General features: G+C 40.7%; 1 protein-coding gene across 1 annotated transcript; it reads right to left on the bottom strand.

Annotated features, from left to right (window-relative positions):
* Positions 1-19,905: 19,905 nt before the first annotated feature.
* Positions 19,906-129,261, bottom strand: GXYLT2 (glucoside xylosyltransferase 2). Its single transcript, XM_004456218.5, has 7 exons — positions 128,929-129,261; positions 105,330-105,522; positions 93,887-94,018; positions 43,871-44,122; positions 42,669-42,792; positions 30,548-30,720; positions 19,906-24,236 (listed from the first exon to the last, which is right to left on the bottom strand). Exons 1-7 carry the CDS (start codon positions 129,195-129,197, stop codon positions 24,054-24,056), a joined length of 1,326 nt encoding a protein of 441 aa, XP_004456275.1. The 5' UTR covers positions 129,198-129,261; the 3' UTR covers positions 19,906-24,053.
* Between the last annotated feature and the right edge of the window lie 274 nt (positions 129,262-129,535).

Below are 129,535 nucleotides of genomic sequence, written 5' to 3'. Positions count from 1 at the left end.
AGGACACGAACCAGAGCCTCCCATATGGTAGATGGGAGCCCAACTGATTGAGCCACAGCTGCTTCCCAACAGTGGCTTTTGGATACAGATAATTCCATTATCGTGCAAAGTTCTGTCAGAGAGTACTGTGTAAGAGGAACACACCATGCTCATTTCTTTCTTGTTTTGTCCCTTTTCATCAGCTGTTCCCCTCACTTGGGGATGCCTCTGTCTTCCAAACACTGAATAAGGTCTATGATAGGAACTCCCAGCAGTGACACCCTAAGGGAATCTGGAAAAGTTTCCAAGTGGAAGTGGTGTTTAAGCTCAGACCTGGGAAGGGGACTTGGCCCAGTGGTTAGGGCATCCCTCTACCACATGGGAGGTCCCCAGTTCAAACCCCAGGCCTCCTTGACCCATGTGGAGCTGGCCCATGCCCAGTGCTGATGCATGCAAGGAGTGCCGTGCCATGCAGGGGTGTCCCCCGTGTAGGGGAGCCCCACGTGCAAGGAGTGTGCCCCATAAGGAGAGCCGCCCAGCGTGAAAGTGCAGCCTGCCTAAGAATGGTGCCACACACATGGAGAGCTGACACAACAAGATGACACAACAAAAAGATACACAGATTCCCATGCCGCTGACAACAGAAGTGGACAAAGAAGAAGATGCAGCAAATAGACACAGAGAACAGACAACTAGGGCAGGGAGGTGGGGGGCAAGGAGAGAGAAATAAGTAAATAAATAAATAAATAAATAAAAATTTTTTTTAATTTTAAGAAAAAAGCTCAGACCTGAATTATGAGAGGAAGGATGCCAAGTGGAGTGGAGAGGAGGATCTTTCAGACAGAAAACCACAGGTGTGCAGCCCTTGAAATGAAAAAGAAGAGCCAGGTGGGTTCTAAAGAGCCATAAGAAATTCCCATCTGACTTAAGCTGAGAGTAGAAAAGGAGAAGAGGAAAGAGATAAGGATGAAGAATTCTTTCCTTTGGTTCATTTCTTTCTTCTTCCTTGGAATTCCTCCCTAGCCAGCATGTATCCTACAGACAGTCGGTGATTGCTAAAGCCTCCCACTCGTGCTCATTCCCTTAGGAAAACAGAAAACAAATGCAGCAGCCAGCCTCCAGGACAGGCCCCAATGATCCTCGCCTCCTGAGCCTCATGCCCTAGTATTTATTCAGTACACCGTCTTACCATACTGAATCAGAGTGAGTCTGGGCAACCGAAAGAGCATGGTAGAGGTATTGGTGTGGGACTTTTGAGGCTGGGTCATAAAAGGCACTGCAGCTTCTGCCTTGAGTTCTTGGATAGCTCGCTCTGGGGGAAGTTGTGTCATGAGAACATTAGAGCAGCCCTATGGAAAGGCCCACATGAAGAATTGAGGTCTGGGAAATGGATCCTCCAGCCCCAGGAAAGCCTTTGGATGACTGCAGGTCCCTTGACTACAGTCTCACGAGAGCGTGAGCCAGAACAGCCCACCCAGGCCTACCCTAAATACCTGATCCTCACCAAATATGAAACCAACAAATTTTATTGTTGTTTTAAGCCAATAAATTTCAGAGTAATTTGTCACACAGATGTAGATAACTAATAAAATAGTAAAAATATGAATAGTAATGGCTAATATTTATTACAGGCTTTCTTGTTCCTGCCAGTCTTCTAAGCACTTTACAAAAATATCTAATTGAATCTCCACAACAATTTATGAGAGAGGCGATATTATTATCCCCACTTAAAAGTAGAGAAAACTGAGGTATATAGAGAGGTGAAAGTACTTTCCCCAAATCACACAAGTACAATGACAAATGACCAGGTAAGGATTCAAACCCATACTGGTTCAAGAGCCCCCAAACACTTTCTTTGTCCTCAAGATGTTTGCAGTATCAGGAGAGAGACTTGAGCAAGACCCTGATGCAGGGAGGAAGGTGAGTCTGCAAATCAGGTGTTCAGAATCCTGTGAAATCTCTTCTAGGTAGGGATGAAAGTAGGTCTTAAGATGGGCCTTGTCTAAAGACTGGCAAAGATTTGCACATACGGAGAAGGGCCTTCCAGGCAGAGGAACAGCATTAACAAGGCAGACAGCTCATGAGGACCTCACCAGAGCTGGGGAGGAGATAGTGCCTGGTCTCTCTTTTCCCCGCAGAGTTCATGCTCTAGTGGAGGAGAGGATCTCAGACACACATGAACATGTGGAAAGAGTGCTGGCCCATTGCTGTGTGTAATGGCTTAACTTGGAGAAGATACTGAGTAGGAGATAGAAAATGGAGACAGAAAGATAAGTGGGAGAGAGAAAACAGCCTGGACTAAGTGGGAAAAAAAAAAAAAAAAGTGGGAAGATCTTATAATCCTGGAGAGAATCACTAGAGTTTGGCTATCCCTCTGAGATGGGCCTGTGGAAAGAGACAAGAGGAGGGAATTGGGGGGGGGGGGAGGGGGGATCACATTGGATGTGAAAAACCAACACCCAATCTACATGGGCTAGAGAACAGGAAACAGGACTTGACTAAAATATCACTATGTAAAGCCTTGGCAGTTACTTGATTGTCAGGGCATTTTATTCATGCCTGTAAGTCCTTATTTGTATACCATAACAGGTACCTGGTGTGCTTGCTGCTGTCAGTGTCAGAGGAGGATGCTGGCAAAGAGTGGTACTGGTTAGGGGAATTTCTTAAGTTTGACTACAATAATGGAAGTTTACTTCATGTTGCATAAAAAGAAATGGGAATTTATTAGTGTATTCCATGGAATCTCACTGAATCAAAGAACCATTCTCTTCTTCAGCTCTATACCCCTCTCTCCCCCTTCACTCTCTCTCTCACTTTTTCATTCAGGGTTCACTGCTCACAAATAGTTGTCCTCATTTCAAATCACTTCCTTAGACAACTGCCCAACCTCTCTCAGTCACAACCAGAGTATCAGATTAGCCCGACTTAGCCAAGTGTCCATTCCACCATGGCCCGGAGCACAGGATCTCCTAGGGTGATCTTGGATGCTGTGGCCATGGAGATGGAGGCAGCTAGGCCAGGCAATAGAGATTTCCCAGAGAAGAAGAGGGAGGGAGGACCATTCTTCCCAAAAGATGACTACAACAAGAGGCCTGATTAACCCCAACCAAACTCACAGAGGAGGCAGTATGGTGCTGTGTGCGTGGAGCCCAAGCAAATGAGCAGTCTGAGGGAAAGTTCATCCAGACCATGGGTGCAGTTTAGAAACATAATCCCAGCCCCACATGACAGCACACTCCTCCAGTGTGTGTTAAGAAACAGCATATGCCTCTCTTCTTGAGAGAGAGCTGAATAGACACCAGTTGATTCTTGCGTTGACTTTCTCTCTTTGTCTGCATATATACATACATATATATATATATATATACATACATATATATATATATATATGCACTCACATAGGTTCATATATATATACATACACCCAATATTTGATAATTGAATATGATAAAATGGAATGGTACACTGGTTAAGAGAAAGATTCTAAAATCAGAAACATCTGAGTTTAACCCCTGGCTCAGTATTTCCTAGCTCTATGAACTCAGGTAAATGATTAAATATCAAAAGGCCTCAATTTCCTCATGAGTAAATTGGAGTGAAAAGTGGTATCTCACTGTCTTAGTTTGCCAGGCGGCTATAACAAATGACACAAAATTGGCTGATTCAACACAAGGAATTTATTGGCTCATGGTTTGGGAGACTAGAAGTCCAAACTCAAGACATCAGCAAGGCTATGCTCTCTCCCCAAAGTTTGTAACGTTGTGGTACTGGCTTGCCACAGTCCTTGGGGTTACTTGGCTGGCCTCTTTGCTTCCTGTCCATGGTGATCTCTCTCTCCTTATGTCTGCTCTTTCAGTTTCAGATGGCTTCTGGCTTCTGCCTGTGACTTTTTCTGATTCTGGCTTCCAGTTTCTTCTCTTCATAAGATCTCCAGTAAAATGGATTACGATATCCCCTGATATTGCTGTTTTAATTGGCTAAATTTGGGGGTAATGTGTTACATAGTCAGCTAATATTAAGTTAATAATTGCTTAAGCTGGATATTGAGTCCACTGTATTGTTCTCTCTACTTTTGTGTGTGATTGACATTTTCCATAATAAAATTAAAATTTGGAAAATGAAACAAAACAAAACAAGCCAAAAAAAAAAACCCCACCCTGTTTCAGTGATTCATCCACAGGAATGTGGATTAAGAACATATCTTTTTTTTTTTTTAATTGACTTTGTAATAATATTACATTAAAAATATATATGTGAGGTCCCATTCAGCCCCACCCCCCACCCTCCTCTCCCCGCCCCCAACAACACTCGTTCCCATCATCATGACACATCCATTGGATTTGGTAAGTACATCTTTGGGTACCTCTGCACCTCATAGTCAATGGTCCACATCATGGCCCATACTCTCGTCCATTCCATCCAGTGGGCCCTGTGAGGATTTACAATGTCCGGTGATTACCTCTGAAGCACCATCCAGGGCAGCTCCATGTCCCAAAGACGCCTCCACCTCTCATCTCTTCCTGCCTTTCCCCATACCCATCGTCCACCATGTCCACTTTTCCCAATCCAATGCCACCTCTTCTATGTGGACATTGGATTGGTTGTGTCCATTGCACCTCTATGTCAAGAGGAGGCTCAGATTCCACATGGATGCTGGATGCAATCCTCCCATTTTCAGTTGTAATCACTCTAGGCTCCATGGTGTGGTGGTTGTCCTTCTTCAACTCCATCTTAGCTGAGTGTGGTAAGTCCAGTAGATCAGATTGTAGGTGCTGGAGTCTGTTGAGGCTCAGGACCTGTCTATCACATTGTCAGTCCAGAGATTCAAATCCCCTAAATATATCTTAAACCCCAACATTAACTGCACCTCCAGCACATTAGCATGAAAGTCTTATGAAGGGAGATCCCATCTGAGTCCAGATTCATCACACATAAACACCATTTCCAAAGAGGGGCCATCTGCCCTGGTAGTTAACCCCATCGGCCATGACCATAACTCCCATGGGTCTCTTTACACAGGAACCAATATCTGGGGGTTGTATCTGCTTTATCTGTCTCTCTGACTCTGCTCAGTTGTGCATGAGGGCAATCCTTCTGCCAGCCTCCAGACTCTTTTTTAGAAACTCGTAGCCATATAAACTCATTTCTCCTTTCCATTTCCCCCTTACTTTAGGTCAAACAGCATTTTAAAGTCATGGTATTTTAAGAACATATCTTTTGAGATGGTACATCATTCAGTCTACCACACTCCCTCAAAGGTCTGCTGTGAGAATTAAGCCCAACTCAATCCATGTTAGATATTGTTGTTACTTATGTTAAGAATTACAGAACTAGTCTTTGTGGTTTTGTTTTCTTTGAAATAATTCAAACTCACAAAAAAGTTGCTAGCACAATACAAAGAACATTTTTTTACTAAACTGCCCAAGAGTAAGTTGCCGAACCAATACTCCCAAGCCTCCCAAAACTTTAATATGTAATTCCTACAACAAAGACTTTCTTCTACCTAATTATGATACTCTCATAAAATCAGGAAATTAGCACTGATATTTTATCTCCATCTGATCTGCAAACCCTATTTAACTTGCACCAAGTGACTCAATAACATCCTTTATAGGGAAAGGATCCAGTCCCAGATCACATATAGCATTCGGTTCTGTCTCTTTAATCTACTCAGACTTTCTTTGACTTTTATTTCCATGATCTTGTTGAAGAAAACCATTGTAGTCTGTCCCTCGATTTGAGTTTGTGTGGCTTTTCCTCATGATTAGATTCAGGAGCTGCATTTTGGCAGGGATGTCATAGAGGAGTGTTGTGTTCTCATTGCATGCTGTTGGGCAACCCGGAATTTCGATCTCTTCTGCTGTGGACGAGGAGATTTACTTTGATCCCTTGATTAAGGGAGTGTCTGACAGATTTCTCCACTGCAAGATTCCTCGTTTCCCCTTTGCAATTGTATAAGGCAATTCTATAAGTTTCCTGTGGCTCATGAAACAAATAACCACAAACTGGGTGACTTAAAACAACAGAAATGTACTCTTTCATTGTCCAGGAAGTCCGAAATCTAAGATCTAGGTACAGGCAGAGTCGTGCTCCCTCCGGAGGCACTAGGGGAAAGTCCATTCTAGCTTCTGGGGGCCAACAGCATTTCGAGATGGTGGCCTTTGGCTCCAATCTCTGCCTCTATGGCCACAATGCCTCTTCCCTTTATCAAATCTCCCCCAAACTTACTTTTAAAAGGACAATTGTCATTGGCTTTAGGGCCACCCTAAAAAAAAACCACAAAACATCAAGATGATCTCCTTATCTCAAAATCCTTAACTTAATTATATCCACAAAGACCCTTTTTCCAAATAAAATCACCTTCACAGGTTCCAGGGATTCAGATGTGGACAGAGCATTCTCGAGGACACGATTCAGCTCACTACAGCAATTAAGAAGTATTTGGGGGAAGCAGATTTGGCCCAACAGATAGGGTGTCCGCCTACCACATGGGAGGTCCAAGGTTCAAACCCAGGGCCTCCTGACTCATGTGATGAACTTGCCCACGCGCAGTGCTGATGCGCGCAAGGAGTGCCTTGCCACGCAGGGGTGTCCCCCGCACAGGGGAGCCCCACACGCAAGGAGTGTGCCCCGTAAGGAGAGCCGCCCGGTGCAAAAAAAAGTGCAGCCTGCCCAGGAGTGGCCCCCCACACACGGAGAGCTGAAGTAGCAAGATGACGCAACAAAAAGAGACACAGATTCCCGGTGCTGCTGACAAGAATGCAAGTGGACACAGACGAACACACAGCAAATGGACACAGAGAACAGACAACTGGGGAGGAAGGGGGTGGGGAAGAGAGAAAAATTAATAAAAAATTAATCTTAAAAAAAAAGAAGTATTTTGTGGGGAGATCCTTTGAGACTTTGTAACTATTCAGTCCTCATCAAACTTTCACTGCTTCAGCATATGTTGATATTTCTTGGCTGAATTAATTATTACTATGATGGTTGCCAAATGGTGATTTTCTAATTCCATCATTCCTTCTACATTTATTAGCTGGCATTCTAGCATAAGGAAAGTGTCCACTTCTCTACATTTATTCATATATTGATGTATATTAGTTTGGACTCATGGGTTCTTATTTTATTCAATGGGTTATGATCTGTTACTATTGTTGCATATTTTAGTGCCTAAATTGTCTTAGGTTGGCCAGGGGAGCTTCTTCAAGTTGCCTTTTGCACCCTTTTGACATTTCTCCATCATTCTCAGATCATTTCCCTTATTTTTGGGCACAAAAAGTTATTACAGGCTCATCGTGCATCTTCCTTGGCTTAATCCTGAAATCAACATTTCTCCAAGAACATCTGATTTCTTTTAGTGGAGAATGTCACTTAGGAACCTAGATATTGGTGCAAGGGTGCTCATTGCCATGGAGTGTTACTGCTTCCAGACACTCTCAGGGGACAGAGCTAGGGAATCCATATATGTATGTATACATATATGCAAGTACATCCACTTAGTTACTTCTATATCTATATAAATATTTATATACATAAATATATACATTTATTTCTATATTGAAAACCATGAATTCACAGCTTGAATTCAACACTGCAGGATTCATTCCAGTTTTTTCCCTTTCGGTGTGTGTTAAGTCTCTTCTTCAACAGTGAGGGACCTGGCTCCCCTTATCATCAATGTACATTCTTATTGGATCAGTTTCCCCAGGAGGTAACCAAGCTTCTGTTGCCATTACCAGTCCCTTTACAATTGCCCAGGCTCTGACACCCTATACCAGGCTACCCTTCCCCACCCCTCTCGCAGGTTCCTTCTTTTCTTAGTCACACCTGACTGGTTTTAGACTAAATTATTTGGGAAGGAAGGAGAAAATTATTTTTAATTACCCAACTAACTGATGAATAATGTTTCATAAAGCAACTCAAATAACACAGGGCAAAAAAAACCCACGTCCACCCCTACCCCCACCTTACCCCCCAATACCCACCACAGCTCTACTTAGTATTATGAATTTGGAGTGTTTGAGGAGGTCTTTCCAGATCAATATTAGGTATCAACATGTCTCACCTGCGTTATTGCAACACCTCCAGCAGATTCTTGCCTTCTATTCTTGGTTTCCTACAACTTACTACAATGTATTTTCAACATAGTAGTGAAGGTCCTTTTAATAAGAAGATCAGAGGTGGGGAAAGGGGAGTTAATGTTTAATGGGTACTGAGTTTCTGTTTAAGGTGATGGAAAAGTTTGGGTAATGGAGCCTGGTGAGGGTAGCACAACATTGTTAAGTCATTAACACCACAGAATTGTATACATGAAAGCAGATAAAACAGGAATTATGTTTTATACATGTTACCAAAATAAAACTTTTTTTAAAAACCCCATAGAACTGTATTACACAAAGAATGAACCTTAATTTAAACTATGGACTTCAGTTAATAATGTAAGTATGCTAATACTGGTTCATCAGTTCTAATAAAGGTATCACTAATGAAAGATGTTAATAATAGAGAAAACTGTGGAGGGGTGGGTGTTATGTAGGGACTGTACTTTCTGCGTGATTTCTCTATAAATCTATTACTGCTCTAAAAAAATTTTTTTTAATTAAAGATTGGATCATGTCACTCTTCTTGTTCATTTCACTCAGAGTAAAAGCCACAGACCATATAATAGCCCCATGGCAGCCTTGTAGGCATAATCTCCCACTCCTGTCCCCTCCAAACTCCTCTCCTCCTACTCCCTCCCTTTCTCAGGCTGCGCCAGCCTCACTGGCCTCTTGCAGGACCTTGAACCCACAGGGACACTTCCCCATTTAGGACATTGCCCCGGCTCTTCCTTCTGCCTGGAATATTCTTCTCTGGGACATCCCCATGACTCCCTTGCCTCCTTCAGTACCATCTTCTCAAAGAAGTCTATTCTGACCCCCTTAATTACATTGGCACCCTCCACCTTCCCTCTTGGATTCTTTTGTCTGTAACACCATTCATCTCCTAACAGACTATAATTTACTTTTTTTGGTGGGTGGGGTGGTACCGGGGCCTGACTTCTTATGTGGGGAGCCAACTCTCACCCACTGAGCCACATCCACTCCCCTGAGTTGGTTGTTTCATTTGTTTGTTTATTGTATGCTTTTCTTTTTAGGAGGATACCGGGGATCGAACTGGGATCTCCTGTGAAGGAAGCAGGCCACATCTGCTCCCTGTAATTTACCTTTAAAATTATGTTTCTCATCTGTCTCGGCTTCACTAGAACAGAAGCACCCTGAGAGCAGGGAACTGTTTCAGTCACTGACTTTCCTCAAGTGCCTTGAACAGTGTCTGTACACCATTGGTGTTCAACAAATAATTTTCACATATACATATTGAAATAGTTACTTAAAGCTTACATTTCTCTGTCTTTCTCTGCATGTAAATGGTAACATATTAATCGCCAATTAAATTTTTTTTTCTTAAGATGTCTTGGGAACTTGCCATTTTATTTTACAAATAATTATCACAAATCTTATTTTGCATGCTATTTCAAAGTAGGGATGGAAGATTATTTATTTAACCAGTCCTCTATGAAAGGAGATATAGGATTATCCAATTTTTCTCTATTATAAGTAATGATCTTCAATAATTCAAATTTCAGCAGCCTCTTTTATAAATTAGAGGCCAAATTTACCTCATAGAAGGAGAATTAAATGAGGTCCTAGGAAAGTGCCTGGAAAATCTTTTATCTTTTTGTGTTATTATTACTTCCGCTTCTACTGCTAGTATTACCACATGCCTTTTTATTCCTCTAGGAGGGGAATTGCTGAATATGTGCATTTTTAGTCAACACTGCCATTGAGTCTCCCCAAATAGCTCTCTCACTTTCCCCAAGTGTGTAAGTGTATACACACACTTGAACTCAGTGATTTTTTGACAGTCTGATGGGTGAAAAAAAAAAAACACAAAAAACCTCTGTGTTGTTTTGATTTTCATTTCCAAGATTTATCATTTACTTTGGACATTCTCCCCATATTTTTTGGCCAACATATAATTTCCTCTTTCTTTATGCTTCACTCCCTAAAGACTGTTGAGACAACCAGTCATGTTGACTAGATTTGGATGTCTTTTGGGCTTGTCATAAGGCAAGTCACGTCTGTGCATGCTAATTGCATGTGGCTATTATTAAGGTCACCATCCCAGAGGAGTGGACTAGGTAGAGTGGGGAGGGGATAAGCCTATTTCAGTAAAGCCACAGACATGAAACAAAAAGGAGATCCAGGTACTTCTCTGGGCCCAATATTTCCTGAGTATGTATATGTGCCAGGAACTGGTCTGTGGACAGGGTAGTGAACAGAGCAAAGTTCTTGCCTTCGTGGATCATACAGTCTAGCAGAACAGACAGAAACAAAGAACTAGCCAGTGAAGTAAAAGCCCAGGAATTGCCGAGTTTGGAAAATGCTATAAAGAAAGTAAACAGGGTAATGTGAAAGTATTGGGGGATGGCCATTTTGTGTGGGGTGATCAGGAAAAGTCTCTCTGAGGAGGTGGTGTTTGGGTTGAGACCTGAAAGTGAACTATGGGGAAACAAAAGATGCCAAGGCTTCGAGGCAGGAAAGGGCATGCATAGTGTGTTAAGGAACCCAGAAGAGGGTTGGAGCAGAGTGGGTGAAGGAGAGCAGGGCAGTGATAGGTAGACAGGGGCCAGGAACTGTGGGTCCTTGTAAGCTCTGCTGAGGAGTTTGGTTATCATCTTAAGGGCAATAGAAAGACAGTGGAGTGTCTTAAGCGAGGAAATGACATGATTCAATTTATGCTTGTTGAAATCATCATGGTTTCTTTTCCGTACTTCCTTTCTAGGAGCCTCTGATAGGACTTTACTCTTCTAGTGATAGACTGGTTCTCGTCCTTGCCCCCACATCCTAAAAGCTACAACTGATTCTACTTCACCTAGACCTGTCATTCTCAAAATTTAGAGTAGGTTAGTAATACTCGGAGATCTTGATGAAAATGGGTATATCTGTGTCCCTACCCCAAAGATTCTGATTTAGTAGACCAAGGGTGGGAGCCAGGAATCTCCATTTTAGCTAAATCCTAGATCTGGTTCTCAAATGCCAAGGTGCATGGGAACTGCCTGGGGGCTTATTAAAACAAAAATACTGGGCCCCACCCCCAAATTTTCTGATTCAGTATGTCTGTGGTGAGGCCCAAGAATTTTATTTCTAACAAGTCTCCAGTGATACTTATGTGCTGCTCCACTTGAAGAACAAGGGCCCGGGGTAAGTGCTGTAAAGATGGTCCACTGTGAGAAACAGAAGCCTAGGGTCTAAACTGAATCCACCAGTAAAGGCCCTCCCTTCACAATGTATCTCCAACCTATCTTTCCATCTCACCTTGTTTTACCCACTCTCTGCCCTGTGCCAACTCCTAGAATTCTTTGCTCTTGGTACAGAAAACTTCTCACATTCCTGGAGCTTGTCTTGGCTGTGCACATTTCCAGGACTTTGCACATGCTGTTCCTTCTCTTTGTGATGCCCTCCCCCAAACATTTCCTTAAAATTCAGACCAGGGGAGCGGATGTAGCTCAAGTGGTTGAGTGCCTGCTTCCCACGAAGGAAGCCCTGGGTTTGTTCCTCGGTATCTTCTAAAAACAAAACAATCAAACAAATGAAAAAGCAACTCTCACTGAGGATTAGATGTAGCTAAGTAATATAGTGCCTGCTTCCCATGTACAAGGTTCTGATTTCAATTCCTGGTACCTCCTAAAAATAAAAAATAAAAAAATGAAAAAATAAAAGTTCAACTCAAATGTTATCTTTTCTTTGTTGAGTATCTCCAACTCCCTGCTGGATATTTGTTGTTCCTTTCATTATACTGCCTAACACATTGTATATACCTCTAACATAGAGGCACAAAAACTATTTGACTGGGCTGTGAATGTGACTCAGGCTACTGGGCTCCCACCTACCACATGGAAGGTGGCTGGTTCAAATCCTGGTGCCTCTGAAAGAAGACAGCAAGCTGGTACAATGGGCAGGCACAGTGAGTTGACACAACAAGGAAGATACAAGAAGAAAAAACATAATGAGAGACACAACAAAGCAGGGAGCAGAGGTTCCCAATGCCTCCTAAAGAAAACAGCGAGCTGACGCAACCGACAGGCATGGCAATCTGACCCAACTAGATGATACAACAAGAGACATGGGGAGGAAAAACAATGAGAAACACAACAAAGCAGGGAGCAGAGGTGGCTCAAGTGATTAGGTACCTCCCTCCCACATTAGGGGTCCCAGGTTCAGTTCCCAGTGCCTCCTAAAGAAACAAGGAAGATAAACAGACACAGCAAGTGAAAAACAACAAGGGGGTGTGGAGAAATAAATAAAATAAATCTTTTAAAAAAACACAACTATTTGACCAAGACTTGTAGTAAAAATTCATATTATATTGTAACCCAATAAATATATGTTTATATCTTATATGTAATTATAATAGAATTTCATAAAATACCTTAATATATATGATAAACTCTGATCTATTCTGTCACATTTTTTAAATGCTGGCTGCAACTTTTAAAATTGGCTGTGGTATGTAAAATACAGCTCTAATATATAGTTCTCATATCGCATTGTAATTATTTTATATTTATCTCCTGCATTAAAGCATAAATCTCTTTGAAGGTCAGGTATGTGTCTTATTCATCATGTCTCTCCAAAGCCTACCAGGGATTTTAGCACTTAGTAGATATTCAATAAACGTTTAATGAATGAGTGAATGAATGAATATAAAGGTCTACTACCTTTTATTTTCTTTATCCAGTATTCATCCAAATAATAATGACTAGCCAAATACAAGTCATTTGGATCAGCTGTTGAATCAACTACATACCCTGTGTAAAGAAATGAACATTAACCCTTACCTCTCACCACACATAAAAATTAACTCAGAATGGATCATATACCTAAGTGTAAAACCTAAAACTATAAAATTTCTAGAAGAAAATATTTGAAATTTTGGGTTAGACAAACATTTCTTAGCACCCCAAGCATAAATTAAAAAAGAAAGAGTTGATAAATTGGACTTTTTTAACATAAAAACTTTTGCTCTTTGAAAGATACTATTAAGAATATGAAAAGTCAAACCACAGACTGAGAGAAAATATTTGCAACATATATATAAAGGACTTGTTTCCAGAATATGTAAAGATACCCCCACCCCAAATTCAATAAGAGATGGGAACCCATTAAAGACAATGGGCAAAAGATTTGAACAGGCATTCCATGAATGAATATATATAAACTGCCAATAAACATATGATGTGCAATATCATTAGTCATTATGGAAATGCAACTTAAAACCACAAAGATACCTCTTCACACACATTAGACTGGCTAAAATTAAAAAGATTGTCCATATAGTCTTGGCAAGGATGTGGATCAACTGGAGTTACTGCTGGGAATTTAAATGGCATAACCACCTTGGAAAACAATTTTGGCAGTTTCTCAAAAAGTTAAATGTACACCTACCATACAACTCACCCATTCTACTCCTAATCTTTTTTCTTTTTTCTTTTTTATTCTTTTTTTAAATTTTTTATTTTTATTTTTTAAAATTTGATTACAACTCCTAACATTTACCCAAGGAAAATGGAAACATCCATCCAGAGACTTGCACATGAATGTTCATAACAGCTTTATTTGTAATAGCCAAAAACTTGAAAAAAGTCTATCAATGGGTGAATAGGTTAAAAAAAATGATAAATTCATAGAATTAAATATTATTCAATAATAAAAATGTATGAAATATTGATACATGCAATGGCATGGATGAATCGCAACATAATTATTTTGAATGAAAGAAGTCAAGCCAAAAAAGTGTACATACTGGTGGTGGACTTGGCCCAGTGGTTAGGGCGTCCGTCTACCACATGGGAGGTCCATGGTTCAAACCCTGGGCCTCCTTGACCTTTGTGGCGCTGGCCCTTGCACAGTGCTGATGCGCACAAGGAGTGCCATGCCACACAGGGGTGCCTGCCCGCGTAGGGGAGCCCCACGCGCAAGGAGTGCACCCCATAAGGAGAGCCGCCCAGCGCGAAAGAAAGTGCAGCTGCCCAGGAATGGCGCCACACACACGGAGAGCTGATGCAGCAAGATGACGCAACGAAAATAAACACAGATTCCCATGCCGCTGACAACAGAAGGGGACAAAAACAAGAACAGGCAGCAAATGGACACAGAGAACAGACAACTAGGGGCAGGGAGGGGAGAGAAATCAATAAAATAAATCTTAAAAAAAAAATCAATATTAAGGCTTTTATTTGACCACGTCATTAGGGCAACTTGGTTTGAGTCCCTCCCCTGCCCTTTGTGGGCTATATAGATGGATGCTCAGTCAGAAACAGTGAAGTAAATACACAGAAAAGGAGAACATAGAGAGTTTAGTTTTGGATGTTGGAGCCCTGGGAAAAGAGCCAAGCTCTTTGCCTGATAGTTTGAAGCTGAAGAGAACAGAGCCCTGAACAGCTGAGAAAGCCCAGAAAGAAATGAGCCTCAGGGAAAGAGATGAGCCTTATGCTAGCCTACAACTGAGATTGGAAGAAGCCAGGACCATGAAACGTTAGGAGGAAGAGGAAGGCTGGATGCTTGCAGATACCAGCAGCCATCTTGCTCCAACATGTGGCAACAGACTTTGGTGAGGGAAGTTATCTACTCTTTATGGCTTCGTGACTGTAAGCGTCTACCCCAAATAAATACCCTTTTTAAAAGTCTACAGATGTCTGATATTTTGCATCAGGACTCCTTTGGCTGACTAATACGACTTCAACGTGTCTTTTTTGGGGGGAACAATTCTACCACTGTTGGGGAAACAATGGACTACCATAACACCATCTTAAGGGAGAGGGAGTTGGGGTACTTACCTACCTACTCCTGTCAGTAGTGGTTGAGTTCTACTCCCAGCAGGTGTTGATTTTCCACCACTTCAAGCCTGCCCATAGGCAAGCAAAGCAGGCTGCCATGGCCAAAGGGAGCCTTCAGGCAAAGAATCATAGGCCCTCGGAATGAGAATAGGGCTGGTATATATGGAAATAACGTGTGCCAAAGGCAGTGCAGGTTACACTGGTCTATTACCTGCCAGAAACTGTGGGTTTTAAACAGATAGATGGTAACCTCGAAAAAACCACACTGCCTCCCACCCCACCATAAACACATGTAAGCACTAGTAGACTATCAGGGGAACTGCTACAAACAACTCTAAAGATTTAAATTTTTATTATAGCAAAGCCGAGACTTAACCCTTTTATTTTTCCTTCAACCCTATGTGCATTATTATTTATACTAATAATGAAGTTGCAGAAGAACCCAATTTCCTAAGATTACATTTAGACTTGCTTTGTCCCTAGACCCAAAGCAGCAATCCTGAGGAAAGAAATGCTATTATTTTGATAAACCCTAAATGCTCCATAAAGGGATATTCCCTGGAATTTCTTTATAGTCATAGCCCAAGAAGATATATCTACACCCATGACTTTAACTATCACTTCTAGGGGCCTAGGGGATCTATATAAAGAGTAGTAGTAAAGCATTGATTGTAGCCTCAGAGATCAAGTTTTTGAGACTGGATACCCCTCCTCCCCCCAAAAAACATATTAGATTGCTGAATCACTTCTTGAACTGGTGTAGGGGGCTTTATGTGGTTAATGGTAGGTCTTAACAAGGGGAAAAGATATATTACAGCTGTTTTCAAATGAACAGGAGAACAATTTTCTTGATATTTTAACTTAGGTTGGCAAAACCGTTTTCCAGTTGGATCCAGACACGATGCATTTTTTTCGAAGATGGAATGATTCCATTGAAATCACATGAAAAATTTTAAGGCTGGAATCCTAGAATGATGAGTGGTTTTTAATAAAATAGTAATGAAACAAGCATTGTTAAAATTACTTATTTCCCTCGGCATCATTTGAGCCTTTGAATCCAGACCTATTTTTGGACTTTTCACTTACATAAACTAATACATTCCTCTTATTTTTTCTGTACTAGTTTGAATTATATTTGCTGTCACTTGCAATTTAAAGAGTTTTAACAACTACAGAAAGTGGTACCATAAGCAGGGTTGTTTCCATGCAGCCAAAATTCAGCAAATGTCTACCGTAGAGCCATAAAGAAAAGATTGTGGAAATACAGAATGTTTAAGTAGAAACTTGAAAATCATCTGACATTTTTTGCTATTTTATGGATAAGTAAATACATTTCCAAAAAACTAAGTGAATTAATATGCATTCAGTGAATGAGATTTCATAGTGTGGGTTATTATAATTCATATCCTAAACATTCACAGGAAAATATTTTTTTGAGAATAACATTCAAAAATCAATATAATGCATTATGAAGTTTTGCTGGTAGGAATTGGTCCCAGTTCATGCCGTAGTTAAATAACTCATTTATTTATTCATTAAGTATTTTTGAGAAATTTGTCAATCATTGAGTTAGATTATTGCATTGAGCATCAAACAAGAACAGCAAGGGCCCTATTCTCAAAGAATTTTGTGTTTATTGGGGAAGGCGGTCAATAAACAAATTGTTTTTCACAAGGAAATATTGTTACTGCTATAATACAGGTTGCAAAGAAAAAGTGCAGGAAGATATAAATGAATATTAGAGGAGGACCATGTATTTTATGCTTTTTTTAAAAAAAGATTTGTTTTTTTAATTTATTTCTCTTCCCTTCTCCCTGCTCCCCCTCCAGTTGTCTACTCTCTGTGTCCGTTCGCTGTGTATTCTTCTGTGATCGCTTCTATCCTTATCAGCAGCACCGGGAATCTGTGGGTTTTTTTGTTGCGTCATCTTGTTGTGTCAGCTCTCCGTGTAGGCGGCGCCATTCCTGGGCAGGCTGCACTTTCTTTTGCGCTGGGCAGCTCTCCTTACAGGGTGCACTCCTTGCCCGTGGGGCTCCCCTACGCGGGGGACACCCCTGTGTGGCAGGGCACTCCTTGCGCACATCAGCACTGCGCATGAGCCAGCTCCACACGGGTCAAGGAGGCCCGGGGTTTGAACCACAGACCTCCCATGTGGTAGACGGACGCCCTATCCATTGGGCCAAATCCACTTCCCTATTTTATGCTTTTTTATTCCCTTTTATGGGGATCAGAGAAGGCTTCCATGAGGAAATAATATTTAAATTAAGACCTGAAGAATAGTAGAAATTTTCCAGATGAAAGAAAAGTGGGAGGCAAGGCAGAGGATTCCAGGCATGTGGAAAACCCCCGAGGTGGGAAAGAGCTTGGCTTCTTAGAGGAGAAGAAACCAAACCAGCATAAATATAAATTAGCCAGTTGTGAGGTTGGTGCATGGGGGAAGTAACTCTAGATGAGGTTAGGGACATAGCAGAAGGTGTCTCACACAGGAACTTTATGGGATGTTTGGAAAGGAGCCTGAATATTATTCGAAGAACAGAGGGAAAGCATTAAAGAGATGTGGGTAGATTATGGATTGAAGGGGGGATGGAATGGATGCAGGGAGATAAGAGGCATTAGAGCGACAATCCAAGCGAGAGATGACAGGGGCCCAGGGTCACGGTTTGAGTGAAGGCAGCAGTGAAGATGAACAGAGGAAGCTGACTCAGACAGTATTTAGTAGGCAGGAGCCACACATTCTTTTTTTTTTTTTTCCAGTACGTATTTGAGTTGTATTATATGCTTTCACTTGAAATTCAGAGTTTTAACACTACAGAGATTGGAACAAGGAGTGGGGTGTTTGGTGGTGAAGTCATGATTTAGTGATGAAGATGATGTGGAATCGGGGAGAGGGGAGAAATAAGGGTAACGCCCAGGTTCCTGGGATAAGAACGGGGTGCCTGTTGGTGACATTTACTGACTTATGGAGCAACGGAGGAGGAGGAAGGGGAGTTCTATGAGAAGGTCAGCAAAAGGGGCTACTTTCGAACCGTGGGCTAGCTGAAGGCCTTGACAGGAAGCAAAGAGAAAAGAAAACTGCAGCAGGAGAGGCAAAACCACTGAAACCAGGGATTCTCAAACTCTTCCACATAAATTCCTCTAAAAAGGAAAGGAGGCAGAACTTCAGTATACAAGCCCCCGGCAGGTAAACATCTGACACCATGGCAGACTAATCATTTGTCATCTCTTCAGTCTGATATTCTTTACAAACTCTTTAGCCAGTTCTTTAGTGGAGGCAGGGGGCACCAACAAGGAATTTTTTTTAAAATTTCATGTTTTACTTAAATTTGCACAAATTTTATTCTTCCTACAGAACAAGTAGGATAGCAATGCAAGCTTTTAAAATTAGCTATTGTTTTGGGTCAGCACTGGACTAAGAGACATTCATATCCCTCTTATTTGTCCAATAACTCTCACAAGGGCATTCTTTTAAAATTGCCTGTCCCTACTTGATTAAAGATTGAGTGGAATTCTAGATGTGGCCATTTGTGTCATAATTTTTTTTGTTTCATTTTATTTTTCTTGCTCCCCTGTGTATATGCTTAGTTGTTAAGTGTATATATATATATATTTGGGATCATTAAAACTTTTTGGATGTAATATATATATTATATTATATATATTTTAAAGCCTGTTGTTTAAGGCTGAGAGAGGTTAAGATACTTCTACAAGGTCTCACAGCAAATCATTGAAAGAGCCGGCCTTTGAACTCAAATTTTCTATATCTAGCACCTTTCTTTTATAACTATGCTGTATTGCCTTCCATGATCTATCACTGCATATTTTAGTATAAAAAGAATCTTCAAAGTGATACTTGAGAAAGACACACGAGGCTCATCCTATAGATTCAAAGCTCCCTAGCCCCCTTAAAATACTGTAAAGCTTTAGGGGCCCCTAGTTTGACATGCACAAGATCAAGAAAATATTCAATCATTCATACATCATAAGAACGCGTGCATGCAATGTTCTCCTTCCTGCTTGGCACTAAACTCCTTTTTTCATCTTGAACACTTTAGTATCACTAGATGAAGAAACTGAGGAGTCGCAGGTTAACATGCCTGCCCTATGCCACACAGGCTCCCCCCTAGGGCAGGACGCGCACAGATTTTAATGCATCACAGCCGATGGGGCCCTGCTAACAGCATCCGCTAACACGCGCATACTGTGCGTCTACCGCATGCATAATCCCCTTTCATCCTCACAGCAGTCCTCACAACCCTCTACTAGAATAGGGCAATAGGAGCTAGCGGAGCCCATTGTAGCAGGGGGGAAGCATGAAGCGCAGAAAGGGGGAGTAAGGTGTCCTGGGTCACATGCAATCAGAAAATGGCAGGGCCAGGATTTAAATTCACTTTTGTCTAAATGTAATGCCTGAACCCTTACTTCAAATCACATAATAATTTGTGAGTTCCCAGTTATACCAGAAAACCATATCCATATACCTTAGTATTAAAATTTTTGTTTTAAAATATAAGGGAATAACTTGGTGGATGAATTGAGTACATTGTGCTGATTTTAAAAAGACATTAGGGATTGAGGGGGAAAATGCCTTAAAAGAGACTCAAAAATCTTGATAGCGCAGTTATTTTTTGACATGTGTACTATCTAATTTAAGTCAGGCTCTATTTTGCTGTAAAATGTAGCAAAGTGTAGAACTTATTTTTACACTCTTCAAACTCTCTTTATTCTCTCTTTCATATAAAGCACCATTAAAACCAAATAACATAATTCATAGTATGCATGTTATAAACAAATCAAATTTTAACGATGTCTTTAATAGACTAAGCTACTTGCTAAACCATACATTTCTTTGAACATCAGAAGAACAATTATATTCAACTACAAAACCATAAAACTACCTTTTAAACTTGAAATACTATAAAGGAAAAGAAACACTTCCAAAATAACACAAGAGACTTTTTTTTAAAGCTTTTAATTAAAAGCGAAACAAAACAAACAAATTAAAAAAACTTGCTAAAAATAGGAGATGGCACTTAAAGACAAGACAATAATTAAACCATCATAATTGTGTCCCTTTTAATTTGCTGTAATAATTCATGTCCCTTTGGAGTATTCTGTTTGACATTCATTTCTTTATGAAAATATTACCAAAAAATGTTTTGCAACACAAAAAATGCATTCAGGTCTCCTTGGGAGCTATAAACAATGGGTATGCTTTTTCAGTGATAACACAAACATGCACAACTGATGAAGCAGAAATTTGCACATAATTCTTACATGTTCGGTATATGAAGATACAAGCATAAATGCTTTGGATCTTGAAGACTCAAGAGAATATTTCCAGTTTTGACCTGTGAAGAACAAAAACTAGGAGAAAGCTCTCCCTTCATTGCCAAGGAAATCCCATTGGCTTTACACACCAGCCCCGCTTTTGTGAATTGATTTGACCTAAGGTTTCACTATCTACTGTTCTTCAGTTCACAGATAATAAACAAATGCTGGCTCCTCCTTTAAAAGGCATATGGTGTGTGTGTGTGTGTGTATTATGCTTTTCCCCCCAGAAAAACTCTTATAATAAAGATTTGGTCTAAGGAATAGAACTTAGTTCTGCCTGTACAGGGATCCCCAAGCTCTGTCACTCTGCCGCTAAAGCCAAGTTTCTAGGTACAACTCAGAAGCTTATATCTTAAATAGGAAGGGAAAGGTAAAAATTAAAAAGCAGAAGATGAAAAAATTGGAGGAAGAGAAAAATGTCGGAAAGTTTGCCAACCATTTTATTAAATGAGAATATAAAGATTTCTGCTTCCTTGGAATTCAACATATTTCTGAATTCAATCATGAAATCATATTCATTTTGGTTTATCAACATGTAACTTATCTTTTATGTGGAAATAAAATCAGGCAATATTTACACATGAATCTAAGTTTATATTAATATTGCTCTATTTTCAAGGTGGGTTGAAGTGATTTTTCCGTTATTGGATCAGTATTTTATGACTATGAGTAATAAGGTTTTGTATGCTTTGTTTTGTTTTTGTTTACCAACATCATAATTGCAAGGAGAAATACAGTCAAACCTCTTTAAGTCTCTATAAATGCCCATTTTCAAGATAAATTCAGTACAAGTCACAGCAATTTGCAATGGAAGCAATGAATGTGAAATAGACATTATTTCAAATAAATAGTAAAGCTTGTGGTGTTATATTAAAAAACGCTAAATTGTCATTTTGGAAGCTGAAGGAAAACTAGCTGGTTTTCGAGCCAGTTACTGTTTTAAGTATTGGAATTTTCAACATTAAGTCATGATTTCTGAAATTTATATTGGAAGAAAATCAGCAAGAAAATAGTGTCACCATTTCTAGTGACCCTGCTACTGAGAGCCTCAGTCTCAATGCGTATAAAAATACCGTCACATTTTGCTTTGAGAACGTGTTCTTTCACTCTTCATTGCAATAGTTGTATGCATTAAACAGAATTTTAAAAGAAATAAGAAGAAAAGAAAGGAGAGCAGACAGGACAGGGCAGGAGAAGAGGAGAGAACCAGTTCCCTGCTTTTCCCAGTGTGGATTCAATATGATAAGGGCAACACAACCTTTGGCAAACTTCAGACCACAGCCTGCATGTTTTAGAAATCCACTGAATTAAAATTTTTGGCTCCCAGATTGCAGAGATGCTGATTAGCAGGTTGCTGGGAATTATCAAGAGTGGTGAAAATACTGCCTCATGGTAACATCCTAGCGATAGAAAATAACTGGCACTTCCAGGCAGTAGGGATTAGAAGAAGAGTAATTTGTCCCTAAATTTTCTACAAACTCTCCTAAAACTTCAAGATAAAATAAAAGATTTCCAAGGTAGAAAATCACACCAGGTCCCACATCTCATAATTCATCTAGAATGAAGTCATTCTAGAATGTTCTAGAATGTTCTATCATTGCCCTCTACTGGAAAACCTGACCTGAGTATTCAAACCAGCACCAATAGTTGAGCATTGTGAGTAAACCTGGCCTTCATTGAAGAAAAGGCATTGCCATACCCAAAGTCTTTACAGCAGATTTTTTTGGTGGGTCTTGACAAAGGAGGGGAGGAAACTTCTTTAGGCCTGTCACTCAGAAACAAATTTGAATGACATTTGTGGGTTTTACTGGCCATGCTGAACAAATGGAAAGAAAACTGGAATGAAAGGCAAGGCAAAAAATCATATTTACATCCTGGTTCTTTCACTAAAAGCCTGTTTATGGATACAGAGGGTACATTTTCCTCCATCTAAAAGACAATTCAAAAATTTACCCCTATCATCTATGCCCATCTTTCAAGGATGGAAGACTGAACACCAAAGATAAAAAATAATGTTGTTACTTCTAGTCGTGCAATGAGGAAAATAAAAGACAATAGCAAAGATAAGAGTTTCACATCATAATGGTAGCTTTCTTAACAAAAATAACAAATCCCAGGCCACTCTACTGATTGAAAGGAAAGTGTGGGTTATTACCCTAACATTTTAGATTTAATTTGTTACTACCGTAATGGTGGGGCTTACCAATATCCATTCATATCTATACATTTCTTTGTAGGGTTGAGATTTTCATACATTTTTTCAGGGTAACATTTTTTTTTCCTGCTGGTATAGAACTTATGATATCCTACTGGACTCACAATATATAGAATACCATATTTACATTAATGAAGTAATATTTTTCATTTCACACTTTAAGATTGCTTTTTATAAATGGCAAAAAGCACTTAATATTTTTATTTCCAAAAATTTTTCTGTGAAATGGGATGGATTTATACATACCTGTATGTCCTATAGCAAAATTATTTTTGGTATATTGGGTTTGTTTCTTTGATACAAGTTCCTTATTTATGCCGTAGGGATGATACCTGCCCTACTAATTTTGTTAGACTATTGGAAACGTCAAGGAGATTATTTATGCACAAGTCATTTGAGATGTCCTTATGCTGATACCAACTACAGGAGCAACTAGGGATTAAATCAGATCCCTTTAGGGAATAGAATACAGAACTTCTTCTACCGTAGCTAGGAGATAAGCCCTGCCCAGTTCCTTGGCTAACACCTGGGTCACCCTAGAGAAAAGAAATTTAAGGAGAGCTTTCTAAAGCTTATAGGAAGTTTCATTTTCTTGCCAGTGGAATGAACTGAATTACTTATTTGATTTACATTACATAGGAAGTTGGTCTTTGATCCACCTATTGCCCAAGAGTTTAAAAAAGAAACATGGCCACACCTACTGATGATTTAAGAGATAAAATGTTTTTGTCTGTGGGCAAACACAAAATCACATCTCTTTGCTAAACAGACCCCTTGGGTTTAACATAATTACTGACTTTCCTTTCAGAAGCTATGTGCTGTTGCATAGAGATTTCTTATGGTTTAGTCTTCAATAAATCTTAACAATTTTTCTTGCGTAATACCCCCAGACATGCTTCATCCATAATACTGCCCAATTAATTGAAACCTGAGTGCTTCCCCCAGACGTATTGTAAATAAAGGATTGTATACATCATGTTCATCTTGTCTCTTTTGTCTCCTACATAAAAAACCTCAGCATAAGGGTCAGCTTTTGCCCAGACTACCTGATTTAGATACGTGTTTTAATGGAAAAGGCAACCAGCAAATAAATATAGGAATAGGAAAAAAAGACTGGAAGGAACCACATTAAAATAATGATATTATCCAGTGGTTGGTAGGACTATGGCTCATCTAATCTTGATTTTGGTCCACTGACCCATTTTTACAATAAGGATGTATTACTTTTATAACAAGGGTGGGGGTCAATTGCATAGACAGAATCTCAGGACTGTTAGAGAAATAAAACAAGTTAGATGTTATGTGGTCTTAGACTGAAATGGTCTGAGACACAAAGGACATGGAAGGCTCACAAATGAAATGTTCCTTTTCATAGCTAGCTTATAGTGCTTGAACAATGTTACATGAATAATAATTTTTTTTAAAAAACCAGAAAGATGAATAGCACTTCGACAAAATTAAAACCATATTCCCTTCTGGGGGCAGCTAATTTTGAAAAATGTAACAAGTCTTAACCTCAACAGTCATGGAGCACCATTAAATATTCACACAAAAAAAGACCCAGGCTGCTTAAAGAATAATATTTCCTTGATCATGCCTAATTGACTTTGCCTGCAATCCAAATATAAAAAGGAAGAAAATTAAAAACATTCAGTGCATCTGATTGGAACCAACACGGATGATGACGTGTTTCTCATAAACTCTTCTCATTGTTTTCTCAATCTGCTTCAGAAAAACTTGGGGGATTCGTCCACATAAAGTATGCACAGTCTCCAAAAACTTCAGCTGAAGAGGGTAATACATGGATTGAAAGAGATTGTCTTGAAAGGGAAACTGAAAGATGATAAAAGAAAAAAAAAAAGAAAGAAAACAACTACTTTAGTAACTGAAATGCCATTTAAAATGCAAATAACTTATACTAGAGAATGAAATGGTAATTACAATAACCATGCAGTCACAGATTTTCTATGTTCTTATAGTAAAAAGGACCTCAGGGACCTATGCTCAAATCATGTCTGGGCTGTGCAAACCTAGGCAATCATTTAACCTCTCTGGGCCTCTCAGTTTCTTTACTTAAAAAAAAAAAAGATTTATTTGGGCCCTTAAAGCTTAAAATCTAAAGACAAAGCTCATCTCTAAGGACAGCATATTCTATATATAGCACATCCTTGTTGAGTAAAACCAAGACTCAAGTAGATACTTGAAATCTACTACAACGAAACACTGTAGTCTTCCTATTTTTTAAAGACGAAAAGAAAAAGAAAACCTTTGCGGCAATCTTAAGGAAGCAAGTTAAGGATATGTCTACAGCAATTTCATGAAATCTAGAGTTTAGCAATTACTAGTGAAATTTATTTGCAATGAATATTTTAATAATTTAGGTATCAAATACTGGTTGCTGTTTTTTCCACTTAATATTGTTTTTTCTTTTAAAAAAATTCTCCTGTTTTCCCACAGAATATGTTCATGAGCAGTATTTTCCAAAATAAATCTTTCAGACCATTTAATTATGAGCATGTGTCAGTTTTACGACAATCTCGTTGCAAGCAAGAAGGCCTTTAGTCGGCCAAGTCAAAGATTCGTTCTTGGCACGGACATTTTATACAAAAAGACTAGGGAGGAGAAAAGGAAGAAAAGAATGGTTAAAGGTCAGTAGACTCTTGTTTGACAGTCAGCAGAGTAGGTGGGTATCTGGTTTCCTAGAACAGTCTTAATCCCTTCAAAGTTCATCAGAAATATTGCTTAAGCATGTTTATCAGAAAGGCTAATTTCTTCCCAGAAGGAGATTATGCATTACTTAATGCAAGAAGGTTCTGTCCCAGATCAGATTTGTCCCAGACCACTTTTTTTTTCATAGTAGACTGTATACAATCTATGAGGTCCTTGAGACCAGGCCTAGATCTCTCCTTTTTGCCCCTTTATCCTCAATGACTAGAATAGGGTGGGTTCAGAACTTGGAGTCATCCTTGATCCCTCTCCTTCCCTCATTCCCTTCAATCCATCAGTGAGTCAGGTAAATTCTTTATCCCAAACATGGCCTTTATACCCATCTTCCTGCTGCCAGGCAAGTCCGTGCCACCGTGTCTCCTCTGGATGGCATAAACAGCCTTTGTGTTTTCACTCATGGACTATCCCCATTGAATTGCCAGGCAGATATTTTAAAAGCAAAAATCAGAGCATGTTGCCCTCCCATATGGACTTTCCAGTGCAATTAGAATAAGGTTCAAACTCTTCCCTTGTTCTAAAGGCTCTTCAGTGGCCTGGAAACCTCAACTCTCGTCTCTTCCTCTGTCCCTTGACCTCACCATTCTGGCCACTGTGGTCTCCTCCCTGTCCCTTTGGCACACCAAATGCATTCCTGCCCACAGGACTTTCCCCTGGTTATTCCTTCTGTTTAGTAAATTCCCCATAGCTGCTCCCATCTGGTTAAGTCTCAGGCTTGCAGAGGCCTCCCCCTGGCTAATGCACCACTCCTCTCCACCCAACCTCTCTCTTGGAGTGCTCTGGTTCCTCTTTTTTTTTAAGGCAGTAACTGGGACTGAACGTGGTTCCTTTTTCATTTATTTATTTACTTATTTATTTATTATTTTTTATCTGCCCCCCCCCCCATGGCTTGCTTGCTGTCTGCTCTCTGTGTCCATTCGCTGTGCATTCTTCTGTGTCTGCTTGTCTCCCTTTGTTGAGTCATCTTGCTGTGCCAGCTCTCTGCGGGTATGGGCCATCAGCTCTCCACGTGCCAGCTTGCCTTCACAAGGAGGCCCTGGGACAGAACCCAGGGCCTCCCACATGGTAGACGGGAGCCCAATTGTATGAGCCACAGCTGCTTCCCCCTTTGGTTCCTTTTTAACAAGGTCTTACAACTATCAAATGGTCTCTGTTTTCTTTGTTTATGTGAGTATTTTCTGACTTCCCTCACCACAATATATGCTTCAAGAGAACTTGGGCTTTGTCCATCTTAACATCAGAATTCCTAGAACCTAAAATCATTCCTGGCATTAAAAATAGATGCATCATAAATGATTGTTGAAATAATTACTGTAAGAAGTCTATCTGATAAATGACTTACCTTGCATCATGATGGGGCATTGCCCCTCCACACACACACAGACAGGTTTAGGGTTAGGGTGCGTGAGTGCATAAGATTGATGGAAAGGTGGAGGGTGGAAGGAGGAAGAGAGAAAGATGGAAAGATGGAGGAAGTGAGGTGAGAGGGAAAGAGAATATTTTCGGAGAGAGATGAAGGGAGAAGAAAAATAAAGATAGAGAGAAAATATTTATCAGCAGAAAGAGAGGAAGAGAGAGGGCAAATGAGAAAAAGTGAACAAGGAGTGAAAATTATCTTCATCAAAACAACTTCTAATTATTGGGTATATATGTCAGGTACTGCACTAAAGAATTTAAAGGTCATCATCTTATTAATTCTCACAACACCTTTTTGCGGCAGATAATATTATTTCCCCATTTCACAGGTAAGAAAATTGAAGTCCAGAAGTGTAAGGTTGCAGAGTTAATGACGGATTACCAGAAAGTGATAAAATTAGGATTTGAACCCAGGTCTGTCCATCCCCAAAGCCAAGCCCTGACCCCACTACACTATGGTGCACAGCATTATTGGAGGGTGGGAAATTCATTCCATGTGATGGCGTCTGTCTGTATTTACTCACATTTGGGGATGGATTAGTCATATTCTTGATCCAAATGCCAGAATGAAAATTTTTAGACCCAACTGAGGAATATCACTGAGTGTGCTAGGCAGGACCATCCATTTCACCCTCTTTCTAGTCCCCCAGAAAACAAACAAGTTGTAACCCAAGAGACACAAGTAAAAGGAAAGGACAGGAATGCTGAAAACACATGGTAAGGCTGGTTATCTTCCCATTGGTCCTTTCTGCTGTCTCTTAAATGATCAGTCTTTGGTGTCACTGGACAAACATGTTCTCAGCATACAGAGTATATATATCACAGCCTCTTCTTGGAAGGAAAGGGAAGGTCCAGTGGGGGTCAAGTTGATGGCCATATACTCGGTTGTCAGAAAGGAAGGTAACAGGAATTGCCTGTCTTTGCCTTGAAAAGTAATGTAGAGTCCAGGCATATGAGAACCCATGTGCCAGATGTGCCAAAGATGGGCAACTGGATACACGCTCCTCAGTAGATACAGCCATTCATCATATCCTCCTGCCTTGAGCTGGTAGGTGACAAGTAGCTGGACTTTGGAGCTGAATCCTAGTGCCACCCTCACTTCATATTGGTACTTTCTGTGTGTGTATATGTGTGTGCGCATTAAAGAACCACAGTCACTCAATTCCCAACCAGAGTCAACAGATTAGAAAAGAAATCTGAGAATGGCTCTGTGGTGCACACAACTTCTGCTTGTACTCCTGAAGGGGCTTGCCCCTGGAGTTAGTGCTTGGATATCTGAATGTGATGATATCACTAAGTACAGAACAAACTTGCTACATAATTAAATTACCTGGCCTTTGAAAACCAAACAACAGGAAATAGAGGAGAGAAGAAAGAGGTGTTAGCTTATATGCATACTAAACTCTTTCCTTGCACAGAAAACAACTCTGAGAATGCCAGAGTCGGAATTTTCTGGGGCTCTCTGTAGCAGTTTGATATGGTTATGAATTCCAAAAATAGATACTGGATTATGCTTATAATCTGATCTGTACCTGGGCATGATTGAGTTATGATTAAGGTATTGAGTCCCCACTCCTTGGTGGATGGAGACTCACAGATAAAAGGCATGACAAGGAACAGAGTTGAGGGTTTTCTGATGTTGGAGTTCTGATGTTGGAGTTTGATGCTGAAGACTGAAGCTGGAGCCCTGGGAAATAAGCTTGCAGAGGAAAGAGAAGCCAGCCCCAGGAAGAAAGGAAACTTGAACCCAGAGAAAAGCAAGCCCCAAGAACGTAGGAACCCAGGAAGCCTGAACCCTCGCAGACATTGGCAGTCATCTTGCTCCAAATAGACTTTGGTGAGGGAAGTAACTTCTGCTTTATGGCCTGGTATCTGTAAGCTCCTACCTCAAATACATACCCTTTATAAAAACCAACCAATTTCTGGTATTTTGCATCAGCACCCCTTTGGCTGACTAATACCCTCTCCTTAGCAAAACGCACATGTTCATACATGCAAAAATGCATTACTATGTCATGGGATTTGCCTCTTACTGTACACACCAAAGCCCATTCAAGAAACCCTGAGAGACTTCTGGTCCTTAAGAAAAAAAAAATCTAATAAAGTCTACAAACTCTATGCCAGGGGTTGACAAACTGTTTCTGTAAAGGGTTGGAGAAAAACATTTTAGACTTTGTGGGCCAGTCTCTATTGCAAATACTCAGTTCTGCTGTTGTAGAGCTAAGGCAGCCACAGACAATAAGAAATTGCTTGAGCATGGTTGTGTCCTAATAAGAGTTTATTTGCAGATGCTGAAATTTGAATTTCATGTCATTTTCTCATGTCATGAACTATTATTTTAATTTTTTTCTACTATTTAAAAATGTAAAAATCATGTTTAGTCCACCCAGCATACAAAAATAGGCAGCAGGCCAGATTTGCCCCAATTTGATGACTTCTGCTCCATGTCTTGGAGCAGTTTCAAAAGGTAATCCCTGAAAGTAACTTTTATTGTTTTGCACCTAGCAAACTCAAGGTAGAAGGTCATGTGGAATGCTGTGTTTCCCAAAATGTGGGCTGCAAGGTGCTAGCAAATAAGACTTGACATGATTCGAGATGGTGAACCACAAAGTAAGTCCTTTCAACCTTCCCATTTGCTGCAAGATCATTCTAATGTTTCTTTTTTAAGATTTATTTTTTATTTATTTCTCTCCCCTTCCCCCCAGTTGTCCGCTCTCTGTGTCCATTCGCTGTGCGTTCCTCTGTGACTGCTTCCAACCTTATCAGCAGCACAGGGAATCTATGTCTCTTTTTGTCTGGTCATCTTGTTGTGTCAACTCTCTGTGTGTGCGGCACCACCCCGGGGCAGGCTGCACTTTCTTTCACGCTGGGCGGCTCTCCTTACGGGGCGCACTCCTTGCACATGGGGCTCCCCTATGCAGGGGACACCCTTGAGTGGCAGGGCACTCCTTGCGCGCATCAGCACTGCGCATGGGCCAGCTCCACACGGGTCAAGGAGGCCCGGGGTTTGAACTGCAGACCTCCCAAATGGTAGGCGTATGCCTATCCATTGGGCCAAGTCTACTTCCCTCTAATATCTTTTTTTAAAAATATGTTTAATATGTTTTTCACTGCTCTTTAACACTTGACAATCGATCTTGTCAAAGGACTCAGGGTGGCCCTTGGGTTGTGAGAAGTCTGTCTCCACGTCAACATCCTATGTGTGATCTAGGCTTCAGCTGGAAGGTTTCATGGAGCAAAGCTGCCCTCCCCACACCAGACTTGGCATCAGAGAGCACACTGCAGTTTTCTGCATATTTAATAATGCAGATATTCATTGTTCTTTATGCCCCAGACCTCCTTCTCTGGGGTCCTTCTAAAGGGGGTCCTTGGCTGAGGCACTTGTCCCCACTCTATCTCAGAAGCTTTCCATCCCTAACGCTTCTCCCCGCTCTCTGGGCCATGGGTCCATAGCGATGCAGGAGCCTTTATCCGGGCTTCTTGGCCATGGGATGAGCCCCGCCTCTGCACTGCAGCTGCCTGACCCTCACCCAGTGCTGTTCCATGGGGAAGAATAGGATGCTGGGAAACTGGCACCTCTTTTTTTGCTTCTTGCTTGTACCATTGCAGTAAGTGAATGAAGCCTGGATCGTTACTTCTCTTTCAGCTCATTGTCATAATTGAGCATCTCAGTGCCTGTTTGCTCAACAGGTAGTTTAGGTTGAACTGAATAATATTTTATTTTTATTCTATTATCTTTACCCTCTATTATGGCAAACGGCATAGGAGTTCCCTTTCTGATATGAAATTGCCTCCTTAAGTACATCTATTTAAGGAAGAAAAACCAAGGAACTTACTTGGACGTATTAAGTAAAGACAGGATATAATGAAAATAGAGTGACTTAAGTTGGGGAAAACTGGTAAAACTCAGGGCTTTGGAGGAATCATTTGACTTTCAAAAGGACAGGTGACCAAAGCCGCCACACTGCCTCATGCTGCCAAGCGCATGGCAGGAGCCCACTTACATCCCGGATTGCCTCGTAGAGCGCTTTGAAAGTCGGCTGCTTGTCGTCATGGTAGACACCTCGGTTCCCATGCAGAACAGACACGCCTTCAAGTTCGGCCTCTCTGCAGTTGCTTCCGTACATGCAGTGGTCAGGACGGTAGTTCCACTGGCACGGGAACACATAGAGACACTCTGGTGGTGACAAGAGAAAGATGTATGTCCACAATGAGTGCCAGCTCTCATCTGCACACCTGGAGATTCAATCAGTGGCCTCATAAACCGGACACTGCACACAATGTAAATACATAGGAGTGTGGCTGTGACTCAGAGCTCAAATTTTATTGCATTTGCCAACCTTCTGAGATAAGTAAGTGAAGGGGAACACATGAATGATGTTGTAAATTTCATCCAAATCTGGAAGGGACAAGAAGGACAAGAAGGGAAATTAGGTTATCAGCGTGAATCCACATTCCAGCTCTCTCACTCAAAACAGTGAAACCTAGGTCCAATGACTCAGCCTCCCTGTCTTTCAGTTTCTTTGTTTATAAAAGGGGAATGACAGGACCTTCCTCTTATTTTGATGATTAAATGAAAAAAAAAAATACACATAAAATGCTTAGCAGAGTACCAAAAATACAATGGTGCTCAATAGTGTTAGTAATTACAAACAACTTTTTGGAAAGTTTTCATGAAATGGTTAGACCTGAAAAATAGGAGTCAAGCTTGAAGCAAAGATGCCTCTTTGGATAAAACAAACAGCAAAGGAAAAAAACCACACACACAAAAACTACAACAGCAAAGGGGGAAAAAATCCCTATACCAAGGTGACTGTCAGTACGTAAGTGCCCATGTGTACTCGTATGTGTCTGTAGCTTGAATCCAGAGGATCTTAACCAGAGGTGATTTTGATACCCACAGGGGACATTTGGCAATGTCTGGAGAGACTTTTGGTTGCCACATGTGGTGGGTGCTACAGGCATCTCATGGTGGAGACCAGAGATGCTTTAAACATCCTACAATGCACAGGACAGCCCGCGCAGCAAAGGATTTTGTCAGTAATGCCAAGGTTGACATTGTTCTAAAAACCCTGCTCTAATCCTAATGGGCTCATAAGATTTCCCCATGGTGTTATAGATTGAATCATGTTCCCACAAAGACATGTTCGGTGCTAGCCCCGAGTCCTGCCAATGTGAACCCATTTGTAAACAGCATCTCTGAAGACAATATTCATTCAGGTGAAGCCAAACTGAGTCAGGGTGGGCCTTCACCCAGCATGGCTGGAGTTCTTTTTTTTTATTTATTTCTCTCCCCTTCCCTCCACCCCCCCCCCCCCCCACTGTCTGCTCTCTGTGTCCATTTGCTGTGTGTTCTTCTGTGTCTGCTTATATTCTTGTCAGCAGCACTGGGGATCTGTGTCTCTTTTTGTTGCATCATCCTGTTGCGTCAGCTCTCCCTGTGTGCAGTGCCACTCCTGGGCAGGCTGCACCTTTTTCACGCAGGGCAGCTCTCCTTGTGGAGCACACTCCTTGTGCACGGGGCACCCCTACATGGGGATAGTCCTGCATGTCACAGCACTCCTTGCGCGCATCAGCACTGCGCGTGGGCCAGCTCACCACACAGGTCAGGAAGCCCTGGGTTTGAACCCTGGACCTCCCATGTGGTAGGTGGGCGCTCTATCAGTTGAGCCAAATCCGCTTCCCTGGAGTCCTTTGAATTAGAGGAAATTTGGCCACAACAACAGGAGACAGAAGGAGACAGACTGCCAAGGGGTGGAGGCGGAGACTGAGGTATGGATTGCCAGCAAGTTGCCCTACGGACTTCAAAGAAAACATGGCTTTTTGAGCTTCTAGCCTCCAACACTGTGAGACAATAGTGTCCTGGTGTTGAGGTCAACCAGTCTGTGGTGGTTGTTACAGCGAACTAAGACACTTGGTGAGAATGATAAAATGAGCAACAAATTCATGATCCGCCCCCTGCACCCTAGCCTCCTGGCTCTTCAGTTTGAGTCTTTTAAGGCTGGGGTTCAAGGAATTATGGGAAATAGCTATCTGCAAATGTATGACACTAATCATGAAAAAGGTCTGGAGGGAGAGGACAGAAGGGTTAGAGCAAATCAACGACCACGACTGGAAGAAAAACTTCCAGAAGTGTGTTTTTGGTGGTTGACAGCATCTGCTGCCCATGCAAAGCAGCACTGCTTTGAGATTACTTCCAGAGAGCCTCCAGAGAGAAAGTAAAGGATGAAGAGACCCGCACAAACATCCCCTTGGGCAGACAGTGTACAGTGTCTCTATGGTTTGGTCTTTCAGAGGTCGCAGTGACATCCAGGTACCCTCTGCCAAATTCCGAAGTGTTCACAATGCACTTTTGGATTTTCCTTCTCACTGAAAAGCTCCATTCCGCCATGAGGTTTCGGTCACTCACATTTGCCTCCACACTTGCACAGACATCGTCCACAGGCAGGGTGGGGTAGTCGTCATCCTGAAGTCACACCACCTAGACTTGATTCCAACTCCTCTGTTTTTAAGCTGTGACCTCTGTGACCTCTCTGCACTTTAGGACCCTCAACTGAAAACGGGGGAGCACAATTATAGGTCCCTAGCAAGGTGGCAGTGAGGACTAAATGAATAAATTATCTGAATGTGCTTTTGAGTGGTGCTTGAATATGCTAATGAGCAGACCACGGCCCCCTTGCTTCCTTTTGTTACCCGATGGGTCACATGGCTCATTTATGATGGCCACTGACTGGGCATCTGCGCTTGTAGTCCCTGCCTAAGCTAAGCCCCTATTAATATTTCCTGCCGAATGAATTGTCCTAGAACCCATCTCTGTTGTTGTAGCTGCATTGATTTACTGAGTCAGCAAATACTTATTGAGAGCCTGCTATGCACACTACACAAAGCCAGTAGTGGGGAACGCCAATCTCTGGTTTTATGGAGTTTGAGGTTTGATGATAAATGTTTTTGTCTCTTCCTAAGCACCTGAGGATTCCACTACAGCAGGAAACTTCTTTTCTTTCCTACAGGCTCCTCAGGGCACCAAGTTCAGTACACTCTAAAGCAGAAGGCAAAGTGGAAAAAGGATGGGCTTTGGAATTAGACAGGCATAGTTTCAGATTTGGCCTCTACCACCTCCTAGCTCCATAACCTTGGTGAGTTACTAAAACACTTGAGTTCAGTTCAGAAGCAGGACAGAGAAGTCAACTTATACAAGTTTGAATCCCAGCTTTACTACATGTTAGCTGTGACCTAACAGAGCAGAAGCTTAGGAGTAACCTCACTGGGTTTGAATAAAGAACTCGACTACTGGTTGTGTGAACTGAGGCAAATTACGTGACTTCTTTGTGTCTCAGTTTCATCATCTGTGAAATGGGAAGAATGATAAATGTTACCTATTCAAGAGAGCTTGGGGGAGTATATATATATATATATATATTTATATATGTATGTATGTATATATAAATACTTAGAGCAGTGCCTGACACAAGGAAAGCATACAATAAATGTAAGTGATAACAATTATTATAGTTATAACAAGAACTATTGCATTAGGTTACCAGAAGGATTAAACAACATAGTATGCCTGTGATAAATGTTTTACTCTAATTGCTTCTAGACCTGAAGGTGGCAGGTCATTCTTAACCTTTTATAGGGCACAGATCTCTCTGAGAATCTAGTTTTAAGCCTTAGACACTGTCTTCGGAAAAATACCGCTAAGTATCTATAAAGAACATTTGCTTACAAGTTCAGGGGTTTTTAAAGATTCCCTGAAGACCATCTTAAGAACCCCAGCTATTGAACTTCAAATATGAAATTGGATCCAAGAGAATTCAGTTCACATCTTTAGCGTCCGTCTACCATATGGGAGGTCCGCGGTTCAAACCCCGGGCCTCCTTGACCCGTGTGGAGCTGGCCATGCGCAGTGCTGATGCGCGCAAGGAGTGCCGTGCCACGCAAGGGTGTCCCCCGCGTGGGGGAGCCCCACGCACAAGGAGTGCGCCCGTGAGGAAAGCCGCCCAGCATGAAAAGAAAGAGCAGCCTGCCCAGGAATGGCGCTGCCCACACTTCCCGTGCCGCTGACGACAACAGAAGCGGGCAAAGAAACAAGACGCAGCAAATAGACACCAAGAACAGACAACCAGGGGAGGGGGGGGAGTTAAATAAATAAATAAATCTTTAAAAAAAAAAAAAAAGAACAAATACCACATTTTATCAGGTTCACAGAAAGGAGAGTTCATTTCTGGGAGGTGAGATGACAGGAAGTCTCAGCAAAGTTTCTTTTGAACTTGGACTGATAGTAAGGGGAGGATTTTGACAGAAACAGAGAACTCAAAAGCATTCGAGGAAGAGAAAACAGACAGATCATGGTGAAAAGTTTGGAAATCAAAATGTGTTTCAGAAAAGATAAGTCATCTTAGTTTTGCTGGGGCAAAGGAAATCTCTTCAAAGTGAGAAGATAACAGTGGAAAAGTGCCACATAATTATACTACTTTGGTCTAAAATTTACAAGAGATATAAGCCTATATATCCATATTAAACCAAGTTTAATTCTAGCTTGTTAAGCAAGAAAAAAAAATTTCTTTTGAAAGGAAATGGAATATCTCATAAAATCAGATGCTATGGCAGTAAATGGGGCAGCTCCAGGGATCTAGGGGGTGGGGACCAATTAATGCCAGCCTTTCAGCATGCTGCCAGGAGGAACCAGCCTTGGCCACTTTCTCCTCTTGGGTAATTCCTCTCAGGACTCAAGTTCCCGGGAGAGAGTGAGACTGCCTTAGCAGGAGTCAGGGGCGGCAGGCTCTAAGACTTCATGCAATAGAGAAAGAGTAATTCCCCTAAGGAAACTAGGATGCTGTTACCACAAAGAAAGGACATAAACAGTAGCCAGTTAAAAATAACAGATGTGTCTCTTTCTGCACAGATAAATTTCACATGGGTTGCAAGCTGAAATCTCCATTTTGGAAATGGGGAGAGGGTGGGATTAAAGTTAGCAGTGTGGGGTGGGTGGACTGAAGATGGAAAACTCCTCTATCTGAGCTAATAAACATGTAGAGTTGACTAATGATGGCTATTTGGCATATGATCAATACCTGTCGTCCCAAAATGGATCTATTTCAAGCAAGATTATCAGGGCTGTCAAAACCTGATGTTTAAAAAAAAGGCAGTATGGAGAAATGATCAGGTTGGTTTTCCCATGGCTGAGAAAATATGCAGTAAATGGTTTAAAAACTCCAAATCCTCACTCCACTGTAATTTATTTTAAAATAGTTTTCAAGCCAACTTATCTTCAAACCCTGGGTCTTCGCTATTTTTCTCTCAATTTTACATAGATAAAGAAGCTCATTAATTGATTACCTTTGGGTCTGAAATCCCTTAGTGATCCCTTCAGAGTCTGCATTTATTTCCAGAGCCTCCTAAGTACTTGCCAAGTACTATGTGAATTGATTGCTCCTTACATATCTGATTATTTCATACTCTTGGGATTATGGGGTGGTTTATGCCATATCGCTTCACAGAGAAACAGGCCTGGTACTCACTTCAACAGAAAACAGGCTGTTTGATTGTGCTTTAATAGTTGTTGTGTTTTTTTTTTTAATGTCCCATTCTGGAACTTGAGTTCTCTCAGAATTCCTTTCTTCCCTTTCCAAGAGTGCACTTGGCTCCAGAAAAAGGCAACTAATTCTCCCCAGAAGACTTCCCTGACCACATAACCTAAGGAAACTCACCTCTCCCTCTAGTCCTGATAGTTGCTTGCTCAATCCCTCATTTGTTTCTTTCATAGCAGTTATCACAATTTGTGGTTATTTTGAACAACTAGTTATTATTCTTTAGGAGTGTACTTCTTCTAATAGAAGGTGGGTTTTGTGAAAATAGGGACTTTATCTCATCTGCTGCCATATCTTCAGCACCTAGCCATGTGGCTGGCACATAGTAGGTGCTCAATAACGATCTGTTGAATGAATGAAACCTGATACCTCCCTCTACCATATGCATCTTTTACCTTTACACTATTTTCTCCCTGTCCTTCTTCTCCCTCCTTCTCTTCTTTCATTTTCCTTGCTACAGTCCCTTTCTCTGCCTTTTATTTCACCCTATCACTCTCTTCTCCTAATTCCATTCATTCAATCAACCAGTACTTCTGAACACCAACTCCAGTTAAGGCACTAAGTTATACACTGTGAGAGAGATAGAGATAAAATATTCTCATTGTGATAGTTAATTTTATGTGCCAACTTTGCTAAGTTATGGTGTCCAGGTGTTTGGTCAAACACTGCCCTGGATGTTGCTGTGGAGGTACTTCATAGATGTGATTAGCATCTACAATCAGTTGGAGTTAAATAAAGGAGATTACCCTAGTAATACAGTTGGTCCTAGTCCAATCAATTGGAGGCCTTGAAAGCAAAGAATTGGGGGTTCTGAGAAGAAGAAATTCTGATTCAAGACTTAACCATCACTCATCAGAATTTCCAGCCTGCAACCTGCCATACAGATTTCAGACTGTCAGCCCCCACGATCACATGAACCAATTTCTTAAAACGAATTAAAACGAATTCCTTAAAAATCATATAGAGAGGGCTCTCTATATGACTACATATATGATTTTATATATATTGTTTGTGTGTATATAAAAATCCTACTGGTTCTGTTTTTCTGGTGAACCATAATACATCCTCTCACAAGGAGCCTGAAATCACCATCTTTTCTCTTGTACTTCATGTTAGAACTCATAAAGTCTCCATATTCCCCCGAACAATAATTTATTACTGGTTTCCTAGAACAGTCCTAATACCAAGTAATTGGACCTGTCCACCTCACAGCACATTTGTAATTGCCAGTTGCCAGGTGCTCTTTGGTGTAGAAAATGTGGCTGCATACTCAAGGCAGGATGCCACTAATTCCAGGCAGGATGAGAACAAGGCCTTGACAGTGCCATTGAAGAGGCTTGTAGATTTCTGAGGCAAGGGCAAGAAAGCCCCTTTGACTGTGTATCCTATTCCCTGTGGCCCCAGCTAAACTCCCTAGCATCACACTTAACTCACAGACCACCTACATGTGTATACCATTGCATTTCAGCTCTCATCTCTCCCCTCGGGCAGAACCTTACTGCTTCTACTCTGCCTTGATGCCCTGCCTTGACATCTTTACCTGGCTGGTTTCATTTCCTTCTCTGTCCACAGCCCACTTTCCTAGAAATTGCCCCTGAAGAAGGGGCAGACCTAGGTGGCCATGCTTGCACCACATGACCTTGACCCATTAGCCACTGATGACCGGATCAAGGATAGCTTCCCGATCCAAAGAGAACCCATTCAGAGTTGGGCTGGGAATCAATTCATAGGTTGGATTTGGCCAGTCTCTTTTTTTATTTCCTCAAGAATTTGAATTAGGAAACACAGGAAATCCATCATTACTGGCTGGGAACTTGTAAGGTTGTATTGACTTGGGGTTGACAGTCACGTTGGCCATGTGCAAACAGGATGCTGGCTGAGAGACAGAATGGAAGCAGATGGGTGTGGAGAGAAGCAAAGATGGCAGCGTCTAGGAGGCCTCTGAGGGATGAGGAAATCACCTGTGCTCTCTGGCAACTTCTCACAGAGCTTTCACAAGAGATGTGGCTCTACCTGATAGACGTGTTCATAAGACCACGCCGGGATCCTTACAATATCTGCCCTTAGCTGGCATGAGTGGCTAAGTGCAGAGAACAAACACATCATTCCACTTAGGGTTTTCTACTCTGTCCTTGACTCAAACTCACCTGTAAAGATGTGAGTGCAACTTTCCACCCCTTGAAGAAGCTGCCTTGGCTCACTTGTCAGGAAATGTCCCGTGGGATAAGCTACTGCAAACCCCCCATAGGTTTCAGCTGTCTCCTCCTGAGTCAGTCCCTTTCAAAGCACTGCAATTACCCACCCTTGGGCATTTACATTCTCTAATTATAGGAAGAGTTTTAAAACATTTTTTAGCTAATGACTTTTTAAAAACTTATTTATTTCCCCCTCCCCTCCCTCCTTCCTGCCTTCCTGTTTTTGCTGTCTGTGTCCATTCACTGCGTGATCTTCTGTATCAATTTCTCTTTTTGTCTTCTCTTCTCATCTTTCTCCTCTAGGACTCACTGGGATTTGATCCTGGGGACCTCTGATATGGAGAGGGGTTCTCTGTCAGCTGCGCCACCTCGGTTCCTGGTCTCTGCTGCGCTTCACCTTGACTCTCCCCTTTGTCTCTCTTTTGTTGTGTCGTCATCTTTCTGCGTGACTCACTTTCACAGGCATTGGCTCACCACACGGGCACTCGGTTTGCTGCGTGGGCTCGCCACAAGGGCACTGGCTCGCTGTGCAGGCACTGGCTCACCACGTGGCCACTCATGTGGGCACTCGGCTCACCATGCAGGCACTTGGCTTGCCACATGGGCACTCGCATGGGCACTCGGCTCACTGCACAGGTACTCGGCTTGCCCTGCGGGCACTCAGCTTGCCATGCAGGCAGTTGTGTGGGCACTCGGCTCACCACGTGGACATTCAGCTCATTGCACAGGCACCCACATGGGCACTTGGCCCGCTGCATGGACACTTGGCTCACCACATGGGTACTCAGCTCACTGCACAGGCACTCAGCTCACCACGTAGGCACTGGCTCGTGCCACACAGACGGCACAGTTTCTCTTCTTCTTTTTCACCAGGAAGCCCCAGGGATCGAACCCGGGTCCTCCCATATGGTAGGCAGAGGCCTTATCACTTGAGCCACATCTGCTTCCCTAGCTAATGACTTGTAAACACATTTGAAAAAGTGGTGTTACCAGCTATAGGGAGCTATAATCATAATAACATTCCAGACATATGCTACAGGGTTTTTTGTTTTTGTTTTTGTTTTTTAGGTACTGGGGGCCAGGGATTAAACCCGGAACCTTGTATGTGGGAAGCCAGCACTTAACCACTGAGCCACACTGGGTTCCGAGTTGGTTTTTTCATTTGTTTGCTTGTTGTTCATTTTTTGTTTTTTCAAGAGGCACTGGGAACTGAACCTGGGACCTCCCATGTGGGAGGCAGGCACTCAACCATTTGAGCCACATCCACAACCTGCTATGGGTTTTATGTGCATTGCTTCAACCATGGCAATCCAAAGAATCATAGCAATGAACATATCTATCTGTTACGTATTAGGGCCAATATTCCCTTGCTCCTGTCTTTCTTTGGATAAAGGTTATGAATATATTTTTCAAATATAGGTTTTTTTTTTTCTGGTATATAGAAATGGCTCACAATCAGTAGAAACAAAGATAAGTCTTTAATGTGACTGATATCACTAGATTTCAGTTCAAAGAGCTGATGTTAATTAAGTACCTAGTAAAAGTATGAAACAGGGAGATCAAATGCAGGTCACCTGGAACAATCAAAGTGTATCTGACACTCCCTGATCTAAAGTCAGAAAACTTGGTGATTTACTTGATACTTACTGGAACCAGGATTTTGAACAAGTTCAGAATTATTTTACTATATCCTGTACTTAATACATATTTGGATCTAAGACAGTGTGTGGCAGAACCCATACCTGGTTTTCAGTCCCAATTGAAGACAAGGGGACTCATGTCTAATTGCAAAGCTGCTTAATACTGCCTTTAAGTATTATTTACTCATTGATCACATCCTCAAATCATATGCAACAAGCTAAGATTTCTGGGGAGGCAACTGTGGGAATCCCCAGTTTAGGACTATGGACAGATTTTCCTATATCTGATGGTTCTAACTGCATATTTTTACACTGTTTAACCAATAGAGAGGAAAATGGAGTATTTATAAGAAAAAGATACTGCATCAGACCAATACCTTTTGGGGTATCTGCCTAACATCCTAGGGTACCCCCTTTCTGAGAGCTTCTCCTCTCCCCCAAATATACAGGGCCAGAGTTGGAATGGTCTGAGTTCATACCCCGGCTTGGGCAATCCCTAGCTGTGCCCACAAATTATTTAACTCTCCTTCCTTTGGTATCTTCATCTGTAAAATGGGGATTATGTTCTCAAATTGGTTGTGAGGATTAAATATGATAATGCTTAGAACAGCTCCTGGCACTTAGTAATAAATGTTAAAAATCATTCCTTAGCTCCACGTTCCCAGCCTAGCTGATGCATACTGGAAGCATATGATTTTCTCTCCTGGGAATTTGGAATTGGGATGAAGTTAGTTCTTCCATGTAGTGGGAACTGTAGCATGAAACCTAAGTACTTTGATTTGCTGCCTGAGAAGCAGAAAAAGAGAGAGAAATAAATGGCCTCAATGGGAGAGGGTTGGCCAACATTCATTGCTTTCCCTTTTCTGCTGAGCCAGGCTGCCTTCCTACCCAGGGCTTCCATGAGACTTCTGTTTACTTAGGAAAAAAGTATCCTTTTGCTTAGATTAACTCAAGGGATTTGTTATTAAGGAGTCCTAATCCACATACCTAAACCTAGAAAAAAGAACTATGTTTAGGAAGAAAAAGGAGGTGGTGCAGACTTCAAATCAGGGATTCTTACCTTTTTTGTTCCATGGACCCATTTGCCAGTCAGGTGAAAACCACAGACCCCTTACTAAGTCCACACTATACTGTGTGTTATCTGATAAATATATCACAGCCAAACCAACACGTCCTGACAAGAATAACATTTTTTTTTGAATTTCAATTCAAGCTCATGGGCCCCTGGTTAAGAACCCCGGCTTTAAATTCTCTTTTACTGTCAGAGTAAAATGTTTTAAAACATGCAAAAAGTGAATGGCTGAGCCATTCCCTTCTTCTAATGCATTAGTATTGGGAATCCTTCACAGAAACTCCATTTCAATGGGCTTTCTTTCTTTTCTGGGATGTGATCCTTTTTAATCCAAAGACTTATGAGACTGAGTTTTGTTTGTTTGCTTGTTTTTTAAATAAAGGAACATTGTACATGCTTCAAGGCTAACACACAATCACAGGCAGAAGTCTATAAATGTAAGTCTCAACTTCAGAACTTTTAAGTCTAAGAAAAGTGCTGGATAGGTTGGGGTGAGGATTTCTCCCTCCGTCCCCCAGATTTTTCTCAAGGAAAAGGCATGGTTTTTATTTTAACGACATTAAATTAGGTTTTAGCAAAGAAAAAGAAAAAAAAAATTTTTTTATCAGCTTTAGGTAACGATATAAAAATAGAGACCAGAACTTTTCATCTCACTCCCTTTACCTACCTGTAGCAGTCTGATATTATTGATGAATTCCAAAAATAGATATTAGATTTTGTTTGTAATCTAATATGTCCCTGGGCATGATTGAGTTATGATTAGGGTAAAAGGCATGGCAAAGAACAGAGTTGAGGGTTTTCTGATGTTGGGGTTTTGATGTTGGAGTTTGATGCTGAAGACTGAAGCTGGAGCCCCAGGAACTCAGCATGCAGAGGAAAGAGAAGCCAGCCCCAGGAAGAAAGGAACCTTGGACCCAGAGAAAAACAAGCCCCAGGAACGTAGGAACCCAGGAACCCTGAACCCTCACAGATGTCGGCAGCCATCTTGCTCCAAATAGACTTTGGTGAGGGAAGTAACTTATGCTTTATGGCCTGGTATCTGTAAACTCTTACCCCAAATACATACCCTTTATAAAAGCCAACCAATTTCTGGTATTTTGCATCAGCACCCCTTTGGCGGACTAATACACTACCCAACAAGCCTTTGACTTAACAATATAAGAAGAAATTCTTTTGCCTCCAATGAAAGGAAAAAGGGATTTGGGAGCCTGAGTCTTTATTCTCAGCTCTTTTAACTCTGAATGAGCTTAATCACTGAACTCTAAAGAGCCTGTGAATCCAGTAATTGTTTAGACCATGGAGGGTCTAATGCCTAGATTACAATATTTTCATTTAGTTCTGTGCTTCAAATTAATTTTGACTGTACTTCTTAGAAGAATGGGGCAGCCACATTTATAAGAGACTCTAAAAATGGAGCGCAGCGTTGGAGGTTTCAACATTTGGCCTTTTGTGTCCGCAGCTTGAGGACACGCCTCCGTTGGAGACCCAGAGGGGCGGGTGAAAGCAGAACGTAGGCTGCCCGTGCAGAGTACCAGGCTGGTCAACAGCAGAGCCTCGCCTGGAATGCGCCCTCTGAGGTCGAGGTGGGCGTGCTCCCACACAAACGGCATTCTCCAAAGAGAACCTACCTGGGTTGAAATAAAAAATAATATTTAATAAGTCCTGGTCTCCCCACGTGATGGCATTCTTGTACTTCTGGTACAGAGGGTACAACATGTCCTTCCAAGCCAAGCCTGTTGGAATCATGCTGTTCTGGAAAAGAGAAATCCATGAGAGCAGCAGTGGCAAAGCAAATACATCTCGCCCTTTATGAAATAATGCCCGGCGGCCCGCTCCTTCCCACTGGAGAATGAAAGCAGATAGGGGAGGGGTCCTGCTAGCTCCAGGGCTTAGGATGGAGCAAAATGAAGGCTGTGGATTTAGAGTATTGCTGGTAGCTGGGCCGATAGTTTCTACTTAGGAAACCATGGCAGAAGTTAGACCTCTGTCTTAGGCTTAGTTCTTGTGTCTAAAGTGAAGGAACAAAATACAGATAGCAGAATTAAGGTAACTTAAGTGAAAAGAGCCCTTCCTTGTCTTAAATATTTATTTATATAATGAAAGCAATATGCTCAAAGAGTGAAAATTAAAACGACATACAAAACTATAAAATGACAAAGAAAAAAATAATCTTTTACCATCCCCCTACAATTCTCATTCCCACTTTCTCCCCAAGTGTCCACAATTAACAGTCCCTTAAGTCTTCTAGAGATTTCTAATGCACAAAAGGGCTCACACTCTATAGTATTACGCTGTGTTGCAATTTAATTTTTTTACTTAATATTTTTTAGAGATCTTATTTACCATGCAGTGATTAACCTAATTACTTTTAATAGGGGAAGAATTTTGTTTATGACTAGTTCTCTACTGATGTTCATTTAGGTTCTTTCCAGTTCTTTGTTTGGATAAAAGATAAGGCAATGAACATCCTTGTACAAATATCTCTGTATTTTATATGAACGTATCCCTGGGATAACTCCTAGAAATTTTCCATGGTTTTTGAAGTCTCAGGTACGCACAGAGTTCAAACATTATGTAATTCAGAAATGCAACATGATGTTCCTGAATGGTAACTCTGCTGAAGCGTTAAATTTCATAGTCACCAGGGCTTTTCCTGGACAATTAAATATTCTATAACTTTCCAAATCCTTTTCTCTCCCCTGGCTCCTCCCATCCCCATCTACAGGCCACCCATTTCCACAAATCAGGACAATGACATTCTCTAGGCACACCACTGTTAGAAAGACAAAGTCCAGATTTTTAAACAGGGAATTTTAAAGTATTTTCTTACCTTGAACTGGGTACTTCTAATGCGTGTTAAATTCATCAACATGACTCCTGAATTAACTCCTGCAGTGCCATAGAAGGGGTGCCGAGCAAAGCGGCTGTACCAGCCGATCTTGGGGATCTCATGCTCAGGGGCCATGGCTGCAAGCTGGGTAGAATTAAACTGCCTTAGAAGCTTCCAGATATCATCGACAGGTCTCAAAAAGAGAACATCGGTGTCCACGTACAGAAGTGAGTCCACATCCTTTAAAATCACCTGTGTGCGTATTGGGAAGGGAAGAGAAAAGAAAAAAAAAAACCAAAAACAGGTCAGACACAAAGGAAGTGGCCTGATATATAAAGGATGCCACCAGTTTTCACTGATTAATGTTGACTTCTAGAAAGGGTACTTCTCTTAGCACCTTCCTCCCATCATCTTTGATTTCAGAGATGTGTCAATCAAGAGGTAGTCTTTTTGTGTGTGTGTGTGGTACTGGGGATTGAACCCAGGACCTTGTACATGGGAAGCAGGCACTCAACCATTGAGCTACATCCACTCACCTTTCTGCTTCTTTTATTTTTTGGCAGAGTCTTAAAAGAAGATATGTCCTGGTCTAGATTGGTCCAATTTAGGACCCTGGACTATATTTTATAAGGGTTGAGCTTTGAAAGGGATAAAAAAAAAATATCAGCAAATTACTATGGCTCACTCGTCTTCCATCCTCCAGTGAAGCCATCTGTCTTTCCTTCTCAGCTTTTCCTTGAAAGAGCCAGGTCTGGCTGAGAAAACTTGAAGTGGACAATCTCTAAACCAGCTCATGCAGGCTTTGAGCTAAACATTCTCTCTCTTTGGATCCCTGTCTGCTAGTGTTGGTGGGTATAGCTCTGCATCTTTTTTGAAAGGCTATTTTCAGCTAAGATTTAGACTTCAGGGAATAGGCAATGCAAGTCTTTGGCCAGCTTTGTTTGTAGATCAGGATTAGCAAACTCCTTCTCGAAAGGACCAGAGAGTAAATATTATAAGCTCTGTTGCAACTACTCAATTCTGCCGTTGTAGCATGAAAGCAGCCATTGACAATATGTACTCGAATGAGCTTGGCTGTGTTTCAGTGAAACTATTTAAGGACACTGAAATCTGAATTTCATATAGTTTCCAGTGTCACAGAATTTTCTTCTTTTAATTTTTTCCAACCACTTGAAACGTACAAAACACTCTCAACTCGTGCAATAGATTATTCAAGCCAGTCAATTTAGATAAATGAGGGCTGATTCTGAGACATGCTTTCTGGGGAGCTGGCCGCTGCTGTTGGAAAACATGCATGTCTTCACATAAGGGTGGTGAAGCCAGTTCAGCCTTAACAAAGGTTGTGAACTAATGGTTGATGAGTCAAATGCAGCCCATGGATGAGTTCTATTTGGCACACACAGCCTATTTTTAAGATTTTAAATTAGTTGCCAAACTTTTCTTTTCTTTTCTTTTCTTTTTATCCCCCCACGCCCCCTCGCTGTGGCTTTTTTGTGTGCTGTCTGCTCTCTGTGTCCATTCGCTGTGCGTTCTTCTGTGTCTGCATTTATTTATTTTTTATTTCCCCTCCCCCCTTGTGGCTTGCTTGCTTGCTCTCTGTGTCCATTCGCTGTGCACTCTTCTGTGTTTTTGCTTGTCTCCCTTTTTGGTTGCGTCACCTTGCTGAGTCAGTGCTCCATGGCGCTTGCGGACTGGGCGGCGCTCAGCAGCGTGCAGGCAAGCCTGTCGTTACAAGAAGGCCCTGAGACGCGAACCCAGGGCCTCCCGTATGTTGGACTGGAGCCCAACTGATTGAGCCACAGCCGCTTCCCTCCTTTTCTTTTTATGGTACCAGGGTTGAGGAATGAACCCCAAACCTCATATGTGGGAAGCCGGCACTCAACCACTGAGCCACATCCGCTCCCCCCATTTTTTAAACATGGTGATTTAATAAAAACATCTGAATTTCTGGCATCTTTTGAAAAAATCCACAGTTTGGGCAGTCTGCACCTGCAAGGGAACAAACTGCTGGCACTTAATCACAGGCATCCCTAGCATTCTCAGTTCATTCATGTAATAAACCGTTATGGATTGCTATGTGCCAGGCATGACCAGCAGTGGCCAAGACAGACCTAAATCTCTGCCTTCATGAAGTAGAAGGAGTCGGGTAATAAACAAGACAATGCCTTGATTATATAGCACATAAGCAGGTGAAAAATAGAGCAGGGAAAGGGATCAGGCACGCTGGGTGTGGGACAGTTTGCAATTTTAAATAGGGTGGTTCAAGAAAGACCTCACTGAAAAGGAGTTGGGCGCATGCAAAGTTCCTAAGGCAGGAGCACACCTGGTACCCTCTGGGAACGGCAAGGAGGTCAGGGTAGCTGGGCCATGGTGAACAACAGAAGAAGAGAAGATGAGGATAGAGCAGTAGAGTGAGCCACTAATCTAGGGCTTTGCAAGTCCTTGTTAGACCTTTAGCTTTTACTCCGAGGGAGATGAGAACCATTGGAAGGCTCCTGGCAGAGGAGTGGCATTCTGTTACTGGAATAAAAGGATCGCTCTGGATGCGTGTGGAGAACAGACTATCGGGGAGCACAAGGCAAACAGGGAGACCAGTTAGGATGCTATTATACTTTCAAAATTCAGGTGAGAGGCAACAGTGGCTTGGCCCAGGAGGTAACAATGGAGGGAGTAAGAAGTGATCACATTATAAATACAGTTGAAGACAGAGCTACCAGGATTTTCAGGTGAATTGGGAAAGAGAGAATGAGAAAAGTCAAGGCCAACTCCAAGGATTTGAAGTGGAGCAAAGGAAAGGAGGAATTGCCATGAATGGAGCTTGTACCTGATCTGTGCCCTTCCGTGGGTTACCTGTCTGGCCCTTGAAGGTACTGGAGTTTGCAGCACTGAAATAAAAAGGATCCCATGGTGGAAGGGATACACTGGCGGAAGTTTTCTGAGGTGATGGTCAGGGACTAGTTCTTAACCACGATGGTGGTATCACAGGTGCTAGCTTGCTAATCTCAGCATATACAGTTATGGTGTGCTCCTTTTGGTAGCAGATTGTATACATACACTTTAAAAAAGAAGTATTCCTAAAGGTAGAAGCACAGTGCTTAAGAATCTTGAGGTGGCAGACTTGGCCCAGTGGTTAGGGCATCTGTCTACCACATGGGAGGTCCGCGGTTCAAACGCCGGGCCTCCTTGACCTGTGTGGAGCTGGCCCATGTGCAGTGCTGATGCGTGCAAGGAGTGCCGTGCCACGAAGGGGTGTCCCCCACGTAGGGGAGCCCCACGCGCAAGGAGTGCGCCCCATAAGGGGAGCCACCCAGCGAGAAAGAAAGTGCAACCTGCCCAGGAATGGCTCCGCACACACGGAGAGCTGACACAACAAGATGACGCAACAAAAAGAAACACAGATTCCCGTGTCGCTGACAACAGAAGCGGACAAAGAAGATGCAGCAGATAGACAAAGAGAACAGACAACCAGGGTGGGGGGTTGGAAGGGGAGAGAACTAACTAACTAAATAAACCTTAAAAAAAAAAAAAAAAGAATCTTGAATCTGCCACTGCTGAGTTCAAATCTGAACAGCAAGACCCACCAGTACTGTGACTTTGGACAAGTTGCTCAGTCTTTCTGGGTCTCAGTTCCCCGATTTGTAAAAGGTGGAAAGCAACACCGCCACCGCTGCCCCACCCCCCACCTCTACTCTGGATTGCCATAATGTCTACGTGAAACAACAGCCCTCAAGACAGCAGCTGAGATGCGGTAATGCTTCCTAAACAGCAGTTACTGTCACTGTAAGACTCTCTGTGCTTCCCTTCTAAAATGTCAAATGCAATTAGTTACCATTTGCATCACTGCCCACAGAGCTTCAAAACATGTCGACCACAGAGAGACTTTTACATAGTCAGGGTCAAGCAGAGAAGAAATGAAGTTTTTGAACCTTTCTAATATCATAATCCATTTATTACCTTGACTGAAAACCAATACAATTAAGGCCTTCTTACCCCTCATCTGAAAAAAAAAAAAAAACACTCCTTCTGTAATACTGTGTCTCTGGAGTCTCTGGAGGTTAATTCTGCAGCAATCATTGCTGGTATTAATTTGAAGAGGATCATGGTTAGCCGCATTCTAATGGACAAGAAAAATCTGCTAAAAGGATATAAAATTAGCCATTCTAATTCCCTTATGGAAATTAGTCAACTCTGGAAATGAAGCCTTTGTGTTCTCGAAGTAAGGAGGAAACAGGCAGCACACAATAACTACCTGTACCCACTGCTGCTGGATGTAATGGTCATCTTGCTCTTGCCCCACACGGCCCCAACCTGGGCAGCCACCTCCCACCAGCCCTGCTCAGCAGGAAGGCTCTCGGGGGCTCACCAGCTCACCTGCAAGTCTGTTCTTCTCCCATCCTGTTCTGTACAGTACAACTTTGCAGTGAAAAGTTTTGAGTTTGTAATCTGACTACCTGTGTTTCCACCACTTACTGTGAGATCTTGGGCAAGCTGCTTCAATCTTCTAAACCTTGATTTCCTCATCTGAAAATGGGATTGATAGCCCACTTTGCAGTGCTGCTGGCATGATTAAATGTGATCATGCATGTGAAGCTTCTGGTACATCATAAGGACTAGATACATGCTATCTGATAGCATCATCCCAGTCTCACAAAGGTTCTTTGACTCACAGTCCAGATAACCAGTAATTGGCCTTAGCAGCCATAAAACTACTACTACTAGTTGTTGTGGTTGTAGTAGCAATACTATTGGTACTAGTGGTAGTAGTAGTTCTAGTGGTGGTACTACTAGTAGTTGTGATAGTAATATTGGTGGCTGTACTATTGGTAGAGGTAGTTGCAGAAGTAGTAGCAGTAGTTTTAGAATGATACTAGTAGTAGTCATGGTACTACTACTGGTAGTGGTTCTAGTGGTGATAGTGGAAGTAGAAGTGACCATAATAGTAATAGTAGCAGCAGCAGCAGCAAAATGAATGAAACATAAGCTCTGTTCTCAAGAAGCTTTAATTGGGGAGATAGATAAGAAGCAAAGCAAAGTGAGGTGCATATGATGCTAGGCATAGCACAGAAGCACAAAGCAGGGCAACTAAACCAGTCTGGTTTGAAATCAGGAAAGGCTTCCTAGAAGTTACAGTGAAGCTAAAAGATAAGCAAGTGAAGAGAAGAGGAATAAATGGAACAGCCTGTGAAAAGTCTCAGCGTTCAAGAGAGAGCAGGGCACATAGTAGGTTTGTAAGTTGCTTGGGGTGGGGCTGGAGCTCACAGTGGGAGAGCAAGGCATGGCGAGAGATTAGGCCAGGGGTTCTTAACCAGGGGTTCCATGAGCTTGATTTGAAAAAAAACCAACTTATTATATTTTCTCTGACCTTTAACTGAAATCTAGCATTTCCTTCACTTACAAATGTATGCCATAAATTACAGTAATATTCTTTTCACCTCATATTACAGTTGTTGCATATCTTGAAAAATCACTTACATGCATCCATACTTTGAAATTACAGCCGTTGTTAGACCTGACACTGGTTGAGTGTCATAAAACTATCTGCTGCTATATTCTGAGAAGGGGCCCATGGTTTTCACCTGCCTGCAAAGGTCTCCGTGGAGCAAGAAAGGTTAAGAACACCTGGATTAGGCTGACGAGGTGGGCGAGGACTAGATAAGGAGTTATGCTGACAAATTTGGACTTGATGTTAAGAGCAATGGGGAGATGTTAAGTGACTTGAGCCAGAAACCTACAGGTTGTTCTTACTTCCTCTCCTTTTCACACCCACCCCATCCAATCCTCAGCAAGTCACAGGGGTTCCTACTTCAAAATATATCTGACTCTATTTCTCCCCCTCTCCACTGCCTTGCTCTGAGTCTAAGGCACCATTACAGCTCTTCAAGAATGCTATTTCTGGGAAGTGGTTGTGGCTCAACTGACAGAGCATCTGTGTACCATATGGAGAGTCCAGGGTTTGATACCCAGGGCCTCCTGACCCATGTAGCGAGCTGGCCCACGTGCAGTGCTGCCACGCACAAGGAATGCCATGCCATGCAGGGGTGTCCCCCATATAGGGGCACCCCACATGCAAGGAGTGCGCCCCACAAGGAGAGCCACGCCACGCGATAAAAGCACAGTCCACCCAGGAGTGGCGCTGCACACACAGAAAGCTGACATGGCAAGATGATGCAACAAAAAAAGCAACATAGTTTCCCAGTGCCACATGACAAGAATGCAAGCGGACACAGAAGAACACACAGTGAATGGACACAGAGAGCAGACAATGGAGGGGGAGGGGAGAGAAATAAATAAATCTTTACAAAAATTAAGAATGCCATTTCTGTCCATTGGTCTCCCTGCAGCCACACTTGCCTTACTCCCATCCATTCCTCACAGAGTAGCCAAAGGGATTTTTAAATTTCTAATGTGATTTCTTCTTTGACCCATGGGTTATTTAGAAGTGGTTGTTTAATTACCAAATATCTGGGATTTTCCAGATATCTTTTTGTTTTTCATTTTTACTTAATTCCTTTGTAGTCATACAACATATTCTGTATGATTTCAATCCTTTTGAATTTATTGAGACTGGTTTTGTGGCCAGCACATGATCTAGCTTAGTGAATGTTTCCTCTATATTCAAAAACAATGTTTATCCTGTAGTTGTTGGATGGAGGATCTTACAAATTCAATTGCTGTCAATTGGGTCACTTGGTTGATAGTGTTGTCAAGGGCTTCTATAGCCTTACTGATTTTCTCTCTGCTGGTTTTATCAGTTAGTGAAAGAGGAGTTTCCAACTATGATTGTGGATTTGTCTGTTTCTCCCCTCAGCTCTGCCTGCTTTTGCTTCATGGATTTGAAAGCTCTGTTATTAGGTGCACACTCATTTAGAGCCATTACAGCTTCCTGATGGATTGACCCCTTCTGCCATTACGAAATGTCATAGAAGGCTTTAAAAAACCCCTACATTAGATCATTCCACTTTCTCCTTGAACCCCTTCAAGACCTTCCAGTGCACTTCACAGAGAGTCCAACAGTGTACTGTGGACTGTAACAGGCGCTCAAGGAGCTGTGTCCACCCCTACACTAGTCTCCCACCAAAGGTGTTCTTTCCTCACCTAACATATCCCAAGGTTTTTCTGGATTCAGGGCCTTAAACTTTTAATTATTGTTCTATTACTGTCAATGTCAGCTTAGGGTCAGGAGCAAAATTAACCCAATAGGGAGTCAATGAGCTCCTAATTCTCTTCCTGCCGACAGTCAGTTTTCCTCTGTCTAAACTGTGCTCCACCTAGATGGAAATGAGCATGTAAGTCCCCTCTTTCAGAAAGAATACATAAATGGAAACTGAATTTCTCATTTAACGAAGGAATCAGCTTTTGGAATGCTCTATTTCGCTTCACACCCTAAATCCTTGAAGTTCTAAGTGAAGAAGGTAAGGTCCTCTAATGTGCTTAAGAACTGCATCTTTATTGCTTATACAACACTGGCCAACCCCCAAAGCTGTAGCTAGTTTCAAGGTTTGTGAACTGTTGTTTTCAATAATTGCCAAAAGAATTAAAACTATGATTAGGGTAGAAGTTAATGATGGCTCCCAAAATCATCTTAGTTGTTGAAAATGCATTAGCAGTAAGTTAACATATCTCTCCCCTTTCTCTGGGTCCGGAGATAAAGTTCTATGGAGCAACTGTGGTTTATAATATACAGTGTCCTAGCCCTGTTTTTGAAACGCTACCGAAGGCTTCCTAAATGCGAGGCAGAGTGTGTCACCTTTTATTCTTGAACAAGGAATTCTGACTTCTGAGCTCAAATATCACCTCCCCAAGAAGGCTCTTTCAGAGAGCTCGCTCCTCTCTCCCTCCCCATTCGCTTCATTACATCACCCGACTTATTTCTTTCCACCACTTCTCCTAAGTGGCCTTTGTTAAATTCTTTTCTTGTTTATTGCTTGTCTCCCCCAATTAGAATAGAAGCTTTATAAGGGCAGGGATGTTCTTGGTCAAATTAATTTCTGAAGTTAGCATAATGCCTGACATATATTACACGTCTGATAAATATTTAAGCAAACTAAGGAATTCAACTGATGAATACTCTCAGAACCACTGTTAATTTTAAATATACTTCAGGGCTGATTGTAGAAGGGCAGATTCTGAGAAATGAGAAGGTTGTGAACAATTGATGGATAGAAGATCCAAGTCCCTCAAGGGAAAAGCTACCACATGGAATATCATTTTGTGTTTGTGTGCAGACCTCAGCTGACAGGAGAGATGGTCTCTAAGTATATCATGCCCCTTACCCTTCTAGCGCCTCTACAAACCCTGAAACCTGGAGGGGTAGAAAGGGAGCTGAAGAAAGGAGGGGACAGAAGAGAAGCAAAGCCAAGGAAGCCATTTAGGTTCAAGAAGAACTGAATTCCAAAGAGGGAACCTTTGGAAAAGGAGGTTAGTGACAATTAGGAGAAGGAGAAGATGTAAAGAAGGTTAAGGGAAACCACCAAGAGGACGAAACAGAGAGGAGAACGAGATTTCAGAAGAAAAAAAGACACACTCCCTTACAAAGTGAAGACATTTCTTACATAATAAAGAACAGAGAGACTTAAATATAACTAAAGTACAACAATTAATCTATACAGAATCAGAAAGTCACAGTCTTGATATATCTTAAGCCAGGTTATGATGCTCCCAATGGAGATACAGACATCGACTCCATTAGTAAATGTTTTAAATTAAAGTAGTTTCTTTACACAATATACTTTATGTGGTTTCCTCACCTCTTTCCTCCTTGGGGAATTTTTGCTTCCTTAAACCAGTTTTATTTTTTTAGGAGGTACCATGGATTGAACCCAGGACCTCGCACATGGGAAGCAGGTGCTCAACCACCAAGTTATATCCACTCTCCTAAACCAATTATTTCAAAGGAGCTATTCCAAGACAATTTTAACTTTCCATAATTATACCAGGTCTCTATGCATTCCCCTACCGCCCCCCCCCCCCCCCCCCCCGTTTTTAAACCTCAATCATTCTGGAGCAGCTACTTCTCCAGGTAAAATGTCTAGTGAAAGCAGAAAGACAGGCCATCTGACTGCCAAGAGCGGAGGAAGTCCGCTCGCCCACCTCCTCTTCTCTTTAAACGAGAACTTTCTCTTGGTTGGGAGCTGCTGGAAAATGTTTGATGTTCCTTGCCCCTTCTCCTTCTATAGAAAGATAAATGGGATGGGCTATTTGGACTTTCTTCTTCAGGACCCAAATTTCCAAAGTTATCAAATCCAAGAAGGAAAGGAAATTCTACATTTTGACACAGATTTTCAATTTTATAACATAATTTCTTCTTTCCTCCATCATTCTGCCATGCTTTAAAAAAAAATCACACTGACCCCTATCTTGAAGCAAGTTATTAAAAGAAAATAAGCACCCAGGATAACTAACAAAAGGACGATGACAGACAATTCCCATCCCAAACGTCAGACAGCCAAATAAGCCAGTTCCATATCTGCCCCATGGAATCTAAACCCTTGTCAATCAGAAACTGAGCATCACCACCCCCAAATCCTCAAGATTAAAGAATGAACAAACAATGGGGGAATACAACTATGGACTAAAGTAGACTAAAGATAATTAGTATCTTTCAATATTGGAAGAACTTGTATCATTGATATAAAGGCAGTGGCCACCATAAGTTCTGAGGTTAAAGAGAAGAAAGAATAGGTGTAACATGCATTTTTGGGGGGACATTGGAATTGTCCTGCATGGCATTGCAAGAAAGTATACAACCCTTATACATTTTGTCAAAACTAATAAAAATTGGGTGATGCAAAGTGTACACTATAATGTATACTATAAACCATAGTAGCAATGATTCAATATGTGTTCATTTATTCTAACAAATGTACCACACTAATGAAAGATGTTGTTAATGGAGGAATGTGTGGTAGCAGAAGGGGGTGGGTATATAATCAAGAACCCCTTATATTTTTGATGTAACAAAATATCTAAAGCTTCTTTAAAAGTAAAAAAAAAAAAACTACAAAAAATTAAGGGTTTTTGCTTCTGCCCGAACAGAATGATTCGATTTTCTCTAATTTCAGTATTTATTAAGCAGTTTTTGTGTTAATTTCAGCCAAAGTACGTAATTTTGTTGCTTGTTTTTTATTTTTGGTCTTTAATGTTCTACTTTCCATTGTATTAATTTATGACAAATATAATTATCTTAAAGCCAAAGTTTGAATGTGCTTGTTCTTCTGGAGGGGATATTTATATCTAATATAATATCATAGAACCATCTGAAATATATACTACTGAAATGCATCCTGAGATATGGCTCACATAAAAAAAATGATTTTGGAAAATATTTTGGAGTTAACCCACATACTAGATTCTCTGTTTTGGGTGTTTGAAATATACACTAATATATTAACTATCCTGCAGTTTTTAAAAAAATGCATTTATTTAAACTATTTCGAAAATGTATTTGGTATTCCATGGCATGATGTTGGTAGAAAGAGCCTGTGTGTTGGATCAAAATAAAGCAAGATTGGAAAGCAGCTTTGGCTCAATCACTTGGGCTCCCATCTACCATATGGGAGTTCCTGGGTTCACATCCCGGGGCCTCCTTGTGAAGGCAGGCTCACCCACACACTGCAGAGAGCTGCCAGCCCACAAGTGTCATGGAGAGCCACCTGGCCCGCATGTGCCACACAGTGCCACCTGGCCCGCAAGCGCAACAGAGTGCCAACTCAGCAAGGTGACACAACAACAACAAAAAAGAGCATGCAATGAATGGACACAGAGAAGACAGCAAGCAAGCAGCAAGTGGGGGGGAGGGAAATAAATATATACAGACAGAAGAACACACAGCGAATGGACACAGAGCAGACGACAAGCAAAAAGCCGCGGGGGTGGGGGCAGATTTTTTTTAAAAGCAAGATGTATTTCTAGAAAATAAAAAAGAATCTCTCATAAAAAAAAAAAAAAAAGAAAAGAAGTATTGAGGGGAGGGAGAAAGCCAGATACTAATGACTGTTTCCAGTGGTAAGCACTGAGAAATCTTCTGGTAAACAGAGCTGATAATTTGAGAGATGCAAAACCACAGTTAAAAAGGGTAACAGCCTGACTTCAATGCCAATAATAATCCCATAAAATAATTACATAGATAAGATACTATTCTGACTACATTATTATAGTGATTGTAACCATCTATTTGTAACATTTATTATGGGCTGGGTACTGTTCAAAGACCTTTCCCCAAATTCACTCATTTAATCCCCACAACAATGTAGTGGGGTAGTACTATTATTATCCCCATTTTATAGATAAACTGAGACACAGAGAGATTAAGTAATGCACCCAAGGTCACACAGCTCTACTAAATATTCAATCCACAGATACTTCTGTCAATAAGAGTGTACGTGAAGAATCCCTTTCATTTACTCAGCACCTGTTATGTATTAAGCACCATTTTGACTTCAAAGACATTATTTCCAGGGTCTCCACTACCCTGTTAGGGTGGCATCATTACCCCCATTTAACAGATGAGCCTAAATAGCTTGTCCAAGGTCACCTCTAGACAACCTGGATGAAACCAGAGCTTTTAGACATCAAAGCTCATGTTCCTTCTGCTCTTCTATGCTGACTTTCACCTAACATGAAGCAATAAATAGTACAAGTTTGCAAGGCGAATGATGGACAAAGTCAGTGTTAGAGCAGTGGTTCTCAAATTACAGTGTACATGAGAATCATCTAAGAAGCTTTTTCAAAAGATGCAGATCCCCAGGCCCTGCCTCTAAATTCTGATTTATTAGGTCTGGGGTAGGTCCCAGGAATCTGCGTGCATGTATGTATGCTTGTCTAATTTTAAACTTTTACTTTTGAGATCATTCTAGACTTAAAGAAGAGTTGCAAAAATAGTCTGGAGAGCATCCATTTACTCTTCATCCAGCTTTCCTTTGGTTGACATCTTACAAACCATTTTTAAGATATCAATACATTTATTGAAACTAAGAAATTAAGCTGGGTACAATAATAGTAATTAAACTGCTGAATTTATTCAGATCTCCACTAATGTCCTTCTCTGTTCCAGGATGCAACTGAGGATCCCACATTTCATTCAGTTATCACGTCTCCTCAGTCCCCTCCTTTCCGTGACTGTTCCTCAGTCTTCCCTTGTCTTTCATGGTCTCACACCTTTGAATAGTACTGGTCAGTTATTTTGTACAAAGTTTCTCACTTCGAGCTTGTCTGATGTTTGTTCCTGCTTAGACTGAGATTTGCATGTTGGGAAGAATACCACAGAAGTGATGTGTCCTTCTCAGCATACTACAGCAGGACATTCCTGAAGTTGAGACATTTAACTAGTGATGCTAAATTTCGTCACTTGGCAAACATGGGTTCTGCCAATATTCTCCACTGTAAACTTACTATTTCCTCCTTTGTAATTGCTAAATATTCTGCAGGAGATTCTGTGAAACCATGCAAATATCCTGTTTTTGGCTCAGCTTCCACCTCCTAATTTTAGCACTAGAAGCTTATCTGTGGTAATTATTACTGTGGTGTTCTAATGATGATTTTCTATTTCTCTCATTCTCTAATGTGTTGACTGGAATTTTTCTGTAAGGAAGAGCTATCATTTCTCATTTATATATTCAGTTATTTTTTAAATATTAGTATGGATAATTATTTTGTTTGGGGCATTATAATCCAATACTACCATTATTTATTCTGTGGTTCAAGTTGTCACAACTCTGATCATTTGGACCATTTTCAGACTGATGCCTGTGCCCTTTCAATATGCTACTCCTCTCACTCTTTCTTTTTTTTAAGTACATCCTCACTTTCTGGCACAAGACGTTCCAGGCTCATCTTGCATTTCCCTGCCTGTAGCCCAACAAATTCTCTGAAGAACCCAGTTCCTTTTATTGGAGAATGGGTTCCTTTTATTGGAGAATGGTATTTAGAAATCATGATCTGGGTGCTAAGTGTGTTCATGCTACTGGCATGCCACTGCTTGTAGCTTCACTCAGTGGAGAGATCTGGGAAATAATACATATCAACCCATGTTTCCGCACACATTTATAATTATTTCCATATCTATTTATATGTGTGTGTCTATATACACACACACACACATATACATCTATATTGATACCTGATCTCAGGAATCTGTATGTGTGTATATGTATGTTTATGCATGTGTATATATACATTTTATTTCTTTTTTTTTGAGAAGTTGTGAATTTACAAATCATGCATACCATACAGGATTCTTATACATCGTCTCACCAACAACATCTTATATTATTGTGACACATTTGTTACAAAGGATGAAAGAACATCATATTACTATTACTGCTATCTATAGTCCATAGCTTATACTTCGTGTGTTGTTCACACAGACCGTCCTATTAGTAATACCATGTATTAGTATACATAAACTATATAGTTCATGAGAGAAATTTTCATATTTGTACTGTTAACCTCAGTCCATAATTTACCTTGGGATTCCCTGTGTTATATGGTCCTCTGCCTTGTTCAATCCATCCAAAGGGTAGTACACTCAGTAACTCTCAGTTTCATTGCAGAGTTGTGCTGCCATCAGATCAGTCCACTTAAAAAATATTTCATTACTCCAAAGGAAATATCCTATATCCCCTTATACCACCCATTATTGACCCTTAGCATTCTTTGCCACTACTGTAAAATATTACAATATTCCTGTTAACTATAGTCTATATGTTACATTAGTTATATTTTCCCATGTATCTCCATATTCCTAACACCTTGTAATAGAGGAACGTTCTTGTGTTTGTACTATTAATCACAATTCATCTACTATCAAAATCACTATGTTGTATAGTCCCTAGATTATCCTCTGGTTTTCTTTCAAGTAGCATTAACCTCCCTAGACAATTCCTTTCAACAACAATCACATTATAAAAATAGTGAGTTGATTATACTCACTATAATGTATTACCATCAACTCTATTTCCCCACATTTACAAACCCCCTTATTAAACATTCTACATACCATTCAGCATCAGCTTCCCCTTCTCAATCCATACTCTAAATCTATAGTCTGTAGTTTAACTCCATGAGTTTACTCATGGTATTCAGCTCATATTAGTGAGACCATACAATATTTATCCTTTTATTTCTGGCTTATTTGACTCAACATAATGTCCTCACAGTTCATCCATGTAGCAGTTTGATATAATTGATGAATTCCAAAAAGAAATATTGGATTATGCTTGTAATCTGAGCTGTACCTGGGCATGATTGAGTTATGATTATGGCATTGATAAAAGGCATGACAAAAAACAGAGCTGAGGATTTCTGATGTTGGAGTTTTGATGTTGGAATTTGATGCTGAAGACTTAAACCGGAGTCCTGGGAAGTCAGCACACAGAGGAAAGAGAAGCCAGTCCCAGGAAGGAAGGAAACTTGAACCCAGAGAAAAGCAAGCCCCAGGAATGTAGGAACCCAGGAAGCCTGAACCCTCACAGACGTCGGCAGCCATCTTGCTCCAAATAGACTTTGGTGAGGGAAGTAACTTATGCTTTATGGCATGGTATCTACAAGCTCCTAGCCCAAATAAAAACCCTTCATAAAAAACAACAAATTTCTGGTATTTTGCATTAGCACTCTTTGGCTGACTAATACAATCCATGTTGTCATATGCACCCCAAGTTGATTTCTTCTTACAAATGAATATACACACACACACACCACATTTTATTTATCCATTAATCAGTTGATGGACACCTGGTTGTTTCCATCTTTTAGCAAATGTGAATAATGCTGCTATGAACATTGATGTTCAAATATCTGTTCGTTTCCTTGCTTTCAATTCTTCTGAATATACTCCTAGTAGTGGGATTGCTGGGCCATATGGCAGTTCTATGTTTAGTTTCCGAAGGAACCACCAAACTAACTTCCACAGAGGCTGCGCTGTTTTATATTCCCACCAGCAGTGAAGGAGTGTTCCTTTCCTTCACATTCTCTTCAGTACTCGTAGTTTTCTGTCTTTTTAATAATGGCCATTCTGTAAGGTGTGAAATGATATCTCTTACTTCCAATCTGCATTTCCCTAATAGTTAGTGATGTTGAGCATCTTTACCTGTGCTTTTGGGCAATTTGTATTTCTTCTTTGGAAAAATTTCTGTTCTTTTGCCCATTTTTTTAAATGGGGTCCTTTGATATTTTATTTTTGAGTTTTACCATATCTTTATATACCTGGATATTAAACCCTTATTGGATATATGATTTCCAAATATTTTCTCCCATTGAGTCGGCTGCCTTTTGACAAAGTCCTTTGAGACGCAAAAGTGTTTAATTTTTGAGGAGGTTCCATTTATCTATTTTTTCTTTTGTTGCTTGTGCTTTGGGTGTAAGATTGAAGAGACCCTTTCCTAACACCAGATCTTGAAGATGTTTTCCTACATTTTCTTCTAGCAGTTTTATGGTCCTGGCTTTTATATTTAGGTCTTGATTCACTTTGATTTGGTTATTGCATAGGGGGTAAGAGAGGATCCTCTTTCATTCTTTTGGTTATGGATAGCCAATCCTCCCAGTACCATTTGTTGAAGAGACTGTTTTGTCCCAGTAATGTGGACTTGGTAGGTTTGTCAAAAACCAGTTGGCTAAGGAAGCAGATGTGGCTCAAGCAGTTGGGTGCCTGCCTACCACATGGGAGGTCCCAGGTCCAGTTTCCAGTGCTTCCTAAAGAAGACGAGCAATACAGCAAGCTAATGCAATGGTCTGATGCAACTAGCTGATGCCACGAGATGACACAATGAGGAGACACAATGAGGAAACACAATGAGAGACACAATAAGCAGGAAGCAGAGGTGGCTAAAGCAATTGGGCACCTCCCTCCTACATGGGAGATCCTGGGTTTGGTTCCTAGTGCCTCAAAAAAAAAAAAAAAAGATGAGCAGACACAGAGAGCACACAGCATACAGACACAGTGCACACAAACAGTGGTGGGGGGAGGAATAAAATAAATCTTTAAAAAACCAGTTGCCTGTAGAGGTGAGGGTCTATTTCTGGACTCTCAGTTCTACTCCACTGATCAATGTATCTATCTTTATGCCAGTACCATGCTGTGTTTTTTTTAATGTCACTCTTCTTTTTTAGGACTTTTTAGCTATTTGGATGTCCTTTCCCTTCCAAATGAATTTGGTAATAGCTTTTTCTATTTCTGTTAAGCAGGCTATTAGAATGTTGATTGGTATTGCATTGAATCTATAAATCAGTTTAGGTAAGACTGACAGCTTTATGATTATTTAGTCTTCCAATCCATGAACATGGAATGTCTTTCCATTTGTTAAGGTCTTCTTTAATTTCTTTTAGCAGTGTTTTGTAATTTTCTGAATATAGGCCCTTTACCTTTTTGGTTAAATTGATGCCTAGGTATTTGAGTCTTTTTTTTTTTTTTTTTTTTTTGCTGTTGTAAATGGAATTTTCCTCCCGATTTCCTCCTCAGATTGTTCAATACTAGTGTACAGAAACATAACTTAATTTTGCATTTTCATCTTGTATACTGCTACTTTGCTGAATTTGTTTACTAGCTCAAGTAGCTTTGTCATAGACAGTTTGGAATTTTCTAAATATGGGACCATGACATCTGGTAATAGTGAGAGTTTTACTACCTCTTTTCTTATTTGGATGCCTTTTATTTTTCTTGTCTAATTGTTCTAACTAGAACTTCTAGAACAATGGTGAATAACAGTGGTGATAGTGGGCATCCTTGTCTTGTAGAGAGAAAGCTTTCAACCTTTCCCCATTAAGTATGATGTTGGCTATGGGGTTTTCATATATGCCCTTTTCCATATTTAGGAATTTCCCTTCTATTCCTATCTTTCGAAGGGTTTTTATCAAGAACGGATGCTGGATTTGTCGAATGCCTTTTCTGTGTCAATTGAGATGATCATGTTTTTTCCTTCAATTTGTTAACATAGTGTATTATGATAATTGATTTTCTTATGTTAAATGACCTTGCATATCAGGAATAAATCCCACTTCATCATGATGTATAATTATTTTGATATGCTGTTGGATTTAATTCATAAAGATTTTGTTGAGAATTTTTGCATCAATGTTCATTACAGAGATTGGTCTGTAATTTTCTTATTGTATCCTTATCTGGCTTTGGTATTAGGGTAATGTTGGTTTCATTAAATGTGTTGGGTAATTTTTCTTCCTTTTCAACTTTTTTGCAGAAGTTTAAACAGGATTGGTGTTGATTTTTCTCAAAATGCTTGGTAGAATTCACCTGTAAAGCCATTTGTCCTGGACGTTTTCTTGTTGTGAGATATTTGATAACTAATTCAGTCTCTTTAAATGTGATAAGTTTGTTGAGTTCTTTTACTTCTTGTAGCATCAACATAGGTTGTCTGTGCATTTCTAGGAATTTTTCCATTTTATCTAGGTTGTCTAGTTTGTTGGCATATCCTATTATGATCATTTTTCTTTCTGTGGGGTCAGTGGTGACATCCCCCATTTCATTTCAATTTTATTTATTTGCATCTTCTCTCTTTTTTTCTTTGTTAGTTGACAACTTTATTGATCTTCTCAAAGAAGCAGCTTTTGGTTTTGTTGATTTTCTCTCTCTCTTTTTTTTTTTTTTTGTTCTCAATTTCATTTATTTCTGCTCTAATTTTTGGTATTTCTTTCCTTCTGCTTGCTTTGGGATTGGTTTGCTGTTCTTTTTCTAGTTCCTACAGGTGTTCAGTTGGGTCTTTGATTTAAGCTCATTTTTCTTTTTCAATGTAGGCATTTAGGGCTGTAAATTTCTCTCTCAGCACTGCCTTTGCTGTATCTCATAGGTTTTGATAAGTTGTGTTCTATTTTCATTCATTTTGAGATATTTACTTTCTCTTACAATTCTCTGACCTGCTGGTTGTTTAGAAGTTTGTCATTTAGTCTCCACATATTTGTGAATTTTCCATCCATTATTATTTCCAGATTCATTCCATTATTATCTGAGATAGTGCTTTGTATAATTTCAATTTTTAAAAATTTATTGAGACATTTCTTGTGACCTAATATATGGCCTATCCTGGAGAAGGATCCATGAGCACTTGAGAAGAATGTATATCCTGCTGTTTTGGGGTATAATGCTCTATAAATGTCTGTTAGGCCTATTTCATTTACCACATTATTCAAGCTCTCCTTTTTGTTATTGATCTTCTTTTCAGATGTTCTATCCAACATTGAGAGTGGTGTATTTAAGTTTCCAACTATTATTGTAGAGACATCTGTTTCTCCCTTCAGTTTTGCCAGTGTGTCCCATGTATTTTGGGACACTCAGGTTAGGTGCATAAATATTCATGACTGTTACTTCTTCTTGGTGAATTACACCCTTTATTAATATATAATGACCTTCTTCATCTCTTATAATATTTTTGCATTTAAAATCTATTTTTGTCTGATATTAGTATTGCTACTCCAGACTTTTTTTGGTTACTATTTGCATGGAATATCTTTTTTCATCCTTTCACATTCATTCTGATTGTGTCCTTGCATCTAAGGTGAGTCTCTTGAAGACAGCATATAGATGACTCATTTTTTAACCATTCTGTTAGTCTATGTCTTTTGGTTGGGGAGTGCAATACATTAATGTTCAATGTTATTACTGTAGAGGCCTTACTTAACTTCATCCATTTTATCCTTTGACTTTCCATTGCCATATCTTACTATTGTCTGTCTTTTTTTACCCATTTAGTTCCTCTTACTAATATTCTTCATTTCAACACTCCTCTCCAAGTCTCTCACCCTTGTCTTTTTCTTTTGGGCTGCAGCATCCCCTTTAGTATCTCTTGGAAATCTAGTCTTTCAGTAACAAACTCTCTCCATTGTTTGTTTGTTGTCTGTGAAGATTTTAAACTCACCCTAATTTTTGAAGGACAGTTTTGCTGTATACAGAATTCTTGGCTGGAAGCTTTTCTCTTCCACAACCTTAAGTATATCATACCACTGGCTCCTCCCTTCCATGGTTTCTGATGAGAAATTGGCACCTAATCTTAGTTCCCTTTTAAGTGATGCATTGCTTTTCTTGTGCTGCTTTCAGAATCCTCTCTTTATCTCTGGAATTTGACATTCTGAATAGTAGGTATGTCTGAGTAGGTCTATTTGAATTTATTCTGTTTGGGGTGTGTTGTCCTTCTTGGATATTGATATATATGCCTTTCATAAGGGTTGGGACGTTTCTGGCCATTATTTCCTCAAATATTTTTTCTGCCCCTTTTAAATTCTCTTCTCCTTCTATGTATTTGTGCATTTTACCTTGTTGAATGCATACATTTGTGCATTTCACCTTGTTGTTCAATTCCCTCAGGTCTGTTCTATTTTTTCCATTCTTTTCTCTTTGTGTTCGCTAGTCTTTTCAAGTTCAGATGCTCTGTCCTCCAACTCACTTATTCTGTCCTTGGCCAATTCAAATCTGCTATTATGTTCCTCTAATGTATTTTTAATCTCATCCACTGTGCCTTTCATACCCATAAGCTCTGTTACTTTTCTTTGCAGTCTTCCAAATTGTTCTTTATGCTCACCCAGTGTCTTCTTAATATACATTATCTCTTTAGTCATATTTTCCTTCAACTCCTTGAACTGATTTAGGAGATTTGTGTGAACATCATTGGTTAGTTGTTTTAAAACCTGTGTCTTGTCAGATTTTTTATTTGATTCTCTTAGTATGACGTGTAAATTTTTGCTGATATCTAGGCATCTGATAATGTTGGTGAATTTACTCTAATGGTTGATTTCTCTTGTCTAGTGGTTTTGTTTCATGACTCTTCTGTGATTTTTTATTCAACTTATTCTAAATCTTTAAGATTGCCCCGCTGAAGTTATCAAGACATGGCCAGGCATTCAATAATGGGGAACATACCAGATTCAGTAGTACCTGGACATGAGAGACTTTACTTCTTGCATTTTCCAGACCTTCCAGTAGCTGGTGCTTGTTGGCCAACCTTTCCTGGGAGGTATCTCTCAACTTCTACTTGTTGGTGATTCTAGTCTGGCCAGAGCCAAGAATCAAAATGGGCTCCACTGGCCAAACTTACTGAAGAGAAACCAATCTCTGTCCTCTGCTACACCCTTCCTCTTCCCAGGGAGGAAGACATCTGTTCCCCTCTTGGCTGCAGAGGCTTAACCCAGGCTGTCTGCCTTGAGGGTGGGGAATAGGCACCATTCCTGCCGTGGAGGTAATTCACAGTTTTTGTTTTGGCCCCTTTTTCTCTGTCCGTCTCCCTTCTGGATGATGTGTAGTACTCTCCTGGTCTGCAGATGCCCAAAGCAGCTTACTCAGGAAACTTTTTGCCCTTCCTCCATTGTTTTTGTAAGAGAATTGAGACCTGCTGTCCTACTCTGAAGCCATCTTCCCAGAAGTCTATGTATGTGTGTATACATATATATACTTTTTGTGGTACCAGGGGACGGGGATTGAACCTGGGACCTCGTAATGCAGAAGCTGGAACTCGACCACTGAGCCACACACATCGGTTTCCCTGAGTTGGTTTTTTCGTTTGTTTTGCTAGTTTTTGTTTTTGTATTTTAGGAGGCACCAGGAACCATTTGGAGGCAGGTGTTCAACCGCTTGAGCTACATCCACTCCCTATTTATGGATTTTTAAATAAGAATCCACACACTTCTGACACCAGTGATCTCTGTCCCACACTTTGAGAAATAATTTGTTGGAGGATAAGAAGGCTCTGAACTCACATCATTAGGCTCTGTGCTGAATTTTGAAGAATTTGTACTAAGTGAGGCAGCTAGGAGTGAGGGAGTGGATGGCCAGTGTATTGTCCTAAGAAGCAGTCGAGTGGAGGGTGGGGTACAGAGCATCTTGTAGACAGATGCTTTGTCTACAGACCAGCCTGGCTGGAGGGGGAAAGCCATGATTTGGAATAATGTTAAAAGTTCAAAACGTGAACACAGAATATGAAGGGCCCTGGACACCAGGCTGAGGGGTTTTTCTTGATTCTCTATGAGGACAGACACTAGGAGATTCTGAACAGAGAATTCACCTGAGGAGAGCAGGACACACAAAACCAAAATCCAGACATGACACGCAGGCATGGCCAGGGAAGAGGCACAGGTAGTAGGGAGAGGGTCAGTATAAAAATCCATTTGCCCTATGACCATGACCACGTTCATCTTTTGTATTAATGTAAATACACCCAAATCCAGACCACCTGGTCAGAAAGAGAGCTGTACCTTTGTGGCTCTATAATTCTGCAGCATCTGGGCGTCCTTGCAAATGTGAATGGATGGCTCGCAGACCCTGGGTAAAGCTTTGTTGTTCTTTGTTTTCTCTTTCTTATTGGATTGTTATCTTTTAAAAAAAAATCTAAATTATACAATACATGAATTTATACTTGTGTGCTATAAAAACTAACAACTCAGAAGTCCACATAGAAAAATGGTAAAGTTGTCCTTTACCTGCCCCATCCCTGTCCCACCAGCACTCCATGTCATCACAGTCCTCTCCTTTCTCTTCAGAATTAATTGATGGTAACAGTTTGGTGGCTACAGTCCAAGACTGTTTCCACACATTTCATACACATGTTGTGATCTCAACGTGTGTTACCCCCTCAGAGATCCTGACAACCCTGCCTGATGCTGTTTCCACCTTCTCATCACTCTCTAATCATGACCCAGTTAGAATTTCACAGTTCTTACTAACTGAAATAACTTACAATTTACTTATTTGTACCATTCTTCCTTGACTTGAATGTAAGCTCAATGAGAACAAGGAATTTGCATCTTTTTCACAGACATATTTCAAGCACCAGTCACACAGTGGGTACTCCATAAGTGTCACTGAATGTCTGGCTGTGTGTATATATATGTGTATAAAGTATACACACACAGATATTTTTGGATTTTTAAATACAAATAGAACCATGCTGTACATATTTTCTAATTGTCTCCTTTGGGATATTTCCCTTTTGTTTTGGCTATGCAGAAAAGGAAGAACTTTCTATTTAATGCTGTATATTCTTAAACATGCTTTTATATTATTAAAATAGTTTAAGACAGTGGAAAGAATTACAAACACTTAAAAAGTATACTTCCTACAACTACTTCCCCCTCCCCATTATTAAAAAAACATACAGTGAGAATTTGTACAAAAATAAATATCCATTCCTGATTAAATAGTATTCTACATATTAACTATTTCGAGATGTTAAGATTGTTTGTTAAATCATTAGCTTAAACGAGAGGGGGCAGGACAAAATTAAAGTATATAGCAATTCTTACTATATTTTTGCTTCTCTTGCGCCCCCTTGTGGAATTAGATGTAACTTACACATTCACTTTTGCAACGTTTTAACAGCATTAGAACCAACGTCATAGCTATATCACATGAGTCACCATCGATTCAGACCTTTCTGATCAGTTTAATCTTTCCTTTTTTGGATCTAGACTCTTTAACCTGGCCCATCTTTTTTTTTTTTAACATTTAATTAACATGTGACTCCACAAGGTGCTACAGGAGCATCCTGTATTTTACCAACTCCAATCGTCAAACAATCATTTAATCTTTGATCTCCATGCAAACAGACTCAGATTGCCTCTGTGTTGGGTAAATAAATGATAAGTTCTCCTATCATTTGTTCAGGATGGTTCTAAAATTCTTGCTCATCCAACTTGTGTTTGGTCTTTGATTTCATCACCTCAGCTGTGTGGCCAACTGTTAGATCTGCATGCCCAATGCTTTCAGCAGATCTCACATAACTAAAGATATCTGGTTTCTCTGGTGCATTCTGAGATAAAGGCTCTCTCAGCTCTTCCATCTGCTTCTATCCTCCCTTTTGGCTTGCTTCCTTCTGTTATCAGGTGTTGCAATCCCAGCCAACAAGTACACACTATCTTTCCTTGTTGGTTGTAGATATCCTGTTCGCCATGGCAACTGCCATTTAAAGCAGTGTCTTAGCCAAATGGTACCTCCCCAGAGGATGTATTCCCTGCTACAGAGATGCCAAGGACAGGCTCATTAAGCCAGAGGGAATAGTGGCTCTTCACCCCAATTAGACTAGTTTTCAAAGAATTATTTTCCTTTTCCTATGTTTGAGAAACAAATTCAGTTGACTGTGTGCATACTGGGTTGAAGGCTGAGCACTTTTATAAGCGTTATACTTCAAGTCCTCTCTACTATCTTTTGAAGCAGCTTGTGAAAGCCTTTTCTTGTAAGCCCATTCATCCATCTATCCAACCATCTGTCCATCAACATCTTTCTACATAGTATCTTCTATTACTTTGTGCCACACACTCTTCTAGGAGCTGAGGATCAAAGATCTTTGCCCTCCTAGGGCAAGTGAAGGGAGCCAAGTAGTAAAATGAATAAGTAAATTACATGGTATTCTAACTTTGAAGATGGCAGGATAGGGGGGAAAATAAAGCAGGGGAGGGGGACAAGTTTAAATACAACAGCCTCACTAGGCAGGCCAGTCTGAGAGAAGATACATGATGATTATGCCCATTTAATAGCTGAAAAATGGAAGGCTCAAGGGGACATCTTCCAAAAGAGATATTTTTTGGACTACTTGGGGAATATTTTCTAGAAAAACTCTGGCACTTATTCACAGTTTATAAGCTACAAGAAGTAGGTCAGAGAGGCAGCAGAGTGGAGAGATTTGGCTCCAACCCAGGCTCTAAGATTCACCCAGGATAATGACTTACCTTCCCCATACTTCAGGTTCCTCAGTTGTAAATTTCGATGCAAATGAGTACACTCCTCAAAGAACTATAAAGAGTTAATGAAATCATAAACCTAAAGGTTTTGGCACGCAGTAAGCATTGTGGACACTGGGTGATCTTTGGCCATTCCTCCTCTTTCAGTGCTGTGTCCTGAAGACATAGTTTAAAGCAACATTTCTCAAAGTATTTTCAACTGCAACTTACAGTTAGAAATGCATTTACCTCACAGTCCTAGGAATACATACATAAGTACATAAAACAGAAACAAAAATTTCAAAAAATAATATTTGTCTTTACTATACGCAATATACTTCCATTATTTTCTATTCTTGCCTACTTTATTTCATTTTTAAAAAGCTGATCATAATCCACTAAATTGATTTCAAGAGTCACTATTGGGTTATTCCCTACTGCTTGAGAAACACAGTGGGTCAAACAGTTAACAAGGACTTGGTAAGTAATTAGAGCGTGAGCGAGAGCGGGGGTGGGGGGTGGAGAGGGAGAGAGAAAGAGAAACAGACATATGAACTAGTAAGCCCCTCAGTGCCTGCTGCCATATTTCTCACTCTCAGAGGAAACAACCAATTTCAATTCATTTTAAATTGATTCTTTGGTTATGTACCTCCGTATCTCTAAATAACCTGCCTTACTTATTGAATTCCTACCTGGGAAGAAGAGGGTTTAGCTCTCTTCCACACAAACTCCCAACCCTACCACACATATATGCACGCTTCCATCTCCCAATACAGTGATATAAAAACCTTGTTTCCATCAACATATAGTGTTATGATGACAAAAACACCATTTCTAATTAAGACATGAAGTGAGCCAATATGCTTTTGCACTCTGTACAACTCTGTTATCCCAGGAATTAATAATTGTGGGTTTTTTTGTTTTGTTTGTTTTGTTTTACTGCTATAATTGGTTTTCTACATGTTTATCAAAGTTCCTTCCACAGCTTCTTGATCTTCTCCAGTCAGGACCTATCATCTCCCTTCCCTGCAAGATAGCCTTTACATCTCTTTTGTGTGGGATTCCCTGCTGCCTGATCCCACATTTCCACCTATCTTGATTTACTCCATTATTTTGGTGGAGCACATTATCCAGCAGCTCCTTGAGAGAGGGCTCATTGAAGATAAATATTTTGCAACTGTGCATATCTAAAACTGCCTTGATTCTACATATACACTGGCTTTGGAGTTTGGCCAGTACAGAATTCTAGATTGGAAATAATGTTACCTCTAAATTTAAAGGTGCTACTCCAGTATTTAGTGCTTCTATTCCAGCTGCTGAGAAGTCTGAAGCCCTTCTGATTTCTTAGCCTTTGGGAGTGACCCGCCCCCGCTTTAGGCAGCTAATATGATCTTTTTCTGCCTGTCTTTCTGAATGTTCATTGGCTGGCCCCACCTACGCCACATTGGCTCTGCATGGAGGCAGCCTGACCTCTCAGTGCAGATCCTTGGTCCCAGTTCCAGAAGGGGCCGAGTTGCACCACGTACTGGGAGCATGGAAGTCTGGCCGAATCTGTCTGGCGTGGCCGGAGGGATTTGCTGTCTCTGAACTTGCCCTGCATGCAGAAGGCAGCTCATCAAAGAACACTGTGGGAGATGGTGAAGAAAATGTTCCCTAGGCAAGAGGGGACAACTGTATCTGTGCAAATGGGGAAACTTCCAAGGCTGCATGGCCTTCCCACCACAGGGGGCATGTGCAGGAAGGATCCAGGAGGCCCCTAGGTTTGGTATGGAGCTGTTCTCCAAACTCACTGTATGGATAAGCCCTGAAGGAGAACATCTTCCAAGAGGGGGGAGAGTGCTTTCTTTTTCCCCTTCTTGCTTTTTTTTGTTTTTTTGCTGGAGTAGGGGGTGGGGGTGGTGTTGGTGGTGGGGTGGGTGGTGTCAGCTTCTGGCACTCAAGGAAAGGGCTGTCATAATACTGACTTAAGGAATAGATGCGTCAGAGTCATAGGATATGTGGTCTTTTGTGACTGGCTTCTTTCACTTAAAAAAGTCTTGACAAAGTTCATCCGTGCTGTAGCGTGCGTCAGTACTTCACTTCTATTTATTGCCGAATAATATTCTATTATATGTGTGTACTATATTTTATTCATGCATTCATTGGTTGATGGACATTTGGGTTGTTTCCATTTTTTGGTACTTAGGATTTATGCTACTATGAACATTTGTGTACAAGTTTTTTCATGGACATTATGTTTTCAGTTCTCTTGGGAATATATCTAGGAGTGGAAATGCTGAGTCATACTGAAGCTCTAAGTTTAACCTTTTGAGGAACTACCAGACTGTTTTCCAAAGTGGCTGCGTCATTTACAGTCCCACCAGCAGTGTATGAGGGGTTCAATTTCTCCACCTCCTTGCCAACATTTGTTAAAATGTCTTCTTTTTTATAGCTATCATGTGCGTATAAAGTGGTATCTTTTTGTGATCTTGATTTGCATTTCCCTGTTGACTAGTGATGTCAAGCATCTTTTCACGTGCTTATTGGCCATTTGTATATCTTCTTTGGAAAATGTCTATTCAGATCCCTTGCCTATTTTTTAATTGGGTTTTTGTCTTTTTATTATTGAATTGCAAGAGTTCTTTATATATTCTACATACAAGTCACTTACCAATTACATAATTTGCAAATATTTTCTACCATTCAGTGGGCTGTCTTTTCACTTGGTGGTGTCCTTTGAAGCACACAGCTTTAAATTTTGATGAAGTTCAATTATCTAGTTTTTCCTTTGTTACTTGTGCTTCTGGTGTCATATATTAAGAATCCATTTTCTAAATTAAGGTCATGAAAATTTATGCCCAAGTTTTCTTTTAAGACTTTCATAGTTTTAGCTCTACATGTTGGTCTTTGATCCATTTTGAGGTAATTTTTTTTTTCTCTCCCCTTCCCCCCCGCCCCCATTTGCTGTGTGTTCTTCTGTGACTGCTTCTATCCTTATCAGTGGCACTGGGAATCTGTGTTTCTTTTTGTTGCATCATCTTGTTGTGTCAGCTCTCCGTGTGTGCGGCACCATTCTTGGGCAGGCTGCACTTTCTTTTGCTCTGGGCGGCTCTCCTTACAGGGCGCACTCCTTGTGCGTGGGGCTCCCCTACACAGAGGACACCCCTGCGTGGCAGGGCACTCCTTGCGCGCATCAGCACTGAGCATGGGCCAGCTCCACATGGGTGAAGGAGGCCCGGGGTTTGAACTGCGGACCTCACATATGGTAGGCAGACGCCCTAACCACTGGGCCAAGTCCACTTCCCTTGAAGTAATTTTTTACATGTGGTTTGAGATGGGGCTCCAACTTCATTCTTTGGCCTGTGGATATCCAGTTGTTCCAGCAGCACGGTTGAACAGACTATCTTTCCCCCACTGAATTGCCTTGGCTCCCTTAAATAAAAATCAATTGACTATAAATGTGAGGGTTTATTTCTGGATTCTCAATTCTATTCCACTAATCTAACTGTCTATCCTTATGCCAGTATCATACTGTCTTGCTTACTATGCTTTTAGTAAGCTTTAAAATCAGAAGTAAAAGTCCTCAAACTGTTCTCTTTTTCAAAAAATTTTGGCTATCCTGGGCCCCTGAATTTCCACAGGAATTTTAGGACAAGCTTGCCAATTCCTACAAAGAATCCAGCTGGGATTTTTTGGGAGGAATTGCATTGAATCTGCAGATTAATTTGGGAAATATTGCCATCTTAATGATATTAAGCCTACCATGCCATGAATGTGGGATATATTTAGGTCTTTAATTACTTTCAAAAATATTTTATAGTTTTTAGAGTATAGTTGTACTTCTTTGGTTAAATTTATTATGTATTTTATTCATTTAGATACTATTGTAAGTGAAGTTGTTTTCTTAATTTCAATTTTGGATTGTTCATTGGATATATTTGAAATACAATTGGTTTTTTGAATAGTGATCCTGTATCTTCCAACCTTACTGAATCTATTAGTTCTAATCATTTTAATGGATTCCTTAGGATTTTCTATATACAAGATCATGTCATATTCAAATAGGTATGGTTTTGCTTCTTTATTTCCAATCTCAATGCATTTTATTTCATTTTCCTATATTATTGCCCTGACTAGAACCTTCAAACCCATGTTGAATAGAAATGGTAAGAACAAACATCCTTGTCTTGCTCCTGATCTTAAGGAGAAGGCACTCAATCTTTCAGCATTAAGTATGGTGCTAGTTGTGGGATTTTTGTAGATTCCCTTTATCAGTTGAGGAAGTTCTTCTCTATTCCTAGTTTGCTGTTTGTATCATAAAATGGTCTTAGGTTTTGTCAGATGCCTTTTCTGCATCTATTGAAATGATCATGTGCTTTTGTCCTTTATTCTATCTGTACATTATATTACATCAATGGATTTTCTGATGTTAAATCAACCTCGCATTCCTGGGATCCACTTGGTTATGGTGTTTAATACCTGTTTTTAAAATATGTTTTTAATGTTGCTGAATTCTGTTTGCAAGTATTTGTTAAGGATTTTTCCATTTACATTCATGGAAATAGTGGTCTACAGCTTCTTTTCTGCAGTGTCATTTTTTGGTCTTGATATTAGAGTACTACTGGCCTCATAACAAAATGAGTTAGGAAGTATTCTCTCATCTTCAATTTTTGAAAAACTTGTGAAGAATAGGTATTAATTCTTTTGTTAAATGTTTGATAGAATTCACTAGTAAGATATTTGATTGTTTTTTATCAATAATTCAATATCTATATGTTAGAGTTCTTTTCATTTTCTATTTCTTCTTCTTTTTTCCTAAGATTTATTTTTTATTTATTTATTTCCTCTCCCCCCCCCCCCCCCCCCCCGCATTGTCTGCTCTCTGTGTCCATTCACTGTGTGTTCTTCTGTGTCCACTTGCTTTCTTGTCAGCGGCACTGGGAATCTGTATCTCTTTTTTGTTTTATCATCTTGCTGCATCAGCTCTCCGTGTGTGTGGTGCCACTACCGGGCAGGCTGCTCTTTTTTCGCGCAGGGCCGTTCTCCTTGCAGGGCACCCTCCTTGCGCATGGGGCTCCCCTATGCAGGGGACACCCCTGCATGGCAGGACACTCCTTGCACGCGGCAGCACTGCGTGTGCGCCAGCTAACCACATGGGTCAGGAGGCCCTGGGTATTGAACCCTGGACCTCCTATATGGTAGGTGGACGCTCTATCAGTTGAGCCACATCCACTTCCCTCTATTTCTTCTTCATCTATTTTTGGTGTTTGTATCTATATAGAAATTTTCCATATCATTTAACTTATCTAATATGCTGGCATATAGTTGATGATAATATTCTCTTTCAATACTTTTTATTTCTGAAATGTCCTTTCTGTCACTACCAATTTTATTAAATTGATTCTTCTCTCTTTTTCCTTGTGTGTGTAGCTAAAAGATTGTCAATTTTGTTGATCTTTCCAAAGAACCAACTTTTGGTTTTATTAATTTCTATATTGTTTTCCTATTCTCTACCTCATTAATTTCCACTCTAATCTTTATTATTTCCTTCCTTCTGTTTACTTTGTTTAGTTTGCACTTTTTCCCAGTGTCTTAAGGTAGAAACTTAGATTATTGATTTGAGAGCTTTTTGTTTTTTAATGTAGCCATGTATAACTATAAATTTCCCTCTAAGCTCTGCTTTAGCTGTCTTCCACCAGTTTGTCATGTTGTGTCTTCATTTTAATTAATTTCAAATTAATTTTACCTTGTTATTTATTCTTTAACCCATTGGTTATTTAAGAGTGTGTTGTTTCATTTCCATATATTTGTGAATTTCCCAAGTTCCTTTCTGTTATTGATGCCTAATTTCATTCCATTGAGGTTGGAAATCATACTTGGTATTATTTAAATCATTGTAAACTTACTGAGGCTTATCTTATGGCCTAGAATATGGTCTATCTGGAGAATGTTCTAAGTACACTTGAGAAGAATATGTGTTCTGAAGGTGCAGGGGTGAGTGTTCCATAGGTGTCTGCTATGTTTAATTGGCTTATGGCTAGTTCAAATCTATGTTTCCTTGCTGATGTGCTGCCTGGTCATTTTATCCATTTGTAAAGTATAGGGTGAAGTCTCCTATTGTTTTTGCTGAACTGCCTATTATTATTCTATTTTTTAAAAAATATCCAAAGAAACTTTAGATTACATAAATGTTACATCAAAAATATAGGTCGGGGGGAGACTTTGGGGAAGACGGTGGACTAGAAAGACATGGGACTATCTTCCAGAAAAATAGCTACAGGATAGGCTGAAACAGCCTGGAAAAAGATCTTCTAGGGCTTAGGACACCAGGCAAAGGCTGGACACTACCCAAAAGAGGAAGGACAAAGGAGGGGAATTGTGATAGCAAAACCGAATTAAAATCAGTGGCTGCTATTGCTGGCACCCTCCCCCACACTAAAGCCACTTTAGAATGCTCAGGCCTCTGGGCCAGCTACACACAAAGGGGGCTCCAGGGACCCACTGGCCCAGGCAAGGGCCAGTGGCTGACTTACCTTTAGACCCGTAAATTTGGTCTGCTTTATCTCACCAGCCCTTCCAGGCCAGGTGGGGGATGCAATTGTTTGCCTTGGAAGCGAGCAAGAGACTAAAAGATCCTGGACTAAAGAGATCCGAACCTCCTAATCTCCTCTACTAACCAGGACTGACTTTTGAGGACGCAGAGAGGAGTGGAATTATTTACTATCAGGAAAAGGGAGGGGGTTGCCAGAGTAGGCTGGAGAACTGTCTCTGAGGTTTGAATTACAAGGCTACTAGTCTTCAGGCAGGAACCTGTATCACACTGATCTGGTCTGTTTTGCAGTAAACACACTCTGACCTGCCTTGAACTGAGAGGGCTGCCAAAGACCGCCATCTGCTGACATACCAATGAAGTGCACCTGAGAAAATTATAAATAAGGAAGAGGCTTTTCCAGCCCTTTATAGGCTCCTTGCTCAGGGTCCTAGGAAGTGGGTCTGCATCCCATTACAGGGTCCAGAGTCCAGTTTTGAGCAACAGACAGGGGCAATCCTAAGGATCCAGGAGAAACCAAGAATCAAAGAGTAGCAGTAACACTCCCCCACTAATTCCCTATAAAAGAGAGAGAAACTGGGAGCATCTGGGGAAACTACCATCCTAATGAGATGCCTAGACATCAGCAAAAAAATTACTAAGAAAATGGAAGGCATGATCCAAGAAAAGGAATATATCAAAGCCACAGAAGAGATGCAGAATTTGAGAGAACTAATTAATGAGAAGGTATAAATTTCTTAAGTCAAAGAGTAAGTTGAAAGACAATATGGCTAGAGATAAATGACATCAAGAAGACATTAGGGGGAAGCGGATTTGGCCCAACAGATAGGGCATCCGCCTACCATACAGGAGGTCCTAGGTTCAAACCCAGGGCCTCCTGACCCGTGTGATGAGCTGGCCCACACACAGTGCTGATGCACACAAGGAGTGCCGTGCCACTTAGGGCTGTCCCCTGCATACGGGAGCTCCACACACAAGGAGTGTGTCCTGTAAGGAGAGCCGTCCAGTGCAAATAAAGTGCAGCCTGCCCAGGAGTGGAGCCGCACACACGGATAACTGGTGCAGCAAGATGACGCAAACAAAAATGAGACACAGATTCTGGGTGCCTCTGACAAGAATACAAGCAGACACAGAAGATTACACAGTGAATGGACACAGAAAGCAGACAACTGGGGTGGGGGGAGGGAAGGGAAATTAAAAAAAAAAAAGAAGACATTAGGGAGCACAAAGAAGAATTTGAATTCCTGAATTGAAAAGTAACAGAGCTCATGGGAATGAAAGATATAAGAGGTGAGATAAAAAACACATTAGAGGAAGTGGACTTGGCCCAGTGGATAGGGCGTCCGTCTACCACATGGAAGGTCTGCAGTTCAAATCCCAGGCTCCTTGACCCATGTGCAGCTGATGCGCGCAAGGAATGCTGTGCCACATAGGGGTGCCCCTGCGTGGGGGAGCCCCACGTGCAAGGAGTGCGCCCCGTAAGGAGAGCCGCTCAGCATGAAAGAAAGTGCAGCCTGCCCAAGAATGGCGCCGCACACACGGAGAGCTGACACAGCAAGATGATGCAACAAAAGAGACACATTCCCAGTGCCACTGATAAGGATAGAAGCAGTCACAGAAGAACACACAGCGAATGGACACAGAGAGCAGATAGCAGACATCTGGCGGGGGGCAGGGGGGGGTGCGCAGAGAGAGAGAAATAAATAAAATATAAATCTTTAAAACAAAACAAAACAAAAAAACATACATTAGAGATATACAACAGTAGACTAGAAATGATAGAAGAAAGAATAAATGGTAAAACCAAAGACAGAAAAGAATGGAAAAAAATGGAAGTGGACTTGGCCCAGTGGTTAGGGCATTCATCTACCACGTGGGAGGTCCGCAGTTCAAACCCCGGGCCTCCTTGACCCATGTGGAGCTGGCCCATGCACAGTCCTGATGCGCGCAAGGAGTGCCCTGCCATGCAGGGGTGTCCCCCGCATAAGGGAGCCCCACACACAGGGAGTGCGCCCCATAAGGAGAGCCGCCCAGCGCAAAAGAAAGTGCAGCCTGCCCAGGAGTGGCGCTGCACACATGGAGAGCTGATGCAGCAAGATGATGCAACAACAACAACAACAAAAGAAACACAAGATTCCCGTGCCGCTGACAACAACAGAAGCAGACAGAAGAACACACAGCAAATGGACACAGAGAACAGACAACTGGAGCAGGGGCCGGGGGGGGGGGGGGGGGGAGGGGGAAGGGGAGAGAAATTTAAAAAAAAAAGAAAAGAAAAGAATGGAAAAAACTGAGCAGGGGCTCAGGGAGTTGAATGACAATATGAAACACCACAACACATGTCATGGGGGCTCAAGGAGTAGAGAAGGGAAAAGAGGTAGAAAGAGTATTTGAGAAAATAATAGCTGAAAATTTCCCAACTCTCACTAAATTAACTTACATGTTGAAGAAGCACACCAAACCCCAATTAGAATAAATCCAAATAGGCTTACTCCAAGACACATACTATTCAGAATGTCAACTGTTAAAGATAAAGAGAAAATTCTGAGAGCAGCAATGAAGAAGCAAATCGTCACATACAAGGGATGCCAAGTAAAACTCATCAGAAACCATGGAGCAAAAAGATACTGGTGTGATAAAATTAGGATACTGAAAGAAAAAAAACTGACAGCTGAGAATTATCAAGCAAAATTGTCCTTCAAATATGAAGGTGATTTCAAAATATTCACAAACAAACAGAAACTGAGAGAGTTCATAAAAAAGAATCCACCTTTGCAGGAAATATTAAAGGAAGCCTTAGAGCCTGAAAGAAAAAGACAGGAGAGAGAGGCTTGGAGGAGAGTATAGAAGAAAGAATAGCAGAAAGATAACTGAAAGAGTAAAAAGATAGATGAAAATATGATATGGCATATGAAAACCAAAGAATAAAATGGTAGAAATAAAGGATTTACAAGTAATACCATTGAATGTGAATAAACTCCCCAATCAAAAGATAGAGGCTGACAGAATTGATTAAAAAATTATGAGACATCCATATGCTGCTTAGAAGAGATTCACCTAAGACCCAGGGATACATATTGGCTGAAAGTGAAATATTAGAAAAAGATACTCCTTGCAAATAATAAGCAAATAAGAGCAGGGGTAGCTATACTAATATCGTACAAAACAGACTTTAAATGCTAAAAAGTTATAAGAGACACAGAAGGCCATTATATATTAATAAAAGGGACAATTCACCAGGAAGATATAACAGTCATAAATATCTATATACCTAACCACGGTGCCCCAAAATACATGAGACAATAGAGAAAATCAACAAAACCTAAAGCTGCTTCTTTGAGAAGATCAATAAAATTGACAAACCTCTAGTTAGACTAACAAAGAAAAGAGAGAGATGATGCAAATAAATACAATCAGAAATGAAAAGGGGTAAGTTACAATAACCCCACAGAAATAAAAAGGATCATAATACGAAATTATGAGAAACTGTATACCAACAAACTAGACAACCGAGATGAAATGGACAAAGTCCTAGAAATTCACAAACAACCTACACTGATGCTACAAGAAATACAAGAACCTAACAGACCAATCACATTTAAAGAGATTGAATCCATCATCAAAAATCTCCCAACAAAGAAAAGCCCAGGACCAGATGACTTCATAGGTGAATTCTACCAAGCATTTTGAAAAGAATTAATACCAATCCTGTTTAAACTCTTCCAAAAAATTTAAAAGGAGGGAAAATTACTCAATATATTTTATGAAACCAACATCACCCTAATACCAAAGCCAGATAAAGACACTACAAGAAAAGAATATTACAGACCAATCTCTCTAATGAACATAGATGCAAAAATTCTCAACAAAATCCTTGTGAGTGAAATCCAACAGTAGTATATCAAAGGACTTATACAGCATGACCAAGTGGGATTGATTCTTGGTACACAAAGGTGATTCAATATAAGAAAATCAATCAACATAATATACCACATTAACAAATTGAAGGAAAAAAAACCACATGATCATCTCAATCAACACAGAAAATTTCTACAAAATCCAGCATCCTTTCTTTATAAAAACACTTCAAAAGATAGGAATAAAAGGAAAATTCCTCAATATGATACATCATACTCAATGGGGAAAGGTTGAAAGGTTCTCTAAGTTAGGGAACAAGACAAGGATGCCCCCTGTCACCACTGTTATTCAACATTTTACCAGAAGTTCTAGTTAAAGCAATTAGACAAGAAAAAATAATAATAAAGGCATCCAAATAGGAAAAGAGGAAGTAAAACTCTCACTGTTTGTGGATGACATGATCCTATATTTAGAAAATTCTGAAATGTCTATGACAAAGCTACTTGAGCTAATAAATGAGTTCAGCAAAGTGGCAGGATATAAAATCAACATGCAAAAATCAATAATGTTTTTGTACACTAGTATGAACAATCTGAGGAGGAATTCAGGGGGAAAATTCCATTTACAATAGCAACAAAAAGACTCAAATACCTAGGCATCAATTTAACCAAAGGGTTATAGGACCTATATGCAGAAAACTATAAACAATGCTAAAAGAAAGAAATGAAGACCTAAACAAATAAAAAGACATTATGTTTCATGGATTGGAAGACAAAATATCATGAAGATGTCAATCTGACCCAAACTGATTTATAGATCAATGCAATAACAATCAAAATTCCAACAGCCTATTTTATAGAAATAGAAAAGGCAATTACCAAATTCATTTGGAAAGTTCACTTGAAAAGTCAAAAGCATACTGAAAAAGAAGAGTGACAAAGGGAGGAATTTCACTGCCTGACCTTGAAACATTAAAAAGCTACAGTAATCAAAACAGCATGGTACTGGCATAAAGATTGACACATTGATCAGTGGAACAGAACTGAGAATACAGAAATAAAACCTCACCTCTACAGTCAGTGGATTTTGACAAACCTACAAAGTTCATGTTAACGTGGCAAAACAGCTCTTCAATGAACGGTCCTGGGAAAACTGGAAATCTATAACCAAAAGAATGAAAAAAGGATCCCTGTCTCACTCCCTATACAAGAATCAACTCAAAATGAATCAAAGACCTAAATATGAAAGCCAAGACTATACAACTACTAGAAGAAAATGCAGGGAAACCTATTAAAGAGCTTGTGGTAGGTGGTGGTTTCTTGGACCTTACACCCAAAGTATATGAAACAAAAGAAAAAATATATAAATGGGAGCTCCTCAAAATTTGACTTTGTCAAGGAATAAAAAGGCAGAGAAATGGGAGAAAATATTTGGAAATCACAAGTCCAATAATGGTTTAATATCCATGATGTATAAAGAAATGTTACAACACAACAATAAACAGACAAATGAAGCAATTAAAAAATGGGCAAAAGACTTGAATAGACATTTGTCCAAAGAAGAAATATAAATAGCAAACAAATACATAAAGAAATGTTCAACATCACTAGTGATTAGGGAAATACAAATCAAAGCTATAATAAGGTATCATTTCACACCTATGAGAATGGCCACGACTAAAAACACAAAGAAGTACAAGTGTTGCAGAGGTTGTAGAGAAGTAGGAACACTTATTCACTACTGGTGGGAATGCACAGTACAGCCACTGTGGAGGACTGTTTGGCAATTACTAAAGAAGTTGAATATAGATTTCCCACATGACTCTCCAATTCCACTATTTGGTATATACCCAGAAGAACTAAGAATAGTGACACGAATACACATCTGCACACTCATTTTCATAGTGGCATTATTCATGATTGCCAAAAGTTGGAAACAATCCAGATGTCCCCCAACTGATGAATGGATAAACAAACTGTGGTGTATTCACACAATGGAATATTATGCAGCAGTAAGAAGAAATGAAATTGTAAACTATACGACAACATGGATGAACCTGGAAGACATTATGTTGAGTGATGTAAGCCAGACACAAAAGGACAAAGACTGTATGATTGCATCACTATGAACTAAATACATTGTGTAACATATTGTATGACTCCATTTATATAAAATGTAAATATAAATCAATGTATAAAGATGAAATTTGGTTAGTGGTTATGTAAGGCTAGGAAAGGCATTCTAAGGGTTATGGAACTTTTCTTTTTACATAATGAAATAATTCTAAAAATTTTTTTGTGATGATGAATGCACAACATTGTGATTATGCTAAAAGCTATTGATTATACACTTTAGATAGATTGTATGGTATGTGAATATATCTCAATAAAATCACTTAAAAATAAATAACTGTGCAAGAATAGCCAGAAATAGCAGTTATATACAGCAGAGGAAACATAAAGAGATTGAGAGGTGAAGAATTTTCTTGTTTGCTAGTCTGTTTTTTAATTATTATTGAAATAATGAAAATGCTGTATTAATGATTGAAGTGATGAATGCACAACTATGTGATTATATGAAATACCATGGTTATACACTTTGGATGAATTGTATGCTTTATTTATATCAAAAAAATTGATTTATTAAAAAATATAGAGAGGAAATAACCAGCAAGATGGTGGCAGAGTAAGGAGCTCCTAGAGTCGGCTCCTGCTACAGGGTAGTTAATAAACACCCAGAGCTATCTGGAGCTACCTGAAGCAGCTATTTGGGAGCTCCAGAAGACGAAAAGAGCATCCTGCATTATACTTGAAGGAATGGAAGGAGGAGACTGCCCATCTGCAGAGAAGATTTGTAAGTAGAGCGCTCCTCTCCACGGAAGTTGGTGCCCATCCTCCATCCTCCACTGGAGGCACAAGCCACTTCGGGAGCTGTTCTGAGGCTGGAATTGAAAACTCCACCTCTCAAAAACAGGGGAGAAAGAGACGGTTGGGCACCAACTTCAGCTACTGATGAGTAAATTCAATGGGCTAAAGTATAATCCTAAGAACAGCTAAAGTTTGAGCCCATCCAGGTCAGAAAGAGGCTGGTAGCTGCCATCTGAACTCTGCGCCTGGCACAAGGGGAAACCGGGCAGACTGAAAATCACAGTGCTGGTGAGGAACGGCTTCTTTCCATCCAGATCAGATTGCAGCTGGAGCCTAGGCCCAGCCCCACCTCGGGCAGGGAGGAAGCTGGGGGGACCTGCTCCAGCCTCTCCGGGGGATTACTGGCCAAGTCGCGGAGGCTGGTGAATAGTCCACTCTGGTGGTGCAAGCCACCCCAGGAACTATTCTGTGACTGGAATTGGAAGCTCCATTTCCCAAAAAGGGGGAGGAGGAGATGGTTGACCACCGATTTCGACTACTGATTAGTAGACTTAGCTGCCTAAGGTATAACCTTAGGAACAGCTGGGATATGAATCTGCCCAAGTCAGAAAGAGGCTAGAGGCCGTTATTTTGACTCCGTGCCCAGCATGAGGGGAAGCTGGGCTGATGGAAAATCACAGTGATGGTAGGAACCGGTTTCATTCACCCAGATGGGCCTGCGGCCCTAGCCTAGGCTTTAGCCCCGCCTCTGGCAGGGAGGAGGCTGGCAGGCCCTGCACCAGCCTCTCCAGGTAACTGCAAGTACCTTTAGCTGGCACAGACTGAATAATCAGAAGTCTACCGGTGGAACTGCGGTCATCTTGGGCCTGTACTGCATAGACTGCTGCCCACACTTGCAGCTCCATCCCCACCTCAGGCAGGGGAGAAAGGGGTATGAAGCTTCATCAGTCTTTCTGGGCAACTACAGTCTAGGTCTGCATGACTTGGATTACTCCACACAGCTGTGACTCTGTGCCTACCCCTGGCAAAGGAGAAAGTTGAGTGAAGCTTCCCTGGTCCCTGGTGCAATGAGGGCAGCTTGAGCCTCCATAGCTTACAGCACCAACTACATCCTTGGCTCCTACTGCACAACCAGCAAGGGCGAAAGAGCAGGAAGCCCTAAACTAAAGAGAAAAACTGCACCTAGAATAAATACTCTAGTAAGCCAGATGCCAAGATACCAAAAAAAATTACAATCCACACCAAGAAACAGGAAGATATGATGCAGTTAAAGGAACAAATTAAGCCTCCAGATGACATAAAGGAGTTAAGACAACTAATCATATGTTCAAACAAATCTCCTTAATAAATTCAATGAGATGGCTGAAGAGATTAAGGATATTAAGAAGACATTGGATGAGCGAAAAGAATTTAAAAGCATACATAGAAAAATAGCAGATCTTACGGGAATGAAAGGTGCAATAGATGAAATTTTAAAAAAACATTGGAATCATATAATAGCAGATTTGAGGAGGCAGAAGAAAGGATTGATGAACTTGAAGAAATGGCCTCTGAAAGTGTACATACAAAAGAACAGATGAAGAAAAGAATGGAAAAAATTGAACAAGGTCTCAGGAAATTAAATGACACAAAAGGCATGCAAGCTTATGTGTCAAGGGTGTCCTAGAAGGAGAAGAGAAGGGAAAAGGGGCAGAAGGAATATTTGAAGAAATAGTAGTAGAAAACTTCCCATACCTATTGAAGGACATAGATAATAAGAAATAGTAGTAGAAAATTTCCCATACCTATTGAAGGACATAGATATCTACGTCCAAGAAGCACAACATACTCCCATCTGAATAAATTCCAATAGACCAACTCTATGTCAAATGCCAAAGACAAAGAGAGAATTGTGGGAGCAGCAAGAGAAATGCAATGTATAACATATTAGGGATACCAAATAAGATTAAGTGCTGATTTCACACCAGAACCATGAAGACAAGAAGACAGTGGTATGATATATTTAAGGTACTACAAGAGAAAAACTTCCAGCCAAGAAACTTATATCCAGCAAGACTGTCTTTCAAAAATGAGGGTGAGATTAGAATATTCACAGATAAACAGAAACTGAGAGAATATCTAAGCAGGAGACCAGATTTTCAGGAAATACTAAAAGGTGTGCTAGAGCCTGAAAAGAAAAGGTAGGAGAGAAGGCCTGGAAGAGAATCTAGAAAGATTATATCAATAAAAGTAACTAAAAGTGTCAAAAGAGTGGTAAAAATAAAATATGACAGATAAAACTCAAATAGCCAGGAATAAACTTAACCAACAATGAAAAGCATCAATGTATTCTGAAAACTGCAACTCAATGTTAAAAGAAATTTAAAAAGGGCCTAAATAACTGGAAGAACATTCCATGCTCATGGATTGGAAGACTAAATATTATTAAGATGTCAAGTCTACTCAAATTGGTACACAGATTCAATGCAATCCCGATAAAAATTCCACCAGCATTTAAAAAAAATTGAAAACATAATTAAGAAATTTATTTGGAAGGGTACCGCCAGAAACATCATAAAAAGGAAAAGCAAACCCTCATCTCCAGACTTTAAATCATATTACTTAGCTATAGTGGTAAAAACAACATGGTACTGGCATAAAGACAGACACATAGACCAATGCAACCAAATTGAAGGTTCAGAAACAGACCCTCACATGTATGGTCAAGTCATTTTTGACTAGCCTGTCAAACCCACACAGCTCGGCCAGAACAGTCCATTCAACAAATGGTGCTGAAAGAACTGGATATCCATAGCTGAAAGAAGGAAGAGGATCCCTATTGCACACCTTATCCAAAAATTAACTCAAAATGGATTAAAAACCTAAAAATAAAAGTCAAGAACCATAAAACTTCTAGAAGAAATTATAGGAAAATATTTTTAAGACCTGGTGGTAGGTGGTGGATTCTTAAAGGAGATAAGAGGAGGACTGAGTTGGACTGATGTTTAATGTATGTAGAAGTTTTAATTAGCTTTCCTGTAAAAGCGTGGAAAAGTATAGAGTGGATGGTAACAAATAGTGATTAACAGCTATTTTATAAATGGGGATGTGGCTGAAAATGGTATTCTAGGTATATAAATGCCAATTGACAGAACACTAGAGAATAATCTAGGAACTGAATAGCACAGTAAACCAAGAGGTGAATGAGAATTGTGGTTGATAGTACAGATGCAAGAGTGTACTTTGTGAGCAAGAGCAAATGTACATCACTAATGCAGGGTGATGGGAATGTGGAGAAGCATGGGAAAAATACCCTTATCAGATATGTGATTGCCAAATATTTTCTCCCATTCATTTGGTTGCCTTTTCAGTCTTTTGACAAAGTTCTTTGAGGTACAAAAGTGTTTAATTTTGAGGAGGTCCCATTTATCTATTTTTTTCTTATGTTGCTCATGTTTTGAGTGTAAGGTTTAGAAATGAATGTCTACCCCAAGATCTTGAGAACGTTTTCCTACATTTTCTTCTAGGAGTTTCATGGTTGTCACTTTTATATTTAGGTTCTTGATCCATTCTGAGTTAATTTTTGTATAAGGTGTGAGATAGGGGTCCTCTTTCTTTTTTTTGGATATGGATATTCAGTTCTCCCAGTACCATTTGTTGAATAGACTGTATTGGCCCAGGTGGGTGGGTGTCTTGTCTTTTTTGTCCCTTTTTCCTCTTTTACTGCTTTCTTTTGTTTAGTTTGCACTTTTTCCCAGTGTCTTAAGGTAGAAACTTAGATTATTGATTTGAGAGCTTTTTGTTTTTTAATGTAGCCATCTATAACTATAAATTTCCCTTGAAGCACTGATTTAGCTGTCTTCCACAAGTTTTGTCATGTTGTGTCTTCATTTTAATTAATTTCAAATTAATTTTACCTTGTTATTTATTCTTTAACCCATTGGTTATTTAAGAGTGTGTTATTTCATTTCCATATATTTGTGAATTTCCCAAGTTCCTTTCTGTTATTGATGCCTAATTTCGTTCCACTGAGGTTGGAAATCATATTTGGTATTATTTAAATCATTGTAAACTTACTGAGGCTTGTCTTATGGCCTAGAATATGATCTATCTGGAGAATGTTCTAAGTACACTTGAGAAGAATGTGGGTTCTGATGGTGCAGGGGTGAGAGTTCCATAGGTGTCTGCTATGTTTAATTGGCTTATGGCTAGTTCAAATCTATGTTTCCTTGCTGATGTGCTGCCTGGTCATTTTATCCATTTGTAAAGTATAGGGTGAAGTCTCCTATTGTTTTTGTTGAATTGCCTATTATTATTCTGATTTTTAAAAAAATATCCAAAGGAACTTTAGATTACATAAATGTTATGCATTAAGTGAATATTTTCTAATCTAGCATTTTAATTTCCTTGAGATTCTTCACTATTTTTTTTTTTTGTTATTTCCTTAGTGGTTGCCCTAGGGCTTACCATATACATCTTATCAGATTCTACTTCAGTTTTATGCTAATTTAATTCCAGGGTGATACAGAAACATTAATCCTATGTAGCTCTATTCTCTTTTTTTTTAATATCGTTATATATATTACATCTATAAATGTAAGAAACCCAACAATACATTGCTGTAATTATTACTTCATAAATAATTTTTTGTCTTATAAAGAAGATGAGAGAGGAAAGGAGATCAAGTACATATTTGTGGAATTTGTTATTTGAACCTTCTTATTAACCATTACAGTTTCTCTTAATTTGCTCCTATGGATTTGAGTTACCATCTGGTATCATTTTCCTGCTCTATACAATTTTGCTCTATGCAGCTTCCTTTGTGCTGTTATTGTCAAATATATTAAATACTTTGTTTTACGCAATTGCTTTTTAAATCAACTAACAGAAGGAAGGAAAAGAAAAATGCATTTATACTGTCTTTCACATAGTTACCCTTACTGGTGTTTTGTTTTGTTTTCATTGATGTAGATTCAAATTACTGTCTTAAGGCACTTGCTTTCAGCCTGAAAACTTTCTTTTAGTATTTGTTGTAAGACAATAAAAATAAAAAAGGAAATGAAAAATTAAATTCTTGGTTGACTATTTCTTTTAGCACTTTGAATATGTCATCCTATTGCCTTCTAGCCCCCATTGTTTCTGATGAGAAGTCAGCCTTTAATCTTACTGGAGTTCCTTGTACACTAATAGTTGTTTTTCCCTTGCCTTTTCTCCTGCTGCTTTCAAGATTTTCTTTGCCTTTCAGCACTTTTATTATGATGTGTCTGTATGTAGGTCTTTTTGTGCTTACCATATTTCGAGTTCATTGAACTCCTTTGATGTGTATTTTAATGTTTTTCATCAAATTTGATGTGTTTAATGGTATCTCATGTTTCTCTGAGGCTCCATTCTTATTCATTATTATTTCCTCAGATTGCATAATCTCTATTAATTTATTTTTTATTTTATTTTATTTTTTTCAATTTTTTTTCTCTTTATTTTTTAATGTTACATTAAAAAAAATATGAAGTCCCCATATACCCCCACCCCCCTCCCCCTACTCCTCCCCCCATAACAACAACCTCCTCAATCATCATGAGACAGTCATTGCATTTGGTGTATACATTTAAATCTGACTATTTCTTCTTCCAGTTCAATTCCACTGTGAACTCCTCTAGTGAATTTTTCATTTCAATTCCAGATTTACTATTTGGTTGTTTTTAAATAATTTCTATCTCTTTATTGATATTCTCTGGTTGTTTTTAAATAATTTCTATTTCTTTATTGATATTCTCTGAAACATTTCTATCATACCTTCCTTTATTCCCTTATACATGTTTTCCCTTTGTACATTGAACATATTCATAACATCTGCCTTAAAGTCTTTTTCTGCTAAATCCAACATTTGTGCCCTCTCATAGGCAGTTTCTGTTGCCTGCCTTTTTCCTGTGAATTTGTCACACTTCCTTATTTTACTGTATATCTCATAATATTATTGGTGGGAAATTGAACATTTTAGATAATATAATGTAGCTACTTTAGATACTGATCCCCCACCCACCCATATACACAATTTCTAGGGTCTGCTGATGTTGTTTTTTATTTGTTTATTGACTTGGCTGGACTATTTTAATAAAGTCTATTTAACCCACAGTGTGAAGCCTCTGATGTCATTCCTCCAAGGTTGTAGCCTTGGACACTTGTACAGTCACCTCTTTTTTTCTTCTTCTTTTCTTTTTTTTCAGGGCTGTCTTTCATTGTCTCTTTCCCTGATCACTTGGTTAAGCTGGCTGCCTCTGTTGGTATCATACCCAGCTATTAGCCTCCACTAATTGCCAGCTGATTGCTCTACTGTTTTCAACAATGCCCTGGGCACAAATTGCTCCACATCTGAACCAATTAAATTCAGGCCTCATTTTTGAGGCCTGTTTTTGAAGTTTGTTCTGACCCCAGATGGCACTTTTTAGCTGTCTCTTCCACTGGTTCTCTCTGGTAAACTAAATGATCTATGGTTTCGTTTATTGCTCTCATGAAGCTGCCAGTCTCCACTTAATTGTTTACTATTAAAATGTCCATTGTTTTCAAGAGTGCTCTTGAACTTCCTCACACTCTGGTTCAAATAAAGTCAGTTCCTTTAGGGGTACTTTGGAACATCCCATTCTTATGGCTTGCCTCTCCTTTTGGGTAAAATCTCTGAGCCACAGGTGTGATGCTGGCTCAAGTACAGTGACCTGCTTCTCTCAAAGTGATACCCCTGTTTAAGGAATAGTTTTCTGGGCTGGAGTAGTAGCCTTTGGTCATTTTAGTGTGAAACCTCTCCCCTAAGAGTGAGCTGGGGGAGGATATTGGGGCCCTTGTATTCTTTATGTGCCACATCTGAGGTACAGCCTCCTCTCTCTGAGTTGGGGCTGGGTGGAAAAGAAGCCCCTGATCTCTTGGCCACGGTTGCCTGGAATTTAGATTACGCAACATGTAGCTGGGGCAGATGAGAAATGTTGGCAGCCTGCCCCTCCTGGGAAGATACCATAGCCCCCAAATGGGAGCTGGGGATATAGGGAGTGCTGTGTTCTTGACTGCACCCACCTGGAATGGAATTTCTATCACAATAATTAGAAAAAGGGAGAGAAGGAGCAGGTCATGGTCCAAATGCCACAGACTCTGTTTTTACCAAGTTTTAGTAGATTTTCCTTTTTAAAAAATTCATTCACTTGCTTATTTTGCCTTTGGGACAATTTCCTGAGACTTTAAATGAATGTTTTTTTACAATTTTCACCAGTTATCCATGTTTTGCTGGGGAGCAGTTCTACAGAGCTCCTCACGCCATCATTGTGGAAGTCGCCACCCTGCCATTCTCTTTTTCTGCTGTAGTTGTTGAGTTTCTAGAATTTGGATCTCAAGCTGCATCAAGAAGTCATTTTGCTCATGGAGTCAGCCTTGCAAGGAATGGAGGAAAGCCAGACAGAACTCTGATGACACTGTTTAAGCCCCTAGATCTAGCCAGGCTTGCTATCAGCCTTATCATCTGGAATTTGCCGTTGGATAAGCCAATAAATTTCCTTCTTTGTTTAGCTAGTTGTAATTGTGTTTCTTTCTCACTAGCTGTAATTAGTTTCCTGAATTTAAAACCTGAATTTAATACCTTACAAGTAAACAATGAGCACTGTGGAAAGATAGTTTAGTAAAATTGGTATCCAGAACTGATCTTGTCCCAATAATTTATGGTCTCTTAATGCTTGACAAAATACATAGACATAATTTATGGTGTGTGTTGGTTAAGTTCATGTGTCAGTTTGACTTGGTTATGGTGTCCAGTTGTATGGTCAAGCAATAACTGGCCTGACTGCTATTGTGAGGATAGTTTGTGGACTGAAATCATTAGCCAGTTGATTGCATCTATGGCTGATTACATCTGTGGCTGATTACAACAAAGGAGAATACCTTCAGTAATGAGAAGAGTCTCATCCAATAAGTTTAAGGCCTTAAAAGGAAAACTGATGATTTCCTGAATCAGGAAGAATTTCTATTTACTTTAGCTAGTCAGCTTCTTCTGAGAGAATTCATTGAAACCTTCATTGGAGTTCCCAACTTTTTGGCCTGCCCTACAGAATTCAGACTTGCCAATCTCCAAAGAGTCATTTGAGTCAATTCCTATAATAAATTTTATATATATATATATATATCCTCTCAGTTCTGTTTCCCTGGAGAATTCTAACTAATAATACATGGCGCTTCCAACTGATGTTCCTCTTAATTATAATTTGTAATATATTCCTATATGCCTGTCAATATTTGTTAATACCCAAAGGCTAGGTTCCAAAGAAGTCTCAAGTTAATTGCTAATGCTAAGGTATAATATGAATAATAATGTAGAGGCCTGAGCTTAATTATAAAAAGATCTAAAAAGTAAAGGAAACCTCCTTTCTCCATCAGCTACAGCCAATTCACTAGAACACCTCTGATAAGCATACAGGTTTCCAGACACTGGAACCAGTTACAAGCCGCTCTAATAAACCACATGAGAGAAAAAGGGAGAATTATATGTTGTTGTCCCTATGTGATAGATAAAGTCTAGGTAATCTAACATTTCTGTTTATTTGGCATGCTAATCCTTTAAAATATTAATGGAGGGGGACAAGCTTATTAGATAACATGAGTCAGAAAACTCTCAGGACAAACTTACAGGATCAAGGCTGCAGCTATTATAGTCTGTCTCTCTTGATAATATTCTTTCTGAACCCCTTCTTTCTCACCGCTACCCCTCAAATGTGGATGCTTATTGGGAGTATTGGGAAGAAGAAAGACATGGGAACATTACTATAATCTTGGAGCTTATTAAATCTTTGTGAAAAGTACTTTTCTTCCTGGATGTGGCCTTGATAACACCTTAATCTTCCTCATATTAGCATTTTGGTCGCCACTTGCCAATAAAATCTCTGAATATTCTGCCATGTTTTCAATATCCCTAGAACCCCCAATGAACCACAATTACTGAGGAGATAGGTCTTTGTGATCAAACAGCTATAGTGTGTAGTAAGATGTACAGATCCATTATAAGATCTCAGTAATTCCAAATAACTAGAGAAATGGTGATATGAATTCATGAAACTCATTCTAAGAAAAAAGGGAAAACTCTGGGATCACTTTTTTTTTCAGATGGTAAGTAGTATAATTTATTCATCTTAGAGTTGCAAAATACTCCTGTTGGTGGGAAGTGGACTTGGCCCAATGGACAGGGCAACTGCCTACCACATGGGAGGTCCACGGTTCAAACCCAGGCCTCCTTGACTCATTTGGAGCTGGCCCATGCCTGGTGCTGATGCATGCAAGGAGTGCCGTGCCACACAGGGGTGTCCCCCCATAGGGGAGCCCCACGCTCAAGGAGTGTGCCCCGTAAGGAGAGGCGCCCAGCACAAAACAAAATGCAGCCTGCCCAAGAATGGCACCGCACACACGGAGAGCTGACACAACAAGATGATGCAACAAAAACAAACACAGAAATCTGGTGCTGCTGATAAGGTTAGAAGCGGTCAGAGAAGAACACACAGTGAATGGACACAGAGAGCAGACAACTGGGGGGCGGGGCGGGGGGGGGAAGAGGGGAGATAAATAAATAAATAAATCTTAAAAAAAAGAAATACTCCTGTTGATGACTACAGACTTCAATTTAACTCAGAACATTTATACAGGTCTTCTGGTTAAGATCCTTATGATACGCTATATATTTTAATGTTAGACCAATTGTGAGCCTCCAGAATCAATTTTAAGGAACAGGTTTGATTTATTTGTAGTCAGCATATGTTTTAAATACTTTAAGCTTCTGAATGCTCTGAAATGTCTTGGAGAACTTAAACCATTTGCAGCTGAGTTTGTACTACTAACTAGCTACAATCAAGGAAGTAGAAAAGTAAATTTTCACTCATTTCTGAGGCTTCAAAAATCCTGAATTAAAATTAACAAAACAATTTTAAAAACAAATAGCATTTTTTTAAGAAGAAAAATTAAAATCTTGAATTAGTGGAATCTGAATTCCACTAAAGCTACTTGAGAATTTAACAGGTTTGAGTTACAAACAAGTATGCTCTGATCTTATTCTGATCACAAAATCGTAGCTGGGAAAGGGTCTCTTCTGCAAGCTTGGAGTTCAGGACAGACCCTCAGAAAGTGGGTAAGACTGTGGTTTGCAGCCACTTGGCTACCTGCTAACATGTTTGCATTTTAGGATCTCCATCCTCTCTGTGTTGCCTCATCAGCATGCCTGATTTAGTTTTATAGAGATGAATTGCAAGGAAAAACATCACCTAGACTTTATTTCAAATTGCCACGAGGACCAGTTCATCTTACCAATGCCTAAAAATTTCATGTTCATAATCTGCTGTTATGATATACAACTGGGAAAGGTTTAATGTTCTGTCAACAGCAATTGCCCTTTAGTATTTTTTAAGAAGGGCTAGTTTCCATTATCAGAAGCAAATAAGGAATGCCAGCATCCATATATAAGTCACAGTGGAATACTTAGCTGAGACAAATGAAAACCAACAGGTGGTTGTGTTTTTGCTTTTAATAGTTGGAAATAAAGTCATAATTCAAGGTCAAGGGAAATTCAAATGTGGTTTCACTGTATTGCTAATATTTTTGGACAGACCAGGAGACAATTTTCCAGTGTTAACCTTAGCTCTGTAGTACTTTTTTTTAAAACCAGAAACATCACCTAGTTGGTTTCCTTTCTTTCTTTCTTTTTTTTTTTTTAAAGATTTATTTTTATTTATTTAATTCCCCTCCCCTGGTTGTTTGTTTTCTGTGTCTATTTGCTGCGTCTTGTTTCTTTGTCCGCTTCTGTTGTCGTCAGCGGCACGGGAAGTGTGGGCGGCGCCATTCCTCGGCAGGCTGCTCCCTCCTTCGCGCTGGGCGGCTCTCCTTATGGGTGCACTCCTTGCGCGTGGGGCTCCCGTGCGCGGGGGACACCCCTGTGTGGCACGGCACTCCTTGCGCGCATCAGCACTGCGCATGGGCCAACTCCACCTGGGTCAAGGAGGCCTGGGGCTTGAACCGCGGGCCTCCCATGCGGTAGACGGACGCCCTAACCACTGGGCCAAAGTCCGTTTCCCTGTAGTACTTTTTTGCTGTTGTTTTGTTTTGCTAAAACAGAGACCAGAACCAGAAACCTGACATTTCATCTCACCTTCTCAAATGGTAATTAATCTTTAAATCAATAATTTAGGGGTTTTATCTTCAACCTGGAGTAGATTTTTTGTTCATTTTTTAAAAAAAATTTCATTAAAAATTTTCAAACAATTATTAACACTTTATATCCACCCAAGCAACAAGTCCCCCTTCCCTACTCTGCCATTCCTGGTAACCTCTAATCTACTTTGTCTCCACAAATGTGCTATTTCTAGATATTTCATATACGTGAAAACATACCTTAATTGTCCTTGGTAGTCTTTTCTTACTCTCATTTTTATACAATTAATCTCATCTCTCAACATGTATAAAAGTCTGCGGCAAGTGTACAATAGATCATTTAATGAATGAGTAAGCTTGGGCAGCAGATCAGCACACAGAATGCATCCAGGTTTTACTCTTCTCACAGATTTCTACATAGAATTACTTAAATAATGCTACTGACCATTTAGGGTTCCCAGATCAATAGATTGTAAGGCTTCCCCCCACTTGGATGTCTTCCAGGCCCCTATATCTAAAAAAAAAGAAAGTCTCTAATTAAACTCATCCCTCCCCCTTACCAAAACTGCTCTTACTCTACTCTTTTCTATCTTAGGAAATGGTAACAGCATCCATTTACTAGGCTGAACTATTAGAAAGCATCTTTTTGTAGGTTGTAAGTTGCTAAATAGTTGTTCAGGTCAGAAACCTAGGAGAAATCCTTATCACCTCACTCCCTTCAACTCTTACAACCAGCCAATAACAAGGGCCAATAAATTATACTTCTCAGGTGGGTCCTAAATCTATCTCTAAGGCAACCACCACAGCCCAAAGCATCATTAAATGGCCTCACTTGTTGCACTATCCATGCTGCAACCAACAGAGTCTGTCCTCTTCAAAACCCCAATGAGACCATCCCATTTCCCTGCTGAATCTTCCAAGGCCTACCCACTGCCCTTCAGACAAAGGTCAAACACCCCAACATGATCGGAAGAGTCTGCAATCTCTAGTCCCTGGCGGCCCCTTCAGTTTCACCTCACTCTCTATTTTCTAGTCACTGTGACCTTTTATTTCTTAAACATACTCCTTCCACCTCAGGGCCTTTGTACATGTTGCCGCATCTGCCTGGAAGCCTCTTCTCTCTCACAACCACCCAATTCTTTGTCCCCCAGTTACCCCTATTCCTCCTTCACTTGTGTCTCAGCTGAAATGCCACTGCCTCAATGAGAACCTTCTCTAACCTGTCCCAGATCATGTTGGGACCCCATGTTGTACCAGTGCACTAGACTGTGCCGATCACACTTGAACTACTCATTCAATGACTAGACGCATTGCTAGATTCAAGGTCCAAGAGGGCAAGACTCCAGCTGTCTTGTTCATTGCCATGTAGCCATCAAAAAGCCAGATCCTAGCATCTAATGGGCACTCAATAAATGTTTACGGAAGGCATGACTCTGTTTTCAAAGGTGCAATCCCTGCTCAATGATATTTCTCAGTTTTGATATAACTTAAGTGATTTTTCTATTTAGGATTCTTAAAAAGGAAACAAAAAACATTCCATTTAAAAACTCTGAAAGACTCAATCAGAACTCTGGGCCCTTTCAGAATTATCTTCTGGCATGGTTCCATCTGGTAGTAGTTATTGTTATAAGAGGAATAATAATAATTGCCACCAATATTTCTTGAGGGCCAATGTTGTGCCAAGCTGGTGGAGGAAAGTGAGTCTGAGAAAAGCTGGGGAATTTACTGAGCGTCACACAGTTGGCAAGTGGTGGAGCCATTGTCACAAAGATCCAAAACCTGCTTTGAATGCTCTTGGCTCCTCAGTCTTTTGGAAAGACAGCCTTTAGGACAGAGGGACTTCTCCCTACACACTGAAGACAAAGAGCATCACCTACAGAATTTAAGAGTGTCTCTAAACACATCCCAGCTAATTCACCATGTTTCTAAGAGCAATTCTCTTCCAAGCTGCATCCTATTAAAAACAGGTGTTCTTACCGGAAGAAAAAGTCTCTGGGCAGCACAAGGCTTGAATAATTTCTTCCATTCTTGAGGGTTTCCAACAGAAAATGTGATGGAGTAGATCCTATGCTCAAATTTCTTTGTGTATAAATCAGGCCACTGTCGTAACTGAAAAACATGGAAAGCAAGGAGAGGGCTGTTAGACCCCAAGAAATATGGAAAACATCTGCAGAGCTTTTGGATGGTCAAATGGAAATTATTCAGGCAACTTACATAGAAAATCTAACTTTATCACCATAATTAATGTTCACTGAATGAAAGAACATTTTCCCCTATCCAAATTGCTATAATTTTGAAAAATAATATTCCAAGTTGGCAGGGTGTTGGGAAACTGGCACATAAACACTGCAGAGTGCTGTATAAATTTGAACAAACTTCTAAGACAGCAATTTAGAAATCGGTAACCAAAAAAAAAACCCATAAGTAGAGGTACAAGGACACTCACCACAATGTAGTTTGTAATAACAAAAATGTGGGAACAAACTAAGTATGTAGTAATGAGGAATTGGGTAAATTAACTATGACAGAACTACAGTTAATGTGCAGGTCAGTAGCTCTCTATGTACTGAAATGGAAAAATGTTTATGATACATAGTTAGGTTTTTAAAAAATCAAAATGCAAAAGACATTTATAATATGGTTCTGTTTTATAAAGAAAAATGTATGCATACTTATATGAGGGGGAAATTTGGATGGATACAGCACCAAATTGTTAAAAATAAGTGTCTCTGGAGGGGATGGTGGTAGTTTCATTTTCTAAATTTATATTTCTGTATTCTTTAAAACATTTACAGTGGTTATCTTTTACTTTGCTTACATATATTACATTTATAACAAAGAACTTTAAATACCTACTCATTGCGACAATACAATTTATCATAAGGAAAAATTCTAAAAGTGCACAGAGAGTTGCTATAAGGTTGTTTATTGTGGTGTTGTTTGTAAAAACAAAAATTGGAAACAATCTAATTATGAGATGAATTAAATACACTCTAGGGTATACCTATAAATTAATAACAGATGCAGCCCGTAATGATGATGTTGATCCAGGGTGGGCAAACTATGATATGCAGGCCTAATCCAGTCTGCCACCTGTTTTTGTATAGCCCTCAGGCTAAGAATGGTTTTGGCATTTTTAAATGGTTGGAAATAATCAAAACAAGAATAATATTCCATGACACCTGACAATGATATGGAATTCAAATTTCAGTGTCTTTAAATAAAAGTTTTATAGGACACTGTCATGCCCATTTGTTTACATAGTGTCCATGGCTACGTTCAACCCAACAGCAGGGTTTCATAGTTGTAACATCCACCTTATGGCCCCCAAGTCCTAATGTAGCTACTATCTGGTAGCTACTATCTGGTCTTTTACAGAAAAAATCAGCAGATCCTTGCTTTGGCAGTAATTCAGAAATGTAAGTGCCAATGATATAAAAAGAGAATATAAAATATGATCCCATTTCTGATGTTGATATAAAAAAAAAGAAAAGAAAAGAAATACACAAAAATTGTCTGCCCTGGGCAATAGCATGATGGTTGATTCTTTTTATCATTTAAGATTTTCTGAAATTACTGTTTTTATTTACAATATGCATATATTGCTTATTTAATAATCACATTTAAAATTTGTAAAAATATGCCCATTGGGAACTTGAAGTTTGCAAGTCTGAGATGGATGCCTGGGAGAGAAATCTGAGTGAGAGAGCAGGAGGGACACAGTATTTGACAACTGATTCATGAAGTGAGCTGACCAAATCAGCTGTGGAAGGAGAACAGGGATTTCCTGTGGTCTCCCAGTTTCCTTGACTCCCTGACTTTTATCATCCTGTCTTCCAGAGGGGTTTAGCTACCTTTGCCAATCTGTGCCCTTTAAAGACTACTTACAGACTAGTCCATTTACATTTGTTACTATCTGTATATATGAATATATATCTACCACTTAATTTATTTCATAGGTCCCACTTTTTCTCTCCCCCTGCCCCTTCCTTTCTTGACTTATTTTAAATTGACTGAGATTTCTTTTTTTCCCACCCCACATTCTCTTTTCTTCTCTCAACCAATCGTTTTGGAAGATAAACAATCCAGTTTCTTTCATAACGCTAATCTTGGAAATTTTAGCATGCGTATAAAGTCAAAAGTTAATCAATAACTTGATCATATTCTTGAATTATATAAGATCCATAGACTGTTTACACCATACAATGCAATTGTGAGTATTTTAGCTTAGCCTGCTTTTTAAAAATTAGTCCTAAAACCCAATCTTTATTTAGCTTTACCATATGCTTATCATTTTCTTTACTCCCCATTTCATCGTGCCGTTTACATCTTCTTTCTGGGATCACTTTCTTTCACCTTGACATATAGCCTTTAAATTTTCCAGTGGCAGACTTGGCCCAGTGGTTAGGGCGTCCAGTTACCACATGGGAGGTCTGCGGTTCAAACCCCAGGCCTCCTTGACCCGTGTGGAGCTGGCCCATGTGCAGAGCTGATGTGCGCAAGGGGTGCCGTGCCACTCAGGGGGTGTCCTGGCATAGAAGAGCCCCACGCGCAAGGAGTGCGCCCCATAAGGAGAGCTGCCCAGCGTGAAAGAAAGTACAGCCTGCCCAGGAATGGTGCCGCCCACACAGAGAGCTGACACAACAAGATGACACAACAAGAAGAAACACAGATTCCCATGCCGCTGACAACAACAGAAGTGGACAAAGAAGACGACGCAGCAAATAGACACAGAGAACAGACAACTGGGGTGGGGGGTGGGGGGAGGGGGGAGGGGGGAGGAGAGAAATAAATAAATAAATCTTTTTTAAAAATTTATTAAAAATAAAATAAAATTTCCTTTAGCAATGGACTTCTGATGGTTACTCTCTCAGCTTTTGTTTTTTCAAAATTGACTTTATTACGCCTCCACCCTCAAAAGAGAGTTTCACTAGGTAAGCACTATTTGGGATGACAACAATTTTCTCTTGCATTTTGAAGTTACTTCGTTGTCTCCTGGCTTTTAGTGTTTCAGCTTAAAAGTTAACTGTCTTTCTAATTATTGCTTCCTTGAAAGTCATGTTCTTTTCTCTGATTGCTTTTAAGATTCTCTTTTTGTCTTTAATGTTCTTTTCTTCGCTGTGACTGGTCTAGCTACAGATTCCTTTCCATTTATCCTGTTTAGGATTCCCTAGGCTTCCTGTATCTGAAGACTGTGTCTTCCTTTATCTCTGGATCATTTTTGGTCATTATAACTTTTAATAGCTACTCCCTTCTAGATACTCTACTCCGTTCTTCTAGAAGTCTTCTTGATAAGACATTGCCTTTCTCGCTCTATCCTTTATGCCCCTATTTGGAATTGTCCATCTCTTTATTTCTCTGAGCCACATCCTATATATCTTTCAGTCCACCACTGGTTTTTTTTCAGTTCTGTCTTTCCCGATGATTAACACTTTTCACATAAGCTTATGGCTGGTCTCATGGTCTGTTATCATGACTTCCAGAGATGGCTGGGAAGTCTGACCCTCATTGTGACTTAGTCCTGCAGCTCTAAATTTCATGCAGAACTTGGATCTCAGCCTGGGGAAGCTGAAGTGATAAATGAGGCCTGAGTCTCTGAGTATTCTGTATTGCACACTGTTCTCTGTATGCTGTACAGCATGGCAAACTGCAGTCATATATATTTTTAAAGACAATGAAGATACCCTTTGTCTCAGATGAGGTGCTCCTCAGCACAATCCAGACCTGCCAACAAGCAGAAGTGCTCCAAATCCTGTATATAATACTGGGCTTGGAGGGGAACAGTTGAACTTCCAGAAAGCCTGATGTGACTCTCTCTTTCATGTTTATCACATGAAACCCTGTGTCTACCTGGGAGACCTTTTGGGGGAAAACAAAACTTCCACCTCTCTGTCAGGGTAGGGACTAGTGTGAAGCAAGCAAGATGCCTAGGCTGCAAAACTTAAGAAGGCACTTGCTCTCAGGTTTGTGCAATGCTGACCCCACACCTTGACTGCTTCTCTTATTTCCAGTCCAGCTCTCTTGTAATGGATAACATTGCTTATTTTTTCAGCTGTGTATCCTGATTGTGCCGACTTCCTTTTGTACCCTTTCAAATGTAAACTTTGATTTACTCAGGTGGTATCTGTGTCCAGTCCCTCACTTAATCAGAACTTAATACTGACTGGGGCCAATTTGTTGGGTGAACACTGTCTCATTAAATTTTTTTATCTTGTTGATTACATATTTTTAAGGATTGCCCTTGTTTTGGTTTGGTGTTTTCAAACCTGCCTAGTTCCTTTTGACTGTCTCTTGTTCTTTGGTCACACGTATATTTTCTCTCTTATTTTTATAAACACATTCTATCCGTATCTGATAAGCCCAATTATGTGAGGTTATGGTTCTTTCCACTGACTCTTCCTGGTGCTTGTTTCCTTAGGTGTCTGGTGATTTCTGATCATAAGCTTCTATTTACAAGAACTTTATCTGCGGGAATTCTTTGGTGTCTGGGTTGAGAGTTAGTGCCTTCAAATAGGATCTGAGTTTGCGTGGGGAAAGGGGAGGGAAGAGTGCTCAGGGGTACAATACGTATGTATGGGGGGGTGGGCAGAGTCTACTTTAAATTACAATTCTTGGCTTGCCTTTTTAAAAAAGGATCTCACACACACTTTAGCTTCAGGTCCCAAACCTGCTAGGTTCCCAAGGAAGAACAGACGTTTTTATTCCACTCAGAGGCAAGACATTGTTTCCTTTTCCCTGCCTCTGGGAGAAGTTCGGCTTTTTCGTTTGTTGTTCTGTTTTTAGTTCATCTTGTCCCTGAAGGTGTGGCCCTTCTTGGTCCCGGCTTTCTGAGGAGGGTTCTCCTTCCACCCTGTGGCTGCTGACGGCTTTGAGACCACTGCCCAGTGCCCACCAAAGCAATGACATTAGCCCCACTACCTTCCCAATGCCATCAAGTCTCACTTATCACCTGTTTTTCTATTTTGCCTCCTTCTTTCCCTCAGCATAATCCACCCTCCCCTTCTTGCAGGTTCATTAACTCTTTTACACCATTTTTAAAAATATTTTGAACATCTATAGATGTTACAGAACAGGGGAGTTTTGGTTTCTCTAATACATTACATTGACCTCATAAGGGTTTACTTGGCTCACAGTAACAGACTAGATACAATAAAATCATTAAAACAAGTTGCCTCAGTCAGGATAAACTAGTTTTGCTTTCTTTTGTTTTGTTTTTGAGGTACCGGGGGCTGGGGATTGAACCTGGACCCTCCTGTGTGGGAAGCAGGTGCTCAACTGCTTAAGCCATATCTGCTCCCCTAAACTAGATTTTGGCGAGATGACAAATAACCTGAAATCTCAAGAGCTGCACAGAAAATAAGTTTATTTCTTGCTCATGCTGCATATTCCAGTTGGTAAGGGGCTCTCTGCTCAGTCTTCTCAAGGGCCATACTGTTGGAGGTGCCATCTCAACTCATACATCAGTGGACACCAGATCAGGAGAAAGGAACACGGGAAATCACATACTAGATCTTAAAGCTTCCACCCACATATGATCAGTGATGCACATCCCCATTGCCTATATTTAAGCTGAAGCAAGTCACAGGACCACACCCAACTCCAGGAGTCAGGGACATGCCACTCAACCAGGGTGAAACCTCTAAAGACAAGAGGAGGAAAACGCTAAGGTAAGTCATGCAGGCAAAACAACAAGGGCCACAGAATGAAGGGGCAGGACCAACCCTTACCTTTACCAGAATCTTCCATATATGTCCCTAAAATTTCCTTGTTTTGCAGTAATGAGACTCCTAATACCCGATACCTCCAAAGTCTTCTTTACAGGGAATTAAAACCAGCCCTCCTGAGTCTTTCCTACCATCAGCCCTTGTTTTGTCCTGCAGAACAACACAGAAAAAAAATCTAATTCCAATTTTATATGTCTTTTCATACAGAAAACATGCCTTGTTATCAATCTTCTTTGGGCTAATTTTTCCTAAATCTAAAAGTTAAGAAAACCAACAAAAAACAGACATGGTCCCTATCTTCTAAAAGCATGCAATACTATTTAAAAGCAGTCCTGGGAAGTGAACTTGGCCCAGTGGTTAGGGCGTCCATCTACCACATGGGAGGTCCGCAGTTCAAACCCTGGGCCTCCTTGACCCGTGTGGAGCTGGCCCATGTGCAGTGCTGATGCGTGCAAGGAGTGCCCTGCCACGCAGGGGTGTCCCCGTGTAGGGGAGCCCCATGCGCAAGGAGTGTGCCCCATAAGGAGAGCCACCCTGTGCGAAAGAAAGTACAGCCTGCCCAGGAATGGCGCTGCACACATAGAGAGCTGACACAACAAGATGATGCAACAAAAAGAAACACAGATTCCTGTGCCGCTGACAACAACAGAAGCGGGCAAAGAAGAACACACAGCAAATAGACACAGAAAACAGACAACTGGGGCAGGAGGAGGGAAGGAGAGAGAAAGAAATAAAAATAAATAAATCTTTAAAAATATATATTTTTTAAAAGCAGTCCTGGGGAGCTGATGTGGCTCAGTGGTTGAGGGCCAGCTTCCCACATATGAGTCCCAGGTTCAATCCCCTGACCCCAGTACCTCAAAAAATAAAAAATAAAATAAATTTAAAAATGAAAATAAAAAAATAAAAGCAGTCCTTTTGTACTTTTTTTTTCTTGAAAAGAAACAATACTTCTTACCCTTTTTAAATAATAATCAGGATTCTAGGTTATAAGCAATAAAACCAATTCAGGCTTTTAAGGCAAAAAGACATTTAATAAGAGCATTGGGTGGCTGAGACCTTTGGGAGGGCTAGAGAACCAGACCCAAAGGCTACATTTGCAAGTTGGTACCATGACCCAGCTTGAGCCATACCCAAGCAGCATTTATCTCTGATCCTTAGGTTAACCAAAACCTACAACAGGGAAGTGGCTGTGGCTCAACCAGATGAGCTCCTGTCTACCATATGGGAGGCCCTCGGTTTGCATCCCAGGGCCTCCTTGTGAAGGCAGGCTTGCCCACATGCCATGGAGAGCCGCCCAGCCTGCAGGTGCTATGGAGAGCTGACTCAGCAAGGTAATGCAACAAAAAGAAGGGAAACAAGAGAGAACACAGAAGACCCTGCAGCAAAATGGACACAGAGAGCAGACAACAAGCAAGCTGCAAGGGGGTGGGGAAATAAAATAAATAATAATGATTCCAGGCTGTCAGGAGATGCTAAGAAATTGACCAGCTGGCATTTCAGCTTCTATGTTTGGAGATAGTAAAAATAAATAAAATTTTGAAATATCAAATTCCACAACGTAGATGGGAAATACCACCAGACATATTGTACTTAAGTAACTTTAAAAAAAATTTATTTAAATATAGAAGAACTCATCCATATGATAGCTTCCAGAGGAATCATGGTGGCAATTGGCATGTTTTTGTTTTTATCCTGAGGTAAAAATTTGTGGTCTTGAGCCTCCCAGAAAGTTAGTACAAAAAACCTGCATACACCCATGATGCATCAGCACTGGAATGAACTGCCTTGAGAAGGGTGTCATAACTTGCCCCTCACACCAGCATCTCCCTGTGGTTTGGCAGAAACCACCTGCTGCCTCTCTATTACTTTAAACCTAACCAAGTGCCCTATATACAGCAGATGTTCCAAAGAATCTTTGTGGAGTGAAAGAATAAATACATTATCTGATTTAACCTTACAATCACACTTTTCAATGAGCAAGGGAAGTACCTATATCCCCTAATGCAGATGACAAAACTGAGGCTAAGAGTTCTGTGACCCACATAAGGACCAATATTTTAAGCCAAAATTGGCACTATTATCCCTGCAAGAAAAAGAAAGGTGATACCATATGTCCTGCCTTGCTGATAACATTCAGTTATAACTTACTTGGGTAGTTGAGCTTCATGGGTCTCACAAAGACTTGAGGAAATAAGCACCAAATGGGTAAAGTCATTAGAGCAATTCCAAGCATGGCACCACTTCAATTTTCCCACATGATTTACCTTCTAATTTATCTTGTTCTAGTTATTATGATTCAGAACAAATTATTCCCAAACTTAGCAGTATAAAACAACCATCTATTATCATCACAGATTCCATGGATTAGGAACTTGCACATGACAGCTTGACTCTGCTTCGTGATGTCTGCATCCTCAGTTGGAAGACTTTAAGGCTAAGGGCTTAAAGGTCTGGCGATTGAGGCCAGCTATTGGCTGGGGACCTCAACTCCTTCTGTATGGGCTTCTCCATGTGATCTCTCTGTTAGGCTACTTTAGGCTCCCTCACAACATGGTGGCTGGGTTCCAGGGGCAAGCATCTCAAGAAAGAGCCAGGAAGAATCTGTATCCTTTTCATCATCTAGCCTAGGATTGCATTATTTCTGCCACATTCTATTTTACATACACACATACACACATATATACATATATGTATACATGTATTATTATCTACTGTTTTATATCAAATTTCCCTAAAACTTAGTAACTTAAAACAACATTCATTATTTCATAAAGGTTTTACAAATCAGGAATCTGGGAGCAGTTTATCTGGGTTGCTCAAGCTCAGGGTCTCTCACAAGGTTACAGTCATCAGGCTTGGTGGGGTAGGAGGATCTTCTTCCAAACTCACTCAGAGGGGTGTTGGCAAGAGGCCTCAGTTCCTTGCCACATGGGCCTCTCCAAAGAGCTGCTCTGATGTGGTAGTTGGTTTTATCCAGAACAGGTGATCCAAGAGAGCAAGAGAGTATGACCAAGATGGAAAGTACAGTATCTTTAATGCCAGATCTCAGAAGTGACATACCACCACTTCTGCCATATGCCAGTGGTCACAGAGACCAGCCCTGGTGCAGTGTGGGAGAAGAATACACAAGGATGCGAATATCAGGAGGTGGGGACCACTAAGGCCTCTTTGGAAAATACAATCTGCCACACGTATATAGAGACATACACATCTTCCTTTCCTTGCTTTTTTTTCAAGTCCAAGTCTGTATCTTGTTCTGCTTCACCCCCACATCCCAGCTTCTAGGACACAGAGGGTGCTCCATAAATAATTGTTAGATGAATATTATGCAAATAATTACTAGTATATACCCATAGCTAGTTTTTTAGATTCCTTTAGTTTGCTAAAACAAATATCACCCAGTGGGTTGTTAATGGCTTAACTATAGGACTTTTTGGCTCATGGTTTCAGAGGCTAGAAGGCATGCTTCTTCCTGGGGTTGTCGTCTTCTCATTGGCTGGTAATCTTTGGGGTTCCTTGGTTCTTCTATCATGGTGATATCTTCTCCTTTCTCCTCTGGTTCCACTGACTTCCTGTTTCTTGCTCTTCTTGAGGCTTTCTCTCTCTATGGCCTTCTCTATAATGCCTCTTACTAGAGGATTAAGGACCCATCCTGATTCAGTTGGGCCACACCTTAACTGAAGTCACCTCATCAGAATGTCCTATTTACAATGGGTTCCCATACACAGGAATGGATTAAGAATGGGTTTCTCTGGGATACACAACTCCAAGCCACCACACGGGTTTTCCCTTCACACACATGGAGCCCAGCACTTCTCAGCCTCCTTGCAGTTAGGTGGGTCTTGTGACTGCTCTGGCCATTGAAATGTGAGCAGAAAAGACCTGTGTCACTGTCAAGCTGAGGGAGCAAAAAGCAGAGTCATGATTCTTTAGTCCTTCTCCTTCCTGTTGAGGCATCTGAGGAACTATAGCTGACAAATGTTCCAGCAGGTGCAGCTATAGGCATGAATAGTCTCTGTGAACTGAGGTCCCACAGTGACTGTGTGGAAGAAAGTCCTGCCAACTGTGTGAGACACACAGCAGGAGGGCGGACTGTCTCCGAGTTTTGTGAAAGCAACTGGCTTCACCCATCCAGATTACCGATAAATCATGTTCTTTATCAATCCTACCAGCCCCAAGCTGCAGATGAGGAAACTCATGCTCAGAAAGGCCGCAGATCTTGCTCAAGATCATGAAGAAAGTAAATAGTGGAGGTGAGTTTTGAATTTGAGTTTTCTGCCTAGTAGTTCAGGACGTAGGATGGTACAGTTGTAAAGTCTATGGAGGTGCGAGTCAGTACACCAAATTGACACCCTGATGAGGAAATTACTAAAATTCTCTAAGCCTCAATTATCTCAGTATGTAAAATGGCGACAAACTGTTAACTTTCTTCAAATGGTTGTTGTAAGGATTAAATGAGATCAAATAATAAATCAGAAGCCCTCAATAAATGCTATATTTTATATGTTGTTGTTATTTCTCTTATACCACAACCTCAGAGAGTTATTTCTCTTAAACTCACAGCTCAGCTATGACTGTTTCTGCTTTTTTCCCTTTCCCCCTCCCCTGACTCAGATCCTTGTAAACAAGGCCTTTTTCAAATCACTTTCAAAATTATGTATTTCCCTGGCTTCTCTAGGTGATGTCAAGGTGATTTTTTTCCTTAGAAAACATCACATGTTTTCTAGCTTTCTATTATGAACTTTTTTCTGCCAACGTGCTTTCTCAGAATTTCTTATTAGTACAGCTAGCCTGGTAGCAGGAGGTAGTACCATCAACTCAAGTGGGTAAATACAAAAAAAAAAAAAAAAGGTTCTTCACTCTTCCAGCACTCCAGAACTTACCAAAAGGAAAAGAAAGCCTGGTCTCCAAAGGACATGCACATACCTAAGACGAGGAGAAGATGCTTTTCTGAAGCTCTTCTTATGTACTGGTAAAAAGTCCATACTTGTTTCTCTGTATAGTAACAATTAAATAAATAAGAACCCAACCACATAATAAAATACTACACAGTCACCAAAGAGAATGAGGGAAGAATGCAGGAGTCCTGACCTGGAAAGATGCTTAGGATATGGTTTTAAATGAGGAAAAGCAAGTTCTAGAATAACACAAGAGTATAATCCTGATTTTAATCTGGGCACAGGTATATGTGTGTGTTATACATATGTGTATCTATACACACATACAAATACATATATCTGTATATGAAAAGGAAAACACATGGAAGAATCACTCAAAATTAACTCTAATTATTTCTTGTATTAGACCAAAGGGTAGTAAGGACTTCCATTTTTTAATTTATAACTTCTGTACTGTTTGAATTGATTTCAATGAACACATTTTACTTGTCATTTCAAAAAACATAAACAGATTTTTAAAAACCAAGCTTCCTGCCTCCCAAGTGAGAATGATACCAACAAGGATTGAGCCTGGAGCCAAGGATTTAAGTACATCATCTTATTTAATCCTTACAATACCGCTGTAACAGTTGGGGTGATTATCCCTGTATTAAGATAAGTAAAGCTCAGAGTCAAGTGTCCAAGGTCACACATTTGAGTATGCAGCAAAATACATTGTTGAACATGATATGCATTTTCCAAAATGCAGTCCATCTGCACTCAGTAAATATTGGGCCACGATTTTCATAAATTCACCTGTTTATCAAACTCAGGCTTCAGAGATTCTTCAGTGAAGATGTGAAATTGAATCTTCCTGTGGCTGAAGAGCACAGCTGATTTGAGCATGACCAGTGTCTCCTCCAGCCGATCGCCACAGGCCACCACGGCCAGGTGGATCCAGAGTTCGCGTGGCAGCACAGCTTGGACATTTATGGGTTCTACGGGTCTCCTAGAAAGAAGAAAAGCAAATTAAAGCTATTACTAAACTCATTTAAAAAAAAAACCAGCTAATGAATGGTTGGAATATTTCAAAACATGAGCAGGCACAATCTGTTATATTTTATAAAGTGATAAGCATTTTGACAATTCTTCCTGCTTAGAAAAAAATACCATTTATTCCCATATTTATCCTGGCAATAGCAGGATGAGTCACTGTTTGGAGTGCAATAGGTGTCTGAGACTTTTTCTGCCAGCACTCAGCTGTCTAGTGCCTGCTGGCCGCCTACTGGCCCATGTTTGGAAATAGTATTGCTAAACTTCGACAGCTGACACGAGGGCTGTGAAGCTCCCATCCTCAGGGGCCATGGAAATTAGATTTGAATGCAACTTGAACAAGATGAGAGTGGGTCGTGGCTTTCCCATGTGAAACGAGCAACATGATATTCCCATCATCTGGATGTTTTTAGGTTAGAGTGGAATGCATGACTGCTAGACCAAAGGGAAATCATGCAAGTCTGGGAGGTGAGCAAAGCAAACAACATACGTGGCTCCATTACATCTTGGGAGAGGCTCGAAGAAACTGGTGTTAATCCTAACCGCCTTGCTAAAGATTGGTGAGGCGGTGGGTATGAAATTCAGCTTCCAGTATGAAATGCATGTTAGATGAGAATCAGGCAGGAGAGGTGTCAGGCTAAGTGGGAAATTATCAAGGTACAGATTCCCGCGTCAACAGCTGAGAGGGCAATAGGGTCCAAGAGTCCAGAATCATCATCCAGCTATTTCCTCGTAATAAAAGATTTGTTCCAGACAAGGAGATGCAGCCAAGCCTCAAACACACCGCTGAGAAACATTTTCAGGCAAGTTGGAAGAAGTTGGCCTGGAAAAGGTGCCCTGAGACAGGAAACCAATTTACTTGCACAAAAGATTTGGAGACCAGGGGAACTTGGACGTTGAATGCTACATTCCTTCCAAAAAAACTTCGAGTTCAATCAGCACACTGCTACATTACTCACTGCTCTGTTGAAGAAGGGCAGCCTTGCTCCAGATTTTTTTTTTCACCAGGAGGAAAACTGAAGATGTGGGTGGGGTGCTTTGGAAAGTTTTCCAATCTGATGACTTAAGAGCATGCTTTGTAGAAGCATGGCCTCCCGGTTCAGCTAACTCCAGATGTGGAGCTACTTAGATTCCACTTATTTGGGGGATCACAGGAAAAGACAGTAGAGATGTCCTAAGTATCTCTAAAATTGTCCACTTCTCTTCATCCTCCTGCTGCCACCTGAGGGGGCCACTATCTTCTCTCCCTTGACCACTGGGACAGTCATGGAGGTGGTTCTCCTGCCTCCACACTGAACCATCCTCACCCTAGGAGTTCTCCTTCTTGGGGCCAAGTTTTTCTCAAAAGCAAATAAATAGGCTCATGTCCACACTACTGATCATATCTCCTACTTACAACTCTTGCAACTGCCCCCACCCCTAGCTGGGGTGGATGGCCATTCACAATCAGTCATAGTTAGATGTACATTCATACTCTGTCTCTTTTCCAGCCATGAGACCGTGCTCAGGCTTAATGCCTGCATTCTCTCTCTTGGAAAGGCTTTCCACTGCACTCTTTTCCTTGCTGGTGCCAACCCATTTACTAATCAAAGAATCTACTGAGTTCCTACTATGCTCCGGTGCTGTCCTAGGTGCCGGCAAGAGAGCAGATGACGGCCCTCACAGAAGTGACATTCTTGGGGGGCGGGGGAGTAAGAGTGTGTGAAATCGAAGAAATAGTGTGACTGGTATAAGTAACTTATATGGAAAGTTAGAAGGTGATAAGTGATAGGAACGAAGTATATGGAGAGTTGAGCAAGGCAGGGTTACAGGGAGTGCCGGTGGATGGTGTAGTTCTAGAGAGTGTGAGGTCAGCAAAGGTGACTGGAAGGAGGTGAGCGAGTGAGCCGAGGGTGTGGATGGGAAAGGAGGATTCCCGGCCAAGGGGACAGCCAGAGCAAGGGCTCTATCTAATTTGGGGGCGTGCCTGGCGAATGCAAGGACCCCTGCCTATAGGGCTCAGACGCCTGTTCTCTTCCCTGGCTTCCTGGGTGAGTGTTCCTGCCATTATGAAAGCCAGCTCCTGATTAACTGAGGTAAAGAACTGGGAAGGGTGGGTCATAGATAATGTTAAAATCACAGTCAATTTTAAAAACCACAGTCAAAACACTAGTCAAAATATGCTACAAAAGAGATTTAATGCAAACTCATTTGCTTAAAATGATGCTCAATATTTAGGAACATGGGTACCAGCCAGAGATACTAAAGAAAAAATGCCATAGCTTGGACATCTTAAGTGCGAAAGTGTCCTTGCCCTAAAACAGAATGACTCCTCATAGTTTAGCTTTACATATTGGGATTCTGCATGAATAAAAAGTTTTAAGTTTAGTACTTGGATGAAATAAAATTTCTAATCATAATGGGAGTCTATTTTATTCCCAGATAGGCAAAAGTTAAAAAATAAAATACAACTTTGACCACACCAAGTGTCAATGTGGGTATGGATGCAGGAGTGCTCAAGCACTGCTGGGGGAGAGGCAGGTGGCATAAGTTGGTCCAGACATTTTGGAGAGCCATTTGGCAATGCCTCGCAGGGCTGAAGAGGCACCTAAACTCTCCACCCTTCCAGTTCTACCCCTACATATATAACCAGAAAAATACTCTTGCACATTAGCACAAGACCCATGCAAGAAGGTTCACAGCAGCCCTGCTTATAATAGTGGAAAACTGGAAAAAATCATAAATGTAATGGACATGTTTAAACAACAGAATCACCTATAGCAGTGAAAATCAATAAACTAGAGAGACACTTATCAACATAAAGCTAAAGAGGTAAAAAGGCAATGTGCAGAAGGGTAACGATAGAATGCTACAATTTAGATAAAACTTAGAAACAAACAAAACAGTACTGTATGATATTTATGGATATCTGTAGTAAAAGGTCAAACGCATGCCTAAGGATGACATAAACATCAAATGTAGGACAGTTTAATTTTTAAGCTGAGTAGCAGGCACATAAGAATTCATTATGTCATCATCTGTATTTTTTTGCATGTCCAAACTATTCGACAAATACATCTTTTTTTAAGTATGAAAAGCTTGCACTCCTCTGCAGCCCCACAGGCCATTTCCTCCTTCCTTGCAGTCTTTGGTGATTTGGTACCGCATCTTACAAAGTGGGGCCTAGGGACTGCAATCTTTCACGGTGTCTGCTGGCGGGTACTAAATAGGAAAAATAAAAGCCTCTCCCGGTGCCAGTTCAAGTATCAGTGGTTGGGATTCAACGAGACCTTTGCTGCCCTCACTCTATTTCCTCTCATGTTACATTAAAACATCTCAGGCTTCAGGTAATGAGCGTTTGTGTTGTGTGGTCACGGTGAATAGTGAAGTGCACGGCGCTGAAACGGTGTGCCTTTCACCACCTCCTGCAATGCCTAATCAGCACACTCAAATACTGCCCGAGGCCCCGGGGTCCAGAGGAGGCCAGTCCTTAAGCTTAGGACTGCTTCAGGCCTTGAATCATGGGCTTTGGCAGAGAATGGGTGCTGAATTCCAGCACTGCTTTGACTGGCATTGACCATGTTCTTTTTCATATTGAAAAGGGGCTACAGGGGACATTTGTAGTCTAGGAATTTTTATGACCTATTGCTAAGCTAAAGCCCATGTTGGCAGAGCCCGAATGGGAATCAACACAGCAGAAAGGAGAGCCACAGGACGGCAGCTCCCATCTCCAATGATATTACTTGGGCACCTAGATCCAACTGTGCCTGACTGTCATAGCAACTAAGCCACAAATTCCCTTTTGCTTAAGCCAGTCTGAAACAAATTTACAATTTTGTAACCAGAAAGCTGTAACTTGTAACCAATCTAGATTCCAAAAATGTGTTTCTAATCATCTTTGCCTCTGCCTCTTGCCTCCCAGTCCCCTTGATTCAGCCTTTGAAACGCTCTCTGAATCCATTCTTGCCTTGTCACTCACTGCTGAGATCCGGACAGTCTTCCAGCTTCATAGCTGGAAGAGTTGCCAAATATCATCTAACACAGAGGATTCCCTACCTGGATGTGCATCCTAATCCTCTGGGGTATTTGTGAATATGCAGATTCCCATCCCAGAGGGATTCCCAGTCAGTGGGTCTCAGCTGAAGCCCTGGGATCTGCCTATTATCACACACTTGCACTACACACCACTCATAGTTCACCAAGAGCCAGAAGTAATTATCTGAGCTGACATCTCATCTCTCCTCTCTCTCCTGAAGACATCTTCCATGTCCTCAGGCACACTCCCACCTCAGCCTTTTCTGAATATTCTCTTTGTTTGGTTACCTTGTAAGGACACCCCTACCCCAGAAGACTTCCAAAGGCTGTAGGTGGGGTTGGTGCCCTCCCTGCTCCCCACTGCCATATCTGGACCTGCAAAAACTTCTAAGAGTGGAGTCCATGGCATGAAGTTATTCCACCTGCTCCCTGACTTGGTTGCTGGCCTCACTCAACTTCCAGGTTCCTTCTCTTCCTTCACTGCAGAGCTTCACTCTTGGCTCGCAGTATTCCTCCCACTCCAATTACCATCACCATTCTCTGGGTCTTTAACTGCTACTTTAAAAAGTGCTTGTAACTTCCTGAACTTTCAGTCCCTTGCCATCCATACGCACCACCTCTTCCTTATTTCTATCCAAGCTACCCAATCTCATGGTCATATCTTGGAACTTTACACAAGCTGTGCCTTCTTCCTGGGACTTTCTTCCCTGGCTCTCTGCATAGTCCCTTCCTTCCCCTTTGGACTGCAAAGAGGCCTTTCCTGACCAGCCTTTCAAAGGAGCACCCTCCCTTTTATTCCGTCATAGCCCTTGTCCATTTCCTTCCAAAAACTTACCTCAGCTGATGATTACATGTTCTTTCATTGTACTGTGTACCAACAATACGTTATACACAATCAATATACGACAAATAGAAATAGACAAAAATACCCCATCTTTAGAAAAAAATCACAATAAAATACATGGTGTACATTTTCAAGTGAAAACTGTAAACCATTGCATGTTAAAATATTAAAGTTGGTAAATGAAAAAAAAAACCTTGCCCAATAAAACTGCTTTTGTATTCTGGAAGTTATAATCTGGTTATCAGTCAATTGAATACATATTTTTACAGCTGCACTAATACTGTATACATAATTTTATATCCTAGTTTTTTAAAATTCTTTTACTTGTTACTAAATAAGTCTTCATAACTATTATTTTTAATGCCTCTCTATTATTCCATCTAACTAAAACACCATAACTTATCATCATTTCCCTTTAGGTGGTTGTTTCCAATTTTTCTCAGTTATTAAAAAAAAATCTTTCTGTGAACATTTTTGGGCCAATCTCTTTTTTTTAGTGAGGTAATATTCTTCAATTTTTTCTTATTTGAGCAATTCTAGGTTTACAGGAAAATCATGCAGAAATTACAGAGTTCCCATACACCACCCCCCACATACAATTTTCCCTATTATTAACATTCTGCATTATGTGGTACCTTTGTTACAACTGATGAAATAATATTAGTATAACTATACTATTAGCTGTAGTTTATAGTTTATATTAGGGCTCATGTTTTGTGTTGTACAGTTCCATGGGTGTTTTTTTTTTCTGAGTTCTGGTAAGTTATATACAAACTAAATTTTCCCATTTCAGCCCCTTTCAAATATGCAATTCGGTGGTATCAACTACATTCACAATGTTGTGTTTTCACCACCATCCAACTTTTCCAACACCCCAAACACTCCATACCAATTAAGCATTGACTCCCCATTTCAGACCCCCACCCTTTCCCCTGGTACCCTGTATTTTATTAGTAGTTTCTGATTCTATGAATTTGCATATTCTAGTTATTTCATATAAGTAAGATTATATATTACTTATATATAAGTAAGATCATATAAGTAAGATTATATAATATATAAATTGTCCTTTTGTGTATGGCTTATTTCACTCAACATGATGTCTTCATGGTTCATCCCTGTCATAGATGTATCTGCACTTCATTCCTTTGTACAGCTAAATAATATTCCATTGTAGGTATATATCACATTTTGTTTATCCATTCCTCCATTGATGGACAGTTGGGATACTTCCACTTTTTGGCACCTGTAAATAGCACCATTATGAACATTAGTATAAAAATGTCTGTTCAAGCCCTGCTTTCAGTTCTTTGGGGTATATACCTAGAAGTGGGTATGGTGGTTTGGAGTTATGTACCACAGAAAAACCATAGTCTTATACCTAATCCATTTCTGTGGATGTGAACCCTTGTAAACAGGACCTTTTGATAGGTTCCTGAGAGCCTCCCAGGGAAGATCACAAGGGGACAAAAAAGCCACAGAGGCTGAAAGTCAACGGAACCCAAAAGAGGCCATCATGTACCCTGCCATGTGATAGAAAAGTATCACTGGCAGCCAGTCCCAGATCATTGAGTTAGGGAAGAAAGCATCACCGTGATGATGCATTGATTTGGACTTCTCCTAGCCTCAAAACTGTGAGCCAATAAATTCCCACTGTTTAAGCCAACCGATTTCATGGTATTTGCTTTAACAATAAGGAAACTAAAACAGTGGAATTGCCGGGTCATATGGTAATTCTATATTTAAATGTCTGCCAAACTGTTTTCCCCACTGGCTACCCCATTTTACATTCCCCACAACAATGTATGAGGATTCATATTTCTCCACATCTTCACTAATACCTGTTTTCCTTTTTTGTTTTTTTGTGTTTTTTTTAGTAGTGGCCATTCTATACAGTGTGAAATGATATCTTATTGTGGTTTTGACTCGCATTTCTCTAATGGCTAATGATATTGAGCATTTTTTAATATGCTTATTGACCAGCTGTTTTCTTCTTTGTAGAACTGTATATTCAAGTTCTTTGCCCAATTTATAATTTGGTTGTTTGTCTTTTTGTTGTTGAATTATAGGAGCTTTTTATATATTCTAGATATTTAACCCTTGTCAGATATATGACAAATATTTTCTCCCATTGTTTAGGTTGTCTTTTTACTTTCTTTTTTTTTTTTATTTTTTTTTATTTTTTTATTTTTTATTGACTTTGTAATAATATTACATTAAAAATATATATGTGAGGTCCCATTCAACCCCACCCCCCCACCCCCCCTCTCCCCCCCCCCAACAACACTCGTTCCCATCATCATGACACATCCATTGGATTTGGTAAGTACATCTTTGGGCACCTTTGCACCTCATATACATTGGTTCACATCATGGCCCATACTCTCCTCTATTCCATCATGTAGGCCCTGTGAGGATTTACAATGTCCGGTGATTACCTCTGAAGCACCATCCAGGGCAGCTCCATGTCCCGAAGACGCCTCCACCTCTCATCTCTTCCTGCCTTTCCCCATACCTTTTTACTTTCTTAATAATGTCCTTTGATGCATAAAAGGACAAATTCGGACAAAGTCCCAGTTATCTATTTTATATGTTGTTGTTCATGCTTTTAGTATAGAGTCCAAGTATCCATTTCCCAACATAAGAACCCAAAGATATTTTGCTATGTTTTTTTTCCCTAGGAGTTCCAAAAGTTCTTATTTTGCAATATTTCCTTAGAGTACATTTCCAAATGTGGAATTATTGGATTAATATCCATTATCCTTTTGCTATGGATTGACTGAAGTCCCCCACAAAGGCATGTCAAGTCCGAACCCCTGGACGTGTGGATGTGAACCCATTTGTATACAGGATCTTTGAAGAAGTCATTAGTTAAAGTGAAACCAAACTGAATCAGAGTGGCCTGCAGTCATTATAGGCAAAGGAAATCTGGACACATTTGTAGGAGACATAAGGAGAGAGATTACACATGATGGAGGCAGAGATTGAGTTATATTTGCTGGCAAGTGACCATGAGAATGCTCCAGACTTCAGAGAAGGTCTACCACTTGGATTTTGGACTTCTAGCCTCCAAAACTGTACAAAAATAAATTCATGTTGATGAATTCAACTAGTCTGTGGTACTTTGTTGAGGAAGCAAACTAAATACCTATCAAGAAAGCCGCAATTTTATGGTACTTTGTTACGGAAGCAAACTAAACACCCAGAATTTTGACAATTTCTCAAATTTACTCAAGAGTTTTCTAGGAAAATACTAGACCATGAGAAGAAAAACAAAAGTGATAACTAACAATATCTCAGCCACCTCTGAGTTACCTGTACAACCTAACCATGGAACTGTTGAAGTAAGATAAAACAGACTTGCACACAAGATCTTTTAATTCCATGTAATCAAAGGAAATGATGCACAGAAGCAGTTAATATTTAGATAACACATTAAATAAGATTGAGAGTCATAGTAAGAAGGTTATCCCAGGTTCAGTTCTTTTTTTCAGCAATGTCAATGACACAGTCTTAGTTTGGTGCTACCATGTCTTAAACACCTTTTTAATATCGCCTAACCCCCCCCTTTCATCTGAAAAGACAGCATACCTCAACTGCAGAACCTTCCACAGGCAAGAGTACCATGCTAGAGATGAACAAAGTTGTTTAGTTTTCTCAGTGTTTGCTTTGACAAGTACTTTCTATTTATGCTATTGTTGAAAATTTATGATAGCAATATAAAGTTTCCTTCAAAAATAAGTACACTTAGAGACCAACCAGAGGCCAAGGAGCAAACCCCTTCCCAGTCCTTAGGAAGAGGCCCTATACAGGATCCTGGACCATAACCGGAAGGACAAAGCTTCCTCGGGTTCTCCTCCTCCCACCTCCTAAGTACCAGCTCCAGGCCATTCCTGTCCTCCTTTCCACTGAGGAGTTTTTGAGGACCCCCCCCCCCTGCCTCCAACATGGGATCTACATGGACGAGCCTCAGGTACCAGAATGGGAGTCTTGGACCCTGAGTCCTCCATGGTCACCTCCACGGCTGTTTCTTGCTTTTCTCCTGGCAGCTCTCCCACCCACACCCCTGCTTTCCATCAGCAGTGATCAGCCTCCTCCAACTCTGATACAGATCTTTAAAGTAATGATTACTTGAAACTGGATCCTAATTCTGTATAAGGACAATGGAATTATTGCAGCTCCATACACTTGAGATTTTTCCTTTCACCAAATTCAATGTAATGAAAACAAAATTTGAATTTGAACAAGATGTAAATAAATAAACTTACAACGTGGAGAAACTGGAACCTTCAAACATTGCTGCTGGGATTGCAAAATGATACATAGGTACTTTGGAAAATAGTTTGGCAATGCCTCAAAATGTAAATCTAGAGTTACCATGTGATCCAGCAGTTCCACACCTAAGTATACATTCAAGAGAATAGAAAATATATGTCCACACAAAAACTTTTTTTAAAGATTTATTTATTTATTTATCTCCCCTTCCTCCCCCCGCATAGTTGTCTGTTCTCTGTGTCTATTCGCTGCATCTTCTTCTTTGTCCACTTCTGTTGTTGTCAGTGGCACAGGAATCTGTTTCTTTTTGTTGCGTCATCTTGTTGTGTCAGCTCTCCATGTGTGCGGCGCCACTCCTGGGCAGGCTGCACTTTCTTTTGTGCTGGGCAGCTCTCCTTACCGGGCGCACTCCTTGTGCGTGGGGCTTCCCTGTGCGGGGACACCCCTGCGTGGCAGGGCACTCCTTGCGCGCATCAGCACTGCGCATGGGCCAGCTCCACACGGGTCAAGGAGGCCCGGGGTTTGAACCGCGGACCTCCCATGTGGTAGACGGACACCCTAACCACTGGGCCAAGTCCGCTTCCCCACACAAAAACTTATACACAAATATTCATAGCAGCATTATTCAAACTAGCCAAAAGTAGAAACAACCCAAGTGTCCATTAATTGAAGAATGGGTAAACAAAATGTGGTATATCCCTACAGTGGAATGTTGTCTGGCAACAAAAAGGAATGAAGTACTGATACATGCTATAATATGTATGAGCCTTGAAAACAGGCACAAGAGGCCACATATTTTACAATAGCATATATGAAAAGTCCAAAACTGTCAAATTCACAGACGCTGAAAAGTAGATTGTGATTGCCAGAATCTGAGAGAATTGGAGGCAGGGGAGGGGAGGGGGGAGTGGCTGCCTAATGGGTATGGGTTGTTTTTTTTTTCGAGTGATAAAAATGCTCTGAAATTAGATAGTGATGATCGTTGCAAAATGCAGTGGATATACTAAAAACCACTGAACTGTACACTTAAAAAGGGTATTTGATTTCTATCTCAATATAAATAAACAAATAGCGTAAAGTTTATAACCTGGGTGGATTTAAAGAAAAAATTGAAAGTAAGCAAATGGTAGTGTAGGGATAGTATAAGAATTGTGATGCTGATGCGGAAATGCCTAGAGTTTGGAAAGTGCTGCGCCAATTATCTAGCTCAAGCCCTCCTCACAGTTGAATGAAAAATGATACTCAGAATAACAGAGGAGGCTCAGGGGGAGAAACAGCTTCCCTCCCTCCGTGCTGCCTGAGACGAAGTGTCTCCTTAAACGCTTAAAAGTCTCAAGCGTATGACTTAATTAAACTTCAATTTCTAGAGTGTATAAATAATGAAATACAGCATTTATGTGTAGTGCTATTTACTTTGTAGCCTATTACTGCAAAACACACTGAATTATTAAAGCGAGTAATTGGTTCTATTCAGACCCTCTCTTCTGCTGTCTCCTGGTACCTCTCTTATCAGTGCTTCTCCTGTAACTGACAAGCTAAATTAACTCCGGTAAACCTGGCAGTGTGATGCCACCAGCGACAGAAGCTTGACCAAAATCACAGTTCCTTAAAATACAGCCCAAGAGAGTGCTGTTGGTACTGGCTTTACTTGAAGAGGAAACGGTTTCTTTTGGGGGTAAAGAGGTAGGAAATGAAGTGGAAGAAGTTTAATGTGCTCTCCTCAAGGGAAGAAGCCCTTCTCCTTGCGAAGTCTTTTGTAGGATGGACCCGTAACTATTTTAACATGGGAAAGGTCTGCAGATCAGGCTAACGGGCAGTTTAGAAAGTAAAACTCCACCTTGATATAAGCTCTAGAAGGAGAGTCTGGTGACGGGTAATTACATCCAAATTAAGTGCAGACAGCAAGAGACACTAATGAAGTTCCCCACAGACCCCAGGTTTGGAAAGAAGGCATAAATCCCTTGACAACATTTTTCCCCACTGAAGCTGTGATTAGGGTCTTCACTCAAAAAACCCAGACATAACATTAAGGATTTTGCTAACAGTTAAATCACTTTTAATGGTCCCTGATTCTGGAGTTAAATCAAATATCATTAATCTGGCAAGACAGAAAGAAAAGCTGACATTTGCCTTAAAGTCATGGTACTCAATGAATAATGTCAACAGAGGGCCAAAAAACTGCCAAGGGTGGTGGGGGCTTAATAAAAGTATTTGATAAATGTATTCAATGATTATGGTTCATATTTAGTTTGGTTCGTGATACTTGAAACACATTTCAACACGTGCATTTCTACACGAAGTCTATGCCTAATGCATAAGAGGTGTTCAAAGTCTCAAATTGGTAATTACATCCATGTGTGTGTATCTTTACTTTTAGACATCATGGTACCCACACCCAGGCTTTACGATCAGGAAGTGGTAGAGCATGCAGCTCAAAAGGCCAGCCTTTCAATCATCATGCTATTTTTGGGGCCCTGCTAGCCTAAGCAAGTGAATTGGAAGGGGTCACCCTCCCCAGGCAGATGTAGGCTCTACCTAGGGCTCCCTGCCCAGAGGCCTGATCTTGGGCTGGATTTCAGCCTTTCTTGGGAGTTCTTGGGCAGGGCAGGGCACGCACAACAGCTGGTGACACCGTCACCAGCTCTACCTTAGTAATGCACCATTCACCATTGGCTGAGGGCATACACACTTGTGTTTATTTTTATCCTCTCCAAAATTCTATGATGGTGCCTGGACTAAGTCTTATTTCATTTTTTCCCCTTATGATTGCTCCAGACACACAGGAAATTCTATTTCTCTGTCTCCCTCTTCTTCTCAAATTAAAATGTTATTGAGACTTTAAAATATGAACCAGCAGTGCTAGTTTGAAATAAATGGCTGATGACACATGAGGGAAAGGAATTAGGTGAGGATTACATATTCTGCAAATGGGCATGTCTATTTCAATTCACGAAAAAGAGCATGAAGGACTTAATAACACAAAGGAGGAAAAGAGGAAAAATGGTCTCCCCAAGTAACTTCCATTTTCCTAAGCTTCAGGCCAATAAGGAATTTTAAATTTTTATGATAATTTATTATTTTATAAATTATACAAATAGTGCATATATTTACTATAGAAAAGTAAAAAAAATACAACAAGCAAAAAAGGAGGGGGACACCTGTAATTCCAATTTCATTACTGTTCATGTTTTGGTTACCGTCTTTCAGAGTTTTACCCAATATGTATGTGTGTTTGTATATAAATATATAAATATAAAAGAACATTTTTAAAAACAAAAATGGGGTCATTTTTATAACCCGCTTTTCTCCCCTTACAAATATGGACAATTTTCAATTTCAAAAAAATAGATTTTATCAGAGGAATATTTTTCAAAGGGATTCTGGAAAGCAATCATATGGTTCAGATTTCAAGATCTCTTCCCAAGTACAGCATAGTGGTTAGGAATTTGGCTCTAGAAACACATGGATCTGGCTTCAAATCCCAGGTCTGCCACTTGGCTATCCCATCTATGGCAAATGCTTTCATGACCTCTAAACCTTAGTTTCCCCAAGAGTAAAATGGCCAACCCGATTAGAGTGAACATGTGCTTTTGTTTTGGGTTTGGTTTTTTTCTGGCTATCATCCATTTCCAGGAGGTACTGGTAAGAGAACCTCAATTTTCTTTTGGGGAAACCACTCCTCTTCTGTTCTCAAACCATGAGTTTTGAAGGGGCTGGGTCATCTGCCCCTCTTTCCTCAGCTGTGGGAACATAGCCCAGGTGTGGCCATCAGTAACTGCATGTGCTTGTGATCCAAGTCAGGCTAATGGAGGCAATCCTAGGACTTTTGTTGGATAAGGTCTTTCCCTTAGGGTTACTAAAGGAGAGGATACAAGCTCAGATCTGTTGGGAACCATCACATGGAGAAAGCTCACCTGAGAGAGTCACCCACACAGCAGGAAGCTGAGCTAAAAGACGGAGGCAAGTTGGTTGGAAATCCTGGATACAGCTGTGACTGAAGCTTTATTTCTTCTGTACTTTACAGTTTTCATGAACAAGTAAATTTCCTTTTATAATTAAGTGATATGAGCTAGATTTCTATCACTTGCAATTCACCCAAAACCCTATCTCATGGGGTTGTTACACAGATTAAATTAAATACTGCATGTGAAATGCTTAATATATTATCTGGTATATTTTAAGTGAAAATTAAATATTTGTTATCTTCATCATTAAATATTAACTTGAAATGCCATCAGAAGCCTTCATTTTGCTCTTAATCTTTTATATCCTTGCCCAAAATGGCAAGACAGAGCAGCCAAAAGCACATGTTGCTTTCAGTATCCATGCTCGACCTTATTCCAAGCCAGATGTGAAGTGTTTGCACACTTTTTAAACTTCTGGGACATTAATGCAAATTTCAATTACCCCATTGTACCTGAAAATAAAACCTCATCCTTGGACATTAAGGCTTGTTACTGTGAGGCCAGTGGTCAGGCAACTGGGGTCCTTGTAACTCTCACAGAACTGGAAAGAGAAAACTGGAGAGCAATGGTTCAGGCCTAACCAGAGACACCAGCCCCTATGTAGCTGCACCCGTGGACAGAGTTCTGTTTTGGTTTCCTGGCGGAAACCTCCGAATTCTAGAGAATTGGCACCTCCCTGCTTTTCTAAGCTTGCAAACAATTGTCCTCTGCCCTTCAGTAGCTATCAAAGCTTAGATAGCCAGGACTCCAGCTCTGAAGCTATCTACAGCAATAGCACTACTCTCCAAGAAACAGTGATGAGAGACTGGCCTCTACTCCAACTTCAAGTACCAGAAGACCAGAGCTGGGTATCATTTATTATATGTGGAACCTGAATCTCAGTTTCTTCAAGTCATAACCCTCCCCCCACCCCACCCCCCAAAAAGCCTGCCCGAACCTGCATCTTAACCTGTGCTAACATTTACTGAGAGTTTCTCATGTGGCATGTACCATTCCAAACATTCTACCTGCTTTATCTCCGTTAATCATCGAACTTACCAGAAAGCCAAGATTCTCTGAGGTAGACTGATATATTTGAAGCCATACAGCTAGTTAGCTGGCTCTAGTTACAGTGCATTTCCTAACTAACAAGGCAATGGAAAACAATCATAGGGTACTCAGAAAGAGAATCATTTGTTGGGTAACTTCCTTAAGCCAGCCCTGTGTTTCACATACATTATTATTTTGCTTCTTTGGACCTCAGTTTTCTCACCTATAAAAGGGGGTCAGATTTTTGGATGACATGTTCTCTGTCATTTCTTACTGATATAAAGCTTTGACTCTTAACCATATCGTGATAAATTTCTATTAGAAGATAACAGTCCTTTCATGTTGCTTAAAGAGGTGGGGGGCAGGGACACCAAAAAAATCACCTTTAAATATACCAAAAAATCACTCTTTGCTGGCACATAATCAGGGACTCTCAATAAAGTCTTCAAGTTAAGGAACTCCTTTTTCCAGGGACAGTTTTCAGAATTTCAAAATCTGAAATAAAGCAAGTGTTGGTGAAGATTTGGGGAGGCATGTAAAATGAATTTCATCTTCAACAGAAGCCTTGTCTTTTCTTACAGTGAATTATAACATGAAGAGAAATATTTCCAAGGGGGAAAAATCACATATTATCAAATTTTCTATCAAAGAATTTCACCTGTGAGTATGCATGAGGATGGGTCATTATGGCCACTATTACTGAACTTAGTAATGGTGCAAAAAGCAGGGGTTGTATCTCCAGATTAGTCACTGGAACTCTTTGGTGGCATGTGACAGAAATTCAGCTCAAACTAGGTTGACAAAATAGGGTAATTCATTACATCGTGGAGTCTAGGAAAGGCCTGGAACACTACAGCCAAGGAAGGGCAGAAACAGTTCTCGGATCAGTGATAGAACCCCGTCCCCTTTGCTCAGCAGCACTCCTCATCCACATTAGCTTGCTTTCACATACTCTCAACACTGACCAGATTTCTCCCCATGGCAGAAAACATCATTATGTATCCTGAGCTTGCTATCTTAGAGCTTCAGCCACTAGAAATGGATTGCTCTAATGCTGTTTCTGATGCCAATTTTTATCCCTGGACAGATCACCTGCAGTCTGGGACAAAGTCAAGTGCACAAAAGTGCTCCTAGGGTGGGGTGGATGTTCATTTCTCATGTGCCCCTGCAATCATTCCCCTTCCTCTTCAATACCACTGAGATTGGGTTTAAAGAACCATCTGGTTCAGTTAAATCAAATTGCAGAAACCTCAACACTAATAATGTAACAGGAAGGCCAAAAATAAGAGGGGCCCCAAGATTTGCTGAGTCCAGGACTCAGGGTCCTCAAGAACCTATAGTCTTTCAACTTTTATTACTTTACAAACCAAAGTAAGAACCTCAACTGAAACTGGTGCTCTCAAATTATGGCAGCAATGGAGGCTATTTATTTCCTTGTCCATATCTATAAGATGTTGTTTTTTGGTCCAATCATGTAAAAGAAGTCCTTTCCTTCTGACTGATAGGACCAGGTTTGGTCATGTGGCAGCTGTGGACCAGTAACTATTGCCAGAGAAATGAATGTATTGATTGGCTTGGTGCTGGACTCACAAACCTTTTGAAAGGGGTAGATTATCATGGCAGGCTTAGATCACCCCCTGTAGCTGCAGTCCACACACCAACTGACGCTGCTGGTACACACTGGGGGGTATGGGAAGAAAGGTGGGGAGCCAACCACCTTGCCTATCATACCATCCTCCTCCACATGGTTTTGGGGTCTTGGACTCATTAGTAGTTCAAGGGGCAGACCTTGCTTAGTTTAAGGCAATTAGCTGATCCCATACTCCTAGGCACTATTTCCTACTCCCTCCTCCATACTACAGGCATTTAAACCAGCCAAAGTGAATGAGATGAGAGAAAACTGTTGCTGGGGTTTCTGGGAAATAAAAACATTCCCTCTTCCTGATAAGCAAGGGAAGGGAAGTAGAATTATCCATGTAGTAATGGACTGCAGTGCTCACATTGGTATGAACCCATATTTAGTTTAATATAGATACAGATGGTTACATAAAGAAATATTTATATATTTGTACATATACATGGGTTAGTATAAACATATAAATATTTTCTCTGTCAGTTGAGAGGGATTAAAAGAAATGACATCCCAGTAGCAACCAAGCATGCCTAGTACCTACATTTTGGTTTCTAATGTCATTCTCCAATAAAAGCAGCCAGGTTCCTTAAAGAACTGACAGATTCTCAACCAGGGCAGGAAATACACAAGATGAACCTGGAGCATCCTGTAGTACCAGAAAGTAAAAAGTGCTCAAAAACAGCAGCAAGAGGGAAATGGACTTGGTCCAAAGGATAGGGCGTCCGCCTACCACATGGGAGGTCTGCAGTTCGAACCCCCGGCCTCCTTGACCTGTGTGGAGCTGGCCCATGCGCAGTGCTGATGCGTGCAAGGAGTGCCCTGCCACACAGGAGTGTCCCCCGCGTAGGGGAGCCCTACGCAGAAGGAGTACACCCTGAAAGGAGAGCTGCCCAGGGTGAAAGAAAGCACAGCCTGCCCAGGAATGGCGTGGCACACACGGAGAGCTGACATAGCAAAATGAAGCAACAAAGAGAGACACAGATTCCCGGTGCTGCTGATAAGGATAGAAGAGGTCACAGAAGAACACACAGTGAATGGACACAGAGAGCAGACAACTGGGGGGTAGGAAAAGGAGAGAGAAATAAATAAAATTTTAAAAAGTAAATCTTTAAAAAAAAAAAACAGCAGCAAGAAGGATGACGTTGATGGGGGTGTGTCCAAGGAGCACAGAAGCCAACTGAAAGGGCTCCTAATGACCAAGGTTGAAACAAGATGAGCAATAAAATAAAGCTATACTATATTAGAATCCAAAGGATGAAATAAATATCCACAACCCATAAACCAGTCTTATCACGAAAAAAACATGAGGCAAATTCTAATAGTTGGGCAGGCATCCTACAAATTTACCTGACCATAGTCAAGAAGAGCCCAAAAAGACATGACAACTATACTATGACGACCTGGGTGGGATCCTGGAACAGAAAAAGGGCATTTGGAAAAAGAAAACAAAAACAAAGGAAACCTAAATAAGCTGTGGACTTTAATGTATCAGTATCAGCTCATTCATTATAATGAAGTATTATAGTAATGTAAGATGTTAATAATGGGGAGATTGGGTGCTAGGGATTTGGAAACTATAATAGCTTCTCAATTTTTCTGTAACTCTAAAACAGTTCTAAAAAGTCAAGTCTATTAAAAAGAGAAAAAAACTGTTCCCTTTTAAATGTTTTGCTACTATAGAGCCTCACCATTCTCCTAAAGAGTATGGGATTTTTTTTTGGTTAAAGATTTATTTTATTTATTTATTCCCCCCTCCACCCCCACCCCATTGTTGGTGCTCTCTGTTTGCTTGTCTTCTCTTTAGGAGGCACTGGGAACCGAACCTGGGACCTCCCATGTGAGAGAGAGGCGTCCAATTACTTGAGCCTCCTCAGCTTCCTAGTTTGTTGTGACTCTCATTATCTTTCCTCTTTGTGTCTCTTTGTTATGCCATTTTGTTGCATCAGCTCATCACATCTGCCCGTTATGCCAGCTCGCCTTTTCCAGGAGGCCCTGGGAACTGAACTCAGTTCCCATGTGGTAGGTGGGAGTTCAATCACTTGAGCCACATCTGCTCCCTGGGATTATTTTTGAAAATTATTAAATAATATGCCACTTAATAATATAAGAAAAGTCTTCACATAGTGCTAGCATAAGGTGGGTGCTGCACTCATTCATTTCTTTCAAGAAATATTGATTGAAGTTTACATGAAGGAAGAAGGGAGGAGAAAATAAAATGCAATTTCATGTAATGATGAGTTGTTATTAAAAAAAATAACTAAATCAGAGTAAGGGGGTAGAAAATGAGGGAGAGGGTCCTATTTTTCTGGGGCAGCTGGGAAGACCTCTTTGAGGAATAAACATTTATGCACAGACGTGAAAGGAGTGAAGGGGCTAGCCTTGCAAGGATGTGAAGGAAGAACCTTCCAAACACCTAGAACAAGTAGAAGTATTGATGTGGGAACGTGTTCAGCTTATTTGAAGTCAGTGGGGATGAAGCAGAGTAAAAGGGGCAGGGAGTGGGAAGGACCAAGGTCAGAGAGCTCTTTGGGGTTAGGATCAGATAACCCCAAAAGGTACTGGGGATTGAACCCAGGACCTTCTACATGGGAAGCAGGTGCTCAACCACTGAGCTACATCAGCTCCCCAATGAGATGGTTTTTTTCGTTTGTTTATTTTTAGGAGGTACCGGGATTGAATCTGGGTCCTCAACCTCATACACGGGATGCAGATGCTCAATCACTTGAGCTATATCCATTCCCAAGAAATTGAATTTTATTTCCAATGTGATGAGAAATCATTGGAGGGCTTTAACCAGAAAAGTGACCTGATCTGGCATATCTAAGGTTATGTCAGTAATTGTATGGAAAATGGACTATAGAAGGCATGATGCAAACCAGCTAGGAGGCTACTGCCTCATCCAGCAGCGAGATGATGGTGTCCAGGAGCTCAGCAGTAGCTGTGGAAGTCATAGAAATGGTAAGCTAGAGGGTATATCTGAAGATAGAACCAATAGGATTTATTAACTGCTAAAGTGTGGAGGGTAAATGAGGGAGCTCCAGACCAATAAATAAAAATGAATTGTGAATAAAATCAAGACTCATAGCTATATAATATCATAACTGGTACACAAGACCTAGGAATCTTGAATGTGCTCTGGGGCTACCAGCTATTTATAGGATGTCCACAGACTTGGTATTTTGCTAAATAGCACCTTCCCTCTTTAGTAAGACCTTTATTCAGGTTTGAACCCTCTGAGACTTATCTCAGAGACCAAAGGGAACTGGAGGAAATGGTGTCTATCGCTGAATAAGAACACAGGGCTTCCTTTCATTGGGGTGGCTGGGGAGGGTGCCAAGCACAAAATGTTTCTCTCCCTATTGTCTCTGCCTCCCCCCAGTAAAGTTTATAAGGCAACAACTCCACTCACCATTGTTACAGTGAGCATCCAGTATGGAGTATATGCTTGTGATGGTTAGGCTAATGTGTCAATTCAGCCATGTAATTGTGCCCAATTTTTTGGCCAAGCAAGTACTGGGCTAAGTGTAATACAAGGGCATTTATTGACTTTAGTCACCATTGACTTTACTGCAGTGGTAAATCATAGATAGCTGATTACAATTACATCAGTCAGGGAGATTGCCATCAGCAATGAGTGATGCTTTATCCAATCAGTTGAATGCCTTAGAAGGGGAAGTGATTCCAGCATTGAGTGAGAATTTCCCAGCTCGTCTTTGGACAGCCAGAGTCTCCCTGAACTCACCAAGCAACATCATTGGACTTTCATTGGAGCTCCTGGTTGCAGCCTGCCTGCAGAACCTGGACTTGTGCATCCCCACTGTGGCATGAGAGATTCTGATAAAATCTCTTACTACTGGCAGATATCTCTTGTTGATTCTGTTTCCCTAGAGAAACCTGACTAATACAATGCTTAATAGCCATTTGCTGAATGACTGTGGAATAAAATGACAGAGGAAACCACAGGGCTAAAAGGTAGCCTATGTCTCCCTTAGAAACCATCTTTTAAAAGAAAACAGCACCATCCAGGCCAACAGAGAAGAAAAAGAATGAAGTTCAGAAGAGGGCTGAGGGTGAGTAAACAGTAAGAGTTCTAGGCTGGAGCCAATAAATGAGAAACAGAAAGATTTTGCAAGAGACAGCATAAATGGCTAAGTAACAGTCATTTTTAGGATTGTGTAGCTAAACTTGATGATCTCATCATAGGATCATCAAACATCAGGGCAGAGATCTTAAAAAAATTTGGGATCATCAATTTGATCGTTTTACAGATGAAGAAATTGAGGTGAAATGTCTTGGAACTAGAATTCAGTTTGCCCGGCTCTAGATGCCAAGTACTTGTTCCCTTGCACCAAATGACAGTTACATTAAACTTTTTTTTCCACATGTAGGCTCAGAATTTTCAGCGGCAAGCTGGGCAGACAGATGGGCTTCTAAAGACTAGTCTACAGCCTATTCTTAAGTAAAATTATCATTTTATAATTCAGTTCTAAAAAAAAAGCAAAAACAAAAATCAATTCTCTTGAAAAACTTTTCCTTTGATCATTCAGTGAAAATGAGGCAGTTGTGGTTCTCTTTTTGACATGGCTGCCAGGAAGCTTAGAGATAAATGTAGTACCTAATCCTCATATCAGTCCTGGCATCAGTTTTTGACAAACGATACTTACTGCCTACCGCCTCGGTATGACTTTTAATTTTTTATACCTATTTCAATGGTCTTATTGTATATGCATGTGTCTTTTACTGTGAGTTGTCTCAAATTCTTTTTGGAAATTAATCAGGTATAAATCACCAATAAAACCAAAATAGGAGGAAGATTTCATTTCTCTTGTGCACTGGGACTGCTACTTAACAGTGCGGTGTCAATTTTCAGATCCCACCCTTGACCTAAAAGCTCAGGCCTTACCTCCTGATTTTATATTTATAGAAAGGAGAGGCCACAGCAGGAGAGCTTGCATACAAATGACTAGTTATAAAATTGTAGGGTCTGCCTGCTAACCAGGCAAGTCCCTGGAAACTTGACCAAAATGAAAACAAGATGTGGAAGGAGCTTGCTACGTTTCCTGCATTGACGTGGCAGCACTTCACTTACAGTAGTACCCTGGGGGAGGCAAGTAAGCCCCGGCAGCGGATGGTCAGCAGGTGGTGGGCTGTGTCACATCCAACTCCGAGCTTTCTGCTAACCACAACCACGAGTCTGATCCTCTGCAGGCCTGAGAAGTGAGCTCACGTAGCCTTCATCGCTTTTGGATTTTAGCCACGTAAGAGATTAAAGCGCTCGTTTTCTGAAAACATGAGGCTTTCTTTTCCCTCCCTAAAAACAAAATTCTTCCTAAACCACAAAAATTTAACCCAGGCAGGATTAGGGAAGCAATAAAGGAGTTCATACAGCCATCTTCCCTCCTGCTCCCTTCCTGCTTCTGAATCTTCTGTTGCCATTTCTGTGGAGGTAGCAAAAGAAACAATAAATAAGTCCCAGAAAATGTCAACTTCTCCAGAGGACACTAGATTTTCATGTTTATGCATTTGAGCCTGCGACTTCCGGTGGCTTTCTGTTTGTTACCCTTTCTTGAGTTTTCTAATTTTGTTCTTTATTCCTATGGTGTTGGGCATGATTTCCGTGATAATCTAAGAGATATGTTCAAAAAGAAAAATGGCTTCAAAAGGTACGGCTGCTCAGGGAAAGAGTCCTTCCCCTAAAACAGCCATTTGAATTCTGTTCGTGATCTCTTCCTAGTCAGAGCCAATTTGTTCACATAGAGACAAGAGAATGCTGCCCCAGTGTTCACAGCACCTTGAAGAATGAGACAGTTCCAAAAATCTAGGTGTTTCTTTACAAAAATCTCAGTAACATTATGAAACACAGGAAAGACTGGTATAACATCAGCATAGCAGGTAAGAGCTCCAGCTCTGCCAGCTGTCTGGAGTGTTCTGGATCTTTACCCATGCCTACAACGTACTACCTGTGACCCTCAGAAAGATGGCTAACCCTCGTGCAGTATTTTCCTCTACTGTAAAATGAGAATGACGTTAGTGCTTGCTTCACAGAACAGTGGTTCTCTGACTTTGGTATGCACCAGGAACGCTAGTGGGCTTGTTAAAAGACCTCGCTGAGCCCTGCCCCAAGGGTTCGGGCTGGAGTGGGCCCTGAGAACTGGCTTTCTAACAAGTTCCCAGATGACACTGGTACTGTTGGTCCAAACGCCACGCTTTAAGAATCACTGTCATCGGGTTATGGTGTAGTAGATTGCATACTTAATATATGTAAAGTAAGTGTTAACAATGACTCTTTTTATGCACTGCTGAGTTTGCAGTGTGCCTGGAAGTACGTTAACTACCTTAAGTTGTGTCTTTATCTTACAAGTTGTCTCATCAAAATACCAATCACAGTAAAGTTGCAGTTGAACCCTAATAAAGTCTAGTATAAGAAACCCAATACATAGGAGGGAAAGTCCTTTTAAGTTTTTAACAAAAAAATCCTCATTTTAAAGGGCATATACATTCACAAGGTGTTGTAAGAGGTTGTAAATACTTAAAGGCGATTCCATAAATCATATTCCACTGCACCCCCCGCCCCCCAAACTTATCAGTATCCATCTGTGCATTCATTACCAGACAGAAGAGAAACAAAAGCTGACACAGCTACCTCTTGAGGTTTCACGACTTTTCTCTGAGTTACAATAAAAGCATCAAAGCAGATTTAGTCATTATGGTCAATAAGAATCTTTCAACTGGTGTCGGGTAATTAAGGAGCCCAGCAACCGCGCACGTTGCAACAGGCAGTTAGAAACATCAACAGCTCCGAAAGGGCAGAGGAAACAGACCCGTTACAGGGCAAGGGGATTGTTAAAAAGCTTTCCACAACAAAGGAAATGAAGGCGAATCCCTAACCTGCGGGCGGTTCCAGCACCCCTAAGGCCGTAGATAAAGCACTCACGAAAAGCCACAGCGTGTGAAGCTTTGCAGAGGGGGAGAAAATGTCAAACATTACGTTGAAGGTTAAGATGTTTTCCTTGTAGGGCCCTTGGGCCGTGCTTGAGTCCGTAATCGAAAAGGAATGGGAAAACCCCCACTCCGTCTTCCCGTGCCACGCATCACTCCTCTCCAAGGAAAAAAAACACGCAACTTCTTTTTAATAACTTAGGTCGAGTGCCTCTTCTGTTCTAAGCACGGGGTAGTCAAGGTTGAATGAGAGGCAGCCAGTCCTTGGTAAACACCTAACGTTCCAAGTCAATCAGACCTAAGTTTTCGGGAAAAAAAATGCTCCAGTGAAACAGAATTAGATAAAGCATTCTTGCATCGTGAGGGCTTTTGAAAAATTAAACAAAGGGCGCGCGTTTGCAAGAACGGCAGTTTTAAAAACGCAATATAGAAGCCACTTTCCCTGACCCCTCTTTCAGAAAATGTGGTTATCAGCCACTGGGCTTCGAGGAAGACTCCACGAAGGTGGCTCTTCATTTCCAGCGGGATAAGAAACAGAAGTGGGAGACCGTAGGTGAAACTTGGAGTCTGTCTCTCCACCCCAAAGCCTCGCTAGGACTTGGCACCGACAGTGGGGGCGAGTCACGGGTCCCCAGATGGGGTTCTGAGGTTGCCACGACTCACCTCGCCAACTTCTCCAGGCTCCCCGCGCGCCGGCGGCCGGCTCGCGGACGCGGGGGCCGGCGCCGCGGGGCCCCCGGGACCGCCCCGGGGAGGGAGCCCCGGGCGGGTGGGCGCGCGGGGGGCGGCTCCGGGGGGCGTTGCGGGGCGGACGCGAGCCGCGCAGGCAGCGCTGGGGGCTCGGCGCGGCCGGCGCGCAGGGGCAGCAGCGCGAGCAGCAGCGCAGCCAGCGCGAGCAGGAGCAGCGCCGCCGCCTTGCTGCGGAGCTTCATGGTGCGGCGCGGCGGCGGCGGCGGCCCCCGGGCGGCGCGGCTCCTCGGCTCATCGCTCCCGGCCCAGCGAGCTCAGCAGCGCGCGGCGGCCGCCACCTCCGCCCGCCCGCCGGGGACTGGAGCCGGGACGACCCGCGGGCGGGCGGTTGTGGAGGAGGGAAGAGAGGAGGCGCGAACCGTACTCGAGGAGGAGCTGCCCGCTCCTACCGTACTGTGTGGAGTAGCCGCCCGTCTGCTCGCCCGCCAGCTGCTAGGCCGTCCGGTTTCAGGTACTGCAGCCTCAAAACCTCTCATTTCCTCGTTCACTCATTCGTTCATTCATTCAATTCATTCATCCA

The sequence above is a fragment of the Dasypus novemcinctus genome, chromosome 26, assembly GCF_030445035.2.
Source record: "Dasypus novemcinctus isolate mDasNov1 chromosome 26, mDasNov1.1.hap2, whole genome shotgun sequence".
Lineage (NCBI taxonomy): Eukaryota > Metazoa > Chordata > Mammalia > Cingulata > Dasypodidae > Dasypus > Dasypus novemcinctus.
This window is presented reverse-complemented; position numbering and strand designations above follow the sequence as displayed.

Bases quoted from the DNA above. Each gene is read 5' to 3' on its own strand.
- GXYLT2 (XM_004456218.5), bottom strand. From the start codon at position 129,197: ATGAAGCTCCGCAGCAAGGCGGCGGCGCTGCTCCTGCTCGCGCTGGCT. The intron at 94,019-105,329 runs GTGAATTTATGA...CATGTTTTTCAG, and splicing joins AGCCTGAGTTTGATAAACAG to TTACGACAGTGGCCTGATTT. The intron at 42,793-43,870 runs GTAAGAAAATAC...TCTCTTTTCCAG, and splicing joins TTAGAAGTACCCAGTTCAAG to AACAGCATGATTCCAACAGG.